At 44.3% G+C, this 144,179-nt stretch overlaps 7 protein-coding genes and 1 long non-coding RNA gene across 10 annotated transcripts in view; 3 read left to right on the forward strand and 5 right to left on the reverse strand.

Moving 5' to 3' along the window:
* Positions 1-12,809: 12,809 nt before the first annotated feature.
* Positions 12,810-30,513, reverse strand: LOC310794020 (myosin-11-like; the record flags this gene model as incomplete). Its single annotated transcript, XM_083655888.1, has 29 exons — positions 12,810-12,951; positions 14,288-14,460; positions 14,719-14,827; positions 16,322-16,530; positions 16,998-17,121; positions 17,238-17,326; positions 17,413-17,541; positions 17,963-18,124; positions 18,257-18,469; positions 19,621-19,833; positions 20,132-20,380; positions 20,674-20,826; positions 20,970-21,074; positions 21,186-21,392; positions 21,751-21,895; positions 22,558-22,770; positions 23,003-23,174; positions 23,426-23,549; positions 23,672-23,809; positions 23,984-24,190; positions 24,346-24,477; positions 24,676-24,784; positions 25,468-25,628; positions 25,729-25,798; positions 26,249-26,370; positions 26,736-26,929; positions 27,356-27,470; positions 29,345-29,518; positions 30,496-30,513. The coding sequence occupies 29 exons, from the start codon at positions 30,511-30,513 to the stop codon at positions 12,810-12,812; spliced, it is 4,371 nt and encodes a 1,456-aa protein (XP_083512014.1).
* A 43-nt stretch (positions 30,514-30,556) lies between these two features.
* LOC310793762 (uncharacterized protein) lies at positions 30,557-35,201 on the reverse strand. The gene is made up of 5 exons (XM_083655649.1): positions 34,917-35,201; positions 33,500-33,588; positions 33,229-33,337; positions 31,907-32,885; positions 30,557-31,077 (listed from the first exon to the last, which is right to left on the reverse strand). The coding sequence occupies exons 1-5, from the start codon at positions 35,134-35,136 to the stop codon at positions 30,645-30,647; spliced, it is 1,830 nt and encodes a 609-aa protein (XP_083511775.1). The 5' UTR covers positions 35,137-35,201; the 3' UTR covers positions 30,557-30,644.
* Positions 35,202-54,685: 19,484 nt separating this feature from the next.
* chchd10 (coiled-coil-helix-coiled-coil-helix domain containing 10) lies at positions 54,686-57,375 on the forward strand (the record flags this gene model as incomplete). 2 transcript variants are annotated; one of them, XM_083655422.1, is made up of 4 exons in its annotated part: positions 54,686-54,785; positions 55,863-56,082; positions 56,603-56,744; positions 57,153-57,375. In XM_083655422.1, the coding sequence occupies 4 exons, from the start codon at positions 54,748-54,750 to the stop codon at positions 57,170-57,172; spliced, it is 420 nt and encodes a 139-aa protein (XP_083511548.1). In that variant the 3' UTR covers positions 57,173-57,375. The 2 variants fall into 2 exon arrangements, with proteins under 2 accessions (XP_083511548.1, XP_083511547.1); XM_083655421.1 differs by having other exon boundaries at positions 54,748-54,785; positions 55,845-56,082.
* Positions 57,376-58,600: 1,225 nt separating this feature from the next.
* Positions 58,601-61,808, forward strand: ddt (D-dopachrome tautomerase). Its single transcript, XM_083655317.1, has 3 exons — positions 58,601-58,765; positions 59,868-60,043; positions 60,555-61,808. The coding sequence occupies exons 1-3, from the start codon at positions 58,658-58,660 to the stop codon at positions 60,625-60,627; spliced, it is 357 nt and encodes a 118-aa protein (XP_083511443.1). The 5' UTR covers positions 58,601-58,657; the 3' UTR covers positions 60,628-61,808.
* A 1,382-nt stretch (positions 61,809-63,190) lies between these two features.
* Positions 63,191-71,519, reverse strand: LOC310793820 (uncharacterized protein). The gene is made up of 3 exons (XM_083655713.1): positions 71,103-71,519; positions 67,833-68,576; positions 63,191-65,220 (listed from the first exon to the last, which is right to left on the reverse strand). The coding sequence occupies exons 1-3, from the start codon at positions 71,482-71,484 to the stop codon at positions 64,907-64,909; spliced, it is 1,440 nt and encodes a 479-aa protein (XP_083511839.1). The 5' UTR covers positions 71,485-71,519; the 3' UTR covers positions 63,191-64,906.
* Positions 71,520-72,313: 794 nt separating this feature from the next.
* On the reverse strand, positions 72,314-75,575 carry LOC310793677. Of its 2 annotated transcripts, none has more exons than XR_014553533.1 (3): positions 75,519-75,575; positions 74,194-74,410; positions 72,314-73,354 (listed from the first exon to the last, which is right to left on the reverse strand). It is a non-coding gene; the product is annotated as an uncharacterized lncRNA (long non-coding RNA). The 2 variants fall into 2 exon arrangements; XR_014553534.1 differs by having other exon boundaries at positions 74,190-74,410.
* A 5,237-nt stretch (positions 75,576-80,812) lies between these two features.
* On the forward strand, positions 80,813-111,480 carry LOC310794316 (CSC1-like protein 2; the record flags this gene model as incomplete). The annotated part of the gene is made up of 22 exons (XM_083656296.1): positions 80,813-81,034; positions 82,167-82,246; positions 84,035-84,125; positions 84,548-84,585; positions 87,233-87,375; positions 89,891-89,942; positions 90,873-90,981; positions 91,841-91,911; positions 92,764-92,844; positions 93,536-93,659; positions 93,854-93,987; positions 94,573-94,710; positions 95,462-95,615; positions 97,619-97,725; positions 97,972-98,058; positions 103,612-103,677; positions 105,710-105,872; positions 107,160-107,265; positions 108,001-108,168; positions 109,547-109,662; positions 110,031-110,114; positions 111,268-111,480. The coding sequence occupies 22 exons, from the start codon at positions 80,813-80,815 to the stop codon at positions 111,478-111,480; spliced, it is 2,547 nt and encodes an 848-aa protein (XP_083512422.1).
* Positions 111,481-129,459: 17,979 nt separating this feature from the next.
* LOC310794077 (echinoderm microtubule-associated protein-like 6) overlaps positions 129,460-144,179 on the reverse strand; it is a gene marked incomplete at its 5' end in the record, with an annotated part of 68,792 nt that continues 54,072 nt past the window's right edge. The window contains 11 exons of the mRNA XM_083655957.1: positions 129,460-129,593; positions 130,813-130,913; positions 133,230-133,383; positions 133,471-133,574; positions 133,874-134,036; positions 134,654-134,826; positions 136,352-136,540; positions 137,823-137,937; positions 139,921-140,078; positions 141,399-141,607; positions 143,482-143,655. Of these exons, the coding sequence (XP_083512083.1) occupies positions 129,569-129,593; positions 130,813-130,913; positions 133,230-133,383; positions 133,471-133,574; positions 133,874-134,036; positions 134,654-134,826; positions 136,352-136,540; positions 137,823-137,937; positions 139,921-140,078; positions 141,399-141,607; positions 143,482-143,655 (1,565 nt within the window). The 3' untranslated portion in view covers positions 129,460-129,568. The remainder of the gene's footprint in view (positions 129,594-130,812; positions 130,914-133,229; positions 133,384-133,470; positions 133,575-133,873; positions 134,037-134,653; positions 134,827-136,351; positions 136,541-137,822; positions 137,938-139,920; positions 140,079-141,398; positions 141,608-143,481; positions 143,656-144,179) is intronic.

The following is a 144,179-nucleotide window of genomic DNA, read 5'->3' on the forward strand; positions in this document are numbered from 1 at the left end:
GGTAGATGGGACCCACATTGAAATCAAACAGCCATCTGTCAGCTCCACTGACTACATCAATAGGAAGGGCAGATATTCCCTGAATGTCCAGGCTGTATGTGATTATCAATACAGATTCATGTCTGTCTGCATACAGTGGCCTGGGAGTGTGCACGATGCACGCGTGTTTGCCAATTCCAGGGTGAACACCTGTTTCAAGACTGGGAAGATCCCTGCTCTGGAAAAGCAGATCGTGGACGACGAGGAGGCCATACCCATTTTTCTTCTGGGTGACCCTGCCTACCCACTACTGCCGTACCTTATGAAAGAGTACTCCAATGGTGGCTCGACCCCATCTGAACAGTACTTTGGACTGTCTCTGTGTAGGGCCCGCATGGTAATTGAGTGTTCTTTTGGGCGGCTCAAGGGCAGGTTTGGAGCCTTGAGGAGACCTATGGACATAAACATGCGTGACCTGCCCAATGTGATCTATGCTTGCTTTGTCCTGCACAACTACTGTGAGATGTGTAAGGAGACTGTGGACACCTGTGCAGAGCGAGGAGCCGTCCAAACTGACCATGATGTCCAGCCTCCCACACAGAGCAACTGCTATGCCACTGACTGTAATGAGGCCCGCGGAAAGAGAGTGAGGAGAATACTCACAAAGTACCTCGATCCCTGATCCCTGCCACAGTAACAATAACCAAGCTTGTTCAATGGGTTTGGTGCATATTGTTAATGTTGACTATAGTGTGTGATACTTTTTTTTTTTTTTTTTAGACTGTTGGGTTGATTGTTCTTGATAAACATTTCTTTTTCTTATGGTCAAACTGAAGAATATCTTGAAGCCCATTTGTTTTTAACCAGTATGAGGAAGGGGTGGACACTACGCTCTGCAACTGTATAGGGCTAGATATATATATATTTTTTTTTTTCAACCGTTTTTGCAAGAGTCACAATGTTTACAGACTGTCCACTGTCACTCAGATGGTACTTTAGCTATATAGGGCTAGCTATGTATATATATTTTTTTCTTTTTTTGTTACCTTTTTTTCAAGAGTCACAATACACACTGTTTACTGTCGCTTCAATGGTACTTTGGCTGTGGGGCTCCGCGGGACCAATGTACTATGTAATGTAGTAAATGTATGTGAGCAAATGTGACATTATTCTGCGACTACAGAATGTAATAAATCTTATGTGATTCTGTTTGGATTGTTAATGTGATTTGTCCAGAGACATACTGCCAATATTGCCCCTGCCAATGAGGTCATCGAGTATGGATGAGGAATTATTTAACCAGTGCAATATGTGAGCAGATTGGCAGGCTACACTGTACATACTCAACTGCTTTATTGTGACATGGGTTCTGCCTTGGGTGGATATTTGACATACACTGCATGCACACTTGAAGTCACACATGGTAGTCCACACAGCCTAGGTGAGAAAAAATGCATTTGTCCACTCTGTGGTAATGGTTTTGGGTGTAAACAAAACTTGAAGACACGCACGCTAGTCCACATTTCCTATATATGTATATATATGTCTACGGTCCACACAGGTGGATTAAAATCTATTCACTTGTAAACTCCAAGTAGCTCATTTTTGTATTTTGATATTCTAACTGCCTGCTGAGCTGCTTCGGTCCACACCTTTTTGTGCGTTCATAATCAGAAGCAGAGAATCACTTTAGTGATCCCGGGGGGAAATTAGATGCTACAGGGGGAAGAATTAAATCTAAAAAACAACCAAAATATGCCTACAGCAAACCAATGACACAGCCATAAAATAGCCTATAGAAACACAATATACACAAAGTGCCTGCAGTGGTCAGACGTAGCACCCCCCACGTCTGAGACTAACAATGCAATGGAATGCATGCAGGTGCAAATCAGATGGGCTTGTCCATATTGCTGGCCTTTGTACATCTGATTGGCCACCATTTTGTCATTTCCATGGCAATAGATATTCTAGCAGCTTATAGCCTACAGCTGTAAACCATAAGTGTCGTGTGTTCACATGCAGAAAGGCTTGCATTCCTTCAGAAATGGGTACTCGACTACTCATTCAATACAAAGCGTAACAAAGCAGTACAGCGGTGACTAGTTCACCCCCCTGAATGTAGTACCTGGCTCATGTATGAACTGTACTGGAAACAAATTCTACCAGCCTGGCTGTGTGTTCATTAAAGAATATCTAGCTATTCCATGTCATATTAAAACCACTATGATTTTTGTGTAAGGCATGAGGTATAATTTTCCATAACTATATGGACCCTACATTTGAGTGTACTCAGACAAATCTGTTGAACTGCAACTACTTGTTGCCATGTGTTTTTATTGCAACAATAATCACTTCACAATCAATTCAACTATCACAAAAAATAAAATAAAAAACAGCTCAAAAATGTGCAAATGTGTGTAAAATAGCATAGCAGCAAGTGTCAGTTTGAATGTGCACATAAAATAACACTGAGTGACACGTGAGCTAATGTCACACAACAAAAAAAGCTATAAATGTAAAAACCAATCAAAAAAAAGGAAACAAAACACAGCAATCAAATGTAAACTCAAACAGAAAACCAAACGGAAGCCTAAACATCTTCTGGCTCTTCCCGAAGCAGTGCACGTCTGTACGAGTACGGCGCTGGACGGGCGGGTGTGTAAGAGTCATGTGTAGGTGGTGTGGGTCCATATGGGGTAGGCGGAGGTTGATGCGGTGTGCTCATGAATCTGGGTGCTGGGACAAGGGGCTGCTGCATCTGTGCATGTCCATATGGCTGCTGCACCATCATGTGCCTCACCAGCATGTGGAAGTCACTGCTCATCTGTTGTGATGTCCCAAGTAGCCCCGTCATGACGAGGTCTAGCCTCTCCTGCCGCTCCTTGCTGTCCCTTCTAGACTCCTCCATTATCTCCATCATCTTCTTCTTCAGGTCGAGGTCAGCCTGCAGCGGGTCGGTGCGAAGTTTTCGCTTCAGCCTGTCCACTCGGTGGTTCTGGAGCCGTGTCTTGAAAAGAGCAGAGGGAAAATATGTACATTAATTCATTTGTTTGTTATAAATGTGGCAATGGAAATATTAGCTTCCAGAAAGAAACTAGTATAAACATTTTCATTTATCGTTAAGAGGCAACAACTCAAACATAAACAAACCAGAGTAGATAGGCTACATTTTATAGGGTGATTTATGTCCCACACACAAAGTGTTACACAAAAGCAATACAGAAAACCATGGACAGCTAATCATGAAGTACAGAACAGTATTTCTATTCATTTGTAGCCTTGAGTCAATGTAACCACATAATTATTTAGACTACGAGTGATGAACACAACTTGTGTTGTGTTCATGTAGGCTGTGGGGCCTAGCTTGTGGCATAACGTTACCCCCTTTGTCCCCTGCTACTGGTGGGCACATAGGAACGCAATGCCTAACGGGAGGAATAATGAGCCAAATCTACCTGAATAAGGTCCCTTCTGGTCCCAATGTTGGCCGCCTCGACCTCGTCAGCTTCTTCGGTTTCAGGGCTTGCTCCCTGGTCAGTTGGGCTTGCTCCCTGGTCAGTTGAAGTGGAAGAAGTCTCTTCCATCAGCTGCTCTGACTCGATGCCATGCTCAATGCTGGTAGTGGCTGGCGACCCACCCCAGATATCTTTGCACAGCTCGAAGAAAATGTACACAACTCGGCCGTAACCGCTCCGTCGTTGTGCGGCTACAGCCTGTCTGAATTTCCCCCGGATCGCCTTAAGTTTTGACGCCACCTGATGTTTGGAAATCTCGGCTTTGTCGTGGGGGAAGCTGGTGCCTTCCTCATCTCGTGCAGGATATAGGTTGATGAACTCTGACAAAATGTCTGCATACTTCGTCTGCACGGTCTCCCAATCTACACCCTCATGCTCTTTGGTGGTTTTGTAGGCCCGACTTGTGCGTAGCAACAACTCGACCTCTTCCTCCGTCCAAACAAAGTAGTCGGACTTGCTTTTAGCTTTCGCCATTCTGTTCAATGTTTACCGCTGCTGTGAGAGAAATGTTTTGAAAGGAAGTTGCGGAAGTATTTATAGGCTGACCCGGCACTCCAAGTTTTGGAGCGACGAGCAATGCCCCGTTGACCATCACACTGCCACCTAGCGACCTGGCATGTACATTACAGCGTTTTAAAAATTCGACAGCGCTCATGTAAACGGGGGAGAAGCCCGAGAAGGTGTGAAGGAAAAGGTGTGAAGGAAACGCTATTGTGTCGTTTCTTACAGAAACTGTCCTCGTGTAAAGGGCCCCTTATTAACATTTCAACAAAACAAAACAAGTCAGGTCACTAATCCCCAGACAAAATCACACAACAATAGGCTATATGTGCAGCAAACCTGTAACCAGAGAAGTCAAGTCACTAATGCTCGTCTTCCTCTTCTTCCTGCGTACTGAAACCACCAAAGTCCTCATCTTCAGTGTCGGAAACGAACAGGTTCAGGGTGGCTTCGTCAACCACTCTCCTCTCTCCTTCATTGTCACTCAAAACCAACGAACTCCTCTTCATCTATAGCTGTGTTTCCATTACAGTTTTTCGCAAAAGAATTGCGATATTTCTACAACTTCGACAATGTACAATTGCGACTTGTAGGCGTTTCCATTGAAGTTGCGTTTGAGTGATTCCCCGTTGCAGCAGCTGCCACAGTGATTACGCACGGGGATCTGCCCCATATCCCGTCCCCTGCATGCTCAAATCCAACCAATGGTCAATGGAAATCCCAACATGAAGTTACAATGCATATAAACGAGCCTGATTATCAATTCAAAAGAAAATGAGTCGCAAAATGTTGCTGGCTGCGTGAATGCAGTCAGCGCGACAGGCAGAGGAAAAAAGGTAGCCTAATAGCCTACAACTGGTCCGATTTAGAGATGGAGGGGGGAAAAGGCTGATTTGGTTCTATAATTGCACCTGAAACGTGTGCAATGTATTAGCCTACTCACAGTCACTGTATTCACTTCAGACAGCACCACCGCACCAGTGTGTGCTTTTCATCCTCTCATCTCGCCGCTGTGCCAAATGCGCGCACACAGGCAGCCTGCTGTCACCATGGACCGATTTCTGCCATTAAACATTATCTAATTTGCCCGGCTACGCTTTTGCACAACACTCGTCTTTCTGCTAGGTAGCGTTGCTTCAAAGTTTTCCACTTGCTGCGGAGGTTTTGACACGGCTATCGAACCTTACTTACCAAACTTATTTTCCGCTCCTTTTCCAAGGGATAATATGGGTCACATGACGTGCAAATGCGAAAAATGTGTTTCCATTACACTTTTGCGATAAACTGCTATATCGACACGTCTGAAAAACCACCTCATGATCATCTACTGCTCGTTCTCATGCTGTCGAGAACGAGCAAAGCTTTTTTTTGGTGAAAGAATCCTCCAGGGCGCTTCTTGTTAACAGTCCGAGTGAGTGGCAGGTCGAACGTCAAAGGCACTTCATCCATATTTATGATCTGCTCCGGTTCGATGGAATATTCCTTGATCTTCCTTTGTGTGAATTCGCCGAAGTTTGTGATTTTCTCCTGGTAGTCGGGGGAGGGAGTTGATGGGCTTGTGGCCGTTTGCTTACCGTAATTACCATATGTAAGTGGTCACGCACAGAGGGGATTGTCGGGAAAGAGATGGCTGTTTGAGGAAGCTCCCATTTACCGTATTACCGTAACATTTCAACAAAACAACATAACACAACACCACCGTTGTTTATTTTTACAGTGCACACAGTGTCCGCGGTGTGGTGAAAAGAGGGCAAGAGAGGAAATTAAAACAGAAGTGGATTTATAGTTAGAAAGAGTGCTAAAAAAGAGAGATTTTTTTTTTTTTTTTTTTTTTTTTCTGAAAAAATCCATAGATAAGACGCACCGTTATATAAGCCGCAGGGGCCAAAAAACGGGAAAAAAGCCGCGGCTTATAGTCCGGAATTTACGGTAGTAAGGCTGATCCGTGAGCGGCTTCTGGGATGCGAGTCGGGGTCTTAATTGGCCTCGGCTGGGTCTACTGGGCGAGGGTGTATGATGTTGACAGACCCGAAACACCTTACGACCCCAGATAACATCACTGATGACGCGTCCCAGCGCATGCGGCAGTAGTGTATTTGAGAATATGAATACATGTATTTTATGTATTATTGTAATTTAAATATTAATCAGAGGAAACAAGGTGATGAAATTTAGAATGACAAGAAAAAATACGCGTTCATATGCCTGTGCAATAGGCTAAGTAGGCCTAAATAACTGTTATACGGTTTGCAATTGTAACGTTTAATATAATGAAGTAAGATCTCACACATAACCTTTTGATTCTATATGCTGCCATCTGCCATCTCATGCTTGTTTATTGAATGATTGTTTTGCACCTGCTGCTCACGTTATGAACAAATTAATGCTTAGATGACCCTTATATCCTCAGCAGAAACTAACTGACTGCAGAGTCATTTTAATAAAGTATGAATGTTAGTTAGCTGTCCAGCAAACACTCCACTAATCGCCTATCTAGTTATAGTAATAATGCTTGTAAGTAGCCTACTTCCCCCCGCAGCATTGTGACATTGAATGAAAGTATAGGCTATATTAGGCTCGTTTGAGATGACTTCTGGCTCGCCTGGGAAGCAGGCGAGAGCAGCCGAGTGCAGTCAGTCAATCAGAGGCAGAGAGGGGCGGGTCATGCCTTCGCCTAGCCTTCGCCATCATGGGAAAAAAATCTTGCCTCCTGGAATGTCAATGAGGGGAGTGAGACCGCGCATAATACACCAATCTATGTGTCACACAGTAAACAACCTGAGACCCAGTAGTGCCTCTTGCCTCCTGAGTGTCACCACACACACACACACACACACACACACACACACACACCAGAAGTAACACAACGCAGTCGTAACGCACGGGTTACAATGACATAGGCGTAGCCTACTTAATTAATAGTCATTCATATATGAATCAGTCTGTTCATCAAACATGCCTTTCATTAGCTGATGATGCCGTAATCGGCCTCCGTGCTCAACTTACACATCCCCACCACATTTTGGGGCTGTTTTAACTTACAGGGGTGTAGTGCCCGTAGAACGCGGGGGAACGGCGTTCCCATACTTATCCAAGGGGTGTTTTGTGTGTGTCAGTGTGTGTGTGCATGTCGAGCCAATAAAACGAGTGAAACTTGGCAACCTTATATCAGCCATATTCACTCTCTTCCTTCCTCTCTGTCTGCTCTCCTTAACATGACAACCTTCCTCTCTCACAGCATCAACTCACGGCTTGAAGAAAGAAGGAAACATTCCACCTTAACTATATTTAAGGTGGGCTGAATGATTCACACAGCATCAACTCACGGCTTGAAGAAAGAAGGAAACATTCCACCTTAACTATATTTAAGGTGGGCTGAATGATTCACACAGCATCAACTCGTGGCTTGAAGGAAAAGGAAACATTCCACCTTAACTAGCTACAGCGTGGGGGAAACCTGTTTAATAAAAGCTATACTGAAACAGCTAGGCTACTTGCTTTTTCAGCATCAATATATATATTTTTCCCCCAGTACCTCACTTTAACAAGTAAAGATGAAAAAGGCAGCCAAACATCCTTTCATTTTTCGGACCAGCTGCTAAAAAGGTACGTTTACAAGTGTAACTACGAACCTGGGATCTCTGGCTCAGACCCCATACACTGTGCAACACTTAACCACTCGAGCTAAAGGGCCAGCCCGATAGCCCGAGTGTAACCTCGGGCTATCCAGGACTGGCTCACAGACTCATGTCTACTCCTCAACGCCAAAAAGACCGTCTGCATGGCTTTTTCCAAAAGATCTGTGGTTTTAGAGTCATCGAATGTGTTCCTGGGCGGGGAGGAACTTGAACTGGTGTCTGAGTTCAAATACCTCGGGGTAATGTTAGACTCTACCCTAACTTTCAAAAAACATGTAAAAAAGGTTGCTAACACAATTAAGTTCAACCTTCAAAACTTTAAACAAATCAGACCTTATCTGACAGTAGGGGCCGCCAAATCTTATCTCCAATGTATGATACTATCACATATTGAGTACTGCTTCACAAACTGGTCTTGCACAGGAGTAACGATCCTCAAACCCATTGAACAGTTATATAAAAGTGCACTGAAGGTTTTTGACAGAAAACCCTACTCATATCACCACTGTAACATCCTCAGTAAGTATCATTTTCTAAGTTTTGTCAACTTTAAAGTTTTTAAACAGGTTGGTATTGTCTATAAGACCTTACATGGACTTTGCCCGCCCCCCCTGAGGGAATTCATAAAACGGAAGCCTGACACAGGACTCAACACTCGGGCTTTCGCCAGAGGGGACTGTGTAGTACCACACCGGACAACTGCCTTCGGCAAAAACACCCTCTCAGTCCAGGGCTGCCAAATCTGGAATTCGCTACCTCAAACTATAAGAAACTGTCTGTCATTCCCATCTTTCAAACACAACGTAAAAAAATTGATTTTAAATAGCCAAATCTGCGACCATGTGTAAATTGCACTGTAGTGCTCTTGTTTTGCTTGCTCTGTTATGTTTCTTGTTTTTGTTTTGTCTTGTTTTATTAACCTAGTTTAGTTCATTTTGGTTTACTTTAGTTCTGATTCGTTTTGGTTTTGTTATTGCTCATGTTGTTTTTTGTATTGTTCTGTTTAGTTCTGTCCTGGTGCTGCCTCTGTCGTTTTTCTGTCTCTCTGTGGGGACTACGGATGTAATTTAGCATTCTTGCTAACTCCGGCTTATTTACGTTGCCTTGTGTAATGTTCATGAATATGCACTGTCCCGTCCAAATAAACAAATAAAGTAAGTAAGTAAGTCACCAGGCTCTTCTCGGCGAGAAAGAGCCTGGCTGCCGCCCACAATTGATTTTGTCACCCTACTGGTTCCAGCCTAGAGCCCGCCCTAGACCGGATGGCAGCGTTTCTAGCTCGTCAACTTTCACGTTAACTTGACAATTTGACCCAAGTATCAGAACGGCAAACAACAAAACAAAAGATGGACGTACCGAAGTTCTTTTAGAAACATTGCGGATTCACAATCTCACATATTTTTAAGCCAATACAGAAGCTTTGCATCAGACAATTAATCGAGGGAAGAGACATCAAGCTAACAGCAACACAGATGTTTTTTGGCGCACTGCCTTCCGGTGTTCATTCTGGTTCCGTGGTTTACGCCCCATGACAAAAAGCGGGGTGGAAGGTGCCCAGACTAGCCCGAGTGGGAGTGAAGCCGCGCATCTCTGAGCCCTTACACAAGCAGAAACAATGTTAAAAGCATGTTTCTTTTCAACACGGTTGAATCAAAAGTTAGCGTTAATCACCCCATTGCAATTTGCATCACCAGAATTCGGCACAAAATTCTAAAAATGCCGGCCGCCGTGTCAAATGATGATAACTGCCTTGTGCAACTTGTGTGATCGCTGGTTGAGAGATTATTTAGCTGTTTGTGTTGAAACTGACCTGTGCAGGTGTTCCCCATATAGGTGCGTTCCCCCACTTCTCTAGATAGCAATACACGACGGCAGGTAAAAACCGCCGAGACTTGCCTCACCCTCCATAAAGCTAGGAGAGAGAGAGAGACCCCAGGCCTCGGGGTCACCTGTAGCCGGATTTTAAGCACCAAAATCGGCGTACATGAGCCAAGAGAGCCCCAAGCATGGACGTCACCTCGATGTGGATTTGCATCAAAGTCGGTCCCCATGAGCCAGGACACACCCACTGGCCTGGAGATCACGTCTACTCAGACAATTATATCATTTAACAGTTTAAGTTTCCGTATAAATCATTACAATATCGCTCCCGTGAAGTGGGGATGCATTTGGGGGTGCAAAACTCGGCCGGCCGTGGTTGCCGGGGACAGGGAGGGAGAGCACAGCGCAGCGGCTGCTTCTCTGTCCATTATTTTTTAAACGTGCGAAAAATACGGACTTGTGCAAAATAACGTCAAAAACTATCCATATTCTTGGGTACATTCAGTTTAGCAAGCTAGATTAGTTTAGCTAGCTAAGTGAGTTCAACACAACAAGCTAATGCCATTAGTTTCAAACGAGTTGAGCGTCTGCTCCGTAACGGCAAGACTGATGTAGGCTACATCAAAGCAAAGCAAAGATGGCTGTTGTGTGTAATCAAACTCACCTCGGGGTACTGCTTGACTGGTCGTCGTCTCCACAGTGGCTCTTTGAAAACGTTGGCGGACATTGCTCAGTGATGATATTCTAACGATGCGATGGTTGCTCTGTGCGACTGCTCTATGCGACTCCCTGGTGGTCAATGACTGTTCAAGGCTCTAACATGTTAACTTAACTCACGCGGTGAGCCAATCAGAGACCGACCCGTTAAATTCGAAATGATGCCGGGAAAATCCCCTACCCACGGGTTGCCAGATTGGCGGGATTTCCGCCCAATTAGGTTGGTTTGGGGTGCATTGTGCATGGGGGAAATGGGCTAAGCCTTGGGCGGGTTTACAGGGCAACTTGTTCCCATATCTGCATTTGTTTTTGGGCGGTTTTGTGTGCGTTTTGGTGCAGGTACTCTTGGGTTTTTTAACTAGTTTTCAAAAGCCAAACCACTGAGAGAGAGCAACTGATGTGATGGTCTTTGAAGACTCCGTCCTGTCCATAATGTAGTTAACTTTAGACCTATCAATAGTGGTTGGTTGCTGTTTTTGAACTCTGTTACAGTATGTTTTATTGTTTTTATGTTGAAAACTGTATTTCCCATGTTTGGCTGTCAGCGGTTCTGGTCACGTTTTCATTGTGACATCATCATTGATGTCATAAATCAAACATGAGTGACATCATCAGTGATGTCATAACTGTTTCCGATTGTGACATCATTCTTCATTGTGTCATCATCAGTGATATCATAAATCAATTGTGACATCTGTGATGTCATAAATCAATAGACATGAGTGACATCAGTGATGTGATAACTCTGGTGTGATAACTCTTTCTCTACGTCACAATGTGACATCAGTGATGTCATAAAGCCATAACATGTTGCGCCCATCATGGGCCATGGCACATCGTCCTTAAAGTCTCCACCCTAGAAATCGAGAATGATGTGATGATGTCATAATAATGTCCATCATCACACACTTAGTCCCTTCATCGTTCGTTCGTTTCTGATTGCTGTGGGTCTTTGCTGAGACCTTTTCCATCACCAATGTTGTAGTGGGGAAGACATGAAAAGAAAACTAATAGCAATAATAGATTTTAACAGAGGTCAAAGATAAGCACAGTTCATAGTATATTTCTGTAGGTATATAGGGCCTATATTGTAATACCACTTGTCCTGCCATTTAGTATGAGATTAGATGTTATGAATGGGGAATTATCTTGAGAACGATTAACATTTATATATTTTTCTGCTTAACCTCAAGTTCTCACCACTGCCCTCCAGTGGCTCCATAAGCAGACCTTCCAGTATGAATCTAAATATCAGCTAACAGCAGTTACCAGAGTATCCTGCAATTTTCTTCGAAGCAGTCGTGGGTAGGATTTAAGTGGCAGATTATACATTTGAAAAGAATTGAGGACCTGCTTCTCTTTCCTGCTGCACTTCTCATGAGCTACTGTACTTGTAACCCATGACCACTGTGTATTCAGGTGTGGTATGCAACACCTCTGCAACTACTTCTGTGTTTGGACTTAAAACTGTATGTGCCTGAGGTACTGTACCTATCTTTTATTCTTTTGGTTGGCAGTCAATTTTGTATTGAACTTAGCAGATAAAAAAATAATGTTATGTTTCTATAAATTGTGAACAAACATTAAAAGGGATAAAAAAAAAAACATCACTTTTTTCAGTCTTTTATTTATTGTGCAGGTGGTTCAACAATTAATAATATGGTAGATACAAATGGTGTCATGTAAACATCAATTGATTACATACAAAAGTAGAACGAGAGAATACACTTGTTTAGGGTGACCAGGGTCTTTTTAAACAAATGTAAATCTGGACATGGAAACAATAGAAAATGGATGTGCCTTGGGAGTGCTGCACAGTACCACATACTGGCATATAGCTTGTGATTACTTGTAAGAAAAACCCTAAACCCCATCCAACCACGCATTTCAGTCATTACTGCATTTGAGTATAGGTAATTCAACATCTGGTCACAAGAAAGGTGCAAATAATATAAAAATGGTGACTTAAAAAAGTTGCAGCTAAATATATTGTATTTTTCTCATTGCTGTCTTAATTTGACAGGTTTATAAATATTATTAATCATAAACACTGTATGGTGGTTTTCACTGTCTGAACCAATGACAAAAGTGAGCAGTTGCTCCACACTTGATGCTGCAACTCTTCAATGTGTATTAATTAGTATTTTAAAAGCCTTATATTTGGACTACACACATTTGTAGCTGAGTACACTCGATAATGGTACAAACAGCAGCACTGACTGGAAGCAGTTTGGGTGTAGAAACCTCTTTCTATTAATCCAATCTGATAAACCACGTCAATGCTGTTCTGAAACGCTAACAGCAGTCACAGGCGATAGGACGAGAGTCACTGATGATAGAAAAGAAATAGATCTATAGATTTACATAACGTCTCTGCTTTAAATGTTCTAAAGTGACTTATTGTGGAGATACCTGACTTTGCTGACAGTGGTAGAAGGCATATAATTAGACGCACCTATTTGTGGGTACAAAACCTTTCACAGGGAAGTATCGGCCATTCAGTGCAGTAAAAAAAAAGAACAGCAAATCACACCAAACAAAACAGCACCAAAACAGCGGACCTAGTTGATATCGATGTGTCAAGGAAAAGGTGCTCTGAAACGGACGATAGATCGGTACACTACTGGAATTGTTGTTACTCCGTGGCCTTGGTTCCGTTGAAGTCGCCCTGCGCGTCCGCCTCCTCCTCTGAGGCATCATCGACCACCCCCCTCCGGCCGCCGCCCCCTCCTCCCATACGCCGAGGTGTGCTGCTGAAGGAGGGCTCATTCCCACGCCTGAAATGCCACAGAGACAAACACGAGACCCACAGGACGCAGAGGCACAAATACAAACACAAAAAACATATGGCCACAGTGAGAACAGTGGTTTCAAAAGAGATTTATTTTATAATATTCATGAGATGACTGACAATGAGAGAAGCTCCTTCTCATCTCAGAAGCACTACTTTTTCTTATGCCGAAACCCTGCTTTCGTGGTTGGATTAACAAAGTTTCTCCCTCCATGGCTCCCCCATATATAGGGGCTTCACGCCTATATATAGGGGCTCCGCCCCTAGCCGCGGAGGGAGAAACTTATTGTTACCCCAACCCTGAAAGCAGGGTTTTCGGCATGAGAAAAAGTTGTGGTTCTAAAATGAGGAGAAGGAGCTTCTCTCATTGAGAGTAATCTCACACCTATCATTCATAAAACCACGGTTATATTCATAACCTTAAGTTTATGAGTCGGTGAAGTTTTGCTTGAAAACCACTCAAGTGATTCACACGACTCATGACAATCTGTGAAATACAGGATGTAGAGGTTGTGCTATTGTTACAGGTTAAGCACGGCGGTTATCCTTCTAACTCATTTGACTCCTGGCCCAGGAAAATGAGTTTGGTTTATGGCAACTAAACCAAGCACAGAGAAAAATATGGTCACCAGTTGGAAATTGCTGTAATCATAATGTAAGCACATTTGTGCAGCTTTTCCTCTCTACCTAACGTTTTTTTTTCCCAAACAAATTCACTGGCAGTGGATGAACCATATTTCCCTCTGTTAGGCTTAGAGAAATGAGAGAATCAAGACAGTGCATGAGGGATTGAAAAGTCATGGCAGGTTGTTAAGCGATGGAGATGGGGTAACTAGACGCAGAGGTACCTGCTGTGTTACTCCTTGGGTTCAGGGTTGCCTCTGTAATAGAGATGGACATGGTTGTTTCGCTTGTGCTCAGAATGCCTGGTTACAGTAAATTAACTGTAAACTACATCAACACATGCTTCAGTTTGCTTACAAACATGAAGAGTGCTACAGTGGATGCTGCTCTTTAACACTCCTAGGTGAGGTGAGCACAGTGATCCCAACAATTTGCTTTGTGTGAAAAGATGTGTCCATGGTAAAATATCCATATTTAACACATGCACATATGTACCTAGATAACACACAATATAGCCAATGCTTTGTAACATTATAGTGAATATCAATATTTATTTTTGCACTATTTTTCTAAAGATGGCATATTAAGTGTTTGTGGCCTTTTGTCTTTCACTGGAATAAAAAACACACTCCACTAGCCTGAGATAATAGATTGATTGATGAGGAGGGAGAGAGAGATGCTTTGAGCCGTTGTTTTACCTGAGTTTGCTCTTGAGCGTGTTGACCTCGCGGCTCATGGCGTCGTTGGCCTCGGTGGCTTCATCCAGCTCCCGCTGCAGCTTCCTGCGGGCGGCCGTGGCGCGTTGGGACTCTTCCTCCGATTCCTCCAGCTGCCGCTTCAGCTGCTTCATGCGAGCGGTGGACTTGTCCGCCTAAGGACAGTGGGAATATACATGTATAGTAATCTCAATGTTTCATGTATTTTGTACCATGACGGCATCATGCGGGCCATTAAAATAGTCTTAATTAAAATCATTACTATTGTCTACTTCTGTATCACGTCCGTTTACCATTAAAATACATATAAATATATATATAAAATGTAATAGTGTGTTGTACATACATACTGTATAAGCTCATGCATGTGTATGTTATGTTTGTTGGTGGGTGGGTGAGTTTACTGAACATACCTGGTCCTTGTACTGCTCTGCTTGTTTCCTCTCGTCTTCCACCTGCATCATCACGTCCTTTAGCTTCTTGTCCTTCTGACGCATGCCCTTGGCGCTTGCCTGCTTCTCCCTGAATGAAGACAGGCAAAGAGTCCAATGTGGGATTAGTATTAGGCCACAGCTATGCCGTTTTACGTGCGATCGGGCTGAAACTTTCAGGAAGTGTAAAGAGCACGGGTAACCTGACAGACAGATCTTTTAATTAGGTAATGCCCTAATTACCTAATGATGATGTGATGTCATAAGTGATGTCATCAGCAACGATGTCATCAGCAATTATGTCATCAGTGATGTCATCCTTCCTGGCTCAGGCTATAAGTTCAGTCATCAGTGATGATGTCTTATGTGATGATGTCATCAGTGATGTCATCCATGATTATGTCATCAGTGATGTCATAGTGCTGCATATCGTCGGTGTCGGGCCAGGACCTCGAATGTCACTTTTTTCACTTTCTTACTTTTTGTCATGAATCAATGCCATTGGTCACCCTTCACGTCTCTGTGTGGTTTTTAACAAATGCAACCAATGGAAAAGCATTAAAACGAGCTTGTGAGTAAATCTCGTAATGCCATTCGCCCTCAATCTGTCAGTCAAACCTCGAAATCCCCCCCCTACCTCATGTGTACCCCCCCACGCAGGACACTAAACCCGGAAAAGACACACGGCAGACGCGCTGTGTATTTCTCATATCGTTTTGACTCATCCTGGCTTCCTCTGACGTTAATATATCAATCAAATGTTTTCCAGTTATTCCTAGGCTGCAAACTTGTTTTAACATGCAAATCGGAGTGCTTTCTGACGAGAATAAAGTAACGTTAACGTTACGTTATGTCAGACTATTCCTCACCCCATGCGAAAGCCCCAAATCGGCCATGAGAGGCGAGGGGCAATCCTGCTGCTCCTGCGCGCGCGCCCGCGGCCTGGAGCTTGGGGGCTCGTGCATGAGGATGCGGCTGCCTCCCGCTTGACTGGCCATGAGAAAGCGCTTCCAAGTCGGACTGATAATATAAACAACATCATTTGAGCTTATCCAGGTCAGATATTTATAAAGTAATGACACATTCAGCGGGAAACTAACTATAATTAAGACATGTGCCAACTTTGACGACATTTGGTTCAGTAGTTTAAGAGCAAACAGGTTTTTTTTACTTCCTGAAAAGTTTCTGTTTTGGAGATTCGAGGTCCTGGAACGACAGCAGCGATATGTGAGCTGCGTATACGAGCTGCAGGGCGGGCGAGACCGTGCAGCGGCCGAGCCTAGGAGTCGAGCACACGTAGCGCGCGAGATGCCTAATTAATGTATAATATCAAATAGTGGAAATTGGATACAAGCACTATCTATAATAAACTATTATCTTAACTGAGCTATGAATATTTATGTATATCTATGGATTTCTTTGTATTGGTTTCAATAATATAGTCATTACTAGAGTCTATATAGCATCACATCTTGCCATCACAGTCAATTGCCGTGCGGAAGCCCGCCTTATTATAGTAGTGAGATATGACAAATGTCTATTTGAAAAACACTGGATTTGTTCTGAATGTTTCCATGGCCCTGACCTGTTCTCCTGCTCCAGCTGCTCCTCCAGCTGTGCCACCTTGGCCTCCAGGGCGGCGATGGAGGACTTGAACTTGGACTTGACCTGGTTCTCCATCTCTTGCAGCTTGGCCTTCAAGTCCTTGTTCTGGCGCTCCATCTGCTGCCGGGCACTCTCGTTCTTCTGGGAGGTGCTGCGCTCCGTCTGCAGCTCAATGTTCAGCTGGTCCACCTGCAGAGGGGAAGGGGGGGGGGGGGGGGGGGGGGGGGTAGAAAGGGAGGTGTGAGGGTAGATGTCAATATTCAGTCAGTTATGTTTTGCACTTGTGCTTTGGATGATCTTCGCGTGCCAATGAACTTCTTGATATGAAGGTAATGTATACGCATTCGTGTTCAATAATTGCTGTTGCTTTAAAGGGGCGGATAAGTCAAACACTGATCAATATTCTCGTTGAGACCTTTGCACTTTGTCAAGTAAAATCAAATTTATTTATATACTGTAACTTAATTGCAGTTACAGTCTCAAAGGGCTTCTCAACGACGCCCATATTTTGCAGAAACAAATGAACCCCCCCCCACACACACACACACACACACACACACACACACTCACACACACACACACACACACACACACACACTCTTGGTAGACTTTGTGAAACCTGACAGCTCTCAAGCAGCTGCTCCAGTCTCATTTACCTGCTGTGTGCTCTTCCTCAGCCTGTCGTTCACAATCTCCATGTTGCTCTGCTCCTCCTCCAGCTCCTCCTCTAGCTGGGAGATCTTAGCCTCCAGACGACGCTTCTCATCTGCCAAGGCCAACCTGCACACAAGCCACAGTCCCAATCAAACACACTCATCGTTTGTCCTCTGCATTCATTTCACTGTGGAGGCAATGCAGTGACGACTGCACTATGCAGAGTGAACATCTACACCCACTTTCCAGAGGAATTGCTGGCCAGTTCATCAGACAGCTCGTCTCTTTCGGCCTCTGCCTGCTTCCGCCCCCTCTCAGCGGCAGCCAGTTCCTAAGAACAGATTAGATTTGTTATCTCAGGCTTGTACTTTAAAATAGTCTGCCTTTTCTTTCTTTTGACAGTGATCAAACAGTTACCTCCTGTAGCTGCATGAGCTCAGCCTCCAGACTCTTGGCCTTCCTCTCACTCTCCTTTGCAGTAGACAGCACCTCCTCCCTGGCAGCGCGGGCATCTTCCATCTCCCTCTGGTAGTCCTTCATCTGGGCCTGGTGAGAGAGCGAGACAGAGACAGAGAGAGAGAGAGAGAGAGAGAGAGAGAGAGAGAGAGAGAGAGAGAGAGAAACAGACAGAAGCAGAGAATCACAATCAAATTTATTTTTTTACTTATGACAGAAACTTGACCTGATCGATAGTGCAGCATGTCATTCCATGAACATGAAAAATAACAAAATTCAAAAGTAAAGATGTTCATCTAAAACTAACTACAATACAAATAGAGAAAAGGTTAGACTGTACAATATTTAGCTGAATAAAATAGTAAAGGCACATGATCAAATTAGTCATAAGGAATCTACAATTCAGCATGGTGAACTGAATACCAAAGTATTCTTTTGTTTTTTAGTGTTACCTTTGTGCTGCAACTGCCACTATATTCCTACCAGTTCACTACAGTTCAGTCCCTCTCACCTGGAGCTTGCGGAGCTGCTTGATGGCTTCATCTCGTCCCTTATTGGCCGTCTCGATCTGTCCCTCGAGATCTTTCATGTCTGTCTCCAACTTCTTCTTGGATGCTGCCGCTAAGGTCCTCTGCTTACGTTCATCCTCCAACTCGGTCTCCAACTCGCGGACCTGCAGTTAATGTGCACATTCTATTCGATTCTCGATACAGCCGTTGAAACATTCTGCAATTGACGAATCGGATCATATACTTCTGTAAAGAAGACAATATTTTTTTAGCATGTGAAAAAGTGAATTATCTACCTGCTTGACGAGCTGTCTCTTCTTCTCCTCTCCCATCTCGTCGCGGCCCAGCAGGTCCCTCTCGAACTGAGCCTTGAGCGCCTGCATGTTGACCTCCAGGCGCAGCTTGGCATCCTCAGCTGCCTGCAGCTCGTCCTCCAGCTCCTCCAGCTGGGTCTTCATCTCCTCCACCTGCGCATCCAGGCCTCGTTTGGACTTCTCCAGCTCATGGACCTGGGAGTGGGCAAGGTGAAGATGACTGCTGCTCTGAAGGTGGTTAATGACATTTCTGTTGCACTTGACAAGAAGCAACATTGTGCTTCACTTTTTATTGATCTGTCTAAAGCCTTCAACACAGTTGACCATGATATTTTAAAAGTTAGACTTCTTAACCCGCGACTCTCGGTCTATGCTCTGATATTGTATCTGTCCACAAGGGGGTGCCAAGGCTCCACAAGGCTCTGTATTATGTCCACTTTATTCATTATTTATATAAATAATCTGGGTCAAAATGGGTCAGATGGTAATTTTCATTTTGATGCTGATGACACAGTTATATACTGCTGTGCGTCAACTCTTGTACAGGCCATTGAACACCTCCAAAATGCTTTTATTGTTGTCCAACACACAAATTAATGCTGTTCACTAACTCCAGAAACAGACCAGAAAAAAACAGACAAAATATTCATGTTTCAATGTTTCCCTAACATGCAAATGTTTTTAAATTACCTGGCTTGTTCTTTTTGCTGTAATTTTGTATTATGTGCTCTCTGTCTGTAATTATGTGTTTTTGATGCCTGTCTTGGCCAGGACTCCCTTGAAAAAGGGATTCTTAATCTCAATTGGACTTTCCTGGTTAAATAAAGGTTAAATAAAATCAAATAAAAACTGGATGATGTCCCCCCCCCCAAGATTTATTTTTGGCATTTTAATGCTTTATTTGACAGATAGTCAGAGAGAGACAGGAAGGCATGGGAGAGAGAGAGGGACAGAATCCAGTCTGCAGCAAATGACTGCAGACTGGATTCTAACCTGGGTCGCTGTGATAAGGACTGAGCCTTTATGGTACGCGGGACGCCCCGATGGTTACTAGTTTAACCAGGGGTGGAATCACTCAAACCAAACTTGCCATCCTGGACACATTTTAAAGATCAAGATGTGGTTTTCACCTTTTCCTCAGGATGTGCGGTGTTGAGGCTAAGATGAAGAGAGGTCCAGAGCTGAGGTATATTCATGAATTTGGGTGCTATGTTTTAATAAGAAATAAATAAATAAATCAAGGCCATCCATTTAATTAGTTGACATTTTCTCAATGCCACAAACGTTCAAGGCTTTTGAAGGCCTAGAAATCCTGTGTCTATAATACTTTCATTGGAATCACTCACATTCTTTCCCACATCATCCTTGGAGCTGACAAGGTCTTCCATCTCCATCCTCAGTGCCTTGTTGGCTCTCTCCAGCTCCTCCCTGGAATCCTGGGCCTCCTCTAACGCCCTCGCCAGGGACAGAGCCTTGGTCTCTTTCTCTCTGGCCTCGGCCTCGGCGCGGTCTCTTTCTTCTGCGTATTTACTGGAGATACTCTTCTCCTCTGCCAGCATCTGTACGAAAGACAAGATAGAGGACCATGGATCAATGATTTATGTTAGAATTAAGGAGTTCTGTTCCAATGTTTTGGGGTAATAATTATTACCTCAACTTCATCAATTAACATCTCTAAAATCCGAAAACAGGACTAAAATGTTACGTAAAGGATCCAGTATGTAGAAGTGTTAGCACAATTAAGGAACTTAGTTTTAGGCATTATTGATTAAAACCTACCGTAATCTGTTTTAATGTTGGGACAAAAATAATTTTGCAAGCGCAAAGTGTTTTCCCGATGTCCCTGATTCAACTAACCTGGTCAAACTTCTTCTGCTTCTTCTCCAGGTTTGACACATTCTGCCTCTGGTTATCCAGGTCCATCAGTATGTCCTCCAGCTCCTGCTGCAGCCGGTTCTTGGTCTTCTCCAGCTTGTCATAGGCAGAGGCCTTCTCCTCAAACTGGGTGTTGGCTGCCTCCAAATCCCTTTGCAGACGTTTCTTGCCCTCTTCCAGCAGCTCAATGTTGCCTGACATTTCCTCCAGCTTCTTCTTGGAATCCGACAGCTGTGGACAGAGAGAGGGACTTTGTTTACACCCTGACTGTGAAAAACAATGAAAGAAGGGATCTGGCCCTTGAGCTCAAGTAAATCTGCCTCAAATGTGATACAACCTTTCATGTTCGAAGGTCCATGTACTTGAGACCTCCTACTGCCATCTCTCAAAACCAAAAACAAACAAACAAAAACAAATAGAAATCTCTCTATTTTCTTATTCATTTCCCTCAGCATATTGTATTTAATATTCCACTATCTTCTAGAAGACCCCTGAGCTCAGTGACCCCAGCTGTAACTTCTGACCTGGATGTTGAGGGTGGAGACGTGTCTCTCCACGTTCCTCTTGGCCTCCATCTCCTCCTCCAGCTGCTCCTGCAGGCTGTTCTTGTCATCCTCCGCCTGCCGCAGCTTGGCGGAGAACTGCAGCTTCTGACGTGCCTCCTCAGCCAGCAGCTCCTATAGCAGCATGCCAAGGTCAAAGTTCAATATTTTAATTCCATCCTGCTGTCAGAGGGCACTATAGCACGTCACAATAAAGAGTCACAGGAAACGTTACATTTGGATTAACTGGGATTATGATGTGCGTTTCTTTCTGTTACCTGTGTGTCTTGGACTTGGGCGGTGAGACTAGAGATGTCTTTGCTCAGTTTGTTGTTCTTGCCCTCTGCTTCATTCAGCAGGTTAGTCACACTCTCCAGTTCAATCTGCAAGATGAGGGTTGGGGGAAAATGCATGGGCATTCATTTTTGTAGTAAAAACAAAAAAAGCATAATCTTTGCTTGCATGGACTGATATAACTGCTGATAGTCATTTACTGTGATCTTGCAGCAGCGCTCTCCCAGCTCCGCCTTCTGCTTCTCGCTGTCATTGAAGCGTGTCGTCACGTCGGTCAGCTGACCTTCCAGCTTCTTCTTCTTGTGCTCCACGTCTTGCTTGCCCTGGGTCAGCGAGCGCACCTCCACTGTCAGCTCTGACGTCTCCTTCTCCAGGGCTTGTTTAGCCTTCTCCAGGTTTGACTTCACCTGAGGGGAAGAGAGAAAGTAGCCATCAATATCCTAAGACATTTTACATGGACATTATCCCACAGACACTATCCCCCCCCCCCCCCCCCACTCCCCAATTATAAGTCACTTTAAAGGACTTTTACTTTGCGCTGCATACTACCACTAAGTCAAATTCCTCCTTTCTAATATGATTACTCACCATGGCTATGCAAATGAATCTTGATCTTGAAGGACAAAATACTGTGCAATACAAAGTTAAGCCCAGGGTTAACTTTAAAGCTAAAGATTTAAAGCCTAACAATTTGTTTGAAATGTGTCTTTCAGATGCAAGAAACAATATGAAAATAATAACAAATATGAAATGATGGATGCCTACTCGTTTGGACTGCTCCAGCTGCTCAGTGAGCTCCTCCACAGCCTGGGTTTGTTTCTGTCTCATCTCCTGGACCTGGGCCTCATGGATCCGGTTTTCATCGTCCATGGCTCTCTTCAGCAGCGTCACTTCCTGCTCTCGTTTGGCTCTGCAGGAAGAAAGGATGGCTTATGCAGGTTTTTACTGGACAAATATAAAAAGGGCTCTTATTTTTTAACCTAACACCTCTGCAGTAATATGGACATTCTGAGGACACAGGATTTTTTTTTTTTTTTTTTTTTTTACTATGTGTTAACTTGTAACCTTGAGCAATGCACTTCTTACTATTCGTTACTCATAAAGTTGGCCATGTAGGAATTTTAGATTATTCTACTATTCATTGTAAGTTACTCTGGAAGTGAGCATGCAATGCCGCGGTTTGGTTTATGTCCTTAGTTTGTATGTATAAGTTATTGACAGGTAGAAAATTATGAAATTAGATTTATGTTATGGATTGATAACTTTAAGAAAATGCTTTAATTTTGAAAAGCTTTACCTTTACCCTATAGTTGTAGGGAACTGTGGGGAAATAAAATGGCGTCGCAGGAAGCCAGCACAGCTTTCCAGCCACTGTTATAGTTCTATGCTCTTAACTTGGTAAGCTTAAAATAGACTCAATTCCTTTTGAATCAACTCCTTCATACTGCCACCTAAGTCTGCCTAAGTCTTTATTCATACATGGAAATAATCTTGTTGTTCCCTGCTGTGGCGTCTATCATGGCTACTAAGTAAACTCTATGGAACAAAGCCTTTCAGTCTTGTTTGGCCCACCTCAGCTCCTGCTGGGTGGCAGTGCTGTCCAGTGTGTCCTCCAGCTCAGACTTGAGGGCCTCCAGCTCCTCCCCGAGGTCCCGTTTGGTCTTCTCTGCCTTGTTCCTGGCTGCCCGCTCAGAGTCCAGGTCCTCCTGCAGGTCCGAGATGTGTCCCTCCAGCTCTCTGATCTTCTTCAAAGCGTTGTTCTTCTGGGCTGTCTCGTCTTCTAGCCTGAGGAGGAGAAGAATGGATCGAGAATGACAGTAAGTATGACAGTTGATTGTAGAGAGTTGAGAGTTGATGTTTACGTGTCGGTATACAGGTATACACCTCAGATACTAAAAAATGACCTAGAGCTGATTGGGTTTGTGGATTCAGAAGTAGGAAAGATGAAATCAGTAAATCGGGACGATTTGAGTAAGTAGACAGGAGATAAAACTATAAACAACAAATTAGACTTTACCTGGCCAAAGCATTCTGTAGCTCCTCCTCCTTTTTGGCGAGCTGGGCTTTGAGGTCAGCGATCTGGGCCTGCAGATCAGCTATCTGCTCCTGGAGGTCGTTAGACTCTGCCTCCAACTTACGCTTAGCCTTGTCCAGCTCCTGGCGACCCTTCTCCTCCTTCTTCAAGCGGACTAGAAGAGACAGCAGACAGATACAGACAGATGGCCTAAATATAATGCGAGAAGAATATCAGAGCCAGAAGCAATCAAGAATAACTGATAAAGTGAGGAATGTTTCAAGACAACGTCTGTTTTATAACAAAGCTCCAGATTTTTGTAGACAAAATATACGCCTGATTGTGATATTATTAACAAATGTGCTTAGTTTAACCAGGAGGGTTTTAAGCTTGTTAAATGCATGAACATTCATAAGAGATGATTACCCTCCAGTTCGGTGATCATGGACTCATGTTTGTTCTTGAGCTTGGTCAGGTTCTTAGACTTCTCCTCTTCCTCAGCCAGGTTAGTACTGAAGTCTGCAATCCTCTCCTCCATGAGCTTCCTCTCCTACAAAGTTACCATTGTTGTAGGTCATCCATTGATGATCATATACACCAGCTTTAGTCAGTGGCCAATCATAATAAAGTCCCTCTGATATATGCTGTACAGTATGCCCACGCTTACAGTACCTTCAGCAGCTTGTTGTTCTGGTCCTCCATCACCAGGACGTCGTCCTCCAGCTTTTTGATCTTGCCGTCACAGGCAACCCTCTCCAGCTGCAGCTTTTGACGGGCATCTTCCTCCTCTTCCAAATGTTCCTCCAAATCCTACAGGAAGAAGAGGATAACGCTGTTTCCTACTGCTATTTCATCAGATCATACATAACAGAGAATGAGCAGAAATAAACATTTTATATTTAACCTTGCAATTGCAGTTCCTCTCAAACTGAGTTTTATGTGTATTTTGGACATCTACAACCAACAAGAAACAGATAGCTAGACCTGCATCTGCTGCTGCATCTTCTTCTTGTCCACCAGCAGTGCCTGAGCACGGTCTTCCTCTTCCTCCAGCCTCGCCTCCATCTCATGCAGGATCTCCTCCAACTCCTGCTTCTTAGCCCCCAGACGAACCCTCATCTCCTCTGCCTCGGCGTACAGCTCTGTCTCTGCCTGAAGCTGCTCCTGCAGGGCATTTTTTTCTTCCAGAACCTGCAGCAGACAGACAGGTAAAGATGTAGCTTAGCTTCAGTAGATCAAGTCCTACTGCATTTGGGAATATGAAATGAGCACCCCAAAATAGCCCCAGATGACATCGGGGGAAAGAAAAAAACAAAGAAATTTGAAGAGCAGACTTGATCCTTTACCGTTGTGTGTTTCAATGTGATCTCCTTCAGTTCAGATTGAAACTTTACGGCAACATCTTTGGCTTGCTTCAACTCATCGTCCTTCAGACTCATTTCTTCCTCCTGACGGGTCACTTGCAGCAGAGGCTTGACCTGCAGTTCAGGAGGATGGACAATATACAATTTTTACAATGGAGGAAAGGCAACGTGAGGCTAAGTTCATATCTGTCAATGCGATATGGTCATTTGGCTTAATTATATATAATAATTTCTAAGACTACATAAAAAAATCTGAAGACAGCCTAAAATACGAAATTCTATTGTGTTTTCACTTGAAGTGCATTATCTGACCTTGGTGAAGAGCCTCCACCACTGCCAGTTCCTGAGTTTGAGGTAGGCAGCGCGGTTCCTCTGGATCACCTTCATGGCTGTCAGCTGCTGTTGCCTCTTAGCAAACGCCCTTTAAAAACACAACAGTAAAACCACCATCCCCACCCTGTCATGTATGATGTGAATAGAATGCACACATTTCTAATCCAATAGAGAAAGAGTACCGTACGAAAGAGTTGTGAAAGTCTTAGAAAGTATAGTGATCAATCAAAAGGGACCAATGTACTGTCTCAAAGAATATATATTTTGACGTGCTGAGCACTGCTCAGAGAGAGAATGGAGAGAGGGAGAGACTATTTGTGCACAATTGGCATGCGGCCTGTCTGTGCGGGCTGCAGAGCAGCATTGCAGCGTCTGTGTCGGTCAGCCCGGCGCCCACAACACACACACGCACACACACACACACACACACAAACACACACACAAACACACACATGCACACACACACACACACACACACACACACACAAACACACACACGCACGGGAGGCAATTCATGGTGATGGCCCGCTGTCGCTGATAGATGTGCGGCGGGGTGTAGCGAGAGAGAGCGAGAGAGAGCGATAAAGAAAGAAAGAAAGAAAGAAAGAAAGAAAGAAAGAAAGAAAGAAAGAAAGAAAGAAAGAAAGAAAGAAAGAAAGAAAGATGGTCTGCAGCAAGACTGTCAGTATTAAACCGGTCCGCGGTGCAAAAAAGGTTGGGGACCCCTGTATTAGAGGGCAGAGTAGGCATGAGGAGGCTGTGTATTCATACTTTCTGGCCAGGAAGCCTCTGGACTGGGACTGGAAGGCGATGATGACCACAGTGATCTTCAGATCTCGCTCCTCCTCCAGCTGGGCTAGCACTCCGGTGCGGAAGAAGATCTTACTCTGTCCAATCCTGTACAGGTTGGTGTCCAGGTCCAGATGCTTGATCTACACAGACAATGTATCAATAAGAAACAGGAGGTGTTGATGTAGGGTACGATTGCCTGCATGTGTATTTGTTTTTTGTGTGTGGAACACATCAGTTTACCATGAGGCAGCAGGCTTGTTTGCCATCCATGAAACCTTTGGGAATAGCATTAGCAGCCAGGATCTCATAACTGTGAAGGAAGAAGAGGAGACAGAGATTTTATTTTTTATTTTTTCGGATTTAGCCTGGTTTTCTCCCCAAATGTAATTGGCCAATTTCTCCTGCTGCCCAGGTCATTGCTCCACCCCCTTTGTCGATATGGGGAGAGACTAGCAGACTAGCACATGCTTCCTCCGATACATGTGAAGTTGCCAGTCGCTTCTTTTCACCTGATAGCGAGGAGTTTCACCAGCAGCATATAGTGCATGGGAGGATCACGCTACAGCACCCCCCACCCCGAAAAGGAGCCCCGACCAACCAGAGGAGGCGCTAGTGCAGCGACTAGGATCTGTCCGGCTTCCCACCCGCAGACACGGCCAATTTTGCCTGTATGGACGCCCGACCAAGCCGGAGTATCTTTTTGCACATCATGCACCACTTGCATTTTACAGGCTAATCCATCCCATCAGATCCCACTCACCGCTGTCGGAACTCCTGGAAGACAATTCGGTTGGGGAATCCCTGTCGGCAGATACGGATCCCCTCCAGCACACCGTTACACCTCAGCTGCTCCAGGACCAGATTGGCGTCCAGCTTCCCTGCCTGAGGGGAACAGGATCAGTGGGGGGGAAGTATGTTATGCCTTCAGGAATACATCGTAAGACAGTAGCAAATTTTGACACTGCCATGAGGCAACAGGTCAAAGTGCTGGAAGAGTTGTCAATACTGACTGAGAACATGGTATTTCCTCCAGAAACCATCATCATCATCACCGTCATTAAATGAATATACATAAAAATAACCTTTGATAGCCATCCAAAATAATTTTATCGAGTTATTTTATGAATATCAATGTGTCAAACAGACTGCAACTTGAAAGCAATGTTGCCACAAGCGATAATGAAGTGCGAATTGGATTAGACTAAATTGGATCAAGTGGAATCCAGTGTGACGGACAGCTTCTTTACCCTCTTCTCGTGGTTGGGGATGATGCATCTGACAAAGTTGGGCTGGGTGTTGTGCAGAGTGGTCATGAGTTTGGCCAGAGACTCCTTGTACAGCTGTCCCACGGTCCGGAACATTCCCTTCTTGGTCTTGGAGGCACTAGGCATGGAGCTGTCGGACATCTTGGCGATGGTCTCAAGGCCCACCACTCTATCCCCTGGGACACATAACAGAGCATTTACATGAATGGACAAAACAATGTCTTCAGTCATAACAGATCGTTGTGTTGAGTCGAGATGAAAGGTGTGAGTACAACCTATGTGTTTTGCTCAAATTATAACTTTATTATAACAAAATGAGATATCCACAAATATGTAAATTGAACACCTATTTTGCCAAAATTATTACAGTCATGTGTTATGGCAATATATTTCACTATTATTCAATAGGAAATAAAAACTTTAAGTGAGTATCATTGTGCTGAAAACTCTTGGAGTTGTTACATATTACAAGTTTGATACATTTTCCACAACAAAATTATATTCAACTGTTTTTCATCTATTTAACTAAATATTAAGGGTTATTTCACGTACATTTATTGGTGAGATTGGCAAATGCAAAAGCAGGTGAGCCTATATCTCACCGTCTTTCCACAGGTCTTGCATGAACAGGTTGGAGGAGTTGCTGAGCAGCGATGTGACGTTGTCATTCAGAGGGTCCATGTTCTTTGTCAGCCAAGCGGTGGCATTGTAGTCCACCTACAGCCAAAACCGCACAGATTAGATTAGAGCATTACTAAAAAAACAACAGCATTACACATTTCTAAAAAGATTCTTCCGGACATTTCAGAGATCCAAGTCATTTTGTTTCTAATCATGCCATTCAAACCAGCCAGTTTGAAAATGCAACAAGGAGATGATACCGAATTAGGCTATTGGGTGATAAGTGCCTCCTATTAACGTTGACGTATATGAATTACTTGTTCACGCATATCAATGAATTAAACGAGCAAACTCACGAACAGCGTTTAGTAGGCTACTCTCACTTTGATCAGCGAGGACAGCCTGACGCGGCGGTGGGAGAGGTGCTCTCCTCTCTCCACTGTCGTGGAGCGTGCATGTTGTCTGATAGGAGCGTGCATGTTGTCTGATAGGAGCGTGCATGTTGTCTGATAGGAGCGTGCATGTTGTCTGATAGGAGCGTGCATGTTGTCTGATAGGAGCGTGCATGTTGTCTGATAGGAGCGTGCATGTTGTCTGATAGGAGCGTGCATGTTGTCTGATAGGAGCATGCATGTTGTCTGATAGGAGTGTGCATGTTGTCTGATAGGAGCGTGCATGTTGTCTGATAGGAGCGTGCATGTTGTCTGATAGGAGCATGCATGTTGTCTGATAGGAGCGTGCATGTTGTCTGATAGGAGCGTGCATGTTGTCTGATAGGAGCGTGCATGTTGTCTGATAGGAGCATGCATGTTGTCTGATAGGAGTGTGCATGTTGTCTGATAGGAGCGTGCATGTTGTCTGATAGGAGCATGCATGTTGTCTGATAGGAGCGTGCATGTTGTCTGATAGGAGCATGCATGTTGTCTGATAGGAGTGTGCATGTTGTCTGATAGGAGCGTGCATGTTGTCTGATAGGAGCGTGCATGTTGTCTGATAGGAGCATGCATGTTGTCTGATAGGAGTGTGCATGTTGTCTGATAGGAGCGTGCATGTTGTCTGATAGGAGCGTGCATGTTGTCTGATAGGAGCGTGCATGTTGTCTGATAGGAGCGTGCATGTTGTCTGATAGGAGCGTGCATGTTGTCTGATAGGAGCGTGAATGTTGTCTGATAGGAGCGTGCATGTTGTCTGATAGGAGCATGCATGTTGTCTGATAGGAGCGTGCATGTTGTCTGATAGGAGCGTGCATGTTGTCTGATAGGAGCGTGCATGTTGTCTGATAGGAGCGTGCATGTTGTCTGATAGGAGCGTGCATGTTGTCTGATAGGAGCGTGCATGTTGTCTGATAGGAGCGTGCATGTTGTCTGATAGGAGCATGCATGTTGTCTGATAGGAGCGTGCATGTTGTCTGATAGGAGCGTGCATGTTGTCTGATAGGAGCGTGCATGTTGTCTGATAGGAGCGTGCATGTTGTCTGATAGGAGCGTGCATGTTGTCTGATAGGAGCGTGCATGTTGTCTGATAGGAGTGTGCATGTTGTCTGATAGGAGCATGCATGTTGATAGGAGCGTGCATGTTGTCTGTGTCCCAAGCTTGCCCAGAATGACGTGCGCCTGTTGAATACGGAAAAAATAGGCTATAGGCTCCCACTGCAAAGTTGATCTCTTATTGAGAACATTGGAATAAAGGTCGACTATAGAGCTATAAAGATTAGACTACTACAGGAATAAATGCATTTGAAACATTTATTTAGATCCAGAGCAGAGAATTGTAGCCTATATTCTGTTCCTTTCTACCTACCGCATCCCCCTCGATCCCCCCCCACTCTACTCAGGCAAAACACTGGTCATTTCCTTATGTTTAGAAACAAGGAGCCCCTATGTCTAGAAGGGTAAGACCGGTAAATACCCTTTATAGCCTGATTTACCGGGCATGTTCCAGACTTCATGTGTGGAAATGGCTATACTCACCTTCCCAGCATAGTGAAGCACAGAAAACTCAGTCTTGTCTTTGAGCTGTTTAGGCTTGGCAAATTTGACATGGTTGACATGGTTGTTCATGAGTTTGTCCACAAAGGACACATCTGTGGCTTTGGGGAACCAACACTCCTCATCCAGCAGGGCCAGGATGCCTGGAGGGTCTTTCTGCAGAAAATATGGAGTTATTACCAAGTGAGACTGTGTTACTGAGTGCATGACAGAGTTATTACCAAGTGAGACTGTGTTACTGAGTGCATGACAGTGTTATTACCAAGTGAGACTGTGTTACTGAGTGAGACTGTGTTACTGAGTGAGACTGTGTTATTACCAAGTGAGACTGTGTTACTGAGTGCATGACAGTGCTGATCTCAGTATTTACCTCATAATAACACAGCACACATTGTATTATATTACACTAATCTGTGCTGGGGCAAAGAGAGACTATGTGGGCTAAGCAGTAGGCTAGCTCGTAGCTCCGTTTGTGAAGCCAATGCGGAAGTAACCTAAACCTGCATTTCGAATGGCCTGCAGGGGGACTCTACTGGCTGCAAAAGAAGTCCAATTACATGGAAGTGAATGGGGAAATAACCATATTTCTAACTTGATTTATGGCCCCAGTAAACACTTTCCTAATGAGTTTATGGTCTCAATCACCAGTTTCAAGTCATCTTCAATACAGCATCATGTCAACGTGATGAAGGCCTGTGTACTGCAATGCATTGGTGTGTTTTTCATCTTTGCTACGCAATAGCAATACAATCGCCCCAGAAATCGTTGTGAATGGCCCGGAGTCTAGACGCTAGTGACTGGGAACTGAGAGAGCAGGTCACGTGGTGGCTGGGTTTACCTAGGCTAGGGTTTCCCCCCACCGTCTAGTCTCGTTTTTTTTTACTAGTTTTACTATTACCTATATGTCCTGCTGGCTTGGAATGAGAGTGGAGTCATAGCTGTTATCCTTATTTAATTATGATTATGCCTAAATTTTAATAAATCAATAAAATTCAATAGAGTATAACAAAATGCAAAAACGGCAGTCATACAGCTTTATTCATTTCCACAACGTTAGAATTAAAACACACACTCTTTTGAAAGGTTTTTTGAAACATTATGTATAAATTACAACATCACATGACAATGTTTACCGAGCCAGATGCATACATTCCCTGATATTAACAGAAATTATGAGGACCCCTAGTGACTTGATCCACACATTACACTTCCATAAGACTCAACACGAGCCATGTAAACAGTAATTGTCATCAGCTCGTCAGCAGCGCTTCAGTCTGCCACGTCACTTCCCGATGTGAACGCTCTGGTGCCGCACCAGGTTTCCCAGCACAGAGAAGCGCTTGCCGCACTGTGTGCAGCCGTAGGGTCTCTCTCCGGTGTGGACGGCCTGGTGCACCTTGAGGCTGCACGCCTGGGAGAAGCGCTTCCCGCACAGGCCGCAGCTGTAGCGCCTCTCCCCAGTGTGCACGCTCATGTGCCTCTTGATGTGGCTGGACTGCGAGAAGCGCTTGCCGCACTGGACGCAGCTGAAGGGCTTCTCTCCCGTGTGCACCCTCTGGTGGGTCTTGAGCTGGTGCGGGTGCAGGAAAGGCTTCTTGCAGAGCGGGCAGTGGAACAGCCTCTCCCCGGCGTGACACCTCTGGTGCACCAGCAGGTCCCGGGAGGTGGAGAACAGCCTGCCGCACTGCTGGCAGCTGAGGATCCGCTCTGGGCCGCTGGGGAAGCAAGGTTCTTGTTGTTACCAACCAATGAAAACTAGGTGTGACCACACAAAAAAACTTTCACTGAAATAAAAAATAAAAATTAGACTTTAACCATTACATTTTTTTAACGAACTGAAACTGTATTGTGTGTTTACTAACTAGTCTGACTGCCTGGAAGCAGGCTGCGGGTCTAAGCTCTGCCATTGGCTCCGACCGACTGGCTCTGACCATTTATGGATTTCCTTTCTGCTCCCTGCATGTCGCTCTCAAACGCCTCAAACGTTGCTGTGAAACAACGCTAGCTCTTTGCTACACGCTGAAACAACGCTAGCTCTTTGCTACACGCTGAAACAACGCTAGCTCTTTGCTACACGCTGAAAATGGCAAGTTTTGACAAAGATTTGGATTGTGCAATAAAGCAGGCCTGCTTGGTACTTTCGGTGGATGGTTGTAAAGATAACGGAGCCTTTTTTCCCGCTAGACCAGAGTGAGAGAAAGAGCAGCCAGACTCTCCTGCACGGGTACAGGGCGAAACGGAGATAGTCTTGCAAGCGACAACACTAACTAAAATAAAGTATATATATAATATTTTTAATGGTGTGATTTTTTTTTATTACGCAATACTTTCTCTGATCTTTTTTAATATCGCCCCTGAAAAATATCCCATATTACAAAAAAAGACTAAAACTAACACTGAAACTAATAATAACTCAACTAAAGCATTTTCAAAAAATAAAAAACAAACTAAACTTGCAAACCCGCTTTTAAACTTAAATGGAAAACAAAAAAGTCAAAACTAAATACAAACTAAAAACCAATGAAAATACCAAACTATAATAACCTCGTGGGGAAGCCTCTGCTCCGAGAGTGGGAGGAAGGGTTCCTGACGCTGGTCTCGCCCGAAGGATCCGATGCCGCGGACGGGGGAGGGTTCCCGAAAGCGGCCCCCAGGAAGGGGAAAGATGAGGACAAATGCTCCTCGATGCCTCTGGGGGCGCTGTGGCCCAGGGAGTCTTTGTGAGGAGCCGTCAGAGAGCGAGCCACTTCCGGGGACGAGAACAGATCGTCAAAGGAGGAGGAGTCGAAGCCGCCGGTGTCGAGCTCGCTGGATTTGCTGTCCGCCGATTCGCTCTCTCTATAGTGACCCTGTGAGGAATGGTTGTTACTAGTAGCAGCACAGTTGCTTATTAATTTACTATTAGTCTTCTGGATTTCCTCTTTGTCCTTTCTAGGTACGAGAACTAAGGGCAGGTTTGTCCCAAAAGGCGTCCGTTGGGACCACACGGGCTGCGTTTCTGCCTCCGTTTTCACAAGTGTTGAACTCATCTCGACCGCTTCTCTTTTCCAGTGTGCCGTCAGAGAAGGCACAGGACCACATAAACGATTCACATCGATGTTTGCCAACGCCATGTCGCTATCCGCCGTCTTTACCAATGGACTCTCTGCATGGAGCACCTTGCTGCTACTACACTCTGCAATGGAGGCAACCACATCGCACGCATCTTTGCTTTCTGCGGTCCGATACGGCAGCAGCTCTGTGATTTCCTTGGATCTGTTTGGTCTGGAGCTTCTCGTCAGCGGCGCGTGGTGGTTGTGCTCTGGCGGATAGGACTGCCGGCAGTAGGTGTTGTAGCCGCCGTCTGTCTGTTGGATTCCCTCCTGCTCCTCTTGCGTCTGACTGTCAGAGTTGGCCACGTCCTCGGTTTCGTAGCGACCCGAGAGGCTGATCCTGGGGATCTCCGCCGCCTTCACGTTCAGGGACGCGTCGACCTCCGGAGGGCGCTCGCTCTCAGCAGGAAGGGAAGGAGCCTGAAGCCCAACTAAAGGGTAGAAGAAGAAAAACAAGGACATGGTGTTACTGCTTCACAGTCAGGTAGACAGCTGTAAGGGATTGTTGTATTTCCATTAAGGTTAGGGTTAGGCTGGTTTACTTATGAATTTACTCCCTCCCAGAATTACCCCCCCCCCCCTTATCACACTCAACCAAACCCCACAATCCTGAGATAATTGTCCCATTCTTACACCCATGTTCAGACCATCAACCTCCACCACTCCACACAACACTTATTCATGTCATATCAATCTTCCATTGGTGTACTCCATACATTGGGACCAGTGTTGTGCCCAGGCTGAACCCTGTATCTTCTACCCTTCCATACGTACTGCTGCTACTCGGAGCCGTCTGATGGTCTTCCAGCACGCTGCAGCCTGTCAGCTCCTGTTCCAGCCTCTCCTCCTTGATCACCACCACTTCTGGTTCCACATCCACCAGCTGAGGGAGAGAGAACATGGGGGGAATAGTCACAGTGAGCGTATGACATCAGTACAGCTTAAGGCCAGCCGCTGACTGTTACATGGGAGGTAGGAGAAGGAGACGGACACAGACAGAGAGAGGATAAGACAAGTGGTGAGTTGGACAAATGGCAGCACTGACCCCTGAGAGCTGACAGACAGTATTCCCCAACAGGCTGGACTTTCCATCTCTCTTTTCACCAGTGGGACACTCTTCTCCAACATGATGCTCTATCCAAGGGAAATCAGAGAAATTCATCTTATCTTACATGCACCAACTCGCCAAGGCAAATCCTTAGTGTACCTTGAGTATCAGCTAGACATTAATTTCATAAATGTAGCTTAATTCATTTAAATTTGATCTTTAGCAATATAAAAAAAACATTTACAAATCAAAATGCAATACTTATGAACAATAGGTTTAAGCATGCAGTTTTCTCAAAAGATGCATAAACGTGCTGCTAACTCATTAATGTTTAGTGGAATGGAATGGACTGCATTTATCCAAAGCGTTTAATTACAATGTGCCTACATTCACCCATTCACACAGACATTCATACACTGAAGGCGGCCAGCTGCCACGCAGGGTGCTGGCACAGCTATCGGGAGCAATTTGGGGTTCAGTGTCTTGCCCAAGGACACTTCAACATGTGGACTGGAGGAGCCGGGGATCGAACCACCGACCTTCTGATTGGTGGACGACCCGCTCGGTGGACAACCCGCTTTGTGACATCACTGATGATGTCATCAGGGAGCATGTGGGCAATGTTTCTCTATTCTCTCTCCGTTTCAATTTTTGTCCCACTGATGATGTCATCAGTGATGTCATAAATCATTGGTGATGTCCTAAGTGATGTAATCAGTGATGTCACTGGAGCAATTGGCATTGTGACATAACTGATGATGTCATCAGTGATGTCATCAGTGTTTCAATTTCTGTCCCACTGATGTCATAAGTGATGTCATCAGTGATGTCACTTGAGCAGTTGTACATCAGTGATGATGTCATCAATGATGTTGTCAGTGATGTCATAGAGCAGGCACGTATGCGACGCGCAGTGGTCATGTCCTTCCTCCCCTATTTTTAAACTAACAGCCGCCACTGACACAAAGATTAAAATATAGCAAAGTGGATTTACTCTTCACTAACACAAACTGAATCTGAAGATAAAGATGGCAAAGTATTATCTGAAGACTTGCTCCCACTCCCAGACATTTTTTTTTAGATTTAAAGCATTAAATGTTCAATACGTTAAACGGGCATGTTTAAAGAACAATCACAACAATACCAATTAGCACTTGTCAAATCAAGACTGAACAGTTTAAGTGTCTCAGGGCTATGACCACATTGCGACTGTTAATCACCCCCCAAAACACAAACATTTGTGGGCAAAACAAACAAAAGTATTCCCTTCAAGTATTCTATTGTAAAAAAGAAGAGTCGTTGCCAACAATTCAGTAAAAACCTTGAGTTATATATTTGATGTATTGTGGACGCTAAATCTGCAAATTTTTGAATTGAGTTTGGCGTGAGCTCTTTCCACCCAGGAGAAACGTACCTTTCCTGGAACAAGTCAGTTGCAGCGAGGGCGCTGAGCGCACCTCCAGTAGGCGCAGCTTGCTCTTGAGGGCCAGGCTCTCCCTCTGGGCCCGGGACACCTCCAGCCTCAGGCTGGCGAAACCATCGTCCACCAGCTGGCAGATCTCTGCCACCGCCGCGTTAGCCAAAATCTCCATGATGGACGCCAGCTGAGAGTGCAAATTCACAGAATTCGCCATCGCAACGTTTTGCCTCGCGCTGTCCCCCAAACTAAACGCTTTAGTTGTTCATTCACAAAGTGTGTAGCCTCGGCTGAGCATAACGTGCGAAATAACCCAGTTATCCTCCTGGCTGTTTGTCTTTCATTCTTTATCATTCATTTTCTATCAAATTGTCCGTTTGTTTACTTCCGGGTATACCGTAATGGAGAGCCAAAGTGAACGTCACTTCCTGCTTCATTTTCATCCCCCCCGCTCTCTCTCTCCAATTCTAAATATAGCTGCTGAACCGTTTGTTTTGATCAAGTAAAACTATTTTTTACAAGCATTTTACAAAATGTCTATGAATGGGGAATGAAAATCTGTAGGGGGGCCTATGTCAATCAATCAATCAATCAATCAATCAAGCAACTTTTATTAAAGAACAAAAAAAGGCAGAACTCAAATATAAGACCTACAAAAACGAATTGACAAGAATAATGAGAAGCAGCAAAAGGGATTACTACAGTAATTTACTGGTTGACAATAAAAACAATATAAAAATAAAAATAAAAGTATTGAACGAGTTCCACTGAGCAGACATAGACCTCATTTCAACCTGGCCTCTATGGTTTAGCTCTGATATAGACCACGAGTAGACCAAGATTTTGTGTCTATGTTTGGCCGAGTTTTAGACCATGTTTTAACCCCTCTTTTTTCAAATGTTTTGTGTGTTTTTTTACATTTATACTGTAAAGGACATGCAATTCCTCTAGTGTTAACTTGATGCAATATGTTCCTGAATAAAAAATTTAACTTCTTCAATAATGAAGATGTGACATAAAATAATGTCTTCAATAATGAAGATGTGACATAAAATAATGTCCCCCACATGTAGCCCTCCCACCAAACCTTGCTCAATTACATAAAGAGAAATATTACAGAAAAACTTGGGAGGTGCAATGGTGGGATGTACCAATATGATTCCTGTTATAGTGCCTCCTGGTGGCTCGCCTGGTAGCACGCGTACCACAGAGGCTCGGCTCTTCGCATGGCCGACGCAGGTTCGGGTCCGACCCAGGGTCATCCCCGTTCTCTTCCCACCTTTCCCATCTGCCTATACTGTCCTGTCTAATAATATACTGTCCTGTCTAATAATATACTGTCCTGTCTAATAAAGGCAAAATGCTCTAATAATAATAATAATAAAAAAATGCCCGGGCGTTATCTAGGTTCTCACATAGTCTCAAGAGTCCTCAGGGAGCCACAGGAATTAGATCAATCTCCCATGCAACAATAACATTAAATATGCTTTTGAGCCCCCACTCTGAATACGTACTCAGAGAAATATCAACCAAAAAGAGTTACATTTAAACAGCTGAAATATTTTACATATTCCTCGAAAGATCAACTCACATTAAACCTAACGTTACCTTGCCCCCACACATCCGACAATCCGACTCCATAACCTCATTCAAATCCCACCTGCTCAAACTGGCTTACTCACTTTAATCGTAATACAACATTCGAACAATGTTATCTGCCTGCCGTGTGTATCTCCTGTCTTTTCTTTTATCTACGCTCGTCGTATTTTAATGATGCTGGTGTTTGCCATGCTTGTTTTTATGTATGAGCTTATAGAATGTCATGTCTCTTTTATGCACTGTACGATGGATGAACGTGGGTGTTTTGAAAGGCGTCACCACATAAAATGTATGGATAATGTATGGATGGTCAGTGAGCTTGTTGGTCACTGCTGAACTTGTCACTTTTACTTATCAAAACAGAGTAACGTGTAAGAACGAAAGGCAAAACAGAAGCCACTCTAGGGGGAAAAAGGGTCAAAAGAGCCACTTTATTTTGTGATTCTATGGGAAAATAAACATTTATTTCAAACAGAACTTTCTTTGTATAAATACTTTTTACATTTTCTGTAGCTATGATACACAAGTACGACCCATCAAAACAAAAAAAGTTGTGGCACATTTTATCGTAACACCAGAATTTTGATAAAACTGCTTCACAAAACTCAGCGAAACTCTCTTATTGCAAAGTTTCTGACCAATCTTGTACCTAAAATATTATATAATAAAAACTTTAAACATATCTACTTCCATTGAGGTACAAGGATCTTTACCATGATGAAATCAAAAATCTGTTTTTCCACATTCTCCCTAACTCCTCCTCCTAACTCCTCCTAACTCCTCCTAACTCCTCCTAACTCCTCCTCCTCTTGAATCTGTGACCATGACTCATTTTGTGGTCGTGCCTCAGTAGCCTGATTTCAGGCTCAACTGTAACAGATTTCCGTGCAGGAGGGGGATTTGATTTTCCCTAACCCAGTGATTCCCAAACTGTGGTCCGGGGACCACTGGTGGTCCGCGATGCTCCCCCTGGTGGTACTCAAGAGCCTTGCTGACTGCCATCAGCCTATCAGCAAATAAGCTGTTTCCATGTTTCTGCTTGTGTTGGTTATTTATTTGCGGTCTGACTCGCAACAGTAGCCTACTACTATTGAGCCTTTCTGATGCTATTGGTAGCCACAGTGCCTTCAAAGCAGAGCACAGATTTCAAAGTAAGTGGAACTTTCAATGGATGTAGAACAGCCTCGAGAGCAGCGACTCTTCTATAGCAGTCGCCATTGTTGTTATTACTCCTCCTTGGTCCGGTGCACTTGACAACGGCATTGGTCCCACCTGCGGCGCTGATTATTGGCGCTGATTGGCTAATCCTCAGTGATACACTGAGGATGATATCGGCGCTGATTGGACCAAACGTTTTTTCAACCCAGAAACCCGCTGTTGCATGTCACGATGCCAAAACAAAAGCCGTGGGAATGGTCGGATTCAGGGTCTGGACCCGAGGCAAGTAGTGCCTCGACAACACAGACTCAACTTGTCCCTTTCTCCCCTATAGGATCATTCTATTCCTATTGCCTCCTACTTGGCAGCGTGGATAGCCTGGTGCCTGATGAGGTTGCTGAGAAAGGAGAAGTTCTTGCCGCACTGCGAGCAGTGGAACCTCTTCTCTCCGGTGTGGACACTCTGGTGGACCTTCAGGTTGTTGGAGGTGGAGAACTGCTTCCCGCACTGGGTGCAGCGGTACGGCCGCTCGCCCGTGTGCACCATCTGGTGGCGCTTCAGGCTGCAGAACTGGCCGAAGCTCTTGCCGCACTGGGCACACTGGTACGGTTTCTCCCCCGTGTGGACGCGCTCGTGAATGCGCAGCTGGCACAGGTGGGCGTAGCGGCGCGCGCAGAAGCCGCACGCAAACGGGAGGCAAGGCTGGGACTGAGAGTCCACGGGCCCCGCCTCCTCCTGGCTGTGACTGGTCGATGGGAGAGAATTGTGATTTTGATCGGAGGTCGGCGGATGATTGGCGCTGAGGTGAGGGAGAAGGGGAGCTTCAGGCATCTGCTGCATAGCGGACCAGAGAGGCAGCATTTGCTGCTGCTGGCTGTCCACCGTCTCCATGGCGACGGGGGGATTCTTAAAGGTGTGAAGGCAATTATTGTACGTTCCGTTACCGTCAAACACCAGGTCACCGTTTGGTTTCTGCATGCCCAAGTGAGCCCTGGCGTTGGCGTGTCCCTGACTCCCGAGGGGCATCACGTCTTCCCCGGCGCCGCCTCGTAACCACGACGACGTGCCGTCGCGGCCGTTCTCCACGACGCCGGGACACGAATCGATGACGATGACGTCGAACTTGGACGTGGAGTTTTCCCGCTCGGTTTGAGGCATTACGGGAATGGGGGGGAAGCTGGAGGAGGGGGGGAGGCTCGCCCTTATTTGGCTGAAGGCCAACGGTGACGAGGAGTTTCCTGCAAGAGTTTCTGGTGGGTATGTGGAACAAGATGGCCGCTCCGTGTTGTCCGTCTCGCTGCTCTCCGGCCATTCCTGCAGTGTTGGAGGAGGAGTGTGCTTCTCTGCCAGCTGTGCTGCAGTAGGTTCATCTGCGGAGCAGACAACACAGACACTCTCAGAAGCGATCAGAAAAGAGTTTTAGTAGTAGTTGCAGTTCGACTGGCAGGGCCGAACCACACATTTAGGGGTGCGTAGCTTTATTAGATTTTTTTCCAGAGTTATGGAGCTGCCAACATAGTGGAAGTTTGTTCCAAAGATAGGGTTAGGGTTATAGATAAAGTAAAGATAGGGTTAGGGTTATAGATAAAGTAAAGATAGGGTTAGGGTTATAGATAAAGTAAAGATAGGGTTAGGGTTATAGATAAAGTAAAGATAGGGGGCGCAACCAATGTTGTGTTGACAGAGGGAATGGCTAGACCAGCATGGAGAGAGCGAAGGGGGCATGCCGGTACATAGTGTGTAATAAGCTCAGATTAGTCCGGAGCTGTTTCCACCGCTTCTGGACCTGGGGGCGTAAACCAAGGAGATGGAAAGTCTACCGCAGTGATTCCCAAAACTGTGGGTCCACTAGTGGGCCGTGGAGGTACTGCAGGTGGGCCGCGAGTGGGTCTGCCAACACTCCCGATTTTCACGGGCAATCAAATGGCCGGAGCAGCAGGGTCATTTTTCAAGCTCCAGTGGAGATGGTGTTCTCAGAAGAACTAGAAGACCTAAGAAGCTCCAGTGGAGATGGTGTTCTCAGAAGAACTAGAAGACCTAAGAAGCTACAGTGGAGATCGTGTTCTCAGAAGAACTAGAAGACCTAAGAAGCTCCAGTGGAGATGGTGTTCTCAGAAGAACTAGACGACCTAAGAAGCTACAGTGGAGATCGTGTTCTCAGAAGAACTAGAAGACCTAAGAAGCTACAGTGGAGATCGTGTTCTCAGAAGAACTAGAAGACGTGGAGATCGTGTTCTCAGAAGAACTAGAAGACGTGGAGATCGTGTTCTCAGAAGAACTAGAAGACCTAAGAAGGCATCCATTGGTACCAAGCTTGTCGGGAAAGGGGGCGAAATAACAATCCCAAACATAGGTTCCATTTGGGCGACGGAAAACTATTACCTCTCCGCTCAATTATCTTAATGAAAATTGGTTCTCTCCTTTAGATAGGTCGCATTTTTCACAGCCTGGCATTAACAGCTTCTGGATTGATTTCTTCTGTTGTTGCTCATCACATTTTGTCTCAACAAATGTGTTGTGCATGCAAATACTTCTGATGAGTAAGGTGCAAATACTTCTGATGAGTAAGGTGCAAATACTTCTGATGAGTAAAGGGGGAGAAAATGTTGGCAATCTGCTTTTGGGTATTTTGCCGAAATGTTTTTGTATCTGGATGGATTATTAATTTCCCTTATGTCCAAGTTCACCTGCTCTGTTAATGAAATAAAAAATATATAATGTAAAAAACATAATATAGGGAAATACATCATCTTAGTCTGGTGTGTTGATCAGAGTTGTGATTAAAGGGTTGGGTGCGCCCCGGAAGATTGTCACATTTCAAAGTGGGCCGCGGCATCTTGAAGTTTGGGAACCCCTGGTCTACAGGAAATAATGTGTGCCAAAACCCTCATTTTCGGATGCAAAGCTTCTGTATTGGCTTAAAAGATGTGATATTGTGAATCCACGAAGTTTCTACAAAAACGTATTTGAAAACTTCATTTGGTACGTCCATCTTTTGTTTTGTTTCCGGTCTAGGGCGGAAACAGACGAGACTTGTAATTCAAGGATAATGGGAGCCAGGGCCCAGTTGCACAAAGCACCTTAGGTTAAGATTTCCCTTAGGGTCAGAGTTAAGGCGTCCATAAAATAGAATCGGCTGCACAAAACACCCTTAAATCTTCTCCATAAGGTTAAACATTTTAAGGAAAACATAAGCACAAGATTTAAGGGTGTTTTGTGCAACCTATTTTATTTTATGGACACCTTAACTCCGACCCTAAGGGAAATCTTAACCTAAGGTGCTTTGTGCAACTGGGCCCAGGCTGGAGAAGAGCCTGGTGACGCGAGGTTAAGCTCAGATAGATACGGTGGTGCAAAGCCATGCAAGGCCTTATATGTTAAAAGAAGAACCTTAAAATCAGCTCTAGCAGACACTGGTAACCAGTGAAGCCAGGTCAGAATCGGTGTAATATGATTACATTTTCTAGTCTTAGTCAATATTCTAGCTGCAACATTCTGTACCAGCTGAAGAGTTCTCATAGCACAACTAGGGAAGCCAGAGAGAAGGACATTACAATAATCAATAATCAGACAGGCAGACAGGCAGGCAGACAGAGACAGGCGGACAGACAGGCAGGCAGACAGAGACAGGCGGACAGACAGACAGGCAGACAGAGACAGGCGGACAGACAGACAGAGACAGGCAGACAGGCAGACAGAGACAGGCAGACAGACAGGCAGACAGAGACAGGCGGACAGACAGACAGGCAGACAGACAGACAGGGAGGCAGACAGACAGACAGGCAGACAGAGACAGGCAGACAGGCAGACAGACAGGCAGAGACAGGCAGACAGACAGACAGACAGACAGGCAGACAGACAGACAGGGAGGCAGACAGGCAGACAGACAGACAGGGAGGCAGACAGGCAGACAGACAGACAGGCAGACAGACAGACAGACAGGCAGACAGACAGACAGGCTACCTTGTAATTGATCCAAGGTCTCCTCCTTGCTTGTGTCTTGCAGACAGCTCTGGCCCTGGAGAGAGGAGGGAGGCATTTATCTGAACCCAGGAGGCTCCAATAAGCCGGCATTCAACGCAGTTCTACTAAATCTTCAGTCATTTTACATGATGAATTATTGGGCTGGTGTGTGATTTATGAGATATAATCACATATTTAAAAAAATGACAGACAGCTAGTTTTGTTAATTATGCCTACTTGAAATGATGAAATATTCATTATCATTAAAAGTTTTTGCCAGTTAATCAGAGATAAAGCGTCCAATGATTACACACTCAGAAGGAGTGATAGTCAACAACCTAGAAGAGTTAGATATGTGTGTGCATGCCTCTGGTCAATCTCTTCTTCCTTTTAACAGCTGATCTCGATTCATTCATAACTGTGCTTCATCAGTGCAAAAATGATAGATGAAATAAAACCAAAGGATGAAATTCTTTCAAAAATATCATTTATTAATGGATTTACACTACAACGAATATTATATATTCACTTGTACAAATCTCCATGGAAAGATTTCCCCTTAACAACAGGGAGCATACTTTCTGTGTATACCACAACTTTGGTGAGGTTCACAGCTCTGTTTGAAGAAACACAGCTCAGAAATGGGTTAGCTAACAATGCGATTTGTAGTAGCTAACACATGAACATCTCTAAAACTATATCATCCAAAATAAAAGGACTTTTGTTTCTATGCTGCCATCAGGAATGCAATTGTACATTGTAATGCAGAATACAAACAGAAAAACACAGAAATGAGAAAGAGGGAAATTGCTTATTGAAAACGTGCCATGATGAAAAAAATTAATAAATATCTTCACTGTATCATTGCAATACATATATATATATATATATATATATATATATATATATACACACATACATACATACATATTAGGGATGGGCATCGAATTTCGAATTTTCGAATAATCGTTGTTATTATCAAGGTCGACTTTTATTATTGAAATTCGAAATTCGAAAAAAAAAAAAAAAAAAAAAAAAAAAAAAATTGGAGTGAAATGTTGCATTGTCTCCCCTGATTCTAAGTATAGTCAAATCGCATGATCGCAAATGAGCAAGTAAAACAATTTTTATAAGCATTTTAAGCAAGGTTTATGGAAAAATGAATGGCGGATGAAATCCCATGAAGGGGGAGAGGGGTGACTTTGGCACCCCTTTGGCACTTAGACCTGAGCCTACTAAATATTTAATGAACCACTCATGATTGTCAAAACTGTTTTTTATTTTCGAAAATGTCAATGTCATGTAACATGTTCTTTACTTCAGTGGTGCAATGCTTGTTTGAGCTAAAAATCCACAGCAGAAGCTTTTTATATTAATTAATAAAGCCGTACTTAGAATCAGGGGAGACAATGCAACATTTCACTCACAAAAAAAAAAAAAAAAGATTATTATTTTTATTTTTTTTACATTTTTTTTTTCATTTTTCGAATTTCGAATTAAATTCGAATTTGGCCAGCGAATTTCGAATAGTGTTTTTGCTAGAAATGCCCATCCCTAATACATATACTGGGTACAAACAGGTGGCTTGTTGGTACTCTTGCCCAGATTGATCAGTCTCGGTCACAGTACAAACGGGTGACTAGTTTGTACTGTGATCCACATTGAATAAAACGTTGTAAAGGCCATTAACAGTGCCTTCCTTTCAGCTCTGGCTGACGGACATGGTCTCAGTTAGACGTATGCTATGGAGAGACTCAGGTTTCTGAGGACCAACTCACTGAAGAGGTTTTCAACTACCGGTATATGGGACCCGTTCCTGCTTACTTTGACGAGGTTCTCTCGTGGACCCCTTGCGTGGGATCCCATGCACTACACCTCTTATAAGTACTTAGAACATAAGCACCTTACGTGGCTGGTAGCACCACATTTTGGCATTGATTATGTATGTTTCTTTTCTGCTTCCTGTGTCTGAGCTGGTTTTTGTTATGATCTGAAATTTTTTAAAAATAAAATATTGAAAGGAAAAAAAAGGAGTGCTGGCTTTTCTTTTTGACTACGTTTTCTTGGCCCTGCTGGAAGTTCAGTTTTGGATGGAGCACATGGTGAGTCTGGACATTCCATTCCTCATAGTAGTCTCTAGGCTAACTGCCCCGAAGCACTCTCATCCAAATACACACAGAGTTAGAACACTTGATACTGCCATACACACGTTTTAATGCTACATGTTATTGTCTACTGAGACCACCGTTTAGAAATGCCCCATGCTCCCTGATAGTGTTAAAAAAAAAAAATAATAATAATAATAATAATAATAATATCACCAGGTGAACATTTTTGACTGATATTTTTTTCAAATGTCATGCACGGAGGCTCCTCATGCTTGCAACTTTTAGAAATTCAAAGCTATATAGAGACGGAGCGCCACGCACATCGGAGGAAAAAAATCTGTGCCGTCTTACGAAACCAAGGGCCGAAAAAACGCTATCAAAAAGCCTGTAGCTAGCTAAAAAAAAAACATTTTGTCTAAGGATTATTTTAGCACCCTATGTTTACCAGAAAGGAAAAGGTATTTTGACAAGGTGCATGAATGAACCTTCCTTTTCTTGGAGAAATGCTCCCACAGAATGGCCAGAAATACTTGATATTTACAGGTAAGGTCATCATTTAGCTTAAAGGAACACTCTGCCCATTTTCAACCAGCTTTGTATCATTAGAACATCAGTAGTATATCAGAAAACTGTAAACGGTTTTGAAGTCTGTCATTTAATTTGACAGTTAGTTATTGAGTGTTAAAGTGTGGACCAGTGATGTCACTGGTCCACACTTTAACACTCAATATGTATCTAATGATACAAAGTTGGTTGAAAATGGGCAGTGTTCCTTTAACAGAAATATAGTTCGCCTAAAAGTGACATTTGGATATTAGATTTACCAGTGACAAAATGCTTGCTACATACCGAGTGTCAAGATCCCACAGTTTTCCCATTCTTCCTGATGTCTTATTGCCTGTGTCCACTTTTGCTTTCTTAAAGACGCAGTTTTTTTCTATTGGGCAGCTTATAAAAGCTTAGTTCAGGGTTATTTAGCTTGTTGCTAGTGCTTTTAGGCATTTTATTTACTTTGTTAGCAGACGGAAATGACATGGAGGCACCCTTACGTGCGTAAAGACATGGAGGCACCCTTAGCTGCGTAAAGACGCAATACAAAGTCAATGGAGACAAATCCTTCTCGCCATGCTCCAATCTATTGGGTTGAATCTGAAGCAGCATAAGGCAGCGTCAGGTTATTAGAACGTTGCTTCAGTTAAACTACACATTTGACCGAATCCCTTCAGTTCTGTTCCGTGTTGGGCCTTTGTGCTTTATTTGATCGTTCACAGCGGAGCAGACATGAAAGATGGCAGAAAGAAACCAAGGGAACCTGCAACGTACCCACAATGCATTGCGGTATGCATCTCTTTATATGAATTATTTACTGCAGCAGGAAAGATTTGTATGTAAAAACCTCATCACACAGTGGATAGGGCTGGGCTATATATGGATATTATATCGCTATCGTAATATGAGACAAGATATCTTAGATTTTGGATATGGTAATATGGCATACGTGTTGTCTTTTCCTGGTTTTAAAGGCTGCTTTACAGTAAAGTGATGTCATTTTATGAACTTAACCAGACTGTTCTAGCTGATTATTGATCAAAAACCATTTTCAAACAGTTACCTTTGACTTTCATTTGGAATTTCCACCGTGCAAAGTTGCCCAGATCAGCTTGAACTAAATCACAAAATTAAACTCAATGTTTTGATTGAAAACGAAAGAAAGAAAATCTCATGGCTAATCTGGTGGGTCAGGACAAAAATGTTCGGTGTTCTTTCAACATTGTGGATTTCCTTTGTTTTCCTTTTGTCATCTATCTCTAACATCTTTTCTGTCCTTTCTGTACAGGAAACTGAAATGCTCTGCAAAATACTCGTTGAAAATAAGTCTATTTCCCATTCTCTATTTGAAAAAAAATCAAGAATTTAATGTTGTTTTAAAAATAAGTCTAGTCTTCTTAAGTTTGTGAGTTATTAGAAGCCAACTCGCATTAACCACTAACCAAGGCTCCAAAAGGCTGCTGTGCTATGATTCTGAAAAACAATGTCCCTTTTCCTCCCGTAACTGTGGCTCCTTTCAGTGCTGGATCTTCTGGTGCCTCTTCAGGTTGCTGGGGTGCGAGAAGCGACGGTTGCACACGGAGCAGCTGAACGGCCGCTCCCCGGTGTGGACGTTCTTGTGGATGTCCAGCTGGCTCTGGCACACGAAGCTCTTGCTACACACCTGACAGATGTAGGGTTTCTCCCGGGTGTGCCGAGCCATGTGCTTCTGCAGGTCGTCCTCCAGGAAGAAGCGCTTGGTGCAGCTGACGCAGCCGTACGGCCGCTCCATGGCTGCTGCGTGGAAGCGGGCCAGGTGGAAGCCACCGGGGTAGGGCGAGGGTCTTTGGTTGGCCTGGCCCGGGCGGTGAGAGGCTTTTTGGTAGCTCGGGTTGCCGGTGCCGTGAGACGGCGTTTGGCCGACGTGAGTTAAAGGGGGGTGCGATATGACACATGGCACGTTACCTGGGTAGCTTCCCTTTCCTTCACCGTCCAGGTGTCTGAGGTGGATTGTTGTGGTGGTGATGTTCTGGCTGTCGTCTCTGTGTGCGTCACTGGAGGCGCTGAAATGGGAGGTAGTTAAGCCACTAGAGGTTCCAGGCGCGTCGTCGCGTGGGTAAAACACAGACCCGCCCTGCGGAGTCACTTGGACCCGTGCTGAGCTGCTCTGTCCGGCTGATTGGTGCATCTTAGGTGGGGCGAGTGTTTCCTCTCTCCCTGTTCCTCTATGTGTCTGCTGCTCTACAGCTGTTTGCCCTCGTGCTGCTGACCACTCACACTCCTGACCTTCCTTGTCTGAAGTGGCACCACCATCGATGACTATGACCTCTGACATGGAAGGCTTAGTGGTGGGACTACCTAAGGCCGGGTCGCCGGACTGTCGACCGGGGTGCAGCAACACTTTCTCGATGTTCGTTACGTGGTCGCGGCGAGCCGACACGTCGTCCGTGTTCGCCGACACGTTGGCCCACACCTGAGGCAGAGGAACGCTAAACAGACTACCCCGACTCTCCTCGTCCACGTCCGCGCTCGCCGGCCGACTCGCCCCCGCTCTGACGTGGCCACTCGTGAATTCCAGACGGGAACTACGGGTAGCGTTGCCGTCATTGTCTGTCTCGGTCAACTGGCCAACAACAAGGGTGATGATGTCAGATCCACTGACCTCCGTTTGGCTGTGGCGTCCTTGGGGCCGGGCGTTGGGAGGCGAGGTGACGCCGTCTCCGTCCCCGGTGCTGATGCGGGCCTCCACAGCTCCCTCCACCTTGACGATCAGCAGCTCCTCCTCCTGCTCGGCCTCAGCTGTCTGTCGGGGCAACAAACACATGAGCGGATTAACAAATACTGTGTGCACAGGAAACAGGAAACAGAGCTGTGTGCACAGGATACACAGCGCTAATGCCACAGCACTCCAGACCCCTCCCCTATTTGGAATCGGATGGAATTCTAGTTCCCCTCACTCCAGCTCATTTCCTCACAGGAGAGAGATGAACTGCCTTACCTCCACGGAGCATAAGAAACACACGTGTACTCGTGGGAAATGCAAAAGAAATAAACAGAAGATGGCGATATAGAGAAAAACTCCTCAATCAATGATGGACTCGGTGGAGAGTAGGAGTATTTTATGTTGCCGAGATCTGCTCACGTTTCAGTTTCCACAACTTCCACCACTCCATTCAAGATCGGTGATGTTGTTTTGGAACATGATCACATACTGCCGCCCTAGACAGTCTTGGAGAATGGGTCGAGTGCAAGAAATCTTCGCCGGACGAGGCGGGAAAGTTTGTTCCTGTGCTGTTGAGTTGCCAAACAAAGCTTTCAATACAATTATTATACAATCTTGAACTGAATGAAGTGCTTGATGAGTTTGTTGTGACTCCTCTCTGTTGAGTGTCATTTCAGCAGTGTGGACACTGCGCTATTGTGCGTCCGCGCCCCACACAGTGTTTGTGAATGGGAGGCGGGGTTGACTCTACAAATACGCTGGGAGAAACACCTGTGTCAGATTGATTTGCTTGATTATCCATGGTCGGACTGGCGTCTGCTGTTTCAGCTGTCCCAATTCTTAACAAGCAACTATGTCATTTTGTAAATAAATTATAATTTTGACTGCAAGATGAAATCCTCGTGATGTCTCGTCAATTCTGGGAAATCCATTACAGGAAGAATCTGTATCAAGCTTGAGCTCGGCCCAGCCATTTGGAGATGACGCAGCGCACAAGGCTCAAGCTCTGAGATTCCGGTAGGCTAAATCCAAGCACTTTTTTTTTTTTTTTTTTTTTTATCCTTTATTTAACCAGGTTAAAAACCCATTGAGATCAATGATCTCTTTCACAAAGGTGACCTGGCCAAGAAGGCAGCACAACATGTCAACAGTACATAGAAACATACAACAATACAGCAATACAATAATATAAAATGTGATTCTACAAATCTAGTTGCAAAGACATTGACCAATGGTCTCACGTTCCATGTCCTTCAGGATCCTGCCAAACTCAGCATGGGAGACCAATTCTGACCATTTTAAATCCTTCTGAAGGGTATTCCAAGCTAAGGGGGCAGCGTATTTAAAAGCTCTTTCTCCCCACTTGGTGCGAGGATGCGGAGCAGTCAACTGGAAATAATCCTGTGAACGTAGGTCATAGTGGCTGTGGCATCTGGACAGATATGTCCGTAAATAAGACGGGACAAGCCCAAGGAGAGTTTTATAAATAAAACTCAGCCAGTGTGTACGCCTGCGTACATACAGAGATGGCCATTCAACTTTTTCGTACAAAGTACAATGGTGGGTAAGCCGTTTACAACCAGTGACAAATCTCAAGGCACTATGATACACAGTGTCTAGTGACTTTAAACATTGGGCAGAAGCACCCATGTACAACAAATCACCATAATCTAACAGAGGCAGGAAGGTTGACGATACAAGCTATTTCCTAACCCCAAAGGAGAAACAGGCTTTGTTTCTGAAATAAAAGCCTAACTTCAGCTTGAGCTTAGAGACCAGGGGCCGGTTGCACCAACTGGTCTTAACTATGCCTGGTCGTAACTCCTACGTCGGTCTTAGTTAAGACCATGGATTTACGCCTGTTGCACCAACACGGCTTACTCTGGTCTTAACTACGCTGGTCGTAGCAATGCGCGTTCATGTGAATTGTCGGGGAATGCCCTCTGATTGGCCCACATGTGCCTCGCGCCGTCACCCACTACTGTATGTGCGTCACTACACCCTCCCTCCTCCCACCCCCCTCCTCCTGTGGAAGCCCCGGGGGAAAATGGCGGCGGCGATTAGTGTCAGGGAGTCTGAATGAAATTGAATGTAACGTTCCCAATTCTATGTATTACATTCTAAAAAAGTAACGGCAACATTTGGGAAGGCTAAGCCACACAACTAGTTAGTTATAATCTAACGTCGTGCTTTCAAAGACGGCGAACTGGCGGTGTTACGACGATGACGGTCAAAAAGGTCTCCGCGGAGATCTCTGCTACGCCTCCTCCTGACGAGGCGCAGGAGTTACGCCTGGTCTTAGTGAAAATAAGGCTCAAGTCGTCTTGGTGCAACCGGCGTAGCTGTTAGGTCGTAAAGTTACGACCAACTTAGCTTAAGACCAGTGTAAGACCAGTTGGTGCAACCGGCCCCAGATTATTAATGTGAAACGTGAAAGACAACTGACGATCAATGTGAAATCCCAAATACTTATAAATAGGAACTAATTCAATTTCCTTTCCCTGGGAACTCAAAATAGTAGGGAGGTTTAGTGGTAATTTACCTGCTTTCGAAAACATCATTAGTTTTGTTTTGTCTTTGTTTTGTGTTAACACATTCACTGCCAGCCTTTTTTTTTTTACTGTAGGTAGCTTTTGCCAGAGGGTTTTTTTGAGGATTCTGGCTCATTTTACAAGAGCCAAGGATAATTTTCTGCTTGGAGTTTGTCAACACAAAGTTCACAAAAGTACTAATAGAATGTGTGCTTTCTCTGTCTAAAAGAGTTAGTTTGTAGAGTTAGTAGTTATGTAGATATTAGCCGTTGAGTACAGCATGGTTTCAGCGTCTGAGACAAAAAGCTGAGATAATCGCAGTTTTGTGAAATTCAATATCAAACAGTCACTTTAACCATTTATTTTTGGCATCAGTGAGACATCAGACATAAACAATATAGTTCTGAACAGTAATTTCCTCCATAGCAGCACCCGCACCCCCTCTCCTTACAACTCCTCCCTCCGTGGGCGTGTCTGGTGGATTTCAGCAGCGTTTGTCAGTCACAAGCCAGTCTCTCCTGCCTGTCTGAGCAGTGAGCAGCAGCCTCCCTCTCTGGCGGCCCCTCGTCGGCGAGCGTGGATGTGGCTTAATCCGTTCTTGGATTTTCGGTTGAGAGCTTTGACGAAGCCTTGTGTGACTCTAGGCTTTATGCTGCGCGCTTCAAAGTGTGCTTTCCACCCAGTCCACCTTTGGAACCCCCCACCGCCGTGCGCCCGTGTGAAAGGTTTTCGCCTACAGTATGAGAATGAGGCTCGTTCGCTTCTGGGTCCTCGGTTGAGCTCAGCTGGAATGCGTGCGTTTCTGGCCAAACAACACTCAATAGTCTGAGCACCGTCGCCACTCAGTGGGTCGGCGGAATGGATTGCACACGCCCGGCGGCTCTAACAGTATAATAGAAGATGCAAAAGGGCCAGATCAACGATCCACCGTCAAAAAAAAAAAAACGTTTTTTTTTGACGTATCAATACGTCGCTGGCAGTCAACGGTTGGATTCTGCTTGACGTATCAATACGTCGTTGGCAATGAACGTGTTAAGAACCTCTTTATAAATCCAACCACTTTCATGCACTTTCCTGACCTGTGACAACCCTGTAACTCATCCTGGCTCTTCTGTCCACTTTGTATCGCACTGTGGGATGTGTACCTCCGTTTTGGTGGTGGTGACCACCTCCTGGTCAGGGTCCTGGTCCAGGTGAATGGTCTGGGCCTTCTGTGGACCTCTGTTCAGAAACCTATTCCGGCCCTGCAGAGAGGGGCCTGGCAGAGGAGGGAGGGGGGGGGGAGTCAGTGACTGGCTACTAATACAACAGAGCTCAATACAACACACAGTACTCAAACTGATTAACTGATTATCAAAATAGTTAATTCATTTAATTGTTGACATCTAATCAATTTGCCTAATCATTGCAGCTCTAAACTAATGATAACGCCTAATCAAATGTGATAGAGTAGCTAATCAGTAAAGTGCCGTATCATACTAAGTAGTTAATGAGTACTGAATTATTGTATATTATAATAACCAGCTAACAGGTAATAATTAAGTAATGATTCAGTACTCATGATGCAGCACTTTACTTGTAAGAGCCATGAATTGATTTATGAGAAATTATAATGAATTGAGAACATTTATCATTGTATGCTTGTTTATATTATGGTGGTTATTTTGTTTATTTGTTATTCCATTATTGCAGTGATTGATATAATTAATTGGGTCAAATTAGTTAATATAATAGTTAGTTAATTGATACACCTGTTCACCTGCTGCTGGGGGGAGGGAAGAGGGGAGTGAGTAGGTCGCTGTATTTTTTGTTGACCGCTGTTTATTAGTTTCTGATCGATGTGATTACTTTGATAGAAGTTCCTGCACGTTGTTATTGTTGTATTGAGTTTATTTATTTGTTCTTCTTTGTAATAAAGCTTTAAAATGTATATTTTTGATCCCAGTTAATCTTTTTGTTTAGCGTGTCAATTATTATTTTTTATTTAACCTTTATTTACTCAGGCAAGCAATTAAGAACAGATTCTTATATACAAAAGCAGCCTGTGAAAAAGCAAAAGGCCTTTTGAGGGAAGGGAAATAAAGACAAGGTTACAAGTAAGAATGACAGTGTTATGTTATATACAAGTACAAATGACAGGAATAATAAGAGAGGGAGAGGGAAGAGAGAGAGGGAGACAGAAAGAGAGAGAGACAGAAAGAGAGAGAGGAGGAGGAGGGAAGAGAGAGGGCGGTGAGTGAAGGGGCATGGGGGGGAGGAGAGAGGGGGCTGGGGTGGGGTGTGTGCGAGTGGGAGGCAGTCAACAGGTGCAACAGTCGACTACCACCTGTATGAAAAAACAGGGAGAGTCTGGCAAGCGAGACTAGTCTCTCTCTGACGTCTCGGGAGAGAATTAACGTTCAACATTTTGAAATGTGGTGATATACACTTCAGTAGAATCGATGTGGAGGACGCACGTTGCTTGAAACACCAGGAGCGATCTGTAAACACACACTGAGCGAACGTGCAAAGAAGTTGAACGAGAAATCAGTGGTGTAGTGGACGGTAGACGGAGTCTACCAACTTATTTTTCACATGGTTTTGCGTCTACCCACTTCTAGCGGCAGATTCCACCAGGAAGCGTTGCATTACGAGGCGGACACCGGAGCTGGTCGCAGTCTGTCTAGTGAACGCTGTCTAGTGAACGCCTGTGTCCACCAGAGGCAGTCTGTCTAGTGAACGCCTGTGTCCACCAGAGGCAGTCTGTCTAGTGAACGCCTGTGTCCACCAGAGGCAGTCTGTCTAGTGAACGCCTGTCTCCACCAGAGGCAGTCTGTCTAGTGAACGCCTGTGTCCACCAGAGGCAGTCTGTCTAGTGAACGCCTGTGTCCACCAGAGGCGTCCCCGAAGCTGCTCCTAGGCTCGCCCGCTACGCGGCAAAAGACCCCAACGATTCAGGGTCTTATATGTTCGACAGGGTGATGTATGGGACGTTTTGAACAAAGCCGATGATGTCACAGTGGGATTTATGACATCACTGATGTCACAGTGGGATTTATGACATCACTGATGATGTCACAGTGGGATTTATGACATCACGGATTATGTCACAGTGGGATTTATGACATCACGGATGATGTCACAGTGGGATTTATGACATCACAGTGGGCCAGAGAAACAAACAGAGCCCCAGCTCCCATTTATATAGCCCCAATGCACCCATATACGTGCAAGCAAAACATCACCAAATAGATTGGAAGTGGAAACCCTCATTAATGTTCTGCTTGCACCTATGTTACTTCCTGCCTTTTAGACAGAAAATAGGTGATTTGGGTGGGAAGTGAAAAGGCTACTGTTTTGAATGGCGGTTGGCGTGAGATGCGGGCTTGCGACCTACCCGCCAGGCCATCCCTGTGCTGCTGTCTGTGGAGGAGGCCGAGGCGGACCCCGGGGAAGCGGCTCTCTGGCCCCCCGCCACGGGCTCTCTCCTGGCGGTAGCGGGCGATCTGCAGCTCCAGCAGCTTGATCTTTCTGCGGAGGAAGTCGCTCTCCTTCTGGCCCTGGCTCATCTCCAGCTGGACCACGGCGTAGCCATCGTCCACCACTTTGCAGATCTCTGCCACGGCCGCGTTGGCCAGCACCTCCATGATGGAGGCGATCTGAGTGTGGAAGTCCAGGGCTGCTGTCGACATGCTACAGCTGAAATACAATGCCTTTTTCTGGGCTAAAAGACGAGATTGTCTCTTTAAAACGGTATCGGCGGTGATCAAAACGTCGCAGCGCTACCTGAAATGCATACCCATTTAGTTGTACGTGTTTAAAATGATGGAGAGCAGCTAGTGTCGAGGGAGCCGAGTCTTTGTTGATATAATGGACGGCTGCACCACGGACGGAAACTCATTTCTGACAGTCTGGTTCCAGCAGGAACCGCGAATACAGTAAAACACCGCCGCCTACTGTTCAGGAGTGGACACTTCTTCTTCTTCTTCTTTGCGTTTTTGGCAGATTGCAATCCAATTATTAAGGAGCATACCGCCACCTACTGTACATTTTTCCTACATCAGTCTATGAAAGAAATTAAATAAAAGAAAGAAAAGAAAGGAAAATAAAATAAAATAAAAAATATATATTAAACAACCCTGTAACCTTTAAGAATTCAATCACCCCTCTCTATGTAATCCACACCTTATCTCCGTTTGTTCCCAAATAATATCCCTTTCAAATCCCATCCTCGCCCAGCCTCTCTCACCCTTTGTTGCAAACTTACCCTTTCTTCATTATATTTATCACATTGCATTAATACGTGTTCAGTGTTTTCAACAATATTACAGTGTGCACATTCTTGTGAATTTACTTTTCCCAAAAGAAATAAAGTCTTATTTAAACCAGTGTGATCAAATCTTAGCCTGGATAAAACTACCATCTCCCATAAATACCGTGTGTTGTAACAGGAGTGGACACTGGACAGGCCATAACATTGTATGGAAATCAGATTAGATCAGATGGAGGTATAGCCTACTGATGCTGCATCATTCATGCTGATGCATGTGATGGAATCGGGTCGCTGCAGCAGCAAAAATAGTAATGGGACACATGAAATAAAATAATAGCCTACATGAATAGACAGAGAAAAATGGGCGGCATGTAAATAAGAAGGCTACAAAAGAAAAAAGATGGAGTAGCCTACATGTTAAGATCTAAAAAAAACAGTATGGGGTTGTGCAAAATAACACAAACCAGTAGGATGTGGTAAAAAGTAGTAAGTATGTCATATAGCCTAGTAGCTGTTAAGTGGTACCCCCTCCTCCCAAGAAAAATATAGCCTATTTTTTTTAAACTGAAGAAGATATACATTTTCATTATCAATGTTTCAAATAGAAAACCAGAGCTTTTCAGTCCCTTTTCCTCAACAAAATAAAATAAATGAAGTGCTGCAGTGTGATACAGCATGTAACAAGGTCACACCACCAGAGACGGTCAATTCTCCTCCAATGTTCAGAGCGAGACACCCCAATTTCCAGTCACTTCCTGTATCTGTCTCGCCACTGCCACGCCCACTTAGGAGACTGGTCAGCCAATGAAGTGTCATACCATTGGACCATTGACAGAGAGTCACACTACACGTGCTCTGCCCCATGCCGGTGCTGCATGGCTTGAACAGAACAGCCTGTCCTGTGACGTCCCGAGCTTTCTAGAAGCGCCGCCGGACGGACGCACCAGGCTCTACACAGTGTTTCAGGATGGCCAGAGGCAGCCGCAGCCGCCCCTCCGCTCCGAGGTAACGCTAATAACACACAGGAACATGGCTCAAGCGACTATTAGTTGTTGAAGAAGCAAGCCTAGCTTCGACTAGACTAGCACAGATATTTAGATTGCGTCATAAGTCACAGAGGCTCGTCCAAGTCATTTCGGTCCTGCCAAGGTCACTAGGTAAAGGGTCAACATGTGTTTAGAGAGAGTCAAAACATTGTTTTTACAATGTAAAGTGCTGCTCTGGACTGACCTTAATACTTTGATCAGGGTTGATATAGCTTTAGTGTAGGTTCACTAAGTTGGTCATTGTAGTACTAAAAAAATCAAATGTGGTTACATGATAGGCTAGCGCATTGATAGGCCTATGAGAGTCTAGTCTGAACTACTAAATAAACTAGTGACTAGGCTACTAACAGTGACAGTGTGGATTGTCTTTTCATTACAGTTCACTCAGTGTGGGTCTTCTGCTATGTGACTTTGTTTCTATTGAGTGAGATTGAGAGACCAATTACAACTAATTACAGCTACACTATATCCAGCTATGAGTTTTTAATACATAGTGAGAATTAAATAGCATTGCTTTTTACAACACGACAGTTGAAACCAATTAACATGAGGCTATCTTTTTGCTTGCAAATAATGCACACCAATGCAGAGATGTTGGCTAATAAATAAATGCTAGGCTACTGGGTCGGGGGACACCTGTTATCCTGTTCCTGTTCAAAATGGATTACCAGACAACTTTGACATCAGCTTTTTTTTTATAACCGTTTTAAGTCAATAGGCAATATGCATCATCTCATGATATGGTTCAATACACGATGCAGGACTCACAATTCAATACAACCACGATATGATGTCATAAATAAAAGTCCAACGAAAACAAAGTCTGACTGTGCAGAACTGTTCATTTCTGAGCCACAAATTTTTCTAACACTGGCATTATCTTGCTAGAATTTAAACTACCATTTTAATCTGATTTGTGATGACCACTAATATTGATTATTATTACTAGCTAATATTGTGATACATTTTTCTGTCCCACGATACCTTTACGCTTGTCTAATGGGCAAGAACTTTACAGCGTGTCTTCTTCCCACAGCCCAGCTCCTTCCCACGCTCCGCCCCCAGCCCTGGCCCCGCCCCCAGCCCCGGCTCCGTCCCAGGGGCCGGGCCTCATGGCCCAGATGGCCACCACAGCGGCCGGGGTGGCCGTGGGCTCGGCCGTGGGCCACGTGTTGGGCGGCGCCCTCTCAGGAGCTTTCAGCGGAGGTGGGAACAGCAACAGCAGCAGCCCAGAGCCAGCCAAGCCTGCCTACCAGGTGGGTCTCAGGTCTACTCTCTCCAGACCACTTCTCTGTTGCCTGTTCAACTTCTGACTGAAGGCTCCTACACACCGCCGACGAGTCTAAGAGATAAACATGCATTGTACTCGCACTCGCCCTGCAGCTTGGTTGGCTGCCTTGCTGTATTTCCGTCTTTAATTGGTCGATTTCGAAATGCCCCTCCTTCCCTCGCTGCCATCTTGTCGCTCACCAGCTTGCAAAGCATGCTGGGATACCTGGCGGAGGAAATCGCAGGCGGCAAGACGAGAGGAGGGGCCAAAACCGAAATCGACCAATTGAAGACGGAAATACAGCAAGGCAGCCAACCAAGCTGCAGGGCGAGTTGCGAGTACATGCGAGTACCTGCGAGTTTATCGCTTAGACTCGTCGGCGGTGTGTAGGAGCCGTGAGACCTGTCTTGGCTTTCACTTTTTGACGCTGTATAATGATCCTCAGGTTATTATACACACAGGTGATTTACGTGCTCACTGCTCACCTGTTTTGTATTGGTTCCCAGGAGCCTCCCCGCCCCGCCCCGGCCCAGCCCGGCCCCTGTCACTTTGAGGTCAAACAGTTCCTGGACTGTGCCACCACCCAGACGGACCTCAACCTGTGCGAGGGCTTCAGCGAGGCGCTCAAGCAGTGCAAGTTCTCTCATGGTAAGGCTGTGGTCAACGAGTGGTAGAAGCAGCACATTATATTATGGAGTTCCCAGTGTCAGAGATTGTTGCACGGCTGTAGGTAAGTTCAGAGAGGACTCCGAGCAGCCGAAGATGGTGAGTTCTGCCTCCGACTGTCGGGTTATTTTGTAGGCCCGTCTACCAATCAGATATTTTCACCCAGAATCCCGCTAATGAAGGGCAGAACCAGAAGGCATGAGATCTGTTCTGGCAGTTTTACCGGATCCGCACGGATCTGGTGTACGTCACGCGTAACGATGCCAAAATTGATGGTATACAAACAAACCTAATTGGTCTAGGAGTCCATAAGGGGAGGACTCCAGAAAGCTTCTGCGTAGGTTTAGAACATCATGATTTTGACCATGTTTCTCTTCTGTTTCTCTTCAGGTGTGCAGTCACTGGTGTGAAGGACACGTGCCAGCAGCCAGAACACACATTTCAATAATGACAACAAACTCATTGTAGACAGATCGACCTTTTGGTCCAATGGGGGGTAAAAGAAAATCTCTACCCCAGTCAGTGAGGATGCTGGTTTACGTTGTTTGTTTTGTTGGTTGATTGCCGTGAAATGTATGAAATGTTTTTGGTAATGTACAGTGATGTAAATGGAATAAATAGCTGCTATCTACTTTCAACTTTTTCTGTCTGCATTTGATTTTTTTCCTATCATGTACTAATGACAATACACACTACTGCTGTACCTAATGCAGTCAATGTGTAATAATCCTTAATAGCACAATGGATTATGAATGATCATTTTCCTAAATTTATGATATTTTTCTGGGAAAGGGTAAAGGTACAGTCTGAACCAAATCAGTGCTGTCTGCTTCCACATATTCTGGTGTTGGGCGTGTACTTTAAAAAAAAATTGACCCCCCCCCACCCCAGATGATACTGATATTTTTGTATTTTAAAACGAAGTTGATAACCTGTAGCCTATGCACACCTGAGGGTAAGAAAGGCTAAGATGTAGTGAGCAAAGCTGGATGATGTAATATTCCATAACTCTGACCTAACCTAATCTAACTGACATCACTATTGTTTTCTTTGTTTGTTTTTATCAAACAAAGTGCAGTTCTGACTCTTCAGATGTGTGTGTGTCCTCCCCTAGTAAAGTACATCAAAAAACCTTTGCAGTCATAATTTGGCTTTTAGAATCAGAATCAGCTTTATTGGCCAAGTATGCACACATACAAGGAATGTGTCTCTGGTTTGCTTTGCTCTCAAAGTACACACATACAGAAAACAAAAAACAGGCAAGGCAAGAAGGGTATACATAAGCAAAAATGTACAGTAGTTACTATATACAATTCTGGTGTAAAGTGTCTATTTTAAATATGTATATATGAAGGAATGTAAATTTACAGTAACTACTACAATAAGTGTGGTATAAAGTGTCTGTTTTAAATTCGTATATATGAAGTAATGTACATGTACAGTAAATGTGTAGTAAATATGCCACAGGATTGTAACCAAAGGCTTAAATACATGTACTGTTCTGACTCTGTGTGCCCAGAGGCCTGGAAATGTGTAATTCCAATTGTCCACAAGAGTTACTTTTACATAATGTTTGATTTAGAGTGCAGTTTGCCATGGATATTTATTCAATTTGTGTGACATCGCTTCAATTTGTGTATTTTATCGATTTTGAATGACAGCTTTTATTTTACTCCATTTCAGAAGGTGGCGGTAATGCACCATAAGTTGTTTGCCAACTGCTATAAAACACTAGAAGAAGAATAAACTTTTATTTTGAAAAATCCTGACCGGAAGTCAGAAATTCCTGCTAGCTTACACTTCAAGCTTGCTGACGTCCACGGTGGGTCTGACTATAAGTTTGCTGAGGCTAGTCTTGTAGAACACAGAGTTCCTCTCACACAGCCAGCGTCGCCATGCCTTTCATTGACTTGGAAAGTAATCTGCCAGCGAGCAGCTTCTCAGAGGACTTTGTGAAGAAGCTGTGCTCCACCACAGCGGCTGTGCTGGGCAAACCGGAGGACGTGAGTTGTTTTCTAGCAAAAATTGCCACTACCCCTCCTTATGCTATTTTGCTAGCAAAGCTTGCATAATTTAGCCTACTCAATGTCAAACCTCGTGTGCTTGTCTGAAACGGAACCACATGCCAAGGCTGCTTTTGATCAGTCATATGTGTTGTTTAGGTAACATTATGTTCATTATGTCCTGACTGACACCCTGCCTGAATTTGAGGAAACAAATTGTAACCCTGTAAATATAGATGACACATTATGGACAATGGATTATGTGAAAAATAGGTAATGACCAGTGTTGGGGGTAACTCATTACAAAAGTAACATATTACATGTAATATATTCCTTTTAGCAGTAACTCAGTAATATAACTTATTACTTATAGGATTTCAGTAATATTATAGCAGTTACTTTGTCAAGTAACACAAGTTACAAATTGAGTTACATTTGATTAAATCAAAGCACATATTTAAAAAAGATGCTATAATTTCCTAATCAAACTGTGTGTTTTTATGCAAATAACCACTATAGATGACAATAACAAAGGAAAAGGATAACATTTAGAATTTTGGGCGGTTTACACTGACTTCAAGGCAGTTGAAATTATTTTTTGGGATGCTGTCGGGGCGGCAATGTCATTCTGCTGCTGCTGTTATTTTGGTGAAAGTAATGCAAAAGTAGTGTAATAAGTAACAAGGTACTCTACACAGAAAGTAATATTGTAATGTAACTTATTACTTTCAAATGAAAGTAACTAGTAATATGTAGTATATTACATTTCGAAAGTAACTTGCCCAACACTGGTCTCATTCAAATGGCCGGTCTTGAGCACAAGCCACCAGTTTGGGCGCCCTAAATGCGAAGTGAGTTCTGGACCTGTTATAAGCGAGCAGTCCCAATGCTACCGTGCTGTGCGGTGTGCAAAACAAAAATCTGAATCATTTACTCACTTTACATTTTAAAGTACTCTAGTAGAATAGCTATTAATGATTAAAATTACTCAAGTAAAAGTATAGCATTATAAAAATACTTAAAGTGCAAATCCTCAACCAAAAAACGACTCTACTAAAGCACTTGTACTTGAGTACTTTCCACCTGTGTTGTTCTGTTCCAGAGGATGAACGTGGTGGTGAAACCCAGCTTGCCGATGCTGATGGGGGGGTCCTGCTCTCCCTGCGTCATGCTGTCTGTGTCCGCCATCGGCGTCACCGACACGGCCGCAAAGAACAAAGAGCACAGTGCCAAGATCTTCGCCTTCCTGACCGGGGAGCTGGGGCTAACTGAGGACAGGTGAGAGAGAGACAAGCAGCATCTTCTTATAGGAGAGACAGGCCTGTTCACCTTATGTAGCGCCGCCCAGTTGTGTTATGACTTCCTGTTCCTGTCCCCTGTGTTGGAAACATAAGGTGAATAGAGTACCACAGGGATGCTGTATTTTTGTAGGCCAACCCAGAAGTCATGCATTTCCACTTTCGTCTCAAAGTCAACGGGATTTTTGTATCGGATTTATTTTGGTTAAAAAAAAAGATTTTATTCATAGCATTTTTTCCCCATTGTACAATACAAATTGCTCCTGATGGTGTGCCAGGACCCTGAGTGGTAACCTGCCGCCATCGGTGCTGGAATGTCTGTGTGTGAATGGGTGAATGTAACTGATTGTAAAGCGCTTCAGTTAAAAGCGCTATATAAATGCAGGTAATTTACCATAAAGAACATAGTGCATACTAGTACAGCAACTTTCATCCTAGTGAATGCATCGATGGGGAAATGGAGTGCAAGCTTTGTGTTTTGTGTTTCACAGGATTGTTCTCCGCTTCTACGCGCTGGAGCCTCATCAGGTGGGGAAGAAAGGCACCGTCATGAGCTTCCTGTGAAGGACGCTCATCATCTCCAACACCAACGTTCTCAACTCATTCCTCAAAGATCGTGAAGAAAACGGACAACTTTGAAGTGTAAATCAGCACTTTCCCCCTCGGGGATCAATAAAGTACTTTATCGATCCATCTTGATGTGTGAATAGACAAATTCAAGATGAGCTTTTATTTAGGCGCTTACAGATAAGAGTAAAGATAGTCTTATTTTTGTGTCATATATCCAGGTCGGCTGCCTGAACCGTGATCAACCCAAATAGACTTTTTCTAAAAGCCTGTCAGGTACTTATCATTTTAAATAGCAATTGATTTAATTAAGTTTTTAATTATTATTCTTGTATAACATTGTACCTTTTTAGATCAATCGTTATGTCAGACACGGTTGCATGACTTGGTCTTGAAAGTGACTGTAGCCTTTTCATTCCTGGAGTGACTCACATTACAGACTGACATTTGATCATGTATGTATATATGTCATATTTTCACTAAAGACACATGAGATGGAATGGATCTGGCATTGTCTTTTTTCTAGTAGCTACAGAGACAAGATGGTGGAAGACGTTTATTCAATTGATGTGATTGATTTTGAAAGGATTGCATCATTTTCTTCCGCAGCGCTGCCTTTTTTTCTCCCCCTCTGCACGGCAGACAGGTAGGATGATCCAACCCAACAGCCTCTGAATGACAGGGGCTCAAAACTACGGTATAACAACTTTTTTTCCATCTGTCATTATGCCTGCCTAGTGCCTACATATAAATTAGTGGCCTTTCCCCCAAAATACTGATGGTTCTGTCATTCTGTGGTGTATACATTTCAGATCTGATGCTTGCAGTTACGCTCCCAGTGCATTTGGGGCTTTATTCTTTATTCTTAGCTTTATACTCAAAGGCAAAACAAGCTGTTGTCTTTATCTGACTGATCTTGCTGTGAGGAGTGGCTTCCTCCTATTTCACATTCTTCCTCCACTATGTACATGGATGCAGTTTGTCATCCGTTCCTCATGTAATAGCAGGATTACAATTGGTCGAAGCCTTAATAAATTAGTATCTTGGCACAAAACTTCATTTCTATTTTTGTCACCATTATGGTGAACGTTCAGTTGAAAATTCATGCACACAGGAAAATCACCTTTTATTTGTGTGGCTCACCCGATGTGGAGATGTGGGCACTGGGCAGTATGTAGTTTGGGGTTTTCTGCATGTTTAGATATTCTCTTTAGAGATTTATTGCATTCTAGTACAGGTTATTGGTTAACCTCAACTCAACAGGCAGAAAAAGCTGTGTGTGTGTGTGTGTGTGTGGTCAAAGTTCATGAACCATCTAACTCATAAGTTGATCATTTACCCACAGATAAAAGAACAGTTCGCCCAAAAATGAAAATTCAGTCATCTCCTCACCTCCATGCCGAAGGAAGGACGAGTGAAGTTTTCTAGTCCACAAAACCTTCATGGAGTTTGGCAGCAAAACACTGTTGCAGAGTTCTTCTCCTAAACAACTGAGTGACCCACTGAAACATAACATCCAAACTAAAGAAGCAGTAGCCCTGAGATGCTGAGTTGAGTTGAAAAGACGTTGACACGTTCTTAGCTTCAATCTGCACTGTAGCTGTAGGAAGAAGAAGTGCTGGTGGGCCTGACGTCTTTTCAAGTCCACCTGGGATCTCAGGGCTTCTGGAGACATGGACTACGCCAGACGAGCAGTATGGAGGCTTTTCATTATTTATTTTTACATTTTGAAAGTTGGTCACCATCCACTTCAGTTTAGGGGATTTCTGCAACAGTGTTTTGCTGTGCAACTTGCAAAGGTTTTGTGGACTAAAAAAAAAAACTTTCCATCGACATGGGGTTAGGGTTGACTGAATCTTCACTTTTGGATGAACTGTTCCTTTACGTCTTGAAAATGTAACCTCAGTTGAGCATAATCACAAACCTATCGCTCCCTATAACCGTACAGTAGCATCCACGTGGGTTTGTCCCACATACAGTAGCATACAGGTGGGTTTGTCCCGCATACAGGTGGGTTTGTCCCACATACAGTAACATACAGGTGGGTTTGTCCCACATACAGGTGGGTTTGTCCCACATACAGTAACATACAGGTGGGTTTGTCCCACATACAGGTGGGTTTGTCCCACATACAGTAACATACAGGTGAGTTTGTCCCACATACAGTAACATACAGGTGGGTTTGTCCCACATACAGTAACATACAGGTGGGTTTGTCCCACATACAGTAGCATACAGGTGGGTTTGTCCCACATACAGGTGGGTTTGTCCCACATACAGTAACATACAGGTGGGTTTGTCCCACATACAGGTGGGTTTGTCCCACATACAGGTGGGTTTGTCCCACATACAGTAGCATACAGGTGGGTTTGTCCCACATACAGGTGGGTTTGTCCCACATACAGGTGGGTTTGTCCCACATACACATACAGTAGCATACAGGTGGGTTTGTCCCACATGTTCTCAAACTGTCTCCACAAGTTTAGAATGTGCTGTATGCTTTTAATAAAACAATCACATTACACTGCTGCATTCCAAATCATGTCGTTTATTTCACCATTTACATCATATTTGACCTGCCAGTGGAAGTGAAGGCAGAAGGATAAGTGTGTGTGATTATTACTGTGATTATTTTTAGTTTAATATCTCAAGAGTGATTTCTGTTCAAAGACTTGTCCATCAAAACCAAAGCTGTGGCACTAGCTTTGCACTTCACTGTTGTCCTCTACTGCATCTTGTTTTGACACTGATGCACACTGATTGGGGAAGTGGTAAGACCTCTACGCCTCCCTCATCACGGCCAAATCAATCTAACTTTTGCATTTGTGCATCTTGAGATGAAAACTAAAGAATTGGTTCAAGACAAACACAAATCACAATCATGAGTAAAAGAGTAACACAAGCACTTTTTGGAAAAGCTATTCTCCGCATTGTCGGCACAACAAACCAAAGCCTCCCATTAAGCAAATACAGTATTCCACTAGTCTCATTAAATACATTAGTCTGTTTTCCCTTTTAGATCCAGTTTAGCTCCCAGTCCACATTAAGTTAGACAGACGTCATCTAAAAACAAGCTGACATACTACATTGTTAATCATCTAAAAGGTGATTTTTGCTGTCATGAAGCCATGCTAGATTCCACTGAACCAGACTGAGTTTACCCATGTAGAAGCTTCTCCAGGGTTCCCACACTTTATTAACCCATTGATACCTGATGCCGCATTTGCGTGTATATCCCTCATTTGTGTGTGTATCCCTTGAAGACCGCGAAAAAGGGGATACACACACACAAATGCTGCATCAGGTATCAATGGGTTAAATTCAATGATTTTTTTCAAGGACTTTGCAGGCCCAAATCCCTCAGATTCCAAAGACCCAACATGACAGTTTGAGACACGGATCAAGGTTCATTACAGTTACAACACAGAATGTTTCTAATGAGAACTAGCAGCTTTACAGAAGCTCACAGACAACTATTAAAAAGAGAGCAGTTTCTGCTGATGCTCATCAAACCGAATGTGTCATCATGGTGACTTAAACATCATATTTAAAGCTGGAAATACTTATATTAAATACGGTCCTCCAAGGTTAAAAAAAACACAATTCTCCTTTAAATCCCCCCCCCCCCCAAATTCAGTCTTTCAAGGATAATTTAGTTGCTAACTTGCTACTAAAAGAAGCTAACAGAGGATAAGCACAAATCAACACTAATAATAAAAACACTAGATTAGAAGGGTTTTTAAAGGTCACAGGGAAACAGCTTTTCAGGAGTGTCTTGCCTCTGTAATTCAACATAGTTTTTCCAGTTCAAATAGGGTATGAAACAGGATATAATGTTGGGAGGGACAATGTATATTATGTTCAAAATTAATAATTATATAAATGACCATTTTTTATGAAGGCCTTACAGGGACGCCATGTAGCATCCAGGAAAAATATACTATTTTCCAGGAAGTAAATAGTAACATGATTTCAATATAAAAATAGAAGAGAATAAAAACAATATATATTATTATTAAATAGGTGTATTTTATGACATGGAAAATGAGCCATGTTATTTTTCATTTCTTTGTGACTTTAAATCGCCCTCTAGTGGCCGCTTTATGCCATAGCTCATTTTCAAGTGTGGAGTTAGTTCACTCTGTTAAACGTGTATTAATAATGTATCTCAGCTGTGAAATAATAATAATAATGATAAAATAAATACTAATAATGATCATATTTGACTATTTTTGACCCATACCCATCAAGAAGTTGCCTGTGCGTCGCCATCAGCTCAGGCGTGGATACTGAGGTGTCTCTTCATGTGGTTGGACTGGACGAAGCACCTGCCGCAGACGGGACAGCGGAAGGGTTTCTCTCCGGTGTGCACGCGCTCGTGGTTCTTCATCTGATGCCGATGGGAGAAGCGCTTGGCACAGTGTCTGCAGCCGAACGGTTTCTCCCCCGTGTGGACGCGCTGGTGCCGCCGCAGGGACGGGAACTTGGCGAAGGCCTTGCCGCAGAGCTCGCACCGGAATGGATGCCCTCCGCTCGCCAGTTTGCCCCCTCCGTTCAACTGAGGGTGTAAAACTTGTCTGCAACTTTTGGCTGTGGTTGAAAAAGAAGAAAAGCTTTTTAATAGTCAAATTCAAGCATTTTCAAGGTACCCAAACCAGAAATGTCCAGACTCTCAAAGCCTTTATCATCACATCTATATTTCTTACTACAGTATAAATGCAGTTGCGAAAGAATTAAGTTGACAGTATTCCTTTATATCCACAGCAATCAATATATTGTCACTTTGTTTGCAGGGTTCCTACATTTTCATTTAAAAAAATCCATACTTATTCCAGTCTTTGATTTGTTTTGAAGATTTTGTGTGGTGTTCAATATGATTTACACAGACATCTTGCCCCTGCTAACTAGTCATATCACTGTATAGTTCAGGGGTATTCAATTAAACATCAAAGGTCCAGTTAGAGAAAATGTCCTCGAGCAAAGGTCCGGAACATCAAATAAAACAATGATTATTAACCGATAATTGGGGGTCAGTTAATCCAAAGTAAAATTAACCGAAAATCCACATCCCTACCATGCATACTGCATTGTTTGATGCTACGGCCTACACAACATAAACATTCAAAACTCAGCCGTGGAGTCAACGTGTTAGACTGGAGTCAACGTGTTAGACTGGAGACAACGTGTTAGACTGGAGACAACGTGTTAGACTGGAGTCAACGTGTTAGACTGGAGTCAACGTGTTAGACTGGAGTCAACGTGTTAGACTGGAGTCAACGTGTTAGACTGGAGTCAACGTGTTAGACTGGAGTCAACGTGTTAGACTGGAGACAACGTGTTAGACTGGAGACAACGTGTTAGACTGGAGTCAACGTGTTAGACTGGAGTCAACGTGTTAGACTGGAGACAACGAGACGCTATCTGGTTTCCATAACGACAATGGGGAAAGTGCAAGTCCCGGTGGAGATTAGTTGGACGTTGTAAAAGTGCATTTCTGTCAGCGAAACAGCGATCATAAAGGCAGTGTGGATTATACTGGACGACAGGGGTGGGAATCACCAGATGCCCCACGATACGATATTATCATGATACTTAAGTCACGATACGCTAGCGATATGCTAGTATTGCGATATATTGAGTTTCATGAGTATTGCGATTTATTATCTTTTTTCAACTGCAAATGATGTCCCCAAAGGAAAAAACTTGGTCAACATCTGTTTTATCTGATGAGATTAAGTTTCCAGTCTGTTCATTTCACTTCAATCATTTTTATTGCAGTAAAATGGGATTGTCAAGCAGACAGACTAACCAACTCTGTCATAAAAACCTGTCGTAAATGTTGCATGATGCACTTGACATTTTGTATAATAAAATATCACGATACTTGGCATTCGATACGATAACGATATATTGCCCACAAAATATTGCGATACTATGCTGTATTGATATATGTATCGAAAAAAATATTTTTCACCATCCCTAATTGGCAGGGTTCTATATTATATTATTTCATATTTGGCGCACGGTATGTTCTTGACTGGACGTGACTTTTGTGGGTATTTGATAGGATGCATGCTGGGTAATAAGAGCATCTCTCTACCTGAACATTCTTCTAATCTTCACATCAACACAATCTGTGGACTCAAAGTGGCTGTACAACAGAAAAGCTAGAATTATTTACATTTTCTAGACACGGTTTAAAATGCCCAGACTATTCAAGATCTGGAAATGATCAAATTCATTTGAATACTTTTCCAGACTTGCGTAGGAACCCTGTGTTTATATTACCAGCTGCATCATGTAGGAACCCTGTGTTTATATTACCAGCTGCCCGGCCTTTTGGATTCACACTCTTCAGACAGAGAATCCGAAAGGACTTAATGAGGAACTGTTATTAGGCTGCTTTCTTTGAATGTGCAATTCTCTATATATTTGTATTGTCTATTTTTAATGTACTTCGTAATATGCATTCCAGCCCTAGCTTAATCTCTCCTGTCTGTTACTACAACACAGCAGGACCTCTTTCTAGGCCATTTTCGTGGAAACATGTGCAATTATTTAAGCATAATTCTTTCTTTTTTTAATTTCTATTGTATTTTGTATTTTGTTTTGTATCTATCTGTAGTCCAGACCTGGCTTACTCCCCCCTACCTGTCACTTTGAACACAGCAGGGCCTCTACCTAGGCCTGGTTCTGCTCTCCCACACAGTGGGGCTGACCAAACTAGTGTTATTTATAAATGCATACATTGTTGTATGTAGACATTTTGTTTTTCTTTGATAATGGAACTTGTGTGTTGTACATTGCTTGGTTCTTTAATTCTTTATATACTGTAACTGAATTTTGATATTTCGTTTATTGAATGGACTTGCGGTCTCATTGTATTTAAACGTAATTTCCGCCTGACACAGCAACACGCTGAAGAAGGCCGTTAGGCTGAAACGTTCGTGCTGTACCTGGTGAAAACTGGAATAAATATAATGAAAGGACATTTTGTGTGCTGGCTCTCCTTCTCCTACAATATATTACCAGCTGCATCATTATATTTTTGATCATTTAATGCTTGCTAATTTCCAGAGTAAGGGATCAACAATGTGCATTTTTCAAGGAGTATATTTGAATTCAACCATATTCCTAACCTTGAAAACATAACGGTTCAAATTAAGCATTTTCCAAACTTCCAAGACTTTGTTTGTACAAACCCTGAGAAGAGGAGGAGGAGACGCCGCTGTAGGACAGAGTTTTCATATTTTCCAATGCTGACTTGCACCCTGTAGTTCTATCTGCTGTGTTTGGCAGCAGAAGCGGGGAGTAACTGTCGGCGTATGCGCGGTCTATCCCCCGCTCTCTCCCTTGTCTGTCTCCTTCTCGGCTTCCTCCCTGCGCTCTCCTCTCGGCAGACCTTGTATCTCTGTCCATTATGCTCCACTCTGAGCTCATGTCCTCCTCCAATTTAATGGGAACTGATCCTACCACCACGACATCGGGCTTCCAGTCCAAACTGCCATCCAGGGACGGAACTCCATTAACCAAGTCATCAGAGAGCACAGTCACCCCGCCAGCCGCTGCAGCTCTGGTCCCGGCTGCAGCCGGTCTACCAGGGGCAGGATGGTTCACTGAGATTGGATTGATCTCCGTCCATTGAGAAGAGTTGGTGAAGAAGTTATTATTGTGACAGCTTGTTGCACAAGTGAATGCGCCGCCATTGTTGGCTATGGGATGATAGCTCTCCCAGTTTGCATTTTCAGATCTGGGCTGTGATGAAAATGCTGGTGGTGGATGATGGGACTGGAATGTCCGGGCAGCGTTGTGTTCTTGGAGGTTCTTCTTCTGACTCTCGGGCGGTGCTCTGAGGGATGCAGGTTGAGGTTGGGAGGTGGAGGAGGAGCTTGATGAGAGCACCATGGTGTTGTTGTCACAGTCCTCGTTGACTGGAGGTTGGCTATCTGAGAGGAGAAAAAAGGAAGAAACATGATCAGTTTGGTATCCTTTGAGAGGTCACAGGTTGAGGAAAAACAATGGCTATGAGCCAATGAAACAAGGATATGTCTTACTTTAATTTCCCTGTCAAATAGTGAATATCACCCGATGCATACAAACACCTCTATTATTATGGCAGATGATTTTTTAATTTGTCTAATCACTCGTATACTTCTTCATAACATTTTGTTGTCTGGGTCAGGTTTCCCCTGATGCCACGATGCAGACCATTCTCTCCATTCTCCATATAGCCAGGGCTGGAGCCTGCGACCATTTTGCATATGCCACCATTATTTTAGAGTGTGCAGGTAGGAAAAAAAGCTTTTGCACACCTAGGCTCAACACCTAGGCTCAACACCTAGGCTCAACAACCTAGGCTCAACAACCTAGGCTCAACAGGTGCGTCGGAGAAGGGCAAAACCTGACACAGTACAAGAATAAACTCCCGCACACGGTCTCCACATGCAATCAAAAGTTTAAAAAGAAAAAGAATAACGTTTCGGTCGTGAGACCTTCAGAGGAATCTGATGAAGGTCTCACGACCGAAACGTTATTCTTCTTCTTATTAAACTTTTGATTGCATGTGGAGACCGTGTGCGGGAGTTTATTCTTGTAGAGTGTGCGGGTAAAAATTTCATGGAGTCGCATAGTTGCGAGTGCAAGATGATCGGCTGATGTGATGCAGCCTGCCTGTATGGAGGAGGAGGAGGCGGGGCACGCGGGGGCTCCCAGCTCACTCACTCACACAGTCCGTCTTTCTCTGACGGTCCCGGAGAGAAGAAACGTTAAACATTTTTAAAGTGTGGTGATAGCTACACTTCAGTAGAATCGATGTGGACGATGCACATTGCTTGAAACACAAGGAGCGATGCAAACTCACCACACCTCATGCGTGTGTATTGTAATCATCTAAAAGATGTTGAACACATTAGACACAGCATGTCTGTCGGTTCTGCCAGGACATTCTTACATGCCATGATATTTTCTCACCTGGACTACTGTGTGACCAGCTGGTCTCTCACATCCACATCCACTCTCAAACCACTTGAGTCACTCTATAAGAGAGCACTAAAAGTATTTGATAAAAAACCCCGCTCCTACCACTATTGCAACATCCTGGTCAAACACAATCTACTAAGCTTCAATAACTTCATTTCCTTTAAATATGCATGCACCATTTTCAAGGTACTAAATGGCCTTGCCCCTCCCCCGCTAAATGAGTACATCAATCAAAGACCTGTATCCACAACCAGAACCACCAGAGCCTCAGTCAGAGGCGATTGTGTGATCCCTTACAGGCGCACCACCTTTGGCCAGACAGTTCTGTCTGTCAAGGGTGGCAAACTCTGGAACTCAATTCCGTCGGCCATAAGGGAATGCCCAACACTAGGCATGTTTAAGGGTCAAGTGAAGAGATGGCTAAAGTCCACTCAAATATGTACCGTACTCATCATTAGGGAATAGAACAGTATGTTTTATACTGTATGGATATGTGTGTTGTATATTCTCTGTACTTTTTATTTATTTATCTTATATCTGTTTGAGTAAGTCTTCTTTGTAGATCTTACTTTTTAGCTGGTTATTGATCCCAAACTCAGGTTTAAGTATCAGACTGTATATTCCTGTATATTTTGTACTTTGCACTTTGCACTTAGTTATGTAGAGCCCTTTCGCACTTTGCATTGTGCTCACATTTTAAATATGTTTCGCTGCACTAAGTTACTTTTCCCCCTATCAGGACCATTTTTTACATACTTGCACTTTGTATTGTGTTTACATTTCGAATATATTTTTGTTGCACTAGAGTTACTTTTTACCCCTACCAGGATTCTAAGCCTGTATCATCTGGCAGGGGGACTAACAATGGAAACCAGTCCTGTGACTGTAATTGTCGTGCATTTACATTTTTTTGAAATGTTCATTAATGTACACCTGTCCCCTATCGAACAAATAAACAAATTGAATTGAATGTGTATTTATCGCATTAAAAAGACCCCACCCCTCTCTATAGCCTCACGGTGCCTTTTCTTCACCATTCTACTGTTATTATGACATAAGATTGTTCATCTATGTTCCTTTTGCATAATTGTCATCATTGCCTTGCAGATACATTTTTGTGTGAAGGGAGATGTAATGTTTGATATCGGTCACAAACATTTTATGTTGGAAATAACCGGAACCGGATACAGTACAAGATACATGTCGTGACTTGACACAATACAAGACGGCGGTGAAGCAAAAATAAAGCCGGGGGTCACAGTGAAGCTCCCACATAACTGCGTGTGGCTAAAGTTATTACAATAGACAACAACAACAATAATGATGGGTATAAAGTCATAAATCATCTTTTAGCAGGTGTACATTTGCCGAAAATCACGCATTAAATTGCCATATTAATATCTTTATAGTGTGGCCTGGCGAGAGAACATAGTGTAGACTTGACTCTTAATGGACAAAACTGGATAAACAAAACATGAATGAATCAATGTAACCTCCAAGTACGTTGCAGACGGCAGGTGTGTGGGCCTCCGGGCGCTGTCCCGGGGCCTGGTGGGCCGCGTTGCTCCTGGGCTTGCTGCCGCAGCGGCTCGCATTGCCGCCCCGCCTCAGGCTCAGCGCCCCCAGCCTCTCCAGGTGGCTCCGCCTGGAGCTGTGGACCCTGGCGGCCAACAGCTTCCTCCGCAGGCCGTCTATCTCCCTCTGGTTGTGGGAGATCTCCAGCCGCAGGACCGCGTAGCCATCATCCACCAGTTTACAGATCTCCGCCACGGCCGCGTTCGCCAACACCTCTACGATAGAGGCCAGCTGGACGTGGAACGAGTCTCTGTTACCAGACATAGCAGGTGAAAGGTTCGAATCTCTGGTACCAGACATAATTATTAAAAAATGTATCTGGTACAGTGTTCCGCCATTACTTCTTCTTCTACTTCCTGTTTATGAGCGAGTTAATGTCCGGGCCGGGGCCAGTACAGAGCACGCGCCCCTAAATACAGAGCACGCCCCTAAGTACAGAGCACGCCCCCATAGCATAGGCGATCAATTGAAAATTAAAATAATAAACAGTTCAGTGAAAAAGTCTATGGGGTTTTAGAATGTGGATTTCACTTAAATGCATAAAATAAGGTCTGTGGTTACCAAAAGAGTGCTGCCAAGTCCTACTCAAGTACTATACTAAGTATTGTTACTTTAGTGAAAATTAACTCAAGTAGGCTACAAGTAAAAGTACTAGTCCAGGAAATTACTCAAGTAAAAAGTAGCCTATTTAAAAGTACTCGAGTAAAAGTACATTTGCATTGGTTAAAGGTTAGATTCTCTGCTCGAACCCAACCTGGGTCGGGGGGGGCGGAATTTCCCCTCTATTCCTCTGCTTTTTCTTTTTTATAATTGGGGTAATATTTGGTGTTATAATCCGAATGTTATATGTACATTGTAACCTTAGAACCTTATCAATTCATGAGTTTTTGTCCGTCATAATCCTCTACTCATATCTCTATGGAAATCAGGGGGAAGACCAGCCCCCCCTAGAACTACCGTTTCAAAACAAAACATCTAGAACTTGCAAAATTAGGATTCATCATAGATAAATAACACCAATATCACTGAATTAGTCATAATGTATTTCAGCATGTTAGCCCGACTTACATTTATACTGCTTTTCAAATGTAAAAAATAATAAAAAAAAGAGTGAAATGAATTTACAACTTCAGAGATTTTTATTGGATCACAAATGAATTCAAGGTGTAGCCTAAAACCCATCAACCAAGCCTATTAATAAAGGTCATTCAGAGAAAACGGCAAATAAATACAGGTGTGCCATATCATATCGTTATCGATATATTGTTACAATTCATATGCCAAATAATGACGTATGCACAGCAACAAGCATGGCTGTAAAAGGAATCCATGGTGGAGGAGTTAATTCCAAAAAGGGGAAAACATGGTCATATTTGAAGGCAAACTGTTACGGTTATGTTGACATAAAACTACAACACTTATTTTCTTGCAATTGTATCTTTCCTAAAATGAATAATAAAATATGTCTCAGTATTTTTGTCATATCGTCAAGAATATTTTCACAGAAATACCCTGAAATATTGTGATATTACCCTTACTAATAAATCCAATTTTTTTACAGCAGTTACCTTATAATTTCAGCATTTATTTTTTCAGTCATCCATTTGGCATTATTAGAAAGAGCAGAGGGATAATTTCTCTATGAACGTTGTTGACCTGTCGATGTGTCGGCCATGTAGATCCATGGTTGTTGTTGACATCAGTCCATCAGGACGTTAAATGGACTAGAAATAGTGCACTCATCTCTAGCGTGCCTCGCATGCTCTCCTGCTCACTGGTTGTCACCAAGTCCAGAAATATGAAACAAATAAATCCTTGTGCTGATATTAAGCACATGAAAAGAGCTGCATGGTCAACGGTACGTTTCTCCTCCTCCTTTGAATCAAAACGCTGATAATAAAGTGAAACATCTGAATTGAGTCACTTGTACCTGCAGTCTAAATGAGGCCATAGTGAGATGTATGGTGAGATAAGGAGTAGAAAAGGCTTCAGTCCTCAGCTGCCTTCTCCTTCAGGGAGACCTCGGAGCGCACGGTGCTCCTCACGGCTCTCTGCATGGCCCAGGTGACAAGATGGATGCCGAGGAAAGCCCCGCCCCCCACCCACAGCCAGTTCCTCCTCAGCCAGCTCTGAGCTCTCATCCTCAACCTGTCTTTTCCCAAAGCTTCACCTGCGAGAGAGAGGAGAGACAGACACAATATGGCACTGGTTACTGGTTACTGGTTAAAGAAAGTGTCTACAAGCTCTTTTTGTTGTTGTTGACATCTTTGGAGCTAAGCAAGGAATCTATAGAGAAGGAAAAGTCAGAGCAAAACTATAAAATAATACAAATGGAATTATGCTGCGACTAGAAAAGTCAAACAAATCAAAGCTATCTTATAGTTCAGATTTTTTTTAAGTAGCCACCCTGACTGATATTATTTTGAAGCAGGGCCAAGATTTAGCAGTGGGGGGCCGCCGCTAAATCTATCTAGAGGAAACCCTGGGTTCAAATCAGACTATTGCAGTCTGTAAACATACAGTAGTATCTGACTGGCTGATAACAGTCTATGTAAACATAGTATCTGACTGGCTGATAACAGTCTATGTAAACATAGTATCTGACTGGCTAACAGTCTATGTAAACATAGTATCTGACTGGCTGATAACAGTCTATGTAAACATAGTATCTGACTGGCTGATAACAGTCTATAGTATCTGACTGGCTGATAACAGTCTATGTAAACATAGTATCTGACTGGCTGATAACAGTCTATGTAAACATAGTATCTGACTGGCTGATAACAGTCTATGTAAACATAGTATCTGATTGGCTGATAACAGTCTATGTAAACATAGTATCTGACTGGCTGGTAACTGTGACGTAAACATAGTATCTGACTGGCTGATAACAGTCTATGTAAACAATAAACATAGTATCTGACTGGCTGATAACAGTCTATGTAAACATAGTATCTGACTGGCGCTGATCTAAAATAAGCGCAGTGAGAAGCAGCTGGTGGTACCTGCCTGGCTCTGGATCACTTGGTCTTGGAGGCTGGAGGTGAGACGTAAGTCACGATGCCAGGCTGGTGGATGTACTCTCTGTCTCTGTCTCTGTGTAGCAGGGGGTTAGCCTTCAGAGTATACCAGCCCCAGTGGATCAGCCCCAAACTCGTGCCCATAACAATCAAGACTTTGTAGCTTTTCCACACGTCCCTCAGGCCCATGACTGAACGCCACCTGGCTAGGGGAGAAACACACAAGAGTCACTTTAGTTTGGTCACTTTTCAAAATAAAAGACCACAATGCTTCTAGTCAAATAAAAGCAGTTCAAAGTTGTATTTGTCTCATGCATGCCAACGTACAATGTAAGCAAAGCAGTGAACTGAGGGTCAGACTTGGTTTCAGGGAGGGCAGACTGTGCACTGTGAAAAATTATATCGCGGCAATATGACAATATGTCGATATTGAAAATCAGCCCAATTTTATCGAGCTTTCGACCAAAATACTATCACCAGCAGAGACTTTGGATAAAAAGAGGCATTTACGAGCAGCATCGAGCTTTCTAACCCCGCTGTCGAGAAGCTATGAACCCTTCTGCTCTAGTAGGTGGCTTTGAACTGTTTCTGTGACACTTGTAAATATGTGCGTATTGCTGATTTAGACAGCTTGAGAGAGAGAGTCACAGGCAAGTCTATGTACGGATACGGGACTCTTGTAGGGGAGACGATGACGTACTACCCGGAAAAGAGTGCCAAGCGGGGCTAAAACTTTCTTAGCCCTGGGGATAACAGCTCTCTTAGCCCCAGGGGTAAGAGACTGACTTAACCCCGGCTAAGTGTAGTGTGAATCCCTAACTGCTTACACTCTGAGTGTGTGTGTGTGTGTGTGTGTGTGTGTGTGTGTGTGTGTGTGTGTGTGTGTGTGTGTGTGTGTGTGTGTGTGTGTGTGTGTGTGTGTGTGCAGCCTCTGCTGTTTTCATAAAGTAATAATAAACTATACATACTGGAACTGAAATCTAAATGTTCCTTTCACAGTATTGATCAGCCAAAGGCGGATTTCGACCAGGAGAGGCAGGAGCAAAGTCAGCACTGCAGCAGCAAACAGACACACAGCATAACCACGACCGAAGCTCAACTGTCAGTCACTGAGGCAGCTAGCCAGCGGTTAGCCGTTAGCATACCGCTGGCTGGCTAGCTGCCTTTCAGTGACAGCTGAGTGAGCTGACCGTCTAAAAATGGGCACAGTTACAGTATGAACATTCATACAAAGAATAACTTAATCATGAGCATGAACAACAACAACAACAATGCTAAAGAAACAACGTGGATCAAAGAAGTGAACGCTCTCACCTTCAGGAATCAGCTGTTTCTCCCGCGACCAGCATGACTTCAGGCAAAGACGATGGGATTCACCTGTGTTGTGTGAGCGAATATAAGAGCTAGCGAATATAAGAAGTTCCGGTGAGATTTTTCAAAAAATTTCAAAGTAAAAGAACGATTCTGCACAATTATAGAGCAGACAGGGGCGATTGAAAAATCATTATTTTCCACATTAAACTAATAAACTAAGCATTTAAATGAAGCTATATAATACAAATGATGTTTATGTATGACAATAACTGTTTCAATAACATTGAGAACGTTCTTCTCATTATCTTAATAGATAAAAGCTGTTCACTGGAGTGCATAGCCTTTACAAATTGGACACTGGACAGGTTTGTGTTCAAAGTGGGAGCTTGCCAAACATATGCACGCGCTCTGATAGACCTCCTCTGTGACATCACACTGTCAGCTAACCTGGGGAGGGGTAAAAACAACCATGCCAGGCCGTCAAACCCACCCAGAGCCCAGAGGTCACTCATATTGTCATTTCTGGAGTAATATTGAACACTGTACACCCCTAGTGGCAGCACAAACGATGTATGCACGCGCTCTAATAGACCTCCTCTGTGACATCACACTGTCAGCTAACCTGGGGAGGGGTAAAAACAACCATGCCAGGCCGTCAAACCCACCCAGAGCCCAGAGGTCATATTGTCATTTCTGGAGTAATATTGAACACTGTACACCCCTAGTGGCAGCACAAACGATGTATGCACGCGCTCTGATAGACCTCCTCTGTGACATCACACTGTCAGCTAACCTGGGGAGGGGTAAAAACAACCATGCCAGGCCGTCAAACCCACCCAGAGCCCAGAGGTCACTCATATTGTCATTTCTGGAGTAATATTGAACACTGTACACCCCTAGTGGCAGCACAAACGATGTATGCACGCGCTCTAATAGACCTCCTCTGTGACATCACACTGTCAGCTAACCTGGGGAGGGGTAAAAACAACCATGCCAGGCCGTCAAACCCACCCAGAGCCCAGAGGTCAGGGTAACCCTGGCATGGTTGTTTTTACCCCTCCCCAGGTTAGCTGACAGTGTGATGTCACAGAGGAGGTCTATCAGAGCGCGTGCATACATCGTTTGTGCTGCCACTAGGGGTGTACAGTGTTCAATATTACTCCAGAAATGACAATATGACCTCTGGGCTCTGGGTGGGTTTGACGGCCTGGCATGGTTGTTTTTACCCCTCCCCAGGTTAGCTGACAGTGTGATGTCACAGAGGAGGTCTATCAGAGCGCGTGCATACATCGTTTGTGCTGCCACTTCCGACACAGGGGTGTACAGTGTCCAATTTGTAAAGGCTAGCACTCCAGTGAACAGGTTTTAGCCATTTACATACTGAGAAGAGCGTTCTCAATGTTATTAAAACAGTTGGTGTTAAACAGAAACATAATGTGTATTGTATACCTTCGTTTAGATGCTTTGTTTATTGTTTTAATCTGCCAACTAACCATTTTTCTATGCCTTTTAAAAACATGATTACGCCGCTTTTACTCTGAAGGTAACCGGAAGTCTTATATTCGCTAGCTCCGCAACCCGGAAGTAAACCGGAAGTCTTATATTCGTTCATAGAACGGAGCTATGGGATTCAAGCAAGACGGCTTCAAGCCCAACTTCAACTCACTTCCTGTCATTTTGTCACGTGGGTTTTGCGTTTCGCACGGACACGCCCACTTAGGAGACTACTGCTACCATTTGTTAGAATTGGCGGAGCCTGCGGTGACCCATCTATACTATAGTAATATAATATAATATCTATGCTTCAGGTCCTGTGCATCGACATAAATGTGTAGAAGCCATATGTTTCTGTCTGCATTGTGCTGCTGCTGCCTGCTGTTGTTGACGCAAGGGAGGGAGGGAGGCTGATTTTAGGGGCCAATATGGCGGCGGTGCTGCTTTGGCGCTACTGCAGCGCCTCTAGCGTCTGTTTCCAAAAATGCATGAGTGTCGGCTCTTTTCTTTATGTCCCGCCCTACTCTACCTCTGATTGGCTTAAGTTTAGGCATGAAGCGTGATGATTGGTTGGGTTTTGGCATGAGGGTTAGGGCTATTGGTTGTGGTTAGATATCAGGTGAGCCATTTGAGGCAGAGTAGGGCGAGACATCATGCCTTCGCCTTCCTGGCAGAAAAAAGGGAAAAACTCCCACTGGAACTGTGGAACATGTCTCTCGGTCGCTCCTAGCGGCCGCCTCCTGTAGCGCAGCAGAGAGAGAGAATTCCCGGAGCGCTGTCCTCCATTTTACCTCACAGCTGATTCCTCCATAGACACACACACACACACACAGACAGGCAGAGAGAGAGTCACCGAAAAAAAACTCCAAGGAGAGGGAGAGGCAGCCTGTCACACGGACAAACACCCCGGCTCCAGGCCCTCTCCTCCCGCAGCAGAAGGCAGATGGCTCGTTGAGCTCCAGCGCACCGGAGGATCTGTGAGGATTTACCCGTCTGAAGGATAAGACACAAAGAGAGAGAGAGAGGAGGAGCGAGAGACACCCACACACAGCAGCGAGCCGCTGAGCAGGTAAGGAGCTGCAGGTTATTCTAAGCTTTATTCTAAGGCCAGCCAGACCGGTGCTGCCATAGACAATACGCTATGACAGTTCTGCCTATCTGGCTGTCTGACAGACAGTATACTATATATCTGACAGTATACTATATATCTGACAGTATACTGTATCTGACAGTATATCGCTGTCTGACAGTATACGTTCTGTGTGTGTGTGTGTGTGTGTGTGTGTGTGTGTCTGTGTCTGTCTGTCTGTCTGTCTGTCTGTCTGTCTGTCTGACAGTATAGACTGTATATCTGTCAGACAGACAGTACAGCTACTGTCTGTTTGACAGATATACTACTGTCTATGGTGCATTGGTGCTGCACGGGCAGTATAGGGATCCACGCCGCGCGCATGTTACATTAGTCAGAATCAGACGCAGCTTTGTGTTTACACTTTTTTGTGATTTGGGGGGGGGGTTATTTAAATAGGGCAGTGGGCAGACAGGAAAGGTGGGGAGAGAGAGAGGACCTCGGGTCGGATTCGAACCCGCGTCGCCCGCGGGGGTGGAGGGAAGGGGAGGGCAAGTGAGCAGCAATTTCGTTTCGACTTCCTGTCAGGATTTTTCAAAATGAAAGCTTAATATTTATTTTTTAACACAACCTGCAATTCTGGAATACTAGGGATCCTAGGCTCGCCCGTCCTGTAGCTCCGCAGCGCGGCCGCTCCGCGGCCTTGCCCGCAGCTCGGCTCCTATGTGACCAATGAGATCATCATCACTGATGAGGTCAGATTTATGACATCACTGATGATGTCACAGTGGGATTTATGACATCACTGATGATGTCACAGTAGGATTTATGACTGATGATGATGATTTGAATATTGGACAAAATAAAATAAAATTAAATTAAATGAAAAGCCTAAGTGTAACACATACTGCGATGGGGTCGTAAATACAACATGTTATAGCCATGATTGGGAAGTTTGAAGACTGGAACATGGTCACACTGTGATGTCCACTCCAACAAGAGTTTAACTTACTTGACGCCCACTTTTTCAATAAAAACACATTTATGCCATGACTTTACATCATGTATTTATGTCGCATCATTTAGCCTGTGCTGTGATGTGCAGAAGCGGCAGGTAAAAGTGATCAAACTAAGCCTGCCTGAATGAGCCGAGTGGGGGCTTGTTCGTTAGTGTGAAAGTTAGCACAATACTGAGGGTTCCAAAATGTGGCCGATACGCTGGGATGTGTTGACAACTAAAGCATAAAGCCCCTTCTAAACATGCAGTGGGATCCGGATCCGCTCCCCCCGCCCACTCTACTCGGCACGGCAGAGAAAACGGACCATTTCCAGCTGTTTCTAAACAAAGACCCCTCATGTCTAGAAAGGTAAAACCGGAAAATATCCTGCTCTGGCTAGCCGGACATGGTCCAGACTTCATGTTTAGAAGTGGCTATAATAAGATGATGGAAGTGGATGGTGTATCAGGAATGTCACCGATAGTCACAGGTGAGCTTACAACCTTTATCTGAAGGTAATAGAAGTGTATGGATTAGGGATGTTCATCAATTATCGAAAATCGATAATCGATCGTTAAGGATTGGAATCGATCCTGTGGCATTTGGATCGATTTTTTAATTATTAAAAAAAAAAAAAAAAAAAAAAATTTTTTTTTTTTTGGACTAGGTTTGGGTGGAATTCGTTCCTCCTCGCCCCACTCCATTGCACAGCCGACTAACGTGAGGTGGAGCTTCATATAGTCTCTAGTTTTCTGGCTGGGCACAGGCCTTTGTGCCAACAAAACTGTTTTAAACATGGAAAATTCACACCGGCATGCGCCGGGGACAGCAGTGTTGGAGAGGAGACACATTGAAATAAAGAGTTCATTGAGGAGAACACGTTGTCTTTCGTATTTTCTGCCATAGGCATTAATTTTGTAAAAAAAAAAAAAAAAATTTGAAAATATTGAAAATTTTGTAAGTATTAATAAAATCGATGATCGATAATTGATTGTTAATTTTCACCGATTATCGATTTTGGAAAATTTTCAAAATGAACATCCCTAGTATGGATGCATCGGGACCACTGGGGGAGCGAGCCAGCACCAGTCAAAGCTGTGTTATTCAGTGTAGCTCGAGGCTAAATTAGCACGAAGTCCAGCTGCTGCTGTAGCTGCAGTGACGTTTGAGGGGAGGGCTCATGTCAGTCGGGGGGATTCAGCTGAGTTCAGGAGGTAGTGGGGTTTGTGGGGTTTGTGGGGGTGTTGGTGAGGTCCTTGGTGGACGGGGTTTCCGGGCCTTGTTGGTGAGGCCGATGGCGGTTGGGAAGAAGCTGTTCTTGTGGGGAGAGGTTCTGGTCATGACAGATGTCAGTCTCTTTCCGAGGGGGAAGTGTAGGTAGGGTCCACCACATTTCTTATGATGAGTAAAATGTTGAACTTTGGAATTGCTTAGAAGCTTCCCTCTCTCTAACAATTCCAGAGGTTAGGTTTGGGCAGTTATGGAAATCACTTATTTTAAGTCTTGCTTGCTATTACCTGATTATTCCTAGTTATCAGATTATTGTGTGCAGCATGTAAACACATTGATTTGAACGCCGGTATAACAATACAGCAGCTTGTTTTCACCACCTCTAACAATATGCCCCCTCCTGTCTGCCCCCTTCTCTCTGCCCCTCCTCCCCCGCCCCGCCCCTCCTGCCCCGCCCCGCCCCTCCCCACACACAGGTTCCCCAGGAGCATGTGGCACTGAGCATGCTCAGTGTGCTGCTAGTAGCCATGGCTGTGGGCAGCGGCCAGGCGTGTGCAGGTCAGGAGAACTGCTCGGGCAACAGCCATTCAAAAGACTCCTGCTGCTCAGCCGACAGCCAATCAAAAGACTACTGCTACTCCGCCCGGATACGCTCCACCGTGCTGCAAGGCCTGCCATTTGGGGGCGTGCCCACCGTGCTCGCTCTCGACTTCATGTGCTTCCTGGTCAGTCCTCATTGGTCACAGTCAAGTCCATTTGTACTAGCGGAATACCTGTGCAGTGTATCGGGCTGTGCAGCCATTGTTAGCTCACTCACTCACTCACTCACTCACTCACTCACTCACTCACACATTAACTCACTCACTCACGGAATTTCGTCAAATTTCCCTCAAACGTCCACTTGGACTCAAGGATGAACTGATTACATTTTAGTGGTCAAAGTTCAAGGTCACTGTGACCTCATGACCTGACGGATCCGGATCTTTTAGGTAGGCACATGTATCATGTCCAGCCTGACAGAAAAGTCTCTTGGTGCCATGACCTAAACCGAACAGGAAGTCAGCCATTTTGAATTGATTGTGTAATATTTTGGACGTTTCAGCCATTTCCAGGGGTCGTACTTTAACAAACTCCTCCTAGGGGGTTAATAAACTTGCACAGCAGATAGAAGAGACCCCAACGATGAAATTCACCAAAAGTTTGTTTTCGTTGAACGGCGTGGGTGTGACTATGCAGCGAATATCGATGTCTCGCCATGACACACAAAGTCGCTGTAACTCGAATGCACGTTGTCCAATCTGCTCCAAACTTGTCATGCATGATGTGTCCATGCCTGAACACATCTGCATAATATTAATATTTGGTTATAGTCATAGCGCCACCTACTGTCAACAGGGAATTACACGTTTTACACTTAGATTAACTGCTCCTAGTGAGTTGACCAGATCCATCTCAGTGGTCAGAAAAGCCTTAAGACCTCGATGATGCTTGATTGTCAAGAAGATTATGCGTGTTTATTGAACGGTGTGAGCGTCTCTCTCTCTCTCTCTCTCTCTCTCTGTCTCTCTCTCTCTCTCTCTCTCTCTCTCTCTCTGTCTCCCTCTCTCTCTCTCTCTCTCTCTCTCTCTCTGTCTCTCTCTGTGTCTCTCTCTCTCTCTCTCTCTCTCTCTCTCTCTCTCTGTCTCTCTCTCTCTGTCTCTCTCTCTCTCTCTCTCTCTCTCTCTCTCTCTCTCTCTCTCTCTCTCATAAGCCATAACACCATCAAAGTCCCCTGAGGCTTCAGCAGGAAACTCAGGTGCTGATTGTCAGCTGCTGCGCTCATCGATCATGTGACCTAAGTCTTCTTCTGTGGTGCAGATGCTGCTGTTCGTCTTCTCCCTCTTACGGAAGGTGGCGTGGGACTACGGCCGCCTGGCACTGGTCACTGACGCCGACAGGTAAAAACACAAATCAATCAAAATGGGGAGCGAAAAACTGGCATAGCCATTTTCAAAGGGGTCCCTTGACCTCTTGACCTCTCACCTCAAGATATCTGAATGAGAATTGCGGGTTCTATGGGTACACACGACTACCTGCTTTACACACATGCCCACTTTATGCTAATCCCATGCAGGCTCTTCTCTTCTTCCTCTTCCTCTGGTTTTCGACTAACAGGGTTTTTACTCAGTGGTCACTAACTTTCTTTCTCTATTTCAGAGTGTGTGTTTGTGTGTGTGTGTGTGTGTGTGTGTGTGTGTGTGTGTGTGTGTGTGTGGATCTGGTGGAAGTCGCCCATGCCCGGCTGTCGGTCGGCTTCACCCTGTCTGTATGCTAGCTAATGCTAACCGCTGTGATGCTAACTGCTGTGATTCTAACCCCTGTGATGCTACCCGCTGTGATGCTAACGCCTGCTGCATGCTTCCTTCCCTCTCACTGTAATGTAAACAGCCGAAGAAGAGACAGAGATAACTATGAGCCGGTGAAAAGGTAACCGCTGTCTGTGTCGTGATGCTAGCTAGCAAACATAGCTAACATCCAGCATAGCCTCTCTGTCTGTGTCGTGAATGATGCTATTGGCTGGCCGTTGCGCTGTGAGCGATGTTATTGGCTGGAGTGGCTGGAGGCTCCACGCCCCACGTGGGGTCTCTCTCCACCCAAAAGCGTCCCCGGAAAACCAAAACATTGTGAAAAACAGGGAGAGGGCAGTGTCACTCCATGTAGACACACCCCCACACAATTCCAATGGGCCATAAGTTATGGTTGATAAGGGAAACTGAAGAAAGAGAAAGAATAGAATAGAATAGAACTTTAATTGCCACACGGACCAGGGCCGGTGGTATGTGTTTTCGGTGCATACAGGATGTAAAAATAGACACTGCATCATAGTTACATCACATAAGTGCATCACAATAAAGTGCAACCAGTAACAGTGCAATTACAGCAAACAACCACCATTTAACAAAAGCATTGACGAGACACACATAGAGCCACATACAGTAGGCACAGTGCAGCAAGCCCTTGTGGTTAACGGAGGGAGTTGAGTGTTCTTATAGTCGGCATGTGTGGGAACGCCCACAAAATGTTAAACGGCTGGCGCGCGAGTGCGGTAAAATCGCCGATATATCTCAATGGGCTGACTCACCAAAGGACGGTGCTGCGGCTCTAAACTACAGGTTTGGGGATTCTAGAGCAGAACGCAAGACGTCTGTTCAGATGTGCGTTTACTGCGGTGGTCAAATCCCCGATCGTGTCTGCCTGGGCTGGGCTATCAGCTAAATTCTAACTTTGCTGAATGGATAGAACGGGGGTTTTTACCCCACCCTGACCACGCCCCCCAGCCAGGCTGAGCCCAGCTAACCCAGCGTCTATGACGAGACATCGCCTCAACCAATTGCTGTGGGAAAGAAGCTGTTTTTAAAGCGAGAGGGTTGCATATTATACCTTTAATGAGCTGAGATTCCCGCCTTCCAGGGTCATCTTTTTAAACAGACATTTTAAACAGGTTCGTGGCCACACCTCCACTGGTGGAACGAAAGGCGTAACGAAATGAGACACACACAGGCCATGTAAAAGAGCTTTAAGCTGTCAGAAGGAAGGTAAGAGCAGGGAAAACAATGGTCACTCAGATTCACTTCCTGTCTGTGAAGTCTCTTCTTGTCAGCTGACCCTGTCCCTCTTAACAGACTCACTTCCTGTCTGTGACATCACTTCCTGTCAGCTGACCCTGTTGTCCCTGTGTTTTGCAGTGTTGCCTCGGCGATGCACTCGGAGACACCGGACCGTTATGAACGCCTCGCCTCCGTCTCGTCCTCCGTGGACTTCGACCAGAGAGACAACGTGAGAAACCTTCCTCTTCCTCCTCTTCATCTTTCCAGTCAGTTCTACCTGTAGAACTGTCTGTGTTCTATGAAAACATTCTAATATCTAATATATATATATATATATATATATATATATATATATATATATATATATATATATATAATATCTTCTATATCTGCACATCATCTGTTTTGGGCTAAAGAACTTACATTGATGATAACCGAAGGCTAATAGCTTGTTCCACTGCAACATCATGGCTGTTACACCAGAATCCGGTGTAATCCATGACGTTATTCTGAACCAGCTCAAATAAATATGTAACGAATATATTGTCTTCAGTCGAGTCGTGGATTTTAATGTGGATGATTTGAATGTGGATTTCTGCAGTCAAACATTGTTGATTGTGACACCTGGTTCTCTCTCATCTGTTGTTTCAGGGCTTCTGCTCCTGGCTGACGGCCATCTTCAGAATCAAGTAAGTTCTAGACTCAGCTCTCAGTCTTAATCTGTTTCACTACTGTAGAGCCGTTTTCCCACATGCGCTTTGTACCGCAAAATGACCGGAACGTACAATTACAATACAATTACAATTTCGTTTATTTGTTCGATAGGGGACAGGTGTACATTAATGAACATTTAAAAAAAAATGTAAATGCACGACAATTGCAGTCACAGGACTGATTTCCATTGCTTGTCCCCCTGCCCGATGATATAGGCTTAGAGTCCTGAGGGGTAAAAGTAACAGTGCAGCAAAAACATATTTAAAATGTAAACACAAAGCAAAGTGCATTTATGCAGAGAGGTAGACCTATTAGAGGTAAAAGGCAGCATAGTGCAACAGAACATATTAAAATATAAACACAATACAAAATGAGAACTGAGTTAGAGCTCTACATGGCTCTACATGGCTAAGTGAAAGTGCTGAGTAAAATAAAATATACAGGAATTACAGTCTAATACTAAAACCTGAGTTTGGGCTCAACATACAGCTAAAAAGTGAGATCCACATAGAGGACTCACTCGGACAAGATATAAGAAAAATAAAGAATAAAAAACAGATACAACACATATAGTATACATATACTGTTCTATGCCCTAGTGATGTGTGCATAGTTGAGTGGACTTCAGCCATCTCTTCAATTGACCCTTGAACATGCCAAGTGTTGGGCATTCCCTAATGGCCGATGGGATTGTGTTCCAGAGTTTTCCACCCTTGACCGACAGAACTGTCTGGCCAAAGGTGGTGCGCCTGTACGGTATCACACAATCGCCTCTGACTGAGGCTCTGGTGGTTCTGGTTGTGGAACCAGATACAGGTCTCCGATGGATGTACTAATTTAGCGGGGGAGGGGCAAGGCCATTTAATGCCTTGAAAATGGTGCATGCATATTTAAAGGAGATGAAATTGTTGAAACTTAATAGGTTGTGTTTGTCCAGGATGTTGCAGTAGTGGTAGGTGCGGGGGTTTTTTGTCAAATATTTTTAGTGCTCTTTTATAAAGTGACTCTAGTGGTTTGAGAGTGGATGTGCTCGTGAGAGACCAGCTGGTCACACAGTAGTCCAGGTGAGAGAATATCATGGCATGTAAGAATGTCCTGGCAGAACCAACCAAATTAGTGCTGTGCCTAATGTGTTTGAAGTTGAACAGGTTGAATTTGACTGAGTTAGCAACCTTTTTGACCGGGTTCTTAAAGGTCAGTGTGGGGTCTAATATCACACCTAGATATTTAAATTTGGATACTAATTCCAGTTCAACATCATTGAAAAAAACATTCGAGCGGGTTGCTGCATGAGGACGTTTGGTGAACATCATGCAAACCGTTTTCTTGGTGTTTAGCAAAAGGCAGGATTTGAAAAGCCAATTCTGTACCTCAGATGCAGCAGATGTTAGGAGGCGAGAGGCCTCCACGATGTTTTTGGCAGGGGTGAAAATTACTGCATCATCCGCATACATCTGGGAGTGCAGATTTGAACAGAAATACGGCAAATTATTAATGAATAATGAGAAAAGAAGTGTTCCAAGGACCGACCCTTGGGGAACGCCCACTGGCTTCGTGGTCTAATGCCTGCATGTGGGAACGTCGTCGTACCGGTATAAGCGCGACCCCGTCATCGCAGACATTTCACCAGTTTCGAGCCAGTCGGTCCGGTACGCATGTGGGAAAACAGCTTAAGACTGAGAATATTACTATTTAAATATTTTCATAACGTTAGGTGGTGCTGTTGGAAGCCTTGCATCAGAGAACCAATCATGAGCGTTGTGTGCTGCTTTCTGGGAGCAGTGACGCTCATGCAGAACCGGTGCTGTCACGTTTGCGGAGAAACATATTAATCACTTAGAAACAAACATAACCTGTTAATAGGACATGTTTCATCCGGCCCCGGCGGTTAGAGGTCTTTCCCCCAGCGATAAGCCCGACTCCCGAGGCTGACGTTACAGAGCCTGCTGATGACTTGAAGTCATTGACTTCACAGCGCTTCACAGTAGCAAGCGGACCACTTCCGGGTAGGAAAAATTATTGTAAAATAAACAACCGGTATAAACTCTCTTTGCAGCACATCAGTGTCTTGCTCTATATTGGAACTATGAAACATTGCATTGCCGCTACCAAATAAAATTCTAATAATAAATGTAGGCGTGTCTGCTGCCGGCCGTTCTCCCCGGGCTCTGAACCAGTAAATGAACAGTAAATTCCCAGACGTTTGGTGGTTAGGTGGCGCTGTTGGCGCCGCTCACCAAACGTCTGGAAGCCGAGACTAAGTAAGTTCTAACTGTAGAGAACAGAGCTCCTTCAGAGTAAGACACTGTAGAGAACAGAGCTCCTTCGGAGTAAGACACGACTCAATCAAATATGAAAACTATGTGAAGCTATATTTCTTCTATATAGAGACAGATATTGGCCTAGTTTACATGACAAAGCTCTCTGCATAAAACAGCCTTCATCCCAATCCCAATCTGTATGGAGGTCAGAGGGGTCAGCCCTCCACAACGTGTCTAATGCCAGGGCTCTGTGTGTGTGTGTGTGTGTGTGTGTGTGTGTGTGTGTGTGTGTGTGTGTGTGTGTGTGTGTGTGTGTGTGTGTGTGTGTGTGTGTGTGTGTGTGAGTGATGTCACGTCACAGGGATGAGGAGATCAGAGAGAAGTGTGGTGAAGATGCGGTGCACTACCTGTCCTTCCAGCGTCACATCATCGGGCTGCTCGTCGTGGTCGGCGTGCTCTCTGTGGGCATCGTCCTGCCCATTAACTTCTCTGGAGACCTGCTGGGTAACACACACACACACACACACACACACACACACACGCACACACACGCACACACACACACACACACACACACACACACACACACAGAGAGAGCAATTAGCTAAAGCTACATGTGAAGTGAGTGAGTTTTGGGAACTCACGATGTCTAGCTCAAGTTAGCTTGCTAAGTTAGCACCACACTTCCAACAAAGGGAGAGGTGACCACGCCCATTTAGGAGACCGAAAGGGTACCATTTCACACTATTGATGGAGCCTGGAATGAGCTATCTCTATTGTCCATCTCTGATACAATCGACCACACTGAGTTATCTAGGTTAGCTAGTTACCTTTAGCTAGCTGCTTCACATCAACATCGCGAATGGGCCTATATCTTGTTTCTGTTTTGACCAGCGTTCCTTCTCTGCCATTGGCTCTTTGGCTGATGTTTAACTCAACCAATCAGATTAGTTCTGCCTGTGAGAAATGTTTGAACAAACTAGTGTTTGTGTTTCTTTATCGGTCTTGTCTGTTATTTTAGTCAGAATTATCAATATAGATGGATTCCTAAACCAAGGAGCACCAGGACCACCTTCTAAAGAAGGTAACAGACTTAGACCAACCTCCAGTTAGTTAGTAACCTCCAGTTAGTTAGTAGTAACCTCCAGTTCTCTGTGTTCTGGTGGAACGTGAGTAGACCCCACTCCACTAGCACTGTGTTTGGACCAGACCCTGCTAGCTCTGTCTTTGGACCAGACCCTGCTAGCACTGTGTTTGGACTAGGCCTGGGACCGGTTTCAAGGTATAGTCAAGGTTCCGAAACACTAATATATTTCCGTCCTACCGTTCGGACCGTATCAGCTGTGTTTGGCTGGCATTGTAGCATTAGCAGCGCTGCTCGCACTAGCCGGCTAGGGGCGGCTTTAGCTCAGGAGGTAGAGCGGGTCGGCCAATGACGCAAGGGTTGGCGGTTCGATCCCCGCTCCCTCCCAGCTGCTGTCGTTGTGTCCTTGGGCAAGACACCTAACCCTCCTTGCTCCCGATGGTGTGTAGGCACCCTGCGTGGCAGCCTGCCGCCATCGGTGTATGAATGGGTGAATGTAGACTATCTACTGATTGTAAAGCGCTTTGGATAAAAGCGCTATATAAAATGCAGGCCATTTACCATTTACCATTACTAGCCGTACAGGACACTAGCTAGCAGGAGTTTTGAGACGCAGACACACGCACGTCGCACGCATACTTTTCACCAACAGAAAGGTTGGTTTTCAGGCCGCATGGTGAAACGCTGCGTTTACACTGCATCCCCACAGCAACACATGTGAGACCGAATAAGTCAGCTTTACCACTCAGCTGCTGGCTGCTGGCTGTGATTTCCATCGTGCTGCTATTGGGATTACTAGATGTGTCAAGATACTTCAATAGCTTGGACCGAGACAGGAAGTGAGGCAGTTTTGCCTTCAGAGTTAAAGTATAGCTGCAGGAAGGAGACAGGAAGTGAGGTGGTTTTGCCACACAAGAAATACTGTCCCTCTTAACTTATTAAAACAATCTTACTATTGATTTGGGGACAATGCCATGGTTGGATAGCTAGCTTAGCTTGCGTTGTTGGTAAACATACTGCCCAATGATATTTAGTGTTTCTCAACCATACTCAATGTTATTTATTTTAAATAATGTCAATTATATTTAGTGTTTGTCAACCATACTCAATGTTATTTCCTTTACATAATGTTAGCTTTCTGGCTCATAACTGAGCCAAAGCATCCTATGAGCAGAGCCGACTAGATTACCTCCTACTTCCAAGTCGTATCCAAGTACTATGCTATTTATTGGAGCAGCAAACGTTTCCATTGCATGAGAAGCTGATGGGATGGTAATGATTGTTCCAGGTATTAGTCTGTTTCCCCAGTGTTATCAGGGAAACGCAGTTGTGGCTTGTGAAAAACGTCCGATTTTGATTGCTAAACTGCACCAACAATTTGTGAATGTTTTTCTTTTATATTGTTGGCAAATCACAATGGTATAAACGGGATAATCAACTCCTAGGTGTGCGTTAAACGATTTGAATACACTTCGCAGAGGTAAATACCCTCCGCTTCGTGTAGGCTGGTTCTTTGCCTCCACGTTGTGCATTAAAATAGTTTAAAAAGTGATAGTTTGGATTGTTTGATGTGAGGTTGTATGAGGTACTTGCTGACAGTCAGTGTACTACATCCAGTAGAACGCAGCTGGCGCAGTACCAGTTTGGAGAAATTGAGACCAGCGCAAATGCTTCCATACTGCTTACCTGGCGTAATCCAAGTCTCCACAAGCCCTGAGATGCCAAGTACACTTGAAAAGATGTCATTTATACCCTGTTTTACCTTCAATCTGCACTGCAGCCAGGCGCTCGAATAATGTAGCAGGCTACAGTATCCCCCCACACACACATTATTCAATTATTATTATTCTGATCTGTTCTCTCTTCTGTATCGTCTCCTGTGATTGGTTGATCTATTGTCTCTTCTCTGTCGTCTCCGGTGATTGGTTGATCCAGAAAACAACGCCTACAGCTTCGGACGGACCACCATAGCCAACCTGAAGTCTGGGTGAGTGCTCGGCATTCCCACCGGAGTCCACAGATTTATTTGTGGTATTCAGGGTTCTGACACAGGTCTGGAAAAGTATTAAAACGGAATTTGGATGGGGGGGGGGGGGGGGGGGGGGGGGGGGGGGGTGTCTGTATGAGTTGGTAAAATGTTGTGGTTCAGGTCCGATACACACATTATTCTATCTTTGATGTTGTTGTGGAGTCCACAGTTTGTGTTGATGATCAGACAGAGGGATGCTCTTATGAGCCAGCTGCTGTCAGCATGCATTATATCAAAGACCCTGCAGCAAAACCACATCCAGTCAAGAACATTTGGTCTGCCTGGAAAAATATGGAGTTCTCAAATGGAAAGCATGTAGGAACCCTGCAAATCATCTTACATCTCACTTCTGAATATCAGGCTATGACAAAACCTTTTAAAGCCTTGTATATTCCATGCTCTGGATTTGAAACATCCAAATTGAAGTTGCCAATCATAATAACATCAACATTATCACAGTTCTTATGAGATGAGAGGAAATAAAATATTCTTCCAACACTTCTAATTGTCTAACTCACTAAATAAATGCTTGTGTTAGTTAAAAGAACATCCAGCCATACAGATTTAATAAGCTCGTGATTAAGATCCAATCTGTGTTCAAAACAAGTATCAGAGGGGGCTACCTTTCTCTTCTGGAAGTGACGACAGGGGCTCTTGACCGACCGATGGTAATTGACGAGTTGGGAGTGAGAATGTGTTGAGTTAGCAGGGCTAAGATGTCTGTCTGCCTAAATCATATTGAACACCAGACAACATCTTCACAATGTGTGTATATAATGTGTGTGTGTGTGTGTGTGTGTGTGTGTGTGTGTGTGTGTGTGTGTGTGTGTGTGTGTGTGTGTGTGTTTCAGCACTAACCTGCTGTGTGTGTGTGTGTGTGTGTTTCAGCACTAACCTGCTCTGGCTCCACACCACCTTTGCCTTCATGTACCTTCTGCTGACGGTCTACAGCATGAGGAGACACACCTCCAAGATGCACTACAAGGAGGACGACCTGGTAAACAACAACAACACCACACACACACACACACACACACACACACACACACGCCACACACACACACACACACACACACACACACACACTTTTAATTGTTTCAATTGTCACATGACCTCGCAGTAAACAGTGCATCATGTGAGAACTGTTTCAATTGTTGGGTGTAAAAAATGAAATAAAGAGCCTGGTCTTCTACCTGCTCTGTTTGTGAAATGCCTTGAGATATGATTTGGCGCCATATAAATATAAAATTATAAAATTGATTGATTGATTGATGATGATAGTCTGGTTTATCGCAAGAAAAAACATTTTGGCTAGTGGAAATCCTGATTGGCTGGTAACTTTAAAATCTAGGAGCCATATTGGCTGGTGATCAAAAAACTTAATTTCAAGCCCTGACTACAAGGAGGACAACCTGGTAAGACACCCCAGCAGTGATCTGGTGAGACACCCCAGCAGTGATCGACTCCTCCTAGACCGTTGAGGCAATCATCTCCAAATTCCTTATGCATGATCACATCCCCAGACTCAAAGTTATGAGAACTGTTTTGTTTCCATATCATGTGGCTGCTACAGGCCAGTCAGTTGTAGGGCATTGTACTGTAGATGCCAAAATGAGCCACAACTCGTGATCTCCTTGTGTTATCTCAACCAAATTTGGAGCACTTGTGCAGGTATCAACTCTGACAAAATGTGCAATATTTGGTGTGTATATCTCACATTTAACCCAGGTGTCACCAGATGCTTGGACCCGGTCATTGCCGCCTGCATCTATATTTTGTAGCATGGTGTTTCCCAGCAGCAGCTGAAGGCCACACAGCTTCTGATTGGCTGAGCTCTGATCTGTGTTGTCTTCCAGGTGAAACGCACTTTATTTATCAACGGTATCTCCAAATACGCCGAGGAGACCCACATCAAGCAGCACTTTGAGTAAGTTCCTCTATTCTCCTGCTTCAGCACCTTCTGCTGCGTGTTCAACACAGCTTCACATCAAGTGGTGTCAGCCCTTATAAACAATAGTTTATTATTATGTTCTATTATTATTATGTGTATTATGTTCCAATAGACCTTATTCGCTAACCCTATATTGTTGACATACCGTCCTGCAGCTGACGACTATAGTAACGGCCTTATTGTCGTTTCTGTTTCATTACAAAATAGCGATAGTGATGACAGCAATAAAAACCCAGAGTTGTTGTTTGTATGCTGCCGTTAATGCCTGTAATAATAAACAAAAGAAAAAACGAGGTGAACAGACTTTGCTGTGAGGAGCTGTCAGAAAGTTTCACCTGTCTCTCTCCCAACTATCCACACATCTCCTGTGCTGCTGACGTATCCTCCGTCTCGCTCCCTTCACGTCTGAGGACGGTAGAGATAGAAACAAACCACAGGGACTTTATTGCTGTCATTACTACAGCCATGCCTAACGCAGGTCACCATCCGAACACAACAGGAACGATACAGGTAATGCTAACGGCGGCTAGCTTCCTATAAACGCTGCTCTCACATAGGTTGTCACTTGAGAGCTGCAGCGCTATGTCGAGAACATGGCGGCGGTGGGCGTGCCCGTACGTGAGTGACGTCAATCGAATAAGGTCTATAGTGACCTCTTAGATATATATATATATATATATATATATATATATATTTCAGCTGTGTTCTTAACAGGTGTGAGCACCACAGAAGAAGAGGCAGATGAGTCCGTCGTGTTGGATGAAGTCAAAACTCTGTCCAATCAGCGAGCTGCCTGTGAGTCATGTGACTTGTGTTTGTGATCCTCAGACAGGCGTATGAGAACTGCACGGTGCTGGAGGCTCGGGTCTGCTACAACGTCGCCAAGCTGATGGCTCTCAATGCTGAACGGTGAGAGAGAGAGAGAGAGAGAGAGAGAGAGAGAGAGAGAGAGAGAGAGAGAGAGAGAGAGAGAGAGAGAGAGAGAGAGAGAGAGAGAGAGAGAGAGAGAGAGAGAGAGAGAGAGAGAGAGAGAGAGAGAGAGAGAGAGAGAGAGAGAGTCGCCAAGCTGATGGCTCTCAATGCTGAACGGTGAGAGAGAGACAAAGAGAGAGAGAGAGAGAGAGAGAGAGAGAGAGAGAGAGAGAGAGAGAGAGAGAGAGAGAGAGAGAGAGAGAGTCGCCAAGCTGATGGCTCTCAATGCTGAACGGTGAGAGAGAGACAAAGAGAGAGAGAGAGAGAGAGAGAGAGAGAGAGTCGCCAAGCTGATGGCTCTCAAATGCTGAACGGTGAGAGAGAGAGAGAGAGAGAGAGAGAGAGAGAGAGAGAGAGAGAGAGAGAGAGAGAGAGAAGAAGAAAGAAATGGCTTCCGGCAGCTGCCATAAGAGTCATGGTCTTGAAAATGGTATCGCATTGGTCTGGTCTCGGTCTCGGTCTCTGTCTCTGTCTCTGTCTCTGTCTCGGTCGTGGTCGTGGTCTCGGTTTAGGTGCTGGATCCAACCGAGATCAACCTTGTCTCTTTATTCCTGCATCTGTTTACGTGACCTGTGTCAATTTTTGTGTGTGTGTGTGTGTGGTGTGTGTGTGTGTGTGTGTGTAACAGGAAGAAGACGGAGCGCAGTAAGAAGTTCTTCACTGACCTTCTGGCCAAGGAGCACATGCCCACCATGATCAACCCCAAGCCATGTGGCCACCTGTGCTGCTGTCCAATCACAGGCTGCCAGGAGGTACACACACACACACGCAGGGCTGCACACCATGCGCTGTGCGTTTAGACAGGCTGATGTTTACAGACTCACACGTGACAATGATGACGTGACCACTACACTGCATACTTACAGTACACTAAGACAAACTCCTCATTGTCATCTTTACATATTGTGGCGATAAAAGTGATTGTGATTCTGCCCTCTACCTGCAGGAGGAGGCGGTGAGCTTCTACACCAAGCTGGAGGCCAAGCTGAAGGAGGAGTACAGGAAGGAGAAGGAGAAGGTCAACACCAAACCTCTGGGCATGGCCTTCGTCACCTTCCAGAATGAAGCCATGACCGCCATGTGAGTGCGTCTAAAATGTAGATAGACTCCAAACCTTTGAATGGTAACTATTGTAACGTTACTCAGTCACCATTTCTTGGTATAAGGCATTTTCAAATCAAACCAGTCAACTGTTAAGTCAGTCTCATCAACACTTTAACAATAGTTTCTGGGGCAATGGCATGCCCATGGCTATTTAAATAGTTTGCGTATTGATTTGAAACAGACAGTTTTGTACTTTTGTCTTCAGATAGCTTTTTAAACACGGATTGATCTGGGGCTGAACAATGATTGGTTAAAACGAGAACCTAAACAACAGTCCCATGTGCAGTTGTCTTTTTTCTCTCTCCCTGACGGCCATACGCCTGCGTTTCAAAATAATCAGCTCTCAGACTCGTGTAATAGTGACTTAATGACATTTTTCATGACATTTCATCTTATTTTGAAGCAGCGGCGGCGAGGATTTAGCAGCTATTAAATGCTATAGCGGAAACCCTGTAGTTAGTATAATGGGAAATGTAGTCATTTTGAAAAACACTAGAACTAACAATACTGTCACTCTGTGTCTCTCTCTCTGCCCCCCCCCCACCCCCCCCCCCCCCCCAGTATCTTGAAGGACTTTAATGCGTGTCAGGTCCACGGCTGTCAGTGTCATCAGGAGCCTCGCTCGTCCCAGTTCAGCGAGAGCCTCCATGTTTACAACTGGAGCGTGTCGTACGCCCCCGACCCGCAGAACGTCCGCTGGTACACACACACACACACATGCACGGACACACATGCGCACACACACACACACGCACACGCACGCACACACACACATACGGACACACGCACGGACACACGTGCGCACGCACACGCACGCACGCACACACACACACACACACACATACACACACACACACGGACACACGTGCGCACGCACACACACACACACACACACACACACACACACACACACATACACACACACATACACACTAGGGCTGTCAATCTTCCTCTATAATCCAATTTGATTTTCAGTGCTTTATTAAATTTTCTATGAATTTCTAATGCTCAAATTTAGCCTATTTCTCTGTACCTATAGGCTTTTATACATACTTTTATATAAGCATGTTGTTGTTACATACCATTCTGTCCACTAGAGGGCAGTCCAACCACTCAAATGTTCTGTTGTAACAATGCATTGAATCGGATATTACACGAGAAAATGATATTAAACTTACTATTAAACGTTTATAAAATGTGCAGTGAGTGTCACATAGGCCTCCGTGGCTAGTGATGTCCATCCATCTGTGGTCACAGATATAGACGTATCTATAAATGCAACGCATTTTTGCTTCAGAAAGTTTGATATTCAACATATCCGTGGATTGCAGAAACGTATAATGCCAACATTTTATTCTGCCGACCATCAGAGGATGAGGTGTGGTATTGGTTGCTGTGGATCATGTGATGTGGGTCATGTGATGTGGGTCATGCGATGTGTTTTCTGCAGGGAGCACCTGTCTCTGGGCGGAGTCTCCTGGTGGATCCGCTGCTTCATCATCAACGTCATCCTCTTCATCCTGCTCTTTTTCCTCACCACACCTGCAATCATCATCTCCACCATGGACAAGTTCAACGTCACGAAGCCGGTGGAGTATCTCAATGTAAGAACCACCAACACCTTTACAATCAGAGTATCTAATAATACGAACCACAAACAGAATAATAATGATAACTAAAAGTGAGTGTGCTTCACGTGCTCATTCCTAAGGTGGAGACTCTGGAGACCATGCTCACACTTTGTTTGGGGTGTGAATAAACTCATGCTGAAATTCGGCACTGCACTCTGTCGGGTCTGTCGGGTCAGTGCACTCCCCACGTTTGAAGTCGATTGGATGAACGGTTCTCGAGATACATGAAAGCCATGTTGTGATTGGTCGAATTGCACACAATTCGACACTGCACTTCATTGGGTCCCCAGCAGCACGCCCGCCAAGTTTGAAGTTGATCGGACAAACTTTTCTCGAGATCAATCATGTTTTGTGTTGCCAGTAGGTGGCGCTATGACTATGTGGGTGTCCAAAATTCGGCACTGTACTCTGTCGGGTCTTTCTTTTTCATTTTGGAAATAAATTGTACTCCCCAATCTTTCCATGTCCCCAGTGCTGTAGTGGTAAAAAAAAAAGGTGGGTAAACTATACTTTTGACTCGAGGCAGCTTTCTCACGCGGCACCGGCAGTGTTATAACGGCGGATAAATAAGCTTCCGTGACCGATATACAAGACAAAATATGAGAGTATATAGAACAACTTAATCTGAATCATATAGCCCTATAAGGTATATCAGGGGGTTCCCCCACATTTCTGAGTAGCCAGCCAGATAGAAAAAGTAGCTGGCTATGGGATGGGCCTTGCCCCTCAAGGGGGGTCCGGGGGGATTCTCCCCCGGAAGATTTTTTTTTTTACATTTTAAAGTAAAATTCATCAACCTGGTGCATTTGAGAGCAAAATGAACTACACACATCTCTAATGTGTTGTGACTTTACAAATAATTAGGCATAAACAATCAATATAAAATGTATTTATTGAACATTTGTTGAATTTCTCCAGGTATGAAAAGTAGTAGGTAGCCTACTTTAAAGGACATTGTATGAACCCAGTATATACAGTTTGAAGAGTAATATAGTTCTCTCTCTCACACACACTGTACCTGTGATTGTCAGCTTCAGCTTTATAGCTAAAAGTATGTAGACAGATTGAATCTGTGATTCTTGAATACCAATATATAATTCAAACTGTCCACAAACATATTGGGCAAGGATAGGTAGACAACATACTGTACATGGAAATAAAAGTGGTTCTGCCACTCTGGCCACTAAATTTTAGTCAGCCAATATTTATTTATAGGCTACGAATCTCGGCACAACAAACACCAGTATGTTTCTAGATAGTTTTCAACATGGTCGTATTATATTGGCTTTATACAGTAGCACCTGGACTATTCAAGTCGACTCGCACGCACCTAATGTTACAAACTTTACTTGATCAGAGGGAAATCAATCATGATTCACTCTTCAGTTGTAAAACGGTGAGCCTATATGATTTTCCCCACTCCGGACACACATTTTTAACCAACCTTACCTATGTTCAGCTCACCATGAGCTGGTCTCCAAATGCGCATTGCGCATCGCTGGCACAATGGCACCGTTTAAGTTGTTTGAAGGGAGCGTTGTCTGGGCAGGCAAGCACAGCTCGATAAAGGCACCAACGTGACCGGGGCCGTGTACCTTTCCCGCGGAGCGCTCCACAAAAATAGGCTACGGTTCGCGGAGATCCTGGTCAGTACCATGCCCATGTGTAATCTCTTTTCTTTTCTTTTGGTGTGTGACGTGCTTGGCGTGGTCTCCGCATCAACGGAGTTTACGCGAACGTGTTAAAACTCGTGCAATAATAAGTGTGCATAAACGATTTAAACATGTGAGTAAACGATCTTAAAAGGTGCCTAAACGCTGCAGAGCATTGAAAAAGGTACGTAAACGCCGTTTACGTGCGTTTAGCCACCACTACAGCCCTGCATGTCCCCTCTGCAAGCTGCTCAAGTACCCCTAGGAGTACACATACCCCTGGTTTCCAAACGCTATTAAAGTGAATGTTGTTTTTGCTGTCAGAATCCCATCGTCACGCAGTTCTTCCCCACTCTGCTGCTGTGGGCCTTCTCCGCCCTGCTGCCCACCATCGTCTACTACTCTACCTTCTTCGAAGCTCATTGGACCAGGTAGTACCTGCACAGGATGTGATGTCACACTGTACCTGGCACGTACAGTGTGACATCACATCCTGTCCTTTCAAATGACACCTTTCACTACAGCTGTGATTATTGTAGTTTCTTACTGTCCTGCCACCAGTGGATTGCACTATTATCAAATATCAGCCTTGTGTGTGTGTGTGTGTGTGTGTGTGTGTGTGTGTGTGTGTGTGTGTGTGTGTGTGTGTGTGTGCGCGCATGCGTGTGTGTGTCTAGGTCGGGGGAGAACAGGACCACGATGCACAAATGCTACACTTTCCTGATCTTCATGGTTCTGCTGGGGCCGTCGCTCGGCCTGAGCAGGTGAGACCAACTAGCACAACCTAACCTCTACAATCTATAGCTGTGTCTCAATAACTAGCACATTGAAAAGAAAAAAGTCTGCACTCTGGAGCATACTTGAAGACATGGAGTTTATTAACGTTTCGGTTCAACAACCTTCATCAGAATGGAGACAAACAGGACAAGCATTCACATATATGGAACAGCCCAGCCAATCACAGCATCTCACCTAATAGCCCACAGGTGTGCTCACTAATTGTTCAGAGGGTGTGTCCATAGGTCCTGCTCCATCATCACACTCCACACGACCGACCACAAAACACATCACAAAATAATGCAAAATGCATAATACAAAAAACAATGCGAACACAACACATGTTTTCAAGACAATGGGGAAGAGACCAAACGGAACTCCACTACCACTGAAACATAGTTAATACAATACAGTAGAAATAAAGTTAAGGAATGTCAAAATTAACCAAAATGCAATGAATAGGATTCAAAAGCCTGGCAATCAAGAAATTAAGATAACATAGGTAGAAATTTTTTTAATTTTCATCACTCAAATATATAGGTATTGAGCAGGTCACGACGCCACCTAGAGGTGGAGATATCAATCTTTTACTTCTCAAGAGAGAGGCTTTTTGGATCTCCACTTTGGATAGTGTTGCTAGAGGGCTAAATGAGTCTTTTGACCTCAGACCTTTTCTGTAGGCCAAACTACACCCCCCCCCCCCCCCCCCCCTCCCTCCAATTACAGGGATATTGTATGGCATTGTTTTTCTTGTTTTTCTGTTCTTTCTACCTAGGTTATCTCAAAAAAATTTGATTGCTAGGTTTTTTAAAAAATTTAAAAAATTTCTACCTATGTTATCTTAATTTCTTGATTGCCAGGCTTTTGAATCCTATTCATTGCATTTTGGTTAATTTTGACATTCCTTAACTTTATTTCTACTGTATTGTATTAACTATGTTTCAGTGGTAGTGGAGTTCCGTTTGGTCTCTTCCCCATTGTCTTGAAAACATGTGTTGTGTTCGCATTGTTTTTTGTATTATGCATTTTGCATTATTTTGTGATGTGTTTTGTGGTCGGTCGTGTGGAGTGTGATGATGGAGCAGGACCTATGGACACACCCTCTGAACAATTAGTGAGCACACCTGTGGGCTATTAGGTGAGATGCTGTGATTGGCTGGGCTGTTCCATATATGTGAATGCTTGTCCTGTTTGTCTCCATTCTGATGAAGGTTGTTGAACCGAAACGTTAATAAACTCCATGTCTTCAAGTATGCTCCAGAGTGCAGACTTTTTTCTTTTCAACGTATAGCTTTGTTAGTCTAGCACCTGGTTTGCATAGTGGATGTGCAGACGCTTCTCTCTTCAATAACTAGCACAACCTATACAATCTATAGCTGTGTCTCAATAACTAGCACAACATATACAATCTATAGCTGTGTCTCAATAACTATCACAACCTATATAATCTATAGCTGTGTCTCAATAACTAGCACAACCTATACAATCTATAGCTGTGTCTCAATAACTAGCACAACCTATACAATCTATAGCTGTGTCTCAATAACTAGCACAACCTATACAATCTATAGCTGTGTCTCAATAACTAGCACAACCTATACAATATATAGCTGTGTCTCAATAACTAGCACAACCTATACAATCTATAGCTGTGTCTCAATAACTAGCACAACCTATACAATCTATAGCTGTGACTCAATAACTAGCACAACCTATACAATCTATACTGCCCTCCAAATCAAAACCGCAGTAACTACAATTTTGGTCAAAATTGAGTTATTATTGAAATTGAACTTTTAGATATCTGTTTTATCATGTGACAAATTTTCTAAGTTCAGTCTTGCTCTATATTTGAGAAAACAGAGTATAAAAGTTGCAGTAACTACGAAATCCAACCAAAAACCAGACAAAACTGCAGTAACTACACTTACTGCACTTTGATTTGCTTTCACAGAGCTTCAGCTGGACTTAAACAGAGATAAACGCAGTAACTACACTTTGAGGTGTAGTTACTGCGGTTCAGACTGGTTTTTGGTTGGATTTTGTAGTTACTGCAATTTTCCCGCTCTTTCCATAACAAAGCCCAACATATCAATCACTCATAATGGCACAATCTGTTTAGTTAATCCAGTCAATTCCCAATATGAGAGCGCACTGACAGCTGTCCAAATTGTTAATGAATGAGTCTTCAGTGTCTTTAAAATTGTAAATGCTGTATTCCTAGCTAATAATCCATAAGAGATCGTCCACTCCACTGGGAAGTGTTAATCTGGCTGTAGATAGTGATAATTGTTTGGTATCACTACCTAGCTCATCAGGACAATCTTTTTCATTGCTGCATAAATTATCAGCATTCAGACTCAGTCTGTAATTAATTTTATTCAAAATAATTGTAATATGCTATGTAATATACTGTATATGTTCTTGTATGAATTATCAATCTGAAAAGCTAATCTGATTTGTAAAGAAAACCTGTTCTAAATTAAGATAATAAAACAACTGTGCTCATTAATTAATTGTGTCAGAATGATGACCAAAAAGCAACACCAGTGGTGAAGATTACATCAACTGACTTCAGGATTCCCTGAATGTATCTGTTACTCATCCATTTAAATGTTTTAAACATGTAAACAATAAATCAATTAAATACAGATATGATGTGGTATCGAAATCAAAACCGATTACAATTGTCTCATGAAAAACAAGACAGGAGAAGCACATTAGATTGTAGTTACTGCGCTTTTCCCTTGTACTACCTACACATCTGTTTAAGGTAATACACAGACAGAGTGCCGTATCTGCATTTCTGGGGTCATAGGTCAAGTAATTGATAATTGTTTTGCCCCCAAAAAATACTTTAACATATACATATTTAATAAGCGCATTGCCACTTTTCAACCTATATCTAATTTGGCTGGACAGTCAAAAAACTTTAAAGCCATTTTTCTCAGTTTCAGTGTTGGCGTAGTTACTGCGGTCATGATTTGTAGGGCAGTATAGCTGTGTCTCAATAACTAGCACAACCTATACAATCTATAGCTGTGTCTCAATAACTAGCACAACCTATACAATCTATAGCTGTGTCTCAATACAGCGGCCACACCCTCCTATACAATCTATAGCTGTGTCTCAATAACTAGCACAACCTATACAATCTATAGCTTAGCTTAGGACCACTTCTATTCTCAATTTTTACAAATGATATGCCGTATGCAATAAGTAAGGCCAACTTAACAATGTATGCTGATGATTCAACCCTGTATTATGCAGCCCCCACATGTTCGGAGCTCAATCAAGTTCTGTCTAGTGAGCTTAGCATAATATATGAGTGGATAAAAAATAACAAACTTATTCTTAATATTTCAAAAACAATTTGTATAATTTTTGGATCTAATTATAGGTTACCCGTGAATCCTAAAATACATTTACAAATAGAAGGTCAAACAATACAACAAGTAAGAACTGTGAAGCTTCTAGGGCTCTGGCTTGACTGCAAATTGTCATGGTCGGAACATATTGACAGGGTGGTTTCCAAAATGGGAAGGGCTGTGGCAATAACAAGAAAGTGTTTACCATTTTTAACCTCAAAGCTCTTTAATCAGGTTGTGTGCTCACTGGTTTTATGTCATTTAGATTACTGCTCAGTAGTATGGTCATCTGTGTCTAATGTTCTGCTTCACAAATTACAAGTTGCACAAAATAAGGCTGCCAGACTGGTTCTGGGTTGTTCGTATAGAACAAGTGTGAAAGAAATGCATGACTGTCTTACTTGGCCATGTGTAAAAGAAAGACTTTCTGCTAGTTTACTTATTTTTTTTCATAGAGTCATTAACACCCAGACTCCTACATTTCTTTATAGTAACATAACTTGCTGCACAGATATTCACACATATTCCACTCGGGGGGCGAGTGATGGACAGATAAGCTTACCTCGACCACAGTCCAATTCCATGAAGAGAGCTGCATTTTATACTGTAGGTCTATTGTACTTTGGAATAGTCTTCCAAATGAGATTCGAAACACCAGAGAAAAAGCCTGTTTTAAAAGGAAACTTCGGCTTCATATACTTAACACTCAACACTTAACTTAACACTCTTACATAACAGCTTGATAGTGCTTTTTTAATCTGTTGTATTCTTATTGTTGATTTTTTTTTATGCAATACTAGAGTTTTGTAAAAATGATTTTTTTTTTCAAATTTTTATTAGTTCTTTGTAATACACTGATAACGTTTTATTATTGTATTAAATGTATTTTAATGTCTTGGACCCCAGGAAGACTAGCTGACGTTACGGCGTCAGCTAATGGGGATCCGTTTAAATAAACAAATAAATAGCTGTGTCTCAATAACTAGCACAACCTATACAATCTATAGCTGTGTGTCAATAACTAGCACAACCTATACAATCTATAGCTGTGTCTCAATAATTAGCACAACCTAACCTATACAATCTATAGCTGTGTCTCAATAATTAGCACAACCTAACCTATACAATCTATAGCTGTGTCTCAATAACTAGCACAACCTATACAATCTATAGCTGTGTCTCAATACAGCGGCCACACGCTCCTATACAATCTATAGCTGTGTCTCAATAATTAGCACAACCTAACCTATACAATCTATAGCTGTGTCTAAATAATTAGCACAACCTAACCTATACAATCTATAGCTGTGTCTCAATAACTAGCACAACCTATACAATATATAGCTGTGTCTCAATACAGCGGCCACACCCTCCTATACAATCTATAGCTGTGTCTCAATAACTAGCACAACCTATACAATCTATAGCTGTGTCTCAATAATTAGCACAACCTATACAATCTATAGCTGTGTCTCAATAACTAGCACAACCTATACAATCTATAGCTGTGTCTCAATAACTAGCACAACCTATACAATAAATAGCTGTGTCTCAATAATTAGCACAACCTATACAATCTATAGCTGTGACTCAATAACTAGCACAACCTATGCAATATATAGCTGTGACTCAATAACTAGCACAACCTATGCAATATATAGCTGTGTCTCAATAACTAGCACAACCTATACAATCTATAGCTGTGTCTCAATACAGCGGCCACACCCTCCTATACAATCTATAGCTGTGACTCAATAACTAGCACAACCTATGCAATATATAGCTGTGACTCAATAACTAGCACAACCTATACAATCTATAGCTGTGTCTCAATAACTAGCACAACCTATACAATCTATAGCTGTGTCTCAATACAGTGACCTCACCCTCGGAAGGGCGTGGTCTACAAAGGCTTCATGATGCGTCACCATGATGTCTAGGTTGCATTTGTCTTTTCTGTGCTGGGTGGTGGAGTCTGTTCACTTGTTGATTAAGCAGTACTGCGAGTTAATATCTTTGTGGGTTTGTGGGTGGGGTTTTTCTTGTAGTTGTTTGTGGTTTTTGTATTTGTCTTTCTGTGTTTGTTAAATTTAAATCTATATATATATATCTAAAGTGTGTTTGATGGTCACCGTGTTTGAATATCACAGTGTTTCCGCCTCTGTCTTGCAGTCTGGATGTGTTCTTCCGCTGGCTGTTTGATAAGAAGTTCCTGGCTGATGCCACCGTCAGGTTTGAGTGAGTTACTGCACAGATATCACTCTGTAATCCACACCTCATCATAAAGTCTACTCTGTAATCCACACCTCATCATAAAGTCTACTCTGTAATCCACACCTCATCATAGAGTCTACTCTGCAATCCACACCTCATCATAAAGTCTACTCTGTAATCCACACCTCATCATAAAGTCTACTCTGTAATCCACACCTCATCATAAAGTCTACTCTGTAATCCACACCTCATCATAAAGTCTACTCTGTAATCCACACCTCATCATAAAGTCTACTCTGCATTCCACACCTCATCATAAAGTCTACTCTGTAATCCACACCTCATCATAAAGTCTACTCTGTAATCCACACCTCATCATAAAGTCTACTCTGTAATCCACACCTCATCATAAAGTCTACTCTGTAATCCACACCTCATCATAAAGTCTACTCTGCATTCCACACCTCATCATAAAGTCTACTCTGTAATCCACACCTCATCATAAAGTCTACTCTGTAATCCACACCTCATCATAAAGTCTACTCTGTAATCCACACCTCATCATAAAGTCTACTCTGTAATCCACACCTCATCATAAAGTCTACTCTGTAATCCACACCTCATCATAAAGTCTACTCTGTAATCCACACCTCATCATAAAGTCTACTCTGCATTCCACACCTCATCATAAAGTCTACTCTGTAATCCACACCTCATCATAAAGTCTACTCTGTAATCCACACCTCATCATAAAGTCTACTCTGTAATCCACACCTCATCATAAAGTCTACTCTGTAATCCACACCTCATCATAAAGTCTACTCTGCATTCCACACCTCATCATAAAGTCTACTCTGTAATCCACACCTTATCATAAAGTCTACTCTGTAATCCACACCTCATCATAAAGTCTACTCTGTAATCCACACCTCATCATAAAGTCTACTCTGTAATCCACACCTCATCATAAAGTCTACTCTGTAATCCACACCTCATCATAAAGTCTACTCTGTAATCCACACCTCATCATAAAGTCTACTCTGTAATCCACACCTCATCATAAAGTCTACTCTGTAATCCACACCTCATCATAAAGTCTACTCTGCATTCCACACCTCATCATAAAGTCTACTCTGTAATCCACACCTCATCATAAAGTCTACTCTGTAATCCACACCTCATCATAAAGTCTACTCTGTAATCCACACCTCATCATAAAGTCTACTCTGTAATCCACACCTCATCATAAAGTCTACTCTGTAATCCACACCTCATCATAAAGTCTACTCTGTAATCCACACCTCATCATAGAGTCTACTCTGCATTCCACACCTCATCATAAAGTCTACTCTGTAATCCACACCTTATCATAAAGTCTACTCTGTAATCCACACCTCATCATAAAGTCTACTCTGTAATCCACACCTCATCATAAAGTCTACTCTGTAATCCACACCTCATCATAAAGTCTACTCTGTAATCCACACCTCATCATAAAGTCTACTCTGTAATCCACACCTCATCATAGAGTCTACTCTGCAATCCACACCTCATCATACAGTCTACTCTACAATCCACACCTCCTCATACTTTCTTTCACTCATACAGTCTACACCAAGTAAATGATAAAAGAGTGAAAACATTTCCCAGGGATAAGTGTGTTTTCCCGCCATAGAATTATCTGCCAGATTATTTGAAGATGATTTTTATAATGAAAATCCTAAAATAATCCTATAATAAGAATGTAAAGTGTATGTCTGTGTGTGAGTGAGTGAGCAGAATTGTGTTCGGCCACAGCTATGCCATTATACGGGCGAGAGCCAGATTCTTTAATTAGGTAATTGCCCTAATTACCTAATCCAAATGGAGTTGTAAGAACATTGTGCTAAGCTAACTAGCAGGAGGGGATACGTTCTACTGCACGCACAGAGAAGAGAAGGGCGTCTATCTTCTCCTCTTAATATCGGGAAGATGGCAAATAGGCAAATCTCCGCAAATGTTGTCTTGTTCCTTTAACCGTTTAGAGACCGCAGTGTCATGTGTGCTGCTTCTCCAGGTGTGTGTTCCTCCCGGACAACGGAGCGTTCTTCGTGAACTACGTCATCGCCTCTGCGTTCATCGGGAACGCCATGGACCTGCTGCGGATCCCCGGCCTTCTGTTGTACATGATCCGCCTCTGCCTGGCTCGCTCCGTGGCCGACCGACGCAATGTCAAAAGGGTGAGAGAGACTTGCACTCTATCATGATGATACTGTGGTTTACTTTACTAACTTACTAGCATGATTATACAGTGCTTTACTAGATTAGATTTTAGTGTAGGAATATTCAATATGCAGTCGTTGAATGATATGAATGATACCGAGGTGGAAATGATGAATTATGATAATGTATCTATCATTAGAATAAATGTTTTCCTTCAGAAAACATGTTGAGGGGTGCCACTTGCTTTTAGAAAAAGCAAAAAAACCTTCTCTGTATAATTCTTTTTATCCATATATCACAAACAGCTTCATTCGTTTCAGTGTCAATAAACATTCACCATGATATGGAAAAACTCAAGATACTTATCTCATATGAAAATATACGTATTAGACCGTAAGCATAGTAAATTCAGACAGTATCATAAGCATAAGGTTCAACTTCATGGACAGTGAAGAGAGAGGGGAATGAAAAAAAGTGAAAATGAGGAATGCGATCTATTTGGTTGGAAACAGCAGGCGACACTATTTATATAAAGCCTGTTAGAACCTAGTTTATATAAAGCCTGTTAGAACCTAGTTTATATAAAGCCTGTTAGAACCTAGTTTATATAAAGCCTGTTAGAACCTAGTTTATATAAAGCCTGTTAGAACCTAGTTTATATAAAGCCTGTTAGAACCTAGTTTATATAAAGCCTGTTAGAACCTAGTTTATATAAAGCCTGTTAGAACCTAGTTTATATAAAGCCTGTTAGAACCTAGTTTGAATCTAAGATCATCGCTGCAGCACTCTCAAGTTAGCAGAAAATAGTGGCGTGGTCACTTTGCCTGACTTTAGATGAGCTGAGCTGGTCAGGTGACTCTCTGGCTGGTCAGGTGACTCTCTGGCTGGTCAGGTGACTCTCTGGCTGGTCAGGTGACTCTCTGGCTGGCCGGCTGCGACGCAGGGAGTCGGGCGCGTTGCCGCTGGCGACGAGGTGCCATGTTGCTGCAGGCTCTCCATGCATGCAGGGGCGACCACCACGGCTGGAGGCACAAGAGACTGGCTGCTGTTCCAACTGCCTTCAACGTGGTTCCTGGCTCACTGACCCTCAGGCTGGGAACCACTGCTGTAGCTAATGGGTATCCAAGTAAACTTGAAACTCTCTGTCTCTCTCTGTCTGTCTGTCTCTCTCTCTCTCTCTCTCCCTGTCTCTCTCTCCCTATATCTCTCGATCTCGCTCTGCCTCTCTCTCCCTCCCTCTCTCTGCCTCTCTCTCCCTCCCTCTCTCTGCCTCTCTCTCCCTCCCTCTCTCTCTCTCTCTCCAGCACCAGGCATATGAGTTCCAGTTTGGAGCAGCCTATGCCTGGATGATGAACGTCTTCACAGTAGTGATGGCTTACAGCATCACCTGTCCCATCATCGTCCCCTTCGGTGAGTTCAGACACACTGTACCGGCACTCATTTCGTCCCGAAACATTTTCCACCCAGATACTGTTTGATGTTAGCATCTGAGCTACTTCTGCTCTAACACAGTGGTACCCAGAGTGGAGGTCGTCCCGGGACACCACTGGGTGGATCGCGAGATGATTTCCAGAATGTTTGAAATTGGCCTAAAAAATATGTGAACTACAGAATGTGCGAAATACAATTTAAAATTGATTAAAAAGAGCAGATTTAACCACAAATGTTACATTACATTTTGTTTGTTTTGTTTACGAAATTCTTAGCATGTGCTTACGAACATTTGTATGCTTCAACCACCTCCGGTGTAGGTACAGGATGTACTCGGCTTACAGATTATGCTCACCCTACCGGATGTGCTCGGTCTAACCCTAACCCAAACCCTAACCCTAACCCCTAACCCGGATGTGCTCGGTCTAACCCTAACCCAAACCCAAACCCAAACCCTGATTCATATTTTTAATGTCTATCATGTCTGATAACATCAGTAGCTTAGCGTTAGCTTGTTAGCTAATCTAAAGCTGTTGGCCATTTTGCCCACGTTAATCCCACCACGTGCAGCCAATCAAATGCTGCCCGAGCTGAAATTGGTGACTAGTCGACTACCTCGACTTTTGGAGTAGTCGATGATTGACTACTAAAATTCAGTATTCCTGAATGCCCTTGTCTGGAGCAGCAGCTCACCTCCCGCTCTGCTCTCCTCAGGTCTGATGTACATGCTGCTGAAGCACCTGGTGGACAGGTACAACATGTACTACGCCTACCTGCCCTCCAAGCTGGACAAGAAGATCCACTCAGGAGCTGTGACCCAGGTGGTGGCAGCTCCCATCCTCTGCCTCTTCTGGCTGCTCTTCTTCTCCACCGTGCGCACAGGTACCACTCTCTTCTTCTCCACCGTGCGCACAGGTACCACTCTGACCCTGAGCTCTGACCTCTGACGGCAACTCTGACCCCTGACCCTTACTCTTTTCCCCCTCCTGATTTCCCTCCCATTTTCTCCAAAATTGTACTTGGCCAATTCCCCCTGTTGTCCCGGTCATTGCTCCGCCCCCTCTGCCTGTTGTCCCGGTCATTGCTCCGCCCCCTCTGCCTGTTGTCCTAGTCATTGCTCCGCCCCCTCTGCCTGTTGTCCCGGTCATTGCTCCGCCCCCTCTGCCTGTTGTCCCGGTCATTGCTCCGCCCCCTCTGCCTGTTGTCCCGGTCATTGCTCTGCCCCCTCTGCCGATCTGGCGAGAGTTGTTTAAAAAAACTCACTTGCAGGGTCGCTCTATCGGCTAAACGGCCCGGCTTGGCAACTTTTAGACTGAAGAAAATGCCACTAGTTTAGTTTGTGGATATTAGTGGGATTTTGGGCCAGTCTAAAAGAGGCTTCAGTTCAGAAAATGACATCACATTACATGTTGCACCTACCTCGTGCACAAAATTCACCCCCGACACACACACACACACACACACACACACACACACACACACACACACACGCACTACCCTAAGGCAATAACTGTCTCAATAACTGTGCAATTACTGTACCAAAGCATTGCTTATATAGATCTGTCAACAACTGTGCAATATCTAACCTACTGTATATATAGCCTGTTTACAATCCAGTGTTGTTTACATATACTTAGTTTGTACATAGGTATTATTTCTCCTATATACATATTTATAATGGTCACTTTACATCATACTTATTGTATAAGACGAATCAGCGTGACGTCACTTGCCACCCAGAAATGCGGAACCCGGCGGCAGTTAATAGTATGAGTTGTGCAAAACAAACGTTAATATCTCAAAAATTCTACATCACATCGCTTATATTTTGACATTGTGAGTGAGAGCAGAAGTAGCTCAAGAGGATGTCGACATACTTGGCCAATAAAGCTGATTGTGATTCTGCTCACTTCACTGTAATGCAGCCTTTAAAAGCAGGAAAAGACATCTTGTGCCATATTACATGTTGTTACAATATCCAAAATCTAAGATGATATCTAGTCTCATATAACGATATTGATATAATATTCATACATTGCCTAGCCCTATCTGTCTGTGTTCTGATGGATCAGTGTGGCCTGTGTCACTGCAGTTTCCCATGTAGCTCCACGCTAGGTGCTAACGGCTAATCCCCTCCCACGTTCACTGCAGTTACCCATGTAGCTCCATGCTAGCTGGTAACGGCTAATCACCCTCCCAGGTTTACTGCAGTTGTCCTGTAGCTCCACATGCTACCTGCTAATGGCGAATCCCCTCCCAGGTTTCAAGACGCCGACGTCCATGTTCACCCTGGTGGTGCTGATCATCACCATCGTGGTTTGCCTCTCGCACGTCTGCTTCGGACACTTCAAGTACCTCAGCGCTCACAACTACAAGGTACTTGTAGTAGGAAATGTAGGCCCTCTGCTTTCTAGTCTGTCAAGCCAGTCTATCTCTTCCACAATCATTGAATGCTCCAGAGACAGTCTGTACTTTAGACCATTCAAATCTGGACAACGTTGTCATCTTCCAAAGAAAACAAGACCAGAAGGAAGTTCAATGGTATTCACGACACATGTAAACATAACTGAAGCTTGTGTTTGCACTTTCAGACCTACAAAGACGTAGGCTACGTTTCTACAGACGTAGGCTAGTTTTTGGGAGTATTTTTTATAAATTGTGGGAGCCAATGCGTCTGTCCTGAGAGACTGTTGTCTTTCTGAAGTCATCTTTCTAACCCAGTTTATCTGTCTCCTCTCTTTCAGATTGACACCAAGGAGAACAATATGGAGGGAGTAGAAAATGGTCGCCCCGCTCGTCGTTCCTCCTCCCCCACTAATAAATCTCAGGTACAGGATGTCAACTTGAATTGAATCGATTTTTAATTTGGTAAAAGTACAAACAATGGTACATCCCAGAGAAAACACGTGAAAGCATACTTGGGGCCCTATCTTCGTGGTCGACGGCATACTGGGACTGAGATTTGTGCTCCAAGCTTCTGAATATTGTTTTGTTATTTTCTCCTGTTATTTGGCTCCTGAGAGTTCTAGATGGGGACGCGACTCCCATTCTTTCTTTAGCTCAAGTGTCTGCTTTGTCGGACGCTGATGCTGTTTACATTTGTGGAGATTGAAATAGTCGTGTTGCTGGTGAGGAAGACTTTATTATGGATGTGAATCATGTTACAGCCAGGTCCAACTTAGACACTGTGTTCAATAAACATGGGGGAACTTTGTTGGAATTCCTAAAAGATTAAAAATATTGTATTTAAAATCGAAAAATATCCAACTTCACCTCAATCTCTGCTAAAGGGAAAGCAGTTGTTGATTATATTATTTCTCCCCATGACTGCCTACACACACACACACACACACACACACACACACACGCGCACACACACGCACGCACGCACACACACACACACACACGCGCACGCACACACACACACACACACACACACACACGCCTTGAGTTAAAATGTTTTTACCCCAAATGAGCTGGCAGAAAGTGTGGGTGTTGACTGTATCTCTCTGGTTGGTGATCGCTGTAGGATACCTGACCACTCTGTATTGAGTATGACATTTTCATTCCTGTCAGAATGTCTGTAGTGATATATCTGACGGTCAGACTAATGTACATGGTAAGCGAAGACCCAGAACACTTCCAGATCATTTCCTTTCATCCAGTATGTGTTGTTTGTAATGCTCTGGTAAATCGTATTGATCAACTTGAAGTTCAACAGAAAACTCAAAATGGTATCGACTCCTGGTATGAATTATTCTCTGATCTGATATATAAGGAAGTAAAAGTCTGTAAAATCTCCGTTTCAAGGGCCAGTAAGCCCTCCCACTTAACCCTAGGTAGGTCTGATGCAAAAAAGACTCGGGACACCCGACCCCTCCACATGAACGCACAAAACGGAGGCTTAAGGGCTAAGTGGTAGGTAGGGCCTAGGGCTGAACTGGGATTGGGCCTTACTCTCTGTGTGTTGTGTCTCCACAGCAGCAGCAGATGTATATCGCTCAGGTTCTGCAGGACCCGAGCTCAGACGAGCCGGGCGGAGGCAGTGAGGAGGACCGAGGCTCCTCCTCCCAGGACGACCGAGGCTCCTCCTCCCAGGACGACGACCTGCTGAATACAAGAAGCGGCATCAACCACGACGCAGACTTCCAGTCAGGAGAGGACAGTCTGATTGCCAACGAGGTGCACCAGTAGCCCCGCCCCTGGGGGGAGGGGCCAACAAAGTGCACCAGTAGCCCCTAGGCCCGCGGGGAGGGGCCAACAAGATGCACCTGTAGCCCCGCCCGCTGGGGGGAGGGGCCAACAAGGTGCACCAATAGCCCCGGGCCAGAGGGGGGAGGGGCCAACGAGGTGCACCAGGAGCCCCAGGCCCAGAAGGGGGAGGAGCCAACGAGGTGCACCAGTAACCCCGGGCCAGAGCCATTGAGATATAAAAAGTTGCGTCATCTCCGTTCACTCCAATGGACCAGTTTTTTACCTCACAATAGTTCCCACAAGTAAGGTTCTGGATGAAGCAGTGCTGTAGAGTGGCAGCAGAATGGACCGTTTGTGATGAAAGGGTCAGAAGTTTTAAGAATCAAATTGTATATTAACAGCTTTATTTTATGCATTCAAACAGCCCACCATGTACTTTGTGGAACTAACCTTGGAACTATATGGTAGAATGGAACTACGCGAGTCACTTCCGTTGGCGCGTCTCTCTCTTCAATGACTCTGCCCCAGGCCAGGAGGGGGGAGGGGCTGATCGCCAACAAGGTTCACCAGTAGCCCCGGGGCCGGAGAGGGGAGGGGCCTCTCACCTCTACACAACATCCATACTACACAACTAACTGGAAAACACACACCACCAGACTGATAGAAATCCCCCCCTCACACACACACACCGACATACACACCTGAGCTCAGTGGGCTGTGGAGCCTCAGACTGATCCAGATCTATCCGGTTGGCCCCTCCCAGCTCAGTGACCTTTGACCCGGGCCAGGTCGCCCCCATCACGATCTGTGGAAAGCAGGGAGTCACTGGGACAGACTCTGTGACACAAGCTAACTGCTACAAAGACCCTGTACATAATCACTAAGCCAAACGTTTTCATTTTGTCTTTGGGTGCGGGTTGAACCTCTTTGGGTGGGGGTTGAAACTCTTTGGGTGGGGGTTGAAACTCTTTAGGTGGGAGTTGAAACTCTTTAGGTGGGGGTTGAAACTCTTTGGGTGGGGGTTGAAACTCTTTGGGTGGGGGTTGGAACTCTTTGGGTGGGGGTTGAAACTCTTTGGGTGGGGGTTGAAACTCTTTGGGTGGGGATGGAAACTCGAGGGCAAATCTTTGCTAATTTCTAGCACTCAAAATCTCCCTTTTTTCTTTTAATCACCACTGGGTGGCTGAAACACGTCCTTTGACCCAGTGGTAATTAAAAGAAAAATGGGAGATTTTGACTGTTCGACACTAGCAAAGATTTGCCTTTGCACTTGCACTTGGGCGTAAGATATGGCCCTTTGGGTGGGAGTTGAAACTCTTTGGGTGGGAGTTGAAACTCTTTGGGTGGGGGTTGAAACTCTTTCAGTTTGGTCTGTCTTGTGTATGGACTCCTGATCCAATGACAGTGGGTTACCGGGACTGTACCTGGCACTCCGCCGTCAGGCTTGGCCCGGTGGAAGTCGACGCTTCAAGCACACCGCTCCATGCTTCCTCCGACACGTGCACAGTTGCCAGCCGCTTCTTTTCTCCTGACGGGGAGCTTCACCAGCAGGACGTAGCACGTGGGAGGATCACGCTATTCCCACCAGTTCCCTTCCACCCCGACCGACCAGAGGAGGAAGCTAGTGCAGCGAACAGGACACATACCCCCAATCCGGCTTCCCACCGGCAGACGGCAGACACCACCCAATCGTGCCTGTATGGACCCCCAACCAAGCCGGAGGTAACACGGGGGTGCGAACCTGCAACCCTCGTGTTGGTAGGCAAGGAATCCACCGCTACACTACCTGGACGCCCGCAACTAAACACTTTTAGCTAAGAATACGACTAGGTCAGTGGTTCCCAAACTTGGGGTCACGTGGAATTCAAATGGGGTCGTCTGAAATGACCCCCCCAAAAACAAAACTTTTTTTCTTTTTTATACACCACACACAATTTAAAATGACAGAAGAGTCACTAGGTAACTGCTTTAGTGAAGAGTCACTAGGTACTGCTTTAGTGAAGAGTCACTAGGTACTGCTTTAGTGAAGAGTCACTAGGTACTGCTTTAGTGCAGCAATGTAAGGACTTTTTTTGGTCTCAGGTGTTTACATCAGGTTTTGTTTGCTTATTTATTTTGGTTTGTGTCGGACACTGGAGTGTTGTGTGTTGACACAGAGCTAGACTATGAAAGCTGTAGCCAATAGATGGTAAATCATCTCTTAGTCCTCTGTGACAGTATTATCCTGTGTGTACCCTCTAACACAGGGGTGGGCAACTTTGATGATAGAGAGGGCCACAAAAAAAGTCCTCGCTACCAGATTTTGCTGAGGGCTGAACGGCGCCAGCGCGAAAAAATTGGGGCATTTGAAGCAAGGTTTAGAGGAATAACTCATTTTAAATTAACAGTTGTGATGTCATTATTCAGTCTTAACCACCAATATTTGATCCTTTTCTCACTCACTCCTATGTCACCACACTCTCCCTGCAGGGCTTGAAATTAACTTTTTTCACCACCTGCCAATATGGCTGCTAGATTTTAAAGTTACCAGCCAATTAGAATTTCCACTATCCAAAATGTTTTTCTTGAAATAAACCAGAATATGAGTGGGTTAATTTAAGCATAAGTATCAGTAAGTGGCCGGGATTCTCAAAGCCTGTGTTGAGGGTCACACGAACATGCACTCTTGAAGCTAAATAAATCCAAAACCAACAAGTTAATTATTTAAATTTCTACCTCAATGTAGAACAGCCATTTCTTACACATGAGATTACTTTTGGCCTTTTAGTCATAAAGATTATTGAAAGATATTCCATATTCCAGACTGAAATGCTATAACAGAAGAATATTGGCCAGAATGACATGAACATTTGGACACTTATTCAGCAGGTATCTTGCATGTTGTGTTCAGGTGCACTGTAAAAAAAAAAAAAAAAAAAAATCTTTTTTTGCAATTCCATCGCGGGCCACACCGTATGTTGCCCATGTGTGCTTTATAGTAACGTTCAGTCATAACTCATTTATAATTAAGCCCATAGTTAATGAACTAATCATGTACAAAACACACACACAGTCACATATTTTATATACTGTATATGTTGTAAGCCTAATTTTTGCCATCACAGCTGCTTTTTACATGTATGGGATAATACAGGCTAATATACAAGGTGTCCCAAGGAGTCATTATAAACTCAATTAGCTACAGAAGCTAATGTTCACATTCAGTCCTTGTATATTTCTCTCATGTGTTCATCATTCCTTTCCTCCTCTGTGTGTGTGTGTGATTGAGAAATGAGATGCAGGTGGTGTTCATCCTAATTGGCCTGGTCAGGTGTCAGATTGCTGCTGGCTGATTGGCTGGTGGAGAGCATTTAAGCCAGCTGATGCCATCCTGTCGCCCCTTGCTCTCCTCATTCGCAACGATGATGGCTGCTGTGCTGACTGCTGTGTTCTGTCAGGTAGGAACTGTGTGTAGACCTACTTTAGTAGTTCTGCAGAACTTTATTAAGATGTGTCTTTATCTTGGTAGACCTGTGCAGTCTAAACTGTAAATAGTTACCTTCCAGATCTACACTTTTGTACACTGTAAATAACACTTACCCAAGTAGCAGAAAGTAGGGGGAGAAGCCCTTTAGTTTTTTCTAACATTTTCTCATGTTTATTTTGTAGGAGCTTATAGGTAAGAGCTGTGTCTCTTATTTAATCCATCATTTTCTTTTCTTAGGTAAATTTAAGGTTGGGGATTAGTTTGATTGGTTAGTTGTGTTGGGGCCATGCTGTGCTCTGAAACTAAGCCTGCTACTTGTGAACTTGTGATGGTGGTTTGGCTGATCATCCTTGGGAGTGGGAAGAGTGGGGGCACTTTTGTGTTGCGGTCCGGTTCCCCGAGGCCGGTTCCTAACATAATTGGGTGCTCGTCTGCTTTTCTCATTCGTCAGCACGTCGTCTGTGAGTGTGTGTATATATATATTTTATATGTTTGTCTGGTGGGCAGTCTTTGTGCAGGTGGTAAATGGTGTTAGTCAAGGTGCCTTTGCATGGAGCTGAGGAAGCTCATGGTGGTAAAGCTGGTGGAGATATTTGTTGGAGGAGGAGCCGGTCAGAGGGGACCAGTAAGACTGAGGAGGGGCGTGACAAGGCAGGGCCGTCAGTAGCACCGTTTCTCCTCTTTCTGTGTAGACTGCTACCCTACAAGAGTCTCCGTACATATACTTGCCTGTGACTGACTCCCAAGCCGTCTAAATCAGCGATACAGACGTATTGACAAGTGTCACAGAAACATTTCAAAGCCACATATTGAGAAGAAGAGTTCATAGCTTCTCGACATCGGAGTTAGAAAGCTCGTCGCTGCTCATAAATGCCTCTTTTCATCTGAAGTCTGTGCTGGTGATATTTTTTACCGAGCCTTTGGCCAGAGTGGCGCTGTGACGGCTGAGAGCTCTAACCCGGAAAAAATATCACCAGCACAGACTTCAGATTAAAAGAGGCATTTAAGAGCAGCGTCGAGCTTTCTAACCCCGACGTCGAGAAGCTATGAACTCTTCTCAATATGTGGCTTTGAAATGTTTCTGTGACACTTGTAAATACGTCTATCACTGATTTAGACGGCTTGGGAGTCAGAGTCACAGGCAAGTCTATGTACGGAGACGGGACTCTTGTAGGGTAGCATAGTCTACACAGAAAGAGGAGAAATGGTGCTACTGATGGCCCTGCCTTGTCACGCCCCTCCTCAGTCTTACTGGTCCCCTCTGACCGGCTCCTCCTCCAACAAACATCTCCACCAGCTTCACCACCATGAGCTTCCTCAGCTCCATGCAAAGGCACCTTACACCATTTACCACCTGCACAAAGACTGCCCACCAGACAAACATATTATATATATATATATATATATATATATATATATATATATATATATATATATATATATATATATATATATATATATATATATATATACTCAGACGACGTGCTGACTAACGAGAAAAGCGGGCGACCCCCTATTATGTTATGAACCGGCCTCGGGGAAGGGGACGGCAACACAAAAGTGCCCCCACTCTTCCCACTCCCAAAGATGATCAGCCAAACCACCATCACAAGTAGCAGGTTTAGTTTCAGAGCACAGCATGGCCCCAACATCAACAAATCAAACTAATCGCCAACCTTAAACTTACCTAAGAAAAGGATGGATTAAAAAAAAATAGACACAGCTCTCACCTATAAGCTCCTACAAAATAAACATGAGAAAATGTTACAAAACTAAAAGGCTTCTCCCTCCTACTTTCTGCTACTTGGGTAAGATTTATTTAGTGTAATAAAGTATAGATCTGGAAGGTAGCTATTTACATTTTAGACTGCACAAGTCTACCTAGACAAGGACAGATCTAAAAGTTCTAAAGAACTACCAAAGTAGGCCCACACAGTTCCTACCTCACCTGACTGAACAAAGAGTCAGCAGAGCAGCCATCATCGTTGGCAATGACAGCAAGGGATGGCATCCCCAAACCCATTCAACAATGCAGGAAGTTTGTGAAATATAATGTTTGGGCAATCATTCAAAACTCAATTAGCTACAGAATTGAACAGTTTGAGTCTTATGTGTTCACATCATTCCTTTCCTCAGTGTGTGATTGAACTATGAGTCCACTCATCCTAATTCCCAATTATGATGACTCTTTGCTGTGTTCTGTCTGGTAGGAACTGTGTAGGCCTACATACTGTAGTTCTTCAGAACTTAAAGATGTGTTATCTTGGTGGACCTGTGTAGTCTAAACTGTAAATAGCTACTTTCAGCTCTACAATTTTGTACACTAACATCTTACCCAAGTAAAGTAGGAGGGAGAAGCCCTTTAGTTTTTTGTAACATTTTCTCATGTTCATTTTGTAGGAGCTTATAGGTGAGAGCTGTCTTTTATTTAATCCATCCTTTTCTTAGGTAAGTTTAAGGTTGGGGATTAGTTTGTTGTTGGGGCCATGCTGTGCTCTGAAACTAAACCTGCGACTTGTGAAGGTGGTTTGGCTGATCATCCTTGGGAGTGGGAAGAGTGGGGGCACTTTTGTGTTGCGGTCCCGTTCCCCGAGGCCAGTTGCTAACATAATTGGGGGCTCGTCCGCTTTTCTCGTTCGTCAGCACGTCGTCTGAGTATATATATATATATATATTATATGTTTGTCTGGTGGGCAGTCTTTGTGCAGGTGGTAAATGGTGTGCATGGAGCTGAGGAAGCTCATGGTGGTAAAGCTGGTGGAGAGAGGTTTGTTGGAGGAGGAGCCGGTCAGAGGGGACCAGTAAGACTGAGGAGGGGCGTGACAAGGCAGGGCCGTCAGTAGCACCGTTTCTCCTCTTTCTGTGTAGACTATGCTACCCTACAAGAGTCCCGTCTCCGTACATAGACTTGCCTGTGACTCGTCTCCCAAGCCGTCTAAATCAGTGATACAGAAGTGTCACAGAAACATTTCAAAGCCACATATTGAGAAGGGTTCATCGCTTCTCGACGTCGGGGTTAGAAAGCTCGACGCTGCTCATAAATGCCTCTTTTCATCTTAAGTCTGTGCTGGTGATATTTTTTCCAGGTTAGAGCTCCCAGCCGTCAGAGCGCTCAACAGCGCCACTCTGGCCGAAAGCTCAGTAAAAAATATCACCAGCACAGACTTCAGATGAAAAGAGGCATTTATGAGCAGCGACGAGCTTTCTAACCCCGATGTCGAGAAGCTATGAACTCTTCTTCTCAATATGTGGCTTTGAAATGTTTCTGTGACACTTGTAAATACGTCTGTATCGCTGATTTAGACGGCTTGGGAGTCAGAGTCACAGGCAAGTCTATGTACGGAGACTCTTGTAGGGTAGCAGTCTACACAGAAAGGAGAAACGGTGCTACTGACGGCCCTGCCTTGTCACGCCCCTCCTCAGTCTTACTGGTCCCCTCTGACCGGCTCCTCCTCCAACAAACATCTCCACCAGCTTTACCACCATGAGCTTCCTCAGCTCCATGCAAAGGCACCTTGACTAACACCATTTACCACCTGCACAAAGACTGCCCACCAGACAAACATATAAAATATATATATACACACACACACTCACAGACGACGTGCTGACGAATGAGAAAAGCAGACGAGCACCCAATTATGTTAGGAACCGGCCTCGGGGAACCGGACCGCAACACAGAAGTGCCCCCACTCTTCCCACTCCCAAGGATGATCAGCCAAACCACCTTCACAAGTTCACAAGTAGCAGGTTTAGTTTCAGAGCACAGCATGGCCCCAACACAACTAACCAATTAAACTAATCCCCAACCTTAAATTTACCTAAGAAAAGAAAATGATGGATTAAATGAGACACAGCTCTTACCTATAAGCTCCTACAAAATAAACATGAGAAAATGTTAGAAAAAACTAAAGGGCTTCTCCCCCTACTTTCTGCTACTTGGGTAAGTGTTATTTACAGTGTACAAAAGTGTAGATCTGGAAGGTAACTATTTACAGTTTTGACTGCACAGGTCTACCAAGATAAAGACACATCTTAATAAAGTTCTGCAGAACTACTAAAGTAGGTCTACACACAGTTCCTACCTGACAGAACACAGCAGTCAGCACAGCAGCCATCATCGTTGGGAATGAGGAGAGCAAGGGCCGACAGAATGGCATCAGCTGGCTTAAATGCTCTCCACCAGCCAATCAGCCAGCAGCAATCTGACACCTGACCAGGCCAATTAGGATGAACACCACCTGCATCTCATTTCTCAATCACACACACAGAGAGTGTGGTGACATAGGAGTGAGTGAGAAAAGGATCAAATATTGGTGGTTAAGACTGAATAATCACATCACAACTGTTAATTTAAAATGAGTTACTCCTCTAAACCTGGCTTCAAATGCCCCAATTTGTTCGCGCTGGCGCCGTTCAGCCCTCAGCAAAATCTGGTAGCAAGGATTTTTTTTGTGGCCCTCTCTATCATCAAAGTTGCCCATCCCTGGGTTACGGCATGACAATATTTGTTTGGCCCCCGGCAACAATCTGGATTTCTCATGTGGCCCCCCATGAAAAATAGTTGCCCACCCCTGCGCTAGGTTCTCTCGTCTGGAAGTGAATGGGATTTTTGTATGGGGATTTTGGTTCGAGGCCTGAAATCAGATCTGTGGTTAACAAAAGTTTATGAAACGGCAAACTTTGTGTTCAGCAAGATAATCTTAACAAAGTTAACAAATTAACAAACAACAAATCTTAACAAATTTGTAAATGTGATCGCCAAAAACCAGGATCGCCTGAAAACGCTTCAAAAATCATAAAACTGGTCCTCATATTTTGTTAACCACAGACCTCATTTCAGGAGTCTAACCAGAATCCCCACAAAAATCCCATTGACTTTTAGACGAGGGAACCGGGCGATGCTAAGTTCCAGGTTTTAGGACCAGGTTTTAGTCCGACCTCGTGGGACGAGACGTGGCACTCGTACATAGAGAAGAATGGGGATGGCCATTTTGACACGCATCGTATGTAGATGTGTTTTGCACTAACTGAGCTGTTGTGAGTGTGGCTACACGCTGGAGACAGTGTAGCCTTTTGTGTCAAATCTGTTTGTTTGAACCTTCCTCTTCACTTCCAGCAGAACATCTCTCTATATGGCATAGATGCCCTATGCCCTCCGGTCATGATTGTACATGCTAAGCTCACACACAACGCTAAAGCTAACATGCTAAGCTCACACATAACGCTAAAGCTAACATGCTAAGCTCACACACAATGCTAAAGCTAACATGCTAAGCTCACACACAACGCTAAAGCTAACATGCTAAGCTCACACACAACGCTAAAGCTAACATGCTAAGCTCACACACAACGCTAAAGCTAACTGAGTCCGTTAGGCTGAGCCTGTGGAGCCCGTTCTCAACGAGGTGTGGAGAGAGAGAGAGGAAGAGGTGCTGCTGTGTTAACACTAGGGATGGGTATCGTTTCATATTTCTATTGGTGCTAAAATGATACTTTCAAAATAATAGCGGGGCCTAAACGGTGCCTGAACCAATACTTTTCTTAAGTAAAACTTTTATTAGAGCGGATTTAAAGTGGATTTTCTTAAGAGGTTTTCCAGCAGCGCGCTCCAAACGATAATGTTAGTGCATGCAGTGCCGGTTTCAGAGCACCGGAGGGCAATATTTCACTCAGCAGCTCAGACAAGACAGGCATGGCACCTAAATGAGGCAGCTACATCTGTGTTGGTACCGGATTTCACTACCCAACCCTAGTTAACACTGTGCTGCTCAACCTGAATACAATGTGAACAAATAGACTTCCAATAATCAGGTTTCACATCATGTTTGTAATCTTCACACTGCTAGATTCAGATGTCCAGCCTCGAGGCATCTTCAGCAAGTGAAACAGCCTGGAGAAAAATCACAGTATAGCTCTTCCAGGGTCAAAGGTCACAGTGTGGCTGCAAGCTGACAGTGTGTTCTCATTCCCAACTATGTTGAGTATTTGTCAAGTCCCTCGGAGTCGGCATGACAAAACTGACGTGAAGGTTAAAGTTAGGTTAAAGGTAGGCTAGCCTTTTTAGTTATTTTTCCATGCCGGTGGCCCAGAGCTCCATCTCAAGCTGGCTGCGTGGCGCGTGGCGTGACACTGCTTCCTGGTTGAAAACGGTGCCGCATTTCCCTGTATATGTTTAGGCAAGTAAAACAACCCGGTTAGAGTTAGGAGTTTATAGGCTTAAAAATCTGAACACGTCTGTTTGTTTTAGTTTTGTCCGAGAGAACTGTTCTATGATCTCTCCTGGTTCTAAATAGGCCTCTATAGCTGAATCGATTCAAACTAATTTTATGCGCATGTCTATGGCAAAATAAATAGGCAATGAAATCTCTTCAGCCCCATTCTGAACCTGGAAGAGGGTGTGACTTTGGTTCTCTGTAGTGACACGTGGGACTTAACAGATCATCAACATAGATGGATAGCTGGATGAAGGAGCTGAAAGGTTGAGAAACACTAGGTTAAAGATGTGCTCTCTCTCACTCTCCCTATCTCGCTCTCTCTCTGTCCCTCTCCTCCTCCCTCCCTTTGCCTCTCTCTCCCTCCCTCTCTCTCTGTCTATATCCTTCCTCCCTCTCTGTCTATATCCCTCCCCCTCTCTCTCTCTCTAATATGAAGGTTGGAGATATTTTTGCAAATTGCAAAAGGAACTCTGTAGGGCGACACAAGTATTTGATACCGAATATGTATTAAAGAAATGTTGATAGATGTGACGATGTAACAAGTTTTTAATATATCATCGACTGACCTTTTGTTGTTTTCCTTAGTTTTTTTATTGTTAAAATGATATTTAAGTTATGAAAAGAATAATGTGTGTGTGAGATGCTACATGATGTATCGGCCAGGCGCCGGTTGGATAAGCTTCTGATGGGATGTGTTTTATCAAAACAAAATGTCTGTAAATAGCCATGGAGTTGCAGTCTCATCAGTTATACAGTCGTCATATTTCTGTTCCTTGATCAATAAAATTGACATTTATCCTTCAACTGTTTCAATCATGAGAGATCAGTGGGTAAAATTTGACAAGCAAGCTTTATTCACAAATGGCATGGTGACTAATTTTGCCGTAATGACTCCGTGGTAAGATGACCCTCTTCTTGTGGTGAGAGAGGAGGGCATCTAGTGCACGGGAATTCTTCAGGAGTCAAAACGGTGGTGGACTGCATGGGGAGGTGGGTGGGGTGAAACACAGCTCCAGCCCCCAGATAAGACGATCAGCCCAGGTACAGCCACCACTGAGGTAGTCTCGCTGGCCAGCCTCCTCTCCCTACCATGAGAAGAGTCTGGCGGCGCAGGTCTCCATTGTGGGATTGCGATGGGCGGCGCTTAGCGGCAGTGCCCTTGGAAAATAGTTTCCAACAATCCAACTTGCCATTTTCAGTGTGTAGCAACGAGCTAGCGTGTAGGTTTCTGCCGTTAGCTTGCTAGCTAGTTAGCGTTGTTGTTTTCACTGAGGCAGCAGGGCACTATTTACAGCGACACACAGAGAGGAGGGAGCAGAAGCCGCTCTGATTGACATGGTCGGAGCCAATGACAGTGCTTGTAATAAGCCGGGAGCGGACATCCGGCAGCAACTGTCAGTCGCTCCAATGAGAGAGCAGCTGTAGAACAAGGGAGGGCTTATCCCAGTTGCCTGTTTCCATGCAGCCAGACGACTCACGGAAGGGAGAGGAGGCTGGCCAGCAAGACTACCACTGAGGTGAACCATCAGGGAGAGGAGGATGATGCGCTGACCGTGGCTATATATACTGCCACGTCATAGGCACAGCAGCAACGTCATAACAGACGTCATATTGACAGGGGCTGATTGGCTATGGAGGATGGGGTGATGAGTCAGGAGGAGACACGTCATAACAGACATCACACTTGACTTATGTTGAGAGTTGATTGCTACAGTATATTGTGATATGAGGTAACGTGACACATCTCCATCTTGAAACTTGGTCGAGACCCCATTTCTGTTGATTTGTCATTTGAAAGTAAATCTACAGTAGTTGTTCGTGCAGTTGAAGCTTGAGAAGTTAGCCTGAACAAACTGTTAGCTAGCTAGCTAACCAGAAACATTGATTTATGATTTATTTATTTATTCAAGTGTCATGCACTCAAGGTGCCTAACCCTCAAGGGTTTACAAGACACATCAAATACAACAACAAAACGTCACAACAATGGTGCATTTAAAATAACACAAGTCAGCATAGTGCTCAGAAAACACAGATCAATACATCACTTTCTAAACAGAAAGGTCTGTCTTTGTTCCCAAGTCTGACAGATAACATTTGCTGTTAGGAAGGTTCCCTTTTTTTAAACACAACTCAACTTTCTCATAATCGTCCAACTAAAAAAAAAGTCAACATAAATAGAGGACATTTTACTAAAGAGTACGTCCCTCACGTCATCATAAGCAGTGCAATAGAACAAGAAACGAATCTCGTTTTCAGTTTCATGTAATTCACATAGTAAACAGTCTATCTTCTTCAGGGGTAGGAGCATTAAACCTAGCAGTTTCTAGTGCTAAGGGTTCCAGAGCATGAGCACACAGAGATCTGTTTTGTCTGTTCAAACTTCACAGTTCAACACAGTAACTGTCTTTTATGAGACAATAGGTCCAGTTTTGGTTTATGCCATAAGTCGACAGACCATTTATCTTTATATGAAATAAACATATTACTCATAGTCTCCCAGATGTCACAAAATAACCTATGAAAGATACTGTAAATGACAAATCGTTCGACCAGTACCAGTTTTTAGTGAGTCTCTGATCAGACATTCTCACCAGTCTATTCCAAGTCACAGCATTTGACCTTTGTGTCTGATGCTTGGGGATTCCCATCCCATATCACCCCTAATGGCCAGAACTGGAGTGAGTTTATGAACTCCTAGAAAATAGCGGATTGGTACAGCTTGGGTGTTTACGGAAACCCCAAACACCAGAGGCATAATCCGACACAGGACAGACCCATGAGTTATACAGTTGTGTGTAAGTATGAAAACGCATTACCAGTGTTTAACTTTGTTCAATACGGAATCCAATGCTCTGCCGAAATTCGTAGGTTACGCCTCTGTGAATGTGATTCGGATAGATGCTTATGTGAAAATAAGTGTCATGTAGGTCAACTGACGTAAGCCAGTCGCCTCGTTGAACCGAACATAGCAGAACAGAACGTTGTATGTGAGCATTCTGAATTTGTATTTTTTGAGGTGTGAATTGAGGACACACAGGATAGGACGTAATGAGCTTCCTTTCCTTAGGATAAGGAAATAGCGAGAGTAAAAAACCCTGATTTCTTTCCCCCTCCGGCAACTCAATGCCCCTTCGTCTAGAAGAGACAATATTTCGCTCTGTAGAGCCCGGGCTGTTATCCCCGGAAATCTCTGAGACTTGAACTCCATTGCAGGAGGGTGGATTCATCTGTAACTCTTTGTAACAGTCGGCAGGACCCACGGATGAACTGCGCATGTGCGCCACTTGTCCGCTTTGACAGAGGGCCGGGTGGCCTGAAACTCAGAGACGGAGCGGCTGGCGGCAGACTGCTCCACACGTCTACTTCTTTTTGTTTTGTCCCACTACGTCCTCCTTGGCATTATGAGAGTCTGGCTGAATCAGTGCTGTGTTTATTTCTGTTTGCAAAGAACCATGTGAAGACGTGCTTAGTGACATTTTCCCCATGGAGCTGGGAAGCACCGGGGGAACTTGTGCTTTTGTGGAAATGTGAAATGGGCTGTTTTGAACATGTCGGGCCTCTGTACCGTTCTAAATCGGACATTGCTGTCTGGAACGTCTGCCAGCCATCACTCGCAAGGCAGGGAAAAAGACCAGGGGGGGGGGGGGCTCAGAGCAGGGATCCCCCACCCACCCACCCAAACTCCTAGGCCATCCCCTTCTTGTTCCCGTCATGCAGGTGAGAGGTCTGGTTCTGACCGGAGCTCGAGGCGGCTGGACCACTTGGGTCCCTTGGAATAGGCGCCGTGCCTCCTCCTCGCCATTGCTGCAAAACCCCCTCGGGTTGATGGCTGAGCGGGAGGCACAAATCTAGTGCTTCTCCCTGCTTCTTTCTCAGGTTGCTCGCTTGTTGCATCGCCATGACAGCTTCGCCAAACAAACCCCTGGCCTTTGACGGGTCGTAGGGGGAGTCCACCATGACCTGTTTGTCACCTTCTGGCAGGCTGGAGAGGTTGAGCCAGAGCGCTCTCTCCCTCGCCCCCGATAGGCCCACGATGCGGCCGCGGCCCCGGACTGCTCCTGTCCAGGGTGTAGGATCTGTAACGCCCTTATCCAGCATGTTCCCATGTCATGGAAAAGCTCAGCTTGATGACAGCAAAGTGACAACACATTGAAGTTTTTCACTGACTGGGCCGCTGCCTTTCTGGTACATGGAGGCTGTGAAGCAATCTGCTTTGCTTGGGAGGACTGGGCCTTAGTCAAGGTAGCCCAGGAGGGGTTAAGGTGATGAGCCACCGCCGGGAACATCAGCCCTTCGCCATTGGCGACCTCCAGGCTGGAGTGACCATTGACGAGCACTCGGTGAGGCGTGGGTTTATCCCAGTAGAGTTTGACCTCCTTAAAGCATGCCAGGACGGCGGGCAGGAGTTGCTTCGTAGTGACACAGTCAGAAGGCAACACTTTACCATCATAAATATCCTTCTCCTCACCGCTGGTGAGTTAGGTCAGGCAATCTTCAGCCTGCTCGCTGCCCTCTTACACACTTTGTGCAGGACGATATGGGGTGGAGCGAAGGAAGGCCATGGTGTATCCCCACTAGCAGCACTGTCCAGCCGTGAGAGCGGAGCAGATGGTGGGAGGACGGTGCCCTCGTCATCGTCATCATCTGACTCATTGCTGAGCTCCTGATCGATATCTTCCTTCTCGTCTCCGTCATCGGGTTCTCCGTCTGACTCGAGGAGGTAATCATAGTTCGGGGATTCAGGGAGCTCAGATAGGGAGCCCCGAGGCTGCCTCCTCTCTCAGCTGTGTCACGGTGTCAGAAGGGCGCGGAGTGGTTTTCGAGGCCACCACTACCTTGAGCCGCCGCTGCAGGCCTTTGAGCGATAAGGCGGAACAACCCTTGCAGCTACTGGGGTCCGGGATGGACGCCTGGGCGTGTTGGGATGGACGCCTGGGCGTGTTGGGATGGACGCCTGGGCGTGTTGGGGATTCCCACGCATGCGATGCAGTGTGGATGTGAATCCAGTATTTCTGCATGATGCAGGACGAGACTCAATGTCTGTCCTCTTCTTCTTTGCACCGCTTCCCGAGGCCTCGAAAGAGGGGAAGGCTGCCGTAGTGATTCAGACCTTGATGGTTTCTGAACACACGCGGCCAGCTAGCTTGTGATGGCTAGCGGAGAAGTAGCTATAGCAGTTAGCACGCTTGACACAATAGCTAACGGTGCAACGCTAAGCTATAGCCGCTAACAAAAGCATCCGCCAAGCTTTGAGATAATAGCTAGGTAGAGCCAGCAAAGACCTACCCGATACGTTTTTCTGTGGTGCAGGGAAAAATTAATCCAGCACGATTTAATCCGATCCAGAAACACGCTCGGTGACTATGTGAGAAGTTGAATGAATATCCAGATAAGGAAGCTCTGAGGAGCAGGTATGACCTTCACGTGGAAGAAATGAAGAATGACCGGAGGGGATCATCATCTGGCAGCCCATGATCGGTCTGCCGGTTGGCAGACGTGATGTTATTGTAGCTTCCATGATCGGTCACACCGAGGGGCGTTTCCCATAGGTGAGATACCAAATGAGAGATTGAAAAAGAACTCTTCAAACACATTGCATTGCAGGATGATGTTTTCTTTGGTGTGTTTGATTTTAAGATGAAAATGAAGGGACATATTTTATAATATTCAATCTTTTATTATTTGATTGTTAGCCCTAAATTAAGATTTTACATCAGTAATGTATACCATGGATACTTGGTAGACTGATCAAGAGTATTACAACACTGATAATACATTTACATCTGTTACAGAGAGACAGTCCCTCCTCCACCAGCAGCAAACACAATTAGCAAGAAGGTACATGAGACGCTAGAAACCCTGCGAGTGATGACCTACAACTGGACGCATGGCCCAGCAGCACTCAATGCTCTGATGGCAGGAATAGTTCCATTAACACCTTTAAAGAATCCCTTGGTGAGTCTCCTGAAGGGCTGCAACTGCTGCAACACATGATCCACACTCACGCAGGGGCGGCAAGCAAAAACGCATCCAAACAGACACAACACCTTTGCCACTTGCAAAGTCAAGAGACAAGAGTGGCAGGCTGGCCCAGCAGAAAAAGCAGCTGTGAAGACGACACTGGAGAACAAAATACAGTAGTAATGGAAACAGTGTTGCCAGATGGCAAATGTTGAATTATCGTACCAGAGGGTCAAAATTATCGTTTTTGGAGTGAAATTATCGTACACCCCCTCCCCAGCGCGATGTCGGGGGGGGGGGGGGCTGCGGCTGATCACAGGTTACTTTTTGGACTTGGCATGATTTTTTAACACTGTGATCTCAGCCTGTGTTGCAACAACAACAAAACACCCTGCACGTATTGGCTGCAAATACGTTGTTTGAAGAGATGATTGTATAAACAGATAGAGTGATAGACGTAGGATTCGTCTAAGTGTCACAAAATGATGAAATTATCGTACATTTGGGGGATTTGGGGATTATTGATCGTACATCGTACAGAGGTCGAAATTATCGTACAAATACGATAATTATCGTACGTCTGGCAACGCTGAATGGAAATGATGACAGGGCTTCTGGCTTGCATGTTGTATATCATTTGTTTTTGTATAAACGGTGTGCAGTGCATTTTACTATGTTTTATGTTTGGAATTTTGCATGTTATTTAACGGCCTTTGATTGTTTTGACATTTTATTCCAAACCTTGTGGGGTTCTGCTGTTGATTTTTTTTCCATATTTGACCTGCCTTTGTGTTTTTATTTCATTGCTGTATTTGCCATGTGTGTCCCTTGGCATTTGTGTTTTAAAAACATCTTAAAGATGATGTAAGATCTTATTTTACGGGTAAAAAATAAACGACTGAATATTATAAAAATATTTCCCATTTTCATTTTCATCTTAAAATCAAACACACCAAAGAAAACATCATCCTGCAATGAAATATGTTTGAAGTATCTATTATAAAATATTTCCCTTCACTTTCCATCGTAAAGTCAAACATGTTATCTTTACAACGCGGCCTACAGAGCCGAAGAGAACCCCCTCCTCCACGACTGCTCGGCTTTCTTCGGTGCTGCAAGGCACTCTGGGTATTGTAGTGACATTTGTAGATTTCTAAGCTTCCCAGCAGATAGCGCGTCCTGTGCCAGATCGCTCACAGGTTCGATGCTGCAGCCCAAATCAAAGTGTTTTGGTTGTAATTTCCCTTTAATGCCTCAGTTCCATGCATTGAAATGTTTTTCCAGACAGCTTCACATCGTCGCTGTCGTGCGAAAAGCTTGTATCTCCAAATTCGGCCATTTTCTTTCTCTTTTTTTCATAAATGGATTTTAGTGGCTACCCAAAAATAACCTGTGCAAGTTTCAGGTCATTTGGACCAGCGAAAGATGTCATATTACTGGTTATCAATGTTGTTATTACTATTACACTATGTTAAAATGGGAATGTGTTTTCCTTCTTGTGAAAAATAGCTTTTTTGGAGATAAAAGGTTTCCGCCCGACAGCGGCGACATGTGATGGCATCATCATTAAACAACAAAAAGACAACACAAACAATACCCATCATCCATTGCAAAAGCCCTATAGTAGCACGATTCATAGCACCACAGTTATAAATAACTGATCAAATGTTTGGTAGAGTTGGTTGGAAGGCACGTACCATGGGACTGCACACTGCAACAGCTACATCGTACAGCTACCAAGAGATTACCAGGAGGCTTTTGTACCAGGAGGCTTTTGTCAAACTTTCTTTCTTCGTCCTTTTGGCTCTTTTTGTACTTCTAGACAAATCTATCATCTTTCAACACAAAGGTTTCTACACAAACGTTTCTACACTTCTGACTGACGTCACCTCCACAGTATGTTACAAGATCATGTGCAAGAAGAACTACATCACAATAACAGACAGTACTGTTAACTTGGGGGGAGGGGGAGGGGGAGGGGCTTCAGGGAGACACAGGCTGTCCCGTCACAGAGGAGGCAGTCCTGGCAGCCCGGCGCACTCCTCTGGTCTGCAGCTAGAGGGCAGAGCTGAGCCCGGCTCACTCCTCTGGTCTGCAGCTAGAGGGCAGAGCTGAGCCCGGCTCACTCCTCTGGTCTGCAGCTAGAGGGCAGAGCTGAGCCCCGCTCACTCCTCTGGTCTGCAGCTAGAGGGCAGAGCTGAGCCCAGCTCGCTCCTCTGGTCTGCAGCTAGAGGGCAGAGCTGAGCCCGGCTCACTCCTCTGGTCTGCAGCTAGAGGGCAGAGCTGAGCCCAGCTCGCTCCTCTGGTCTGGTCTGAGGTGCCTCCTAAAGGGACTGAAGAGTCAGCAGAGATGATGCAGCATTACAGCACCAGGATCTGGAACTGGATCAGACCGGGGCGGAGCGGATTGGACCGGATCAGACCAGAGCGGGTGACGCTGCCTCACTGGCATTTCCACACAAACAAACTGGAGGATGAGGAAGAAACAGAAGCATCAGCCATGTTTGATGTTGGTTTGACTCCAAAACAAAGTCAAAAGACAAGTAAATAATAATAGTAGCAGTACTAGTTAGGGAAGCTTCCATCGTGTTTTTTTGGCCACTGATCGCCGATCCTGATCGTCTATGAACCATATCTGCCTGATTATCATGTCGATCGCGGTTTTGACCAGTCTTTGGGCTGAAAACCATTGCTGTATCTGGCAACCTGACCCTCCGAAGATACAACTTATCTGTTTTAGTCTTGGTAGTTCAAGGTTCACCATCAATGCAATGGTACTAGTTTAACTTCCAGAAACGTTGTTTACCTCGTTTGGTGTCGCACTCTGATGTTACAACACGAGTAAAGACTAGCAAAACAAACTAACTAAAACTAAAACTAATTTTAATGAACCGCTGTTTTGTAGCTAATGCTAGCAAGCTACTAGCCTAGGTAAACCCAGCCACCACGTGACCTGCTCTCTCAGTTCCCAGTCCCATAGTGACTGAGAACAGGTCTGAGAGCAGGTCACGTGGGGGAAGGGTTTACCCAGGCTAGCAAGCTACCTGCATTGTAAATTCACGTTAAGAGCGAATGTTGGCTAGCCTCAGTGAAGCAGCATGGATCTACCGTACTCCTTAAGTAAACATGTGAAGTTGCTAGTTGTATTGATCCTGGCAGACATTACAGATAGTTCACTTTGTAATGACACCGCAGAGCTCTTTTACGTAGCTGTGTTTTGTTTATATGCGACCATCGACCACAGATCTGCCTACAAATGGCTTGTGTGTTTTGCATCAACAATCGGTTTTGGCAATTGGCACAAAGCATTATGGGAATTCTCTGATAGTAGTAGAAAGTACTAGTATTTCTCAGAGAGTACACACTGTTACAGATGTCTGGCAGTACTGTAGCTAGAATTCTTTGGCTGCTACTGTAGTTCAGTGAGTTTTGCTCAGAGTAATCAGACGGACATCATTGGAATCTGTGGATTCTCAGCTTTCATTCGATGGACTTGGACTCTTCCTGGTGGAAACAAACCCAACCATTACTGCCACCACTTTTGCGACAGTACTTTTGCGGCGGTACTGCCCTTGGAAACAGATCAGCTCTGTACTGTAGCTTGAGAACCAAAAGCAGATTGCAGCTAAATTAAAAATGATTCCTCTTAAAATGTCCCAAATCAATCTTAGGTGCATTTGACTGACCTGCAGTCGCTGCCGCCGGCGCTGACCACGTACTTGTCATCGCAGGAGAAGCGAATGTTGGTCACGTGAGCAGAGTGGCCGAAGTAACGCTTGTGTTTGGCCTGAAAACATCACAGAGACACCGAGTTGCAGGTTCAATCACCAAACAGAGTTACAAACAGGTTCAATCACCAAACCGAGCGTTACAGTTCAATCCCTGCAGATGATGTGTGGTAGATATGATGTGTGGTAGAGATGATGTGTGGTAGATATGATGTGTGGTAGATATGTGGCTGTCATTGATGTGTGGTAGATATGATGTGTGGTAGATATGTGGCTGTCATTGATGTGTGGTAGATATGATGTGTGGTAGATATGTGGCTGTCATTGATGTGTGGTAGATATGATGTGTGGTAGATATGATGTGTGGTAGATATGATGTGTGGTAGATATGTGGCTGTCATTGATGTGTGGTAGATATGATGTGTGGTAGATATGATGTGTGGTAGATATGATGTGTGGTAGATATGTGGCTGTCATTGATGTGTGGTAGATATGTGGCTGTCATTGATGTGTGGTAGAGATGTGGCTGTCATTGATGTGTGGTAGATATGTGGCTGTCATTGATGTGTGGTAGATATGTGGCTGTCATTGATGTGTGGTAGATATGTGGCTGTCATTGATGTGTGGTAGATATGATGTGTGGTAGATATGATGTGTGGTAGATATGATGTGTGGTAGATATGTGGCTGTCATTGATGTGTGGTAGATATGTGGCTGTCATTGATGTGTGGTAGAGATGTGGCTGTCATTGATGTGTGGTAGATATGTGGCTGTCATTGATGTGTGGTAGATATGTGGCTGTCATTGATGTGTGGTAGATATGTGGCTGTCATTGATGTGTGGTAGATATGTGGCTGTCATTGATGTGTGGTAGATGTGTGGCTGTCATTGATGTGTGGTAGATATGTGGCTGTCATTGATGTGTGGTAGATGTGTGGCTGTCATTGATGTGTGGTAGAGATGTGGCTGTCATTGATGTGTGGTAGATGTGTGGCTGTCATTGATGTGTGGTAGATATGTGGCTGTCATTGATGTGTGGTAGATGTGTGGCTGTCATTGATGTGTGGTAGATATGATGTGTGGTAGATATGTGGCTGTCATTGATGTGTGGTAGATGTGTGGCTGTCATTGATGTGTGGTAGATATGTGGCTGTCATTGATGTGTGGTAGATGTGTGGCTGTCATTGATGTGTGGTAGATGTGTGGCTGTCATTGATGTGTGGTAGAGATGTGGCTGTCATTGATGTGTGGTAGATATGTGGCTGTCATTGATGTGTGGTAGATATGTGGCTGTCATTGATGTGTGGTAGAGATGTGGCTGTCATTGATGTGTGGTAGAGATGTGGCTGTCATTGATGTGTGGTAGAGATGTGGCTGTCATTGATGTGTGGTAGAGATGTGGCTGTCATTGATGTGTGGTAGAGATGTGGCTGTCATTGATGTGTGGTAGATATGTGGCTGTCATTGATGTGTGGTAGAGATGTGGCTGTCATTGGGAGAATTGATGTGCTTTAGCTTAAGGGAATGATGTGTGTTGGCCCGAGGGGAGTGACGTCATACCGGAGGGTATATCAGTGACTCCCCGGAAGCACGGTCCGCGGGTTCAAGCTCCTGTCATGTGACTTTTTGAAGAGGAGGCGGAGCACACCTTCCGTGCTTTCTTTTGTACTCACGAGTGTCTTCTATGTGCTTTGTTCGCCTCCACATGAATGGAGTATAGGAATATGGAATAGTGTCTCATGTCTTTTTTGGTCTGTAGTTCAATGTAAACAATGTGACAAAAGAACAAGAACAACATAGGATTGTTGCCTCCGCGACAGAGTTGGCTGGAGTTTATGTTTTTCAGCAGGATATCTCAACAAGTTCTGAACACATTTGCATGAAACTTGGCAGAACGGTTGGTCATGGGCCAACTTAGAAGTGATTACCTTTCCACCCCCCCCCCACTGGTGGTAATGGGTGTGTTCAATCACAAAAAGGCACCTAACTTCCAAACGGATGCATGTAACAGCACAAAACTTTGCAGAGAGGTTGGTCACGGGCCAAGGACGAACTGATTAACTTTCCACGTCCACCGGCCAAAATGAGGCATGGCAATGGAGGTAACATGCTGTGGTGGAGGTATGAACTCTACCGAGTGCCCTTAGTTTTCTTATGATGTTCTCAGAATCAGAATCAGCTTTACTGGCCAAGTATGTGCACATACTGTACAAGGAAATTTGTGATATAATTGTTGGAAAAAACCTGGGCAGTGGGGGGAGAAAATGCCATGAAAAATTAGCAGAAAACAAGAGAATGCGCAGCATTACATTTTTGTGATTACTGTGAACTGCTGTTAAGTTGCAAATATTTCATATCAAAGGAAAATCACGTACAAACTTTTCGGAGCAGGGGAAATCAAAGAGCTTGACGAGACCGAAGTCGTCTCCAGTCACCAGGTTGAGGCCGGCGTGAGAAACACACGCACAGTTCACATCGGCTTTCTCTGCGTTCCGCGGCCAAACGCCCAGAACCTCGTCTCCCAGGACGCTACGAACAAGCACAACAAGGGTCAATATCCTCTGCTCCCTGTGCTTTGAGCTAACCCTCATACATCATCTGTTTCAAACATCTCACCTGGTCCAGGTAGCCCAGGTGATCCTGTCGATGATGGGCTGCTCCGTTATGATCTTCCCCGAAGGAACCTCATGGACCTGTCGGCTGTAGGTGCTGGTGGAGACCTGAGAAGCACAATGCAGCTTAGCTGGTGCTCTGAATCCAGAATTAAGCAATAAGCCCCAAGAGGTTGTGGTTTACAGTGATTTTGCAACGGCTAAGAGGGTTAGGGTTAGCGTTAGAGAGGGTTAGGGTAGAGTCTGTTGTGTGTTGCAAAAAGCCGGTAGTTTGTGAATATTAGTGGGTTTGTGGGCCAATCTAAAAGGGGCTTTAGTTTGAATTGAGAATTGAATGAGTCTGACAGCAGGAGTTGATCCCTGACAGCAGGAGTTGATCTCTGACAGCAGGAGTTGGATCCTCTCACCTGCAGGTGTTTGCTGTCAGCAGAGAAGTCGATGTGGATGACGGACCCGGGGATATCCTTACAGTATCCGACCCGGTTCAGAGACGGGCCCAGAGAAAGGTCGTAGAAATCCACCGCGCTCTCCACCGAACCCACCGCCAGCAACCGGTTATCTGGACTGAACCTGCACACACAGACTGCTGTTTAGTTCATTTATTACAAACAACAAAGATGTTGTTTGTAATGTCATCGCTGATGCGAAGTTGTGACATCATCAGTGATGTCATAAGAGCAGGTGAGTCCGCACAGCAGTCGAGTTGCAGGGCAGGTGAGGCCGCGAAGTGGCTGAGTTGCGTATGCGAGCTGTAGGGCCAGCTCAGCAAGCTGCAGGGCGGGCGAGCCCGCGTAGCGGCTGAGTTTAGGAATCGAGCACGCAGAGCACGCGAGATGCTGTTTCACAAAATGCTTATAAAAATAGTTGACCTGGTCAAACCAAGCGGTTCAGCTGTATTTAGAATTAAGAGAGACCATAGAAAATGTCACTAAGACCAAAAAACTTTTTTCTTTGGTCCTAATAAAATGTTATATCTCTACTGATTCCTTGGCGCGGATGCCGAACGCGGAAGGGGACGTGACTTTGGCACTATAGCACCAAACAAAACAAACACAGGACAAACAAGCCTGTCTTCATTGTCACAAACGACCACCACAACGCATAAATCATGACTATATCATCAGGGTTATACATATAGGCTACCGTATGTCGTGATGTCCGACCTACCGTATGTCGTAATGTCCTACCGTATGTCCTGGATGGAGACGTTGCGGTCCCTCTTCTTGCCCCACACGGTGAGGGAGTTGACCAGTAGGACGATGAACTCTCCGTTCTGCAGGCCGATGCAGACCATCTCTCCGTTGGGGCTGTAGGAGGTGCACTTGGCAGGATGGCCCAGGCTCACCTTGTTCAGCAGTTTCTGACACAAACAACAACAAAACACAAGACAACACAAACAACACAAGTCAACATGTGCTTTATTTTCCCCTTCAGTCCATCCCTCCAAACTGCAAACTGGGAACAAACAGGGCCCTCAAAGCCACTGGTCTTTTGAAATATACTGTAAGTATGAACAAATTTATATATATATTATATTGATATATTTATTTATATATTAACAAATAGTGATGTATTCTTATTTTCTGAGTTGCTTTGTCAAAAAGCAGCCTAACCATGCAGGCAGTATAGTCCCCCCCTTGCTGCTTCCACAGCTGTGCACAGCAGTAATATTGAGTAGTTGATAGTAGAGGGAGGGTGACACGGGACTCCCGTCCTGTCCCACTCCCGTCCCGTCCTGTCCCACTCCCGTCCCGTCCCACTCCCGGTAGAATGACTCCCATCCCACTCTCATCTTTAGTGTTATTTATTTTGTATGATTTTTGATTTATTTTGTGTCTTTAAGCAATGCTTTTGATTTGATGTTCTCCGCCTCTGAGCCAGAACAGATATCAGGCTCAACTGAGTGGGCAAACCTTTACTTATGCTAAATTATTTACAGTATAGGGTCAATAAAAGTAAATTAATTATGATAAGTGTCTCTTATTGTTACCGCAGTTACGACAGCTGTTGAAAAGAGGAAGAGAATACATTGCTGTCCCAGCTAGAGACACATTGACAATGTCCCAGCTAGAGACACATTGACAATGTCCCACTAGAGATACATTGACAATGTCCCACTAGAGACACACTGACAATGTCCCACTAGAGACACATTGACAATGTCCCACTAGAGACACATTGACAATGTCCCAGCTAGAGACACACTGACAATGTCCCACTAGAGACACATTGACAATGTCCCGCTAGAGACACACTGACAATGTCCCACTAGAGACACATTGACAATGTCCCACTAGAGACACATTGACAATGTCCCAGCTAGAGACACACTGACAATGTCCCACTAGAGACACACTGACAATGTCCCACTAGAGACACATTGACAATGTCCCAGCTAGAGACACATTGACAATGTCCCACTAGAGACACACTGACAATGTCCCACTAGAGACACATTGACAATGTCCCGCTAGAGACACATTGACAATGTCCCACTAGAGACACACTGACAATGTCCCACTAGAGACACATTGACAATGTCCCAGCTAGAGACACACTGACAATGTCCCACTAGAGACACACTGACAATGTCCCACTAGAGACACACTGACAATGTCCCACTAGAGACACATTGACAATGTCCCAGCTAGAGACACATTGACAATGTCCCAGCTAGAGACACACTGACAATGTCCCACTAGAGACACATTGACAATGTCCCACTAGAGACACATTGACAATGTCCCACTAGAGACACATTGACAATGTCCCACTAGAGACACATTGACAATGTCCCAGCTAGAGACACATTGACAATGTCCCGCTAGAGACACACTGACAATGTCCCACTAGAGACTCTGTGAGCGGTGTCTGAGGTGCAGCACCTTGTCGGCCAGGTCCCAGATTCGGATGGTTCCATCGTCGCTGGCGGAGATGAAGAGGTCTTTGGACGGGTGCGTGGCCAGACCCCAAATGCCCCCCTGCGTGTGGCCGTTGATCATGGTGTTGGAGGCCGCATTCTTCTCGCCCACCTCCATGATCTCTCCGTCTTTGGTTCCCACCAGGATCTTCCCCTGGGAGCACAGGGAAAGACATTCAATAGGTCTCAGAATCATAGACCGTGAAAGATATATGGACGTAGCCTGACGTCTCTCATGATCAGCACTAAACGTAGGGTCCTGGGTCTTAAGGTCGAGGAGACCTCTACTGTGTGTGTGTGTGTGTGTGTGTGTGTGTGTGTGTGTATGTATGTGCAGAGATGGGCATAGAGATGTATTTGAGATGTATTTCAAATACATTTGTGTATTTTGTAATTTGTATTTGGCTAGACCGAGAAAAATAAGATGTAATTTGTATCAAGATACTTTCAGACCTTGTATTTTGTGTATTTTAAATACATAAAATACTTTTTTCTTTCATTTTATGTTATTTGATTCTCAAATTGACACATTCTTACCATTGACACAGGTTTAAACTGTGGAGGAAAGAAATGTGACATGTCACTTCTACTATAGAAACACAGCATCAGGCAGCCTACACAGTATGTAATGGAGAGAGTTCCTGGAAACAGGCGAGTTGAATTCACAGTTGAAGACTTGTAACATTACTCACATTGGGTTGCAAACAGGAAAGAACGTGAAGTTTCTTCTTTCTTAACATTTTCACAACACAACCGACTTCTGCTTATCTTATCTTCCTCTCCGCCTTACCACTTCTCTGAACTGGGGATAAGGTACGCTTTGCCGCTTGTTTAATGCCGCCTGTGCGTCCCCCGTGTGTCGCGGTTGAGTGGAGATAGCCTTTTTTATTATTAAATCTGCCAAATTCAAACAGATAATCACGATGGTCCGATGTAGAAGTGTCAGAGGTCGATGGGGGTCGGCCCATCGACGATGGTCGATGCCATCGTCCATGGTGCCAACCCTAGTACACAAAGGAGAATACTGTCACAGAGGACTAAGAGATGATTTACCATCTAAGGAAACCAGAAAATTTCACATTTGATAAGCTGGAATCAGAGAATTAGGACATTTTCTTTACAGAAATGGCTCAAAATGATGAACAGATGATCAAAATAGGCAATTAATGTAATATTTAGCAATGAATTGATGGATTGACTAATTGTTGCATCTCTTTATCAGTTTTTATAAAATGTATTTTTATGTATTTTTAAAATACAAAATACGTATTTGTATCTCAAATACATTTTCAGACGAGTATTTTGTATTTGTATTGTGATACATTTTTTGAGCAAGTATTTGTAATTTGTATCAAAATACTTTATGATGTATTTTCGCCCATCTCTGTGTATGTGTGTGTGTGTGTGTGTGTGTGTGTGTGTGTGTGTGTGTGTACCTTCCCTCTGCACACAGAGCGGACGTTCTCCACAGGCTGGCCAGTCTCCAGTTGGAACGCACGGCAGCGCTTCATCTCCTGGTCCCACAGCTTCACGGCCCCGCCCTCTTTTGTGCTGCACACACACACACACACACACACACACACACACACACACACGCACACAAATGTAGTCTTAAAGACCCATTCTGTAGTTTAGGGGAACTGTGCCCTCACCTAAGTGCTACACTTCCCTGTTTGTACATTCAGATACCTGTCTTAAGTATGTTACTGTTTCTGCTGATACTCTGTACTTTGCTGACCTGTCTGTAGTGTTTATAACTGGTTCTGACCTGTCTGGAGTGTTTATAACTGGTTCTGTCTGGAGTGTTTATAACTGGTTCTGTCTGGAGTGTTTATAACTGGTCCTGACCTGTCTGGAGTGTTTATAACTGGTTCTGTCTGGAGTGTTTATAACTGACCTGTCTGGAGTGTTTATAACTGGTTCTGTCTGGAGTGTTTATAACTGACCTGTCTGGAGTGTTTATAACTGGTTCTGTCTGGAGTGTTTATAACTGGTTCTGACCTGTCTGGAGTGTTTATAACTGACCTGTCTGGAGTGTTTATAACTGACCTGTCTGGAGTGTTTATAACCGGTTCTGTCTGGAGTGTTTATAACTGACCTGTCTGGAGTGTTTATAACTGACCTGTCTGGAGTGTTTATAACTGACCTGTCTGGAGTGTTTATAACCGGTTCTGTCTGGAGTGTTTATAACTGGTTCTGACATGTCTGGAGTGTTTATACCTAACCTGTCTGGAGTGTTTATATGGAGTGTTTATAACTGGTTTATTGGGGGGAAAATAGCTCAAAATATCCCCACTTGTCTCAACTCCTGTGTTACTACAGGCAGGATGACCCGCCCTGTGTTCTGCTCCTGTGTTACTACATGCAGGATGTCCCGAACAAGGTTTTTGGCCCCAGACTAAGTGCAGCCAGGGCCGTAACCAGGGTTCCGAAATAGGGGAGGTCCAGCAAGGGGAGGCGTATTTAAAAAAAAATGAGGGTTTTTTCCCCCCTTTTTTAGCCATATTTCGAGTAATATATCATTTTAAATCAACATTAGGATTATACTGTTGTGATGTCATTATTCAGTATATTCTCTTTCATGTCACCACCTGCTCAGCTCTCCTGTCAACATAATTGTAACTAACAAACACAAACTGTTTTAGCCAAATTCATATCAAAATGACACCTACAAACACAGGTACACAACCCAAGCCGTACACAACACACAAAGTCATCATCGATAATAAAAAAAACATACAGAGGGACATTCATTTATTCCTGATAGGAACGATTTAAAAATAAAATAAAATATATTATGTTGTTTTTAACTTTACACCACCTCTTTTTGTTACTTATTGGGTCATGAAACTGAAACCATGCATATAGCCACCTGCATACCTGACTTCGGGAGCTTGGCAATTGGCATCATGCATGATTAGCCAGTAGCATCCCAACGTGTCACACAGGTAACATTACTTAAGAGACAGACTAGACACTTACTTTCTTGGTTGTTGCAAAAAAATCTGTCAGTGTCACTCACTGTCTGTCGTTCACTCGCTCACTGTCTCGCAGCTCGCTCACCTTCAATTATCTCGCCAGGCAGACAGACAGTCATCACTCACCACCATGCTGCTGCTCTCTCGGAATCAAGTTACCGCGGACGCGGCGTCAGATGACTTCCTGCCTGACCTGCCTTTCGTTTCAAAATAAAAGCGATCCCGTGTTTTTCATGCTTTTCCATGCAGATTGTTTTATTAAAAAAAAAAAAAAAAAAAATCTCTGAAATATTAGGGGAGGTCCGGACCTCCCCGTCCTCATAGCTAGTTACGGCCATGAGTGCAGCTAAGTTGTGGTATTGACAACACAATTTATTGTGTAGATGACATCACAACTTTATTTTCATCAGCTAATCAAGCTGGCAAGTGAAACATGTTTCACTTCCTATATGTACTTCACAATAAAAGCACCCTGTTAGTTTGTCAGTACTAACAGTGGATCCTTGGTTAGGGTTAGGGCAGGCTGTGTGTGGGTTAGGGTCTGTGGGATACTCACGGCCGCTCCTTGCCCCCGGTGACGATGAGCCCATCCCTCAGCGTGGTGTACATGGTGAAGACCGGCCCACTGTGTGCCTTGGCCACCACGCGAACCAGGAAGTGCTCCCTCCACACATACACATCTCCGTTTATCGCCCCGCTGAACGTCAGGTTGTTCTGAGGCACACGCAATAATGCACAACACGCACTTTTTAGTATAGAAATCATAGACTCAACTAAACTCAAATCTGATCTGCTAAATTTGCATTTATTTTAGATTTGTTAAGGTGAATCTACTCAAGACCCAAGTCAGTCTCAAGTCTTGAGGCACAAGTCTCAAGACAAAGGTGAAGTCTCAATGTACTGTAGATTACCAAGTCAAATCCATGTCTATAATATCAAGTCTGACGTGTAACTGTGGAAGTCAAGTCAGAACAAAAAATGTCAAAAGTCTTAAGAGCATCATGAGTTTGATTTGTATTCAATCAGATTCAACTTCAATCAATTCAATCATTCCACACAAATTCAGAAAATTCAGTCGTCTGCTGGAACAAATCTCATCACTTTCAATCTAAGTCAGCAAATCCCAGCCTGAGAATGCATTCTATTATATGTATACGTATTTTTGATGTGGTCGGAGGTGGGCTGTGAAAGGTTTTGAGATTTACAAGCGGGCCCCGAGTTGGAAAAGGTTCGGAACCGCTGATCTAAGTCGTTCACGCAAACACAATATATCAAGTCCAGACTTTAGAAACCCATCAAAATACAAGTCAGAGTCAAGTCTCAGGTTATCAGAACCCAAATCAAGTCAAGTCTGATGTCTTCTCTCTTCATGCATCAAGTCAAGTCTCAAGCAATTGAAGAGAGATTTTTCCCAAGTATTTTTATTTTCAGTACATTGCGTGTAACTTCCACCGAACAAGAAGAAATCTTCTTGTGACCCTTTGTGGCGATAGCCTGGTAAACCACACGGTCACGTAAACTCACATTTGTGTTTCATTCTACGAGACCGGGGCGGGCTACTTCAGATTCCACAAGGCGGACAGGCCAATCAGGGACCTGCCTCGTAGTTGACATCGTAAACCGGCCAATAAGGAACGCCGCTGGCAAAACAGTAACGGTTGCCTCCATGGCCCTCCGCCTCGAGCAGTAACATCAACGTCCGTAGAGTTTAAACAGCCATAAGTGCAGTTATTGCAGAAATAGACTCAATAACAACAATTTAAACAAGAACAGGAGTATGCAACAGTAGAGTTTCTCGGCAGAAAATATGTTTTCGATGTTCTTCTGAGTGGATTTGGATTTGACTGGATCTGATGCTGATTGGCTAGAGGGCTGGCTACTTCCACCCACTGAGATTACTGTGCACAGTGCAGAGTCCAGACGGATCCACGAAACCAAGCAGAATGTGAGGTCACAGATCCGGATGGTTTACCAGGCGAGGGTGGAGAACCGTGGAGTGACCTAAGCAGAACCTGAAGGTGGAACCATACTCACAGCACCAAAGGCCACAGACAGCATGGTCTGCACGCGGCCCTCCTCCACTGAGCCGATCACGCCCTTCTTGTAGACGAGCGAGCCGCCCACCAGCGTCCAGAACTTCATGTGTTTGATTCCCACAGAGACGAACTGCGTGTCCGAGTCGGGCCTGAACTCCACCACAAACACCCGCTCACCGTGCCCGCACGCACTGCTCACCTTGGCACCTGGCGGAAAGGTTAAAGGTCAAACACCCGCTCACCGTGCCCGCACGCACTGCTCACCTTGGCACCTGGCGGAAAGGTTAAAGGTCAAACACCCGCTCACCGTGCCCACACGCACTGCTCACCGTGGCACCTGGCGGAAAGGTTAAAGGTCAAACACCCGCTCACCGTGCCCGCACGCACTGCTCACCTTGGCACCTGGCGGAAAGGTTAAAGGTCAAACACCCGCTCACCGTGCCCGCACGCACTGCTCACCTTGGCACCTGGCGGAAAGGTTAAAGGTCAAACACCCGCTCACCGTGCCCGCACGCACTGCTCACCTTGGCACCTGGCGGAAAGGTTAAAGGTCAACGCACGCACTGCTCACCTATGGCGCCTGGCGGAAAGGTTAAAGGTCAACGCACGCACTGCTCACCTTGGCGCCTGACGGAAAGGTTAAAGGTCACACAGAGTGTGACCTTTAACCTGTAACATTGTTGATATATTTGACACTCCTTTATATCATTTCTCAAACATTATTATTTACAGGAGAGGATAGTTATGAAGGATGGGCCAAAAAGTGCTGGCATAAATAAATGGGAGATCCTGACAATAACAAAAACTTGGGATACCGAGTTGTGGTATTGACAACACAATTTATTGTGTAGATGATATCACAACTTTATTTTCATTTCCCCCCCATTCTAGAGTCTGCTATTGAATGACATGAACTATTGGTCATTTGAGGTTGGTTGTAATATATCTTACATTATGTTGACCTAATGTGTATGTACTTGTATGTGCTTGTAACCGTCTATCTATTATACATGCATTGTTTGTAACTTGCTTGCTTGGCTTGTGTTTGCTGCTCTGCAATGATCACATTTTCATCAAGTTTCATCTTTTATTTGATCAGAACAAAATGGGATAATTACGGAAGCAGAGAATGGGCGTGCTTATAATCATTACCTCCGCCAGTGAAGTAGGCGGGGCCAACCAGTTGGCTGGGAGACAATGTTTTCGCCCCCATCTGTCTGTTTATCTGCAGGATATCTCAAAAGGTGATGAATGGATTTGCACGAAATTTAGCAGAAAAGCAGCTTATGAGCCAACTTAGAAGGGATTAACTTCCCACGCCCACTGGCCAAAAGGGGGCGTGGCAATGCCCGTGGCAACAGCCGTGGCAATAGCCAGCCGTGGCAATAGCCAGCCGTGGCAATAGCCAGCCGTGGCAATAGCCAGTCTAATCACAAAAATGTGCCTAACTTCCAAACGGATTCAGGTAACACCATGAAACGGTTGGCAGAGGTATGCACTCTACTGAGTGCCCTCGTTTTTTTAATGCCATTATCTCGAGATCACAAGTCAATTATTTCATAATCTCAAGATAATTAAGGTTGTTTTCTTGAGATAATGAGTTAATTGATCTTGTTATGTTGAGAAAACAAAACTCCTGCCTGTTAGACCTTGATTGAAGTACAGACTGAAGCATTATTGGGTAGGACTGATTTTCATCTGAAATCAGTTGCTACAGTAAAGACGCTGTCTCTGCATGGCTCTGATCTCTGAGAAACATGATAAGAAAGAAGAGGAAACTACATTTTGTTTTCTCGTGATAACGGGTTGATTATCTCTAACAGGTTGATTATCTCATTATCTCTAACAGGTTGATTATCTCGAGATAACAAAGCTTGTTTTCTTAAGATGACGAGATAATTGTCTCCTGATTTCAAGATAACGGCATTAAAAAATAATATTGCAAGCATGGCCGTTCTCGGAACTCTGGCTTGTTTTTCTCTCCTTATTTTGGACAGAATATATTTATACTTGGGCTGGCCAAATATATAAAATGTCGATCATTAGTTGAAAAACCCGCCGGGTCCCAGCGGGCTGTCTACCTTCCTGCCACCTCCACACTGTGATGGTGTGCTCAGGCTCTGCCCCCACAGACAGCAGCAGCTTCCCCGTGGCGCTGAAGTTCACGTAGCCGATGCCCTTGGCGTGGGAGCAGCGCAGGATGGACAGCGTCTGCTTCGTCATGGCATCCCACACGTGGATGGACGGAGCGAGGCCTGCGAGAAGAGACCACAACCATAAGAACCCAGGAACCAAAGAACCAGGGAATCATAAGAACCCAGGAACCATAAGAACGCAGGAACCAGGGAACCATAAGATCCCAGGAACCATAAGAACCCAGGAACCAGGGAACCATAAGAACCCAGGAACCATAAGAACCCAGGAGCCAGTTAACTATAAGAACCAAGGCACCAGGGATGTTAGTGATGATATTACCGCCTTGGGGCATTTCTAGAAGTTCGGCTAATCAACCTACACTTATCACTAAAGGTTCCTCTTGTGCTGGGAGAGTACCTACCCTGAAGTAGGAGCTAAAAAAGTCCCTCAAAATGGCGTTCTAAGAACTACGATGGTTCCTCAACTGTTCTTAGAACAGTTCCTCCGGTCCAAAAACGCCTCATGTCACCACGGCCCTGTGGAACTAAGGGAGCAAAGGTACCCAGGCACCAAGGAACTAAGAAGTAAATCAAACGGGGGAACACACTCAATGTCTTCAAAAAGAAGAAAGGTCCAAGGCACT

This window comes from Poromitra crassiceps (genome assembly GCF_964638095.1).
Source record: "Poromitra crassiceps genome assembly, chromosome: 19".
In the NCBI taxonomy this organism is placed as follows: domain Eukaryota; kingdom Metazoa; phylum Chordata; class Actinopteri; order Beryciformes; family Melamphaidae; genus Poromitra; species Poromitra crassiceps.

Bases quoted from the DNA above. Each gene is read 5' to 3' on its own strand.
- LOC310793762 (XM_083655649.1), bottom strand. From the start codon at position 35,136: ATGGCGAATTCTGTGAATTTGCACTCTCAGCTGGCGTCCATCATGGAG. The intron at 33,338-33,499 runs GTCAGTGCTGCC...TCTCTCCCTCAG, and splicing joins CTGTCTGTCAGCTCTCAGGG to CTGGTGGATGTGGAACCAGA. The intron at 32,886-33,228 runs GTACGTATGGAA...TCTACCCTTTAG, and splicing joins GACGGCTCCGAGTAGCAGCA to TTGGGCTTCAGGCTCCTTCC.
- ddt (XM_083655317.1), top strand. From the start codon at position 58,658: ATGCCTTTCATTGACTTGGAAAGTAATCTGCCAGCGAGCAGCTTCTCA. The intron at 58,766-59,867 runs GTGAGTTGTTTT...GTTCTGTTCCAG, and splicing joins TGCTGGGCAAACCGGAGGAC to AGGATGAACGTGGTGGTGAA. The intron at 60,044-60,554 runs GTGAGAGAGAGA...TGTGTTTCACAG, and splicing joins CTGGGGCTAACTGAGGACAG to GATTGTTCTCCGCTTCTACG.
- LOC310793820 (XM_083655713.1), bottom strand. From the start codon at position 71,484: ATGTCTGGTACCAGAGATTCGAACCTTTCACCTGCTATGTCTGGTAAC. The intron at 68,577-71,102 runs GTTACATTGATT...TTCTCCTCTCAG, and splicing joins CGTCTGCAACGTACTTGGAG to ATAGCCAACCTCCAGTCAAC. The intron at 65,221-67,832 runs GTTTGTACAAAC...TTTCAACCACAG, and splicing joins CTCCTCCTCCTCTTCTCAGG to CCAAAAGTTGCAGACAAGTT.